The sequence below is a fragment of the Pempheris klunzingeri genome, chromosome 13, assembly GCF_042242105.1.
Source record: "Pempheris klunzingeri isolate RE-2024b chromosome 13, fPemKlu1.hap1, whole genome shotgun sequence".
Taxonomy (NCBI): Eukaryota; Metazoa; Chordata; class Actinopteri; order Acropomatiformes; family Pempheridae; genus Pempheris; species Pempheris klunzingeri.
In genome coordinates, this window is record NC_092024.1 from 20814558 (window position 1) to 20958736 (window position 144179).

Genomic DNA, 144179 nt, shown 5'->3' on the forward strand with positions numbered 1-144179 from the left:
ACAGAAGCTGAGAACAACAGTCAGGCTGAATATGCAGGCTTGTCATCATTTTCCTATAAAAGGCCTGAGGAGGTGTGTGGGGGGTCGAGGAAGTGTGGCAGTAATATAAGCAAACAGAGAATGTGAAGAGAGGAAATGGCCTGTCCTAATAATCACAGCCCAGGAGCAGCGGTGCATTCAGCTCGCAGCGCTGGGGTGCTCGGCCGCTCTCTGTCTCCTTTCAATGCAGCAGAGCCCCGCTAGCAGCGCTTTATGGACAAGCCCTGACACCCACAGGAAGTGTAAACAGAGGTCAAGTGTTAAAGTCCAACCCGCCAATTCTCACCTCCATTAAAGAGGGAGAGGAGGGGGGGGCACCACAGAGCACTCAAAGCACCTGGGAAGGGGCTCCTTTAAAACACTGCAGTGAGTGGTTTCATAAAGTGGACTTACACATCAGCCCACATGTGAAATGTCTACAGGACTTTACGCATTTATCATGAAACCGATGGCCAAACCACCTACAAGTTAGAAATATTTACTATGTGAGAAAGTTTAAACTTTACTCTACAAAAAGATGAATGAAATCCCTCTAGAGTTACCGGCTGACCTTTAACACATTGACGGTTTGACCACATTGCAAATAAAATGCTTGATGAACTCCTCATAGGCTCCAGAATCAAACTATATACTTTTGTATCCTAAGATTGTTAATGTCTGTCCACTGCAGAGAAAAATAAATACAACCTAATAAGAATGGAAATCTAAAGGAAACTTCCATAAATAAGAGAGCTTCCACACACTGGATTACACTGGACTTAAAGGTCCAGTTCAACATTTTGTATGTTTAGCTTAGTAGCCAAACAGAGTAGTTATTTGTTCAGATTTCACTGCTGCAATGAAAGTCAAAATTCTTATTTATCAAAATTCATGTGAGTCAGCTAAACCTTCAGCAAGTGGCGAAAACCTCTCCGAGCCCGGGAGTGCAAAGCAGCGGCTTTTGGGTTCACAGACCCTCTCACAGTCGTCTCCAAGCGCACCTGCCATTTGGGAGTGAAGTGGAGTCCAGATCGAAGGTTGTGATGAAGGAAGAGCTCCAGGCTTTGAAGCCAACCTTACATAGCGGCCAAACTGTGCAGTTACAACAGTCATGTGATGCCACTGGACCCAAAAAAGTTTTTTCCCATAGATCTACAGTGTGAAAGAGCTTTTTGAGAGTCACAACCCACATGAAACGACCAATTTCACAATCAGTCTAAAGACATAACAACAAACAGCGTTACACAAACCTGACACCTGTCCCGAAAATGCAGCCAGACCACAAGTCTACAGCCACGCTGGAGGCTCTGTGAGGCTCAGCTGAGGCTGATGGGAAAGGCATTAGTTTTGCAGTCATCTAGTCATAACAAAAGATATCAGAAAAAGTCATTGTTTGAATTTCATGACAACTCATAACATGGTTGATAAAAAAAAAAAAAAGATAAACCACTAGAAGAAAAGTCAGAGGATCATTAGGATCCATCTATTAGAGGGCCATGAACATCTGAGCAACGTTTAATGGAAATCCATCAAATAGCTGCTCGGTCAAAGTGTACAGACACAGACCGACACCCCATCCCAGAGTGTGTCCCTACACACACTGCTCTGAATCTTTCCTTTGCCAAATGAATTGTTTTCTGTATAAATTCAGAGTCAGACGGGTCGAATACACACATCCTCCTTTCCCAGGACGGGACCATCGTGTCGGTCAACAGATACCGTTCAGGCAGAAAGTTAATCCCTCATTAAGGTGGTAATGAAATGGATGGTCATTTCTGTGAGTGGATGGAGGGCTTTCTGGTCTGAACGGCCACTATTAGCCCAGAGGAGAGCAGCTCGTACAGTGGCACTTCACAGCACTGGTGTCAATGCTAATCTTTGTTTATAGCTGGAGGACTGAGCTGCAGTGACTGGAGGTCCTCCATTCTGCCACACATGTAAATGAAAAACACACAGAATCTGCATAGTGACGTAGAAAAGAGGCAGAATCAATGCTGGAATTAGTCCGATCATTTAGAGTTTGAACCATTTAGCCAATAGTACAGAGAGAAAAACCACGGCTGAGAGGTTTAGGCCGAAAGCACAGAGGGAAACTAATTCTCACGTTTCTCACTCATTCTGTCCCTCTCAGGCTCCCTTAGTCTCAAACTGGGAGCCTGTATGGTGAAATTATTCACACACAGCCACAGTGCATGCAGTCTGCTAAGTGTTAATGAGGTGTAGATTAGGCTGCTTTTAAAAGAGGTGTAGACTCAACTTGGTTTCTACTTAAAATGAGGACAACGAAACAACCGTATGCAGGTTTGTGTGGTTTGTACGTATCTGAAAAGTGATAATGCTGCATTTTATTTCACAGTTGCTTTGTTTATTTTGTGTACATCTCAGGTACCGGCACTGTGTAGACTTACAAAATCTAATCTAATCTTGTGTAATTATTAGGGCGTTCAATGTATTGGTTAAAATAAAGTTATTCTGGATTAATAAAAAACACCGTGGTGGAACAGTTTTTGGGTCATACGACGTCATATTTTCACATAACTAATCATCTAACGGTACCTAATCGCTACACAACTACGGTGAGATAATAAACTTTTAATCGAGTGAAACAAGACCAACACTGCTTTACACGCAAAAAAGTTCTAATGTTCAGTGCAAATAGTTAAAGAACTGAGGAGAGCCGTGAGACTTGACGTGTCTTAATTATAATTTATCTTTCAATGGGATGTTTTTCAAATGACATAAATAATTTGGTGTATTTGTGACGTCACAAACTCTTACGGATACAAATGCTTCTCATATATTAACATCGAGATCAAATTAAATGTTTAACTTGGTGCATGTTCAGATGTTTCTTTGTCTCACATTAAATCCTGTACATTAAGATTTTCTTAATTGGAAAACTGTAACTTGAATAGAATAGACTGCTGTTATTTCAACAGATCTTATCATCAATTCATTCAAACTGCACTTTCTTTTTATTTGGCCACATAAAGTTTTCACCTGAATCAATAACGGACAGACTTTCAGCAGCTCCAGAGCAGGTGTTTGTTGTAACTTTACATTAAATCAGATTCCTCATGCTGCTGATAGGACACACAACCACACACACACACACATCAGCCTACAGCAGAGCCTGAATGTGTATTGGAGCCAGACGGAGCGTACCTGGCCTTTTACTGGACTCCCATTCATAGTCAAGGTGAGGGCCAAGGCCCAGCAGGTCCCGGTAATGACCCCTCAGGCCCAGCAGCAAGGTGGCAGAGGCAGGCCGCTCTGGATCGTTCTGTAAATGGCTTCATAAACTCATTAGCGATGGATGTGCGTGGACAGGAAAGGCCGAGATTACAGTGGCTGTTAAATGTGTCGGGCAGGTGAGAAGACTCTCCCCCTTTCACCTCAATAATAATAATGATGACAGTGTTTCTCCATGCTTTTGTTTCGTTCAATCATGTGTGATCTGAGCTGGAAGGTGAGACGGAACAGAGCACAAGAGCTCAGGCTCTCTTTCACATGCTGCCAGGATACAGGAATATTTGGAGCATCCACACAAATAACTTTGCATAAAGCAGAAGAATAGAGACAAATTTACACCTCATGCTTTTATATGCAGAAAGACACTCAACTACGCTTTGCTATATATGTCTGCACCAACTGAAAGTTTTAATCTAAAGCACATTCAAAGATGAAATGTAATACATTTCAATATTATGCTACTTTTTACTCCTTCTCCTTCACTTCAGAAGGCAATATTTGACTTTTGACAGTTATAGTCACTTAAAATCTTTTTTCAAAGCTTTTAATCTAAGTTAAACAGCATAAAATAAACTCCCCTGCACTGTGAGCTAGTTAAAATGAGCCCAAACTCATTCATCTACATGATAACATGGATCACCATGATCCAATAATGTAAAATGCAAGTTGTCGTCCTAATGAATACTTTTATTTTTGAAACTTGAAACACGTACTGCTTACTTTTATTCAATTGAAATCTTGAAAACAGGACATGTAACTATTTTTATAGTGTACTGTTTGTGTTGTAAAAGGACATGATGTGACATTAAGTGTCAGAGTAGCTAAAACTATTAATCTGTTTTATTCTGGTGAACGACTGTCTGGATGTCAAAGAAGCTAAACTGAGATTCTTTATACGCTAATCGTTTCATAAACAAATATTTCTGTATCTTTAATATCTAACACAAGCCAAATGCCACAAACAACCCATTTTAATACACTAGACCAACAGACAACCATACTTTTATCTATTTTTGCATGATTTTAGAATAGAAGTTGTGTTTGTACGTTAGGTTTGGTCAGGAAAGGTCACAGTGGGATATCTGGAGAAACAACTACTGAGAAGTGATGAAAAAATTAGTCACCATTTTGCATGCAGCCAACCGCAGGTACTGAATGAATGAGTGCTGATGAGGAGTTTCAAGCTTTCAGTGAGGGCCTCATTTGAGAGGGATGGCCCATAGAGCTATTAGAGAGCAGCCCTTCAGCTTCTTTCTCCTCTCGGGCCATGACTATGAAAAGAGGACTCTCTCAACAACAGTCCGTGTATTCCTTGTCTGGCTCCAATACACAAGGAGGGCATGTTGCCTTCCCTGCAGCAACACTGCGGCTCTGTCAGTCAGGGACGCCGAGGTTTTGCTCCTGATCTCATGATACAAGTGTCTGTTTTCTAGGCAGAATACTGGAGGAGCACTTGGCTGATAGTAGCAGTTCCACCTGGTGTGGAAACTGGGTCGACTATTGTCATTATCGGTTAATCACTTTGCCTATAAAATGTCCAGAAGACTTGAACATGTGCATCACAAGTTCCCAGGGATGACGGGATGCCCTCAAATGTCTTCTTTTATCCAACCAACAGCCCCGAAACTAAACATATTCAGCAGAGTTTCAAGGAAAACCAGCAGAGATGTTTTCATTAGTTTTCTAAACCTCTGTCTGATCTCAACTCTTCACCAACTTAAACCTCCGTTTTTATTTGTTTCAAGCTGATTTGACTTAGAGACATCTGACATCTCCTTTCTCCACGTGAAGCTTTTATGTCTTTTAAAGGTTTCAGCACTAACTGTGAATTGAATGATTTGTCAGGACAGGGATTTTCTGCAGTGCACGCCAGCAAACACCGGTCCTGGGGTGGGTGGTCCGCTCAGAGAGGCATCAGAAGAAACATCCTTATTGTTCAGGCCGAGTCGACAAAGTCTGTGTTTGCCCTCTTCATTAGACATTCTAGTGTCAGCGCAGGAGAATAAATAAAACCCTCCGAGGTCAAAGGGACTGAGCGGTTCGCTTCGGTGTTTAAATGTGTTTTAACAGTTACTTAAGGCTCTGGAGAAACCTCTCCGCCACCTCCAAATGATGGAAATGAGCCTGGAGAGTTTGCAGAGCTGGCAATAATCCAAGTTGAAAGGGAGGATGTCTTTGTCATCGGGTAGTGTAAGAAAGCAAATCACTTCCTTTAAAGAAGCCGCAGAGCGCTTCATCTCCAAACCGATAAAACAAAGCAGTTTAAGGATATTATTTCCTGCCCAAGATGCATTTCAGAATAAGGGTCTTCAGAAATGTAAGCAGGCTCTGATTTACACATTAAATCACATTAAATAAAACCACCTTCAGATTCAAGGCTTTAACCCCACTTGGATTGTTTCAGGCCTTTCCCAGTCCGAGCACAGACATTCAGAGGATGGACTGGATCAACCTGTGGATTAACGCAGTGACACCGGGTTAAACCAGCAGCACCACTCTGTCACCGCAACACACCCGCTGAATTTGACGCCTCAATCAGGGCAGTTATTCAGTTTTAAGAGCGACACCGCTGCTGTTAAACGGCACACTTTGGAAATAGAGCACATTCGTTTTCTACAGGAAAAAGATCATGGACTGTTTACATACAGGAGTGATTCCTGATTTACAGATGCTTGTGAAAAACATAAGCGCAGAGCCTTGAATATCCCTAAATTGTGAGGTTGACCAAGTGCGTCAAATAGTCTGGAATCAAAGATAAAAGGAAGAGTAAGTGAACAGACTCTCTGTAAATTGTACAGCTTAAAGTCGGCCTCCAATTGTGAAGAGACTTGTTACGCTGCTTAAAGCATCTGTAGACAAGCCAGGACTTAAAAGGTTCCAAATAAGATGATTTGGTAACATCAAGGCTTTCCCAGCGGTAATGATTACATTTGGACTTAAGATCCATGCAAGAATTTGTAGCCCAGTAAATCTCCTGAGTCCCCTGCCCCCACGACTCTTCAAAAGCCTTGTCATTCAAAGGGTTAGGATGTTTGACAATCCCAGCTTGTATTACTCCACCAATTAATTGGATACGTTGTCGGGATGTTCGTTTCTCTCATCTGCTACTTAGAAAGACAAAGGCTCGGTGGGGGGCTGTTGACACCTCTGTGTCCGGACGGAGTATAAGTGAGGACTCTCCGCACAGCAGCAGCATTCTTCCTCCTGCTGCACTTGGAGCAACAACTACATTCCGCAAAGACCTTATTTCTTTTCCACTTTTTTACACTTCAGGAAGAATGCAGGTGCCGACCAGACCAGTCGGAGCTTATGGATACTCCGTGCGTAATTACGCACCAGCATCACTGTACCCGCAGTACCCAGGCAGCCTGTGCGCGTCTCCGGCAAAGCCTCCCAGTGGAAAATCTTTCACCATCGATGCTCTGCTCGCCAAGCCGGAGGACACGACCAGCTGCCGGGCGAGTCCCACTCACTGCGGGGAGAAATATCAGCCAGCAGCGCCGCTGCCGCTCACCGGACACGTAGGCTTACCGATGGCAGCAGCCGCGGCACCTTACGTCTACTCACCAAACATGTTGCACTCAGCGGTCCACGGACAGCCTGGATATACAGTCTACTGCTGCCCGCCTTTCACCTACCAGGCATCGTGTCGCGGAGCCTTTTACGCACAAGGTAATTGGAGTGGTTTTCATAAATTACTGAGACTATTGGGTAAACATCCAAATGTCAGGAAACCGAACCACGTGGCGGTGTGCTTTAATGTGTCGTCTCTTTGTTGCAGCGTCAATGTCCAAAGTCAATGCAGGGCTGCATTCGTTCAAAACTAAAGGTGGGAAGTCGAAACGGATGCGCACCAGCTTCACCAGCGAGCAGCTCTCCCGGCTGGAGAAGGAGTTTGCCCGGCAGCAGTACATGGTCGGCTCCGAGAGGTTCCTACTGGCATCAGCTTTACAGCTCACAGAAGCTCAGGTAAGAAAATACGGAGAATGATAATTGTTAAAAGCTGCCGTAGAAACACGTTTCCACACATTTCTTAAAACAATGTTTCTAAATGCGAGCTGTGTTTTTTGTTGTTGTCTCCAGGTCAAAGTCTGGTTTCAGAACCGACGCATCAAGTGGCGCAAACAGAGTCTGGAGCAGCAGCAGGCCAAGCTGGCCAAACTGGGCCTGGCTGCTCCGCCGAAAAGTCCCGGATCTCAAGGGCACGGAGATGAAGGAGATGAGGATGAGGAGTTCTCCGACCTGGATGTGGATATTGACGTGTCTGATGACTCCACTGACCACTGCTGACCGAACAGCCCTGGACTTTTGAAGAAACTTTTTGTACATACTGCTGAGAAAGGAGGCCTGTGTCTCCTACTATGGATATTTAATAGATGTATAGTTATATATTTAATTTCCTACTTTTATTGCTCTTTGATGAGTCCACTTCATGTGTTTTTGTACATTTGAATGAAATATTCAGAAATATATTTTATGACACTAATGGCAACCATGTCCTGTTTCCTTTTTATTTGCACGAGCACCGGAAGTTAAAGTAAAGTCTGCATGTTACTGCACATGTACAGCCGAACTGATAAAACCTTAACCTTTATAATCAGTTTCTGCTGAGATGAGAGTTGTGGTCCCACATTAATACACAGTTTTAGTTATTTCTGAATAGATATTTCTGTCTGCGATGTTTTCTCTCACTAGTTCAACCTGGCAGGGCTCATGTGGGAAAATGTGACATCCCACCAATCAGGAGTTAACAACACTCAAATTAAACTCTGATGACAGTTGTGGGTTTGTTTTGCTGCTGTTAAGTGAAATCTGATCTAATTACACCCACACAGGCCTGAACTCTTAATAAATTACACTTAAAGATGTGTTTTTCCAAATTTCAACTTTGTGGCTTATTTGGTGATTATTCTTAATGTGTGAGAGAAAGATGTTAAACCATGAGGGAGAACAAATAAAGCACATGTTTACTTCACACACCAGAGGCGTGAATAATGTCCATTGAGCAGATTAAAAATAAACTTGGTGTGATGAGATTCTGCTCACCAAACAATCAGATGAGGCTTTCCCAAAACCTCATTTAAATTATTAGTATCAGGAACTGATTGAGCATGAGAGAGAAAACCCCCTCAGATCACCAGCACAGCCTCTGACCTCTCCTCATTGCTCCTCTCGTCTCGCCCATGTGCCCAATCTGAAGACGAGGGGGACATGGTAAGACATTTCCTCTCTGGTTTGATCTAACTCATTTTATGCTTGAGGTCTGGGACAGACTCTGCTTCCCCTCTGATTTAACCTAAGCAAATAAATAACCAGCAGAGGGATTAGCTGGGATATCTGTAACCCGGGGTGGTAGGGGTCAGTCTGTCTCGAGGCTAGAGAGCTGGGTCTCACTGCTTAATCTCTTTAAACGGTCAATACGCCTGTTCTCACTGCCTCTCAATGGACCGGGCTCCCACATGCCCACCCACCGCCGGCAGGTGTCCCGTCTCTGCTCTATTGAAACCCAACGTCTTTCCTTCCAGGTGGAAAGGGACTCATGCTGTCCGCTGAGGCCTGACTGGCAGACATGAGGGATAAAACAGGAGAGAGGACAGCGTGCAGAAAGGATTGGGATGTAGCAAATGAGTCCATCAGAGCAGCTAATTGGGGTGGTCAACCTGAAAGTCCTGTCCTGCGGATAACTCTGTCATATTAAAGAAAGCTGATGGGAACACAGAGCAGGGGTCTCCATCTTTAATCCTTACATTTCTTTACGACAGGTTTTTACATTAAATATATATATATAAGAAGATAATCAGTAGTAAAGTTCAGTTTCTATCCTGTCAAAGTGCTAATTAAAGTGTATGCCCTCTACTTATTTGAAGGATCTGGTACTCAAAGTCCATGTCTAGCTGCAAGAAGACCTAGGCCTGAATATAGATGTGTCATTCCAAAGAAAATAAATGTTGGGTCCACAGTTTTATAACTGGGAAAGTGTTCATAATTTAGTGGACTTTACAAACAGTGCTGCTCATTTATCGAGCGTGAAACAAATCTAAGCTCCCAGGATGAATTATGAGAAGCTCTTTATGAAATATTGGTATTTCTCTGATGTAACTGACTGAAGTGAACTGAATCTGGACTTTGTGAATCAAAATCTAACTGAATGATGAGACGCAACATCCGGCCTAAAGAGGCGTTAAATTGGCGTTTACACATGAAACTGAGCAGAAAGATGAAATGCAAATTGTAAAGTTACTTCAGGAATCAACTTTGATGAAACTGTTTGTAATGTTGGGGCATGTTTGGGCCTGTTAAGTCCACAGTATGTAAATACATCAAAGACATATGAATTCACTTTCTTCTTCCATCAGTGACTGATTTAACTGATCAAACTGTGGAAAAAAAACCTCCACCAAAACAGTAGGCAGCAGAGGTGATGGAGGAGGTAACAGTATCAAAGAGAGAAGTTTAATAAACAGTAACAGAGTTGATCTCTCTCTCTGTCTCCTGTCCGCCACCCCCTGCCTGCTCTCTCCTGGTGTCCCCGCTCGGTCTGATTAGGGCTGAAGCGCCGTTGATGGAGGAGCAGAATTTGTGTAAAAACCCCGGAGAGCCGTTTCTGATGTGATCAGCCGGGAATCAGAGCTCCCCCTCCTCTCCTCTCTCCACAGCCCAACGTAATCCCATTGAGTGAAAGAAAGAAGCAGTCAGAGGCCTGGGAAAACCTGGAGAGTCCTGGAGAGGGAGGGGTGGAGGGTCACCGGCCTCATCGTCCCAATTAGCACAGGGCACCTTAACGGCTGGAAACAAGCCAACGGCTCAGTTTCTTTAGACTCTGAACTGAAGCTCCTTATGAAAGGAGACTGTTACCTTACATACTTTGTCTTGGTGGCAGATGCAACATGTATTTGGTCTTTGCTGGCTTATACTGTATTTTCAACAGATGACAATTAGCTGATGTTAGAAATTTATCTGCAACAATTCTGACAGCTCAAGTCATCGTTTAAGTAATTTTAGTAAAAGAGAGAAAGTGAGCGTTTCCTGCTTTTGGCCTTTGTCTCGCCTCCTGCTGTCTAGTGTTTGTGACTTTTTAGATCTGTTGTTGCTCATGTTTCTTTTTACTGTTTGCACGGCCCTATTTTTAACTGTTACTACACTAGATAAACCCTACTTTCTTTCTTTTCTCTTATATTATAGTAGTTTAAACACAATTGGGGTTGAAACTGTTGGCCACTCGAAGACTTCACCTTGGGCTCTGGGAGGCATTTATTTGTAGGCATGTATTTGTTAAATTATTTATTGCCTCGAAATTTGCTGGCAATTTTGTCAAAGATTCCCATGGAGAAGAAACATCGTGATCTCAGGAAACCATCCTGGTAAAATGAAAATCGAATAGATAAAGTAAAATGAATGACAAGTCAGCTAAGATGAGTCAAGTACAACCTGCCAGGGAAATGGATTTCGACTCAATAAGTTCACTAAAACAATCCTGAAACATGCGGACAGACCTGAAAATCGGTGTAATGCAAACAAGCTGTAAAAGACAGCAGCATAAAGGGAGAGATCCATCATTATTTTGGTCAGAATCATACACACCAAACAAACAGGGTGCGAAATATAACACTAAAAGTGGCTCATCATCACTTTTGGTGCTTTACATAGTGACTACGTTTAAAAGTGCTACATACTTTGTCAAAAGAAGACCTTTACCCAACTAAACTAAACTAAACTAAACTGAAGAACCAGCAGAAAAAATCTAAAGAACCATACAGGAGCTTAACAGGTTCTTTGTATGCAGCGGTGCAATATAGCACATCATCTCCCTCAAAGAACCACTGAAGAACCACTGCGTGAAAGCTGTTCAATTAGGTGCAAATACATAGATAACTCATTATGAAATATACTAATATATGGTTATCTAAGTTTCATGAGGATGACGGGTCTCTTCTGTGAGGATTTTATCAGGCAAATGTCCATTAAATCATCGCTGGATGGTTTTAACCCTCAAATCATAATCAAATATTCCTTCAGTGTGTCTACATTACTCAGCTGTATCTTTAAACACCTACAAACGCACCTAAAACACGCTTTTTCTCCTCCTTGAATGCAAATGCATTGGTCACATGAGTGTTTAGATGTAATGTGAAGGTGTGAAAGTTCTCATGGAGAGCAATAACCTCCAGCTCCAATAGGACAGTGCACCATCTCGCGTTTTAGGGTAGGCGATTGTAAAACAGAAATCCTCCTTTGCATTTTATTTGCAGAGGCGAGGGCCCCTGTTCTCCATCTAATAGTCATTAGCTTTCATTACAAGCGTTTGAAGTGGAAGCTGCTCTTTGTCTCGCCGTGAAAGGGCCGCATTTGAGACGCACAATGACTTCTGACACGGGCACTGACGTGAGGAGCTCTCCTGATGCGAAGCGGCCATCCTCGTGTTTCTGGAGAACAGGCCGTTTCTGCTTTCTCTGCCAGGAAACAGCAGCTCCGGAGACATAAAACACCGTGAAGCAAGTTGGAACCCCGACAGGATGAAGCTTGGGGCGGCTGGACATAATGGACATTACGTGTCCAAACGTATCCAACGTGCGTCTTTTACGCACACCACCATCTATGGAGCCCGGACTAAAGTGTGTCTGTGACACTCAGCTGTTATACACTGATTTTTTTTCTTCACAGCAGGTCTTTTTAATGGCTGTCCTTAATCACGTTTGACATATATTAATGATATTTTATCTCACATGGCATCGCCGTAGCGCTGAAATGGGAGACTGGGTGTGTAATGTGGCTCATGTGGCTTTAAAATCTGCATAATAAACTTTTCACAAGCTCTCAGGTTTACGCCACTGCCATAAAATGCTTTAAAATCGGCTCGAAAGCCCCATCTTTTCTGAATAGATCGAGATAAACACCTTTTCTTGGTATGAACTCGTTTCTTATTTCTCCCGGTCGTGTTAAGAGGGGGATGTTTGTTTATGCTGAGGAGGGGAGCCGGTGGAGGAGCGGGGCCCCCGCACAGGTGGCTAAACGACCGCACTTCTCAAGCGGGTGGCACAAACGCAGCGACGTGCTACTTTCCCCATCTCGTTATAATGGGGTGAAATTTTCCAAGTATTTAAGTGGGACAGATTAGCTGAGCACACAACGCTAATGCGAAACAAAATGGCCAATTAGTTTATTAATGAACGCATGGAGGAGGTGAGAGGGAGGCCCGGAGCTTCAGCGGGCCTCTGCAGTCTGACTGAACCGGGTGGTTTTAATCAACATCATGGAGAAGCTTCAGGGACACGAGAGACCAGAGACCTGCACCTACAAGCCAGTTCATTAGTAAATACAGCCAGCATTCAGTACTAATGTGGTTTATCAGTAGTGTAACAGACTAATATAGAATTCAGGATATAAATGATTTGTGATTTATAAGATGATTTCAAAGATTTCAGGCTGAGGTGTCTTTAGGTTCTGTGCATCAATTAAAATGAGTTTGAATTATTTGGTTTATTGGGACTTTCATGATTAGTTCTATGTTTCTGGAAAGCTTCACTAGTGTTTGTGGCTCTGTTACAGATCGATTTAAAATTTTAAAAGTGACTGCACATTTTAGTTGTATAACAAATCGTGGTTTGGTATTTTTCAGGGTTTAATGTCTGATCTGACAAATATTCCCACATTTTCCCCTGAAACAAGTAGTAGAGGGACCTCCTGGACCTTGACATGAACTCAAGCTGATTTCTGCAGGAGCTTTTAAACCCTAAAAACATGCTCTGCCTCGGTTCTCCCACTGGATGGCAGCAGTGGTCTAAAAACACCAATATATCTCATGTGGAGAAAAAGGTCAAGGGTTTTTCTACAAGACCTGAATTCAAGGTTTCCCCCATTAAAACTCTAACATGCATCAAACATTGGAAATAGTGTTAATTGACTTGCTGCACTTTCTAAGGTCATTGGTGAGACTTTTGTGAACTTCTAATGTGGTGAAGGATTATCGAGACTTCTAAACATCACTGGGAACAGAACTTTAACACAGTAATTCACAATCAGTCCCACAAGGATCATTATTCAGATTCAAGGGATTTTAAACTCATATAATAAAACACAGTATGATCAAACCTGTCTCTACTATAACTTCTCAGGTGGGACACCATAACAGAACATCCTGTTAAGGCCACTAGAGGGCAGCACTAAAATGAACCCCTCTCTCACTTTGTCCCTCATCTTGTCCCATAGTTGGAACTCACAGTGAACTACAGGAAGCTAGCTTTGAATCTCACCTGTTGTTTAATGTGACAAATTAAATGCATTGATCAGAAGAAGCTTTGATGATCAGAAAATCTGGATATCCTCTCTAAACAATAATGAGCTGTTTTTGTTTTGGTTTTTTTTACATTAAAGGACCTTTATTGTGTTTTAATTACTGCTGTGTCTGTTTTTATATATTACCCATATCTCACTGGAAGACATTATTGATACTGAATGGATTATCGTGATGAGATAATATTAGAATGTGAAATATTTCATTTAATTCTCATAATTTACAGCTATACATGTCTTTTCTAAAACGTGCACACAAAGCTGTAAAAGCAGCTCTTTACAAGGACAAATCTGTGTTTCTTTTTAATCCAAACTGTCAGGGACCATCTGTACCATGTGCCTACACACCAATGTTGTTAGTCCCATTTTTACATTGAGCTGTCCAATCATATTTATATTTATTGGGTATTTTTTCCATTGTTTGCTGAATAAACGACATGTGGTGGTTTATTAAATTGTCACATACAAATAGGGCTGTTGTACCATTTGTTTGTGTTACTTATTAAAACTATTAAAATTAAATCTATAATAGTTTTATTTGATTTGACTGGCCAATGTGTAACATGCTACAACTCTCTCAGCCAGCTCTCCCCTAATCATTAATCTGTAATCTGAGGACATTGTGGTGCCCAGTGTAAACCAGGCAGGATAATACAATTAAAACAAAACTCCACGCTTCACGTCCACAGGAATGTTCAGTGATATTAAATGGAGATTCAAATGGTCGCACAGGCACCGACAGCCCCGCAGGAATAATGAACTCCTACAGCAGAGTTTGGCAGGAAAAAGTCTGGCGCACGGGAGACTTCGGTCAGACTCTCGGTGAGTCTCCTCCGGAGCCTCGGGGGAAGATCAACAGCAGGTACGGAACAACAGCAGACTGCTCCGCTTTGTTTTTGTAATGCGCAGCGATTTGGCCACCTATTAACCAGCCGCGATCAGGGTCAGTGCGTAAAGGCCCAAAGGGTTTCATCATTAAACTCAGCCGGCTTGGTCAGCTCTCAGGCTCCTGCTGCTGCACGCTGGGCAAAAAGACGGTTTAGATATAAAACCCGAAGATAAAGAGTGAGTGAGTCCTGAAAAGAAGGTGAAAAAGACCTTATATTGTATTTAACCTATTACACGCGACTTGTTGTTCATAATTGACTCAGTCACTGCTATGTGGGATTTACAGTGTGGCCCTCACAGCTACACATAATTCGTTTAAACAGAGCATGTAGATCAAATGAAAATATTTGCATCCTGAAGCAAAATGACTTCGTTGCGCAACATCCAACAGTCATTTTTGGGGGAGTCGTTTAAATTCGGCGGCCATACTGGACATAAACAGGCATTTTTAATGGGACTGAAATGATCCACAGGCCTGTTTTATTCAGCAGTGGCTCCTGGGAGTCATGCAACAGAGGGAAAGTATTCCCAGGGAGTTCAGGGCCCTCACAGGATAGAAAACAGACTCACAGAGATGACTGAGTTTTAAAGAGAAATCACACTAGGGAGGAAAAATACGGAGCTTTTTGGACACAGACGCATCCACAGAACCTACTGCCGTCTTTAGGAGCCTTTAGCTCTAAACACCTAATCAACAACTTGTTTTAGCTCATAATTTCCATCGGTAATGATTTTCTAATGCAATTTCTGGGCAAACGGCCGCATTTAGAGGATAATTATTAACCTGGTTAGTGCACCATGCAAGCGGAGCGCCGAGCGGGAAGTCAAGCCGTCGAGCTTCAGTGACAATTACAGGCTGCGGGTTTCTCCTGCAGGACTTCATGCTGATAAACTGTTCTCAGGAAGGACAAACAGAGTCCTGGTCCTGGTCTCCAGAGGTTCGGTCTGCTTCACAAGACGTCCATGCGTGCATGAGACTCCTTTCAAACCAAGCCAGGTATCATCTCCACCATGGATGTTCTTTTATTGGTGCTTTTGAACAGTAATAGTGCCCTAATACACCCTCATACCATAATTAGAAATAATGTCTCAGCTAAGTGAATAAAAGGAAAATCAAAAGCAGAATATGTATATTATTATATCATTATTATTATTAGTTGTTGTGGTTCATTAATAACACCCATTATTGATTAGGTAGGCCAAATAGTGACACACCTTTTTCTGACGTTCAACATGTAGCCTGTTACACACTAAGAAATCAAATCACTAACTGAGAATTTAAAATACCAGTAAAGGATTCAAATTATGCTTTTAGTAGGAGAAGTTTTTTGCGCTGGTGGAGGTAAAAATGATTCACCTGAGGGTGAATCTGATTCAGTTTGATTAAATGAAATGTTAAATATCGTTTTCAGCCATCATCGATGAGAAATTCGAGCAAAATTACGTGCAAATTACGACATAAGAAATATAAACTGTGATAGTCTAGAGCGGACACTTCAAATAACACTCAGACTTCAGACTGTATTTCACTGAGAATCTCAGTGAATCAATGAAAAAACGCTGCACCATGAGGGTGGAAACTCGGTTAAACGGTACCAAAACATATAACAATGTTTGGCACTTCACTGTGAAAAGGGGTGAAATTCCCACTCCACATTTCCCTCACACACACACACACACACTCACACACACACACACGTCCATGTCTCAGTATCGTGACTTGTGGAGACTTCCTGGATGATTTGGAGATGCTCTGAAACAAGTTTCTCACCCCCACCGGCGGATCGTTTCCCTTCAGAAAAGCGCGATATTAAGGCTGAGTGGGACACACAATGACCCATTAATTGGAGCACACATGTTTTCCCAGCGTGCCTCTGTAACTAAGCCGCCCGGGCTTGTGTGATCTATGGAGCAGGTACTTGAGGAGGCCTATTGGCAGGTGCTCTGGTCCAATCAGCTCTCCGCCCGGCGCAGCGTCAAACCACACTGAGGGTTGAAGGCGCTTTTAACTTGGTGCGCACTTGTGCACAGAAACCCTCTGAGTGCGCACAGAGTTCATGGATCTGGGCAATTTTCAGCACAGTTGAGCTCTGTAGCAGCATCTCCACAGGACAAGCCTGTGTAGGCGAGCATCCCCCCAAACACCACTCCATGTTTTGTTTTGCCATGACGCATCTCTGAGAGGGAGGTAATCTTTTCCAGAAAGAGGGAGGAAACAGACCGGTCACTTTCTTTTGGTGTTTTATTTCTACCGTGATGATGTTTTCTTCTGCGGGCAAGCGCTGCTTCACGATAGAGTCTCTGGTGGCTAAAGAGAGCCCCCTGACCGTGGAGGACCCCATCCGCCCCACGGCTTTAAGTTACTCCAGCCCGACAGATGCCTTAATGAACTCTTACCAGGCTCCGCCGACCAGGTCTCTGTATCAGACCCCGGACCTGGTGTTCCCAGAGACGGTGAGCCACCCCTCCCTCACCGTGGCTCCGCACCAGCTCGGAGGCTCCCACCTACAGCATCCGCACTTTTTCGGGTCACAACACCGAGACCCGCTCAACTTCTACCCCTGGGTGCTACGGAACAGGTTTTTCGGACACAGATTTCAAGGTACGTGAAGCGGCGGCGGTGCAAAACACCTTTAACACAGTCTGCAGCAAAGTGTTTCTGACTGAGTGATCAGCTCATAATTGAAAGGAAATGACAACTAGATGGAGATGCATGGGTTTCCTGCCGGACAGGATTCATGAAAAAGTGTGTGTGTCTTTGCATAATTAAAAACACACTAATCCATAGAGGCTACAAAAGCTTGCTGCAGACTTTGCTTTGGAGAGGTTTCCATATTTTAATGCACGACTTTTGAGCACGACATGACTGCCAGCACCTACAGATATTTCTCTGCTGAACAATAAATTGCAGGCAGGGATTTCACAGACCACAGGGCCACCGAGTTTACATCAGGCTGCTCTCATATTTCCACTCACATTCGCCCTGCAGCCTCTCTCAGGGAGCCCCAGCCAGGAGGAGATAAGCACGGATGGTTTTTTTTCTCCATACAAGAAAGCTCGCCCTAGGTTAGCCTACGATGCTTTTTCATTTCATTGTAAAAAAAAATCTGGCACAACCGCCAGGCTGTAGAGACAAGACTGATAAAATCCAGGATGATAATTTCAGTATAATGGGACGAGGAAGAAGAAAATCCTGCCCAGGTATCAGCAGCAAAGGATTTGACCACAGCCTGCAGACAAACCTCAGCATATAGTTTTTCAATAAAATATTACCCACATAAATGCACCTATAGACCTATAATGGCACATTTAAACTGTATGAGACTAATACACAAAATGTATTTGACAATAAAGATAAAATGATGCAAATAATTTACTACAATAAACCAACTTTCTCCCTGACAGTTTGATGTATCTACATTATTCTGTTAATACCCCTTTATGACCTCTTGGTTGGGTTTATTTTGGATAAATGAGGACAAACAGGAAGAGGAAATATAAATGGTAATGGGCAGAATATAAAAATCACCAAAGGTCACTATCAACACAGAAAGAAAAGATGTTTTATTATAAACTAAATATTTACACCTGAGAAAATATTAAGCAGTAATTAAAGTTATTTATAAGCTCTCTTCTATTCACTGTAAAAATTAAAAATAAAAAATAAAAATCACTTTATATTTGGTGTATTTTTCCGTATGTTGAATTGGTACAACATAATTATTTATCCGACAATTTGTCATATTATTATGTGATATAAGTAACCGAGGTGAGCACGGAGGTCATTTATATGTGGCTGATATATTTGGCTAAATATCTTAAAGTAATCAGGTTACACACATTATCATTACAGTAAAAAATAAAATAAATAATTGTGGTGTTTTTAGAGCTACAAAATATTTTTTTTGTTGTGTTTTGTTCTTTTACCTTTTTGTTACATAGATAGTATTTGCAAATGTTCCCGTCTCCACACGCTGTGATTATCAAATGGGTTTATTTGCATGTTTTTGCAGCAGGTTTCGTACAAAAAGCACAAAACAATATTTTTATTTTTAGCAGACAGTCATTAAAAAACACAGCTCTCTAATAGATTACCATTTAGCTACCCGCACATATTTATTTTTTATTTATGCACCACTGCATGATCACTATTCTAGTTATTTTGATCATTAAGCTATCAACTACAGCTACAAGGCTCAATAATGATAACATGTATAGATCCGAAGCTCTGCCTGACCCTGTATGACAACTAGAGCTTCCTTTGGTGTCGCTCCGCAGCAGAGCAGGCCCATTAACACCGTTCACACTGTTTCCATGATGCGCACTGAGCGCACTGACAGCCAGCCTGCTCCGTCTGGCCCCTGCTGACTGCTGGAAAAACTCACCTCCGTCATACTCACGGCCTTTGTTGTGTCTTTGAATCCGGCGGCAGGTAGCGAAGTGTCCCAGGACAGCCTGCTCCTCCACGGCCCTTTCGCCAGGAAACCCAAACGCATCCGGACGGCCTTCTCTCCCTCCCAGCTCCTCCGCCTGGAAAGAGCCTTCGAGAAGAACCACTATGTCGTCGGAGCCGAGAGGAAGCAGCTGGCAAACAGCCTGAGTCTGTCTGAAACACAGGTAGCTCCACATAGTGCTGGGCCAGCATCGTAGACTGTTTCTGGTTCAACCATTTCATTCATCTTAAATATAATTAAATAAATAAATTAAGAAGTTAAATTATTCTCAAAACGGGTATCATCTGGAGTAACTAGACTAGATGGAAATATGGCCGAATTATTATTATTATTTTTATTTAAAGCCACAAAATCATATATTGCTAATTCACTTACCTTTATATTATTGTATTTGTCAGTAAGCTACTGTTAATATCTGTAAGGCCCGTTTTAAGCTGTTATTTACAAGTGGACTGAATTATGTTTGTTATTAACAAATAAGGAATCATTTGAATTACATTTTGCATTGGTCATCATGAGATCTTATCATATAACATTATATAGTATTTATCATTTTATAGTTTGTAACACAATACTGAGAATTGCTGCCACTACACACAGATGCTAGAATGACTTTTACACAAACTCTGATTTTTTTCAGATGTTTAAAAATCAGTGCAATCCAATTTAATGTATTCCCTTCTCCCCGGCAGGTGAGACAGGGCTGCAGCTTAGTCTGTTAAAGGTCTTTAAAGGTGTTTAATTCATGCATGCTATAGGATAAAGGGGTCTAAATATTGATGGCTATGTTTAATGAGTCCACATTATCTGGGTGTCAATTAGGCCTAATGGGCAACATGAAGAGGGGGTTCCTGAGTCAGCAATATGGACGAATGCTGCTTGCAAGTTTAGGTTTTGTGTCGGTCAGTAGGAGGCTTGCAATTAAGCACGGATTGCATTATGTAAATTACAACGACAGTGAGTTGGATATTAATTTACACATTTTTTAATGTGGTCTTGAGTTAAGGTGTGTACTGTAACAGCTTAAAAACAAAAGGAATGCACGGCATGGTTGATCTGTCAAACCTGCTTTCTTCCTCTGTGGAAACATTTGGACCAGCAGACTGATCGAGTCACGGGGGTTATGAAATGGCCGTTATTAGTCAATATCACACTCAGCATGTAAAGGAAGTGTGTGAGCAATCATGGATGCCAAAGCAACATGTATTAATAGTGCTGAACCTATTCTCTGCTCCAACACTAGTTAGTTACTAGACATCATTTTCACTACATCTACCTCTGGGAACTGGTCCAGTTCAGCGTGGCTCTCAGTGAAAACACGTAGTCAGCCAAGCTCATACTGGCAACATCAGTCAGTCAGGAAGCTACTCAGCCTGTTTACCTTTCCGGTACATTAATGCCAAGCTCAGGTATGAATGCAAAGAAAAATGTAAATGAATTCTGCAAAGAAGCTTCTGGCTTTTGATACGTGGGAGAAAACACAAATGTGTAAAAAAAAAAAAAAAAGTTTTTTAACAGAAGGCAAAGTCTAAATGTTATTTTTACCTTAAGTGTCATATCAAAGCAGGGAAATCACAGGCAGAGGTGAAACAGTTAGCTGATTAACTGATAAGTAGAACAAAAGAAAACTAATAATTTAATCAGTTTCTAAGCAAAAGTTTCAAACTTTTCTTGTTCCAGATTCTTAAATGTTTCAGAACATTGTAAGCTTAACATCTTTGGGGTTTGGACAGTTGATCAGCGAGACAAAGAGAAAAGGCATTTTAGGACATTTTAGGACATTTTAGGACGTCATCTTAGACTTCAGGAAACTGTGCATTTTTTGCAATTTCCTCACATTTTATAGACCAAGTAATTCATCAAATAATTAAGAAGGTACTCAGCAGATTAACAGGTAATAAAAATGATTGTTTGTTGCAGCCTCAATCACAGGTATTATTGAGAACATTAATTATGGCTACCTTATATTTTAGTTGTGCCAGTATGCACAACATCAGGGCCCTGAAAATGTCTATTGCATATTGTTTATCCAGGTGAAGGTGTGGTTCCAGAACAGGCGGACCAAGTACAAGCGACAGAAGCTGGAGGAGGAGGGACCAGACAGCCAGCAGAAGAAGAAGGGAAACCACCACATCAACAGATGGCGCATCGCCACCAAGCAGTCCAGCTCCGAGGACGTAGACGTGACCTCAGAGGACTAAAACCGCGGTCCGACTTCCAACAATGCTGCCCTAAACCCTGCGTCCCCTTCGGACGCACCAGAGGACCAACACTATTTATTATGTAATATTATTAAGTATACTTAGACACATTAGAGGACGACACAAGGACTAAATTTGTGTTCACTGCACATCTCTTCATCGAGGTGCTATACTCTGACTTAATGGAAAAAAACATCTTATTTAATGACATCCATCCTGAATGTCCCTGGATGTGGAGAGATCCCTCCATCATTTAATGATCTTTGGTGTGTGACCACCAAAGATGAAGTGAAACAACACCAACCTCTATCATAGTGTTTTTTTTTTTTTAATGTACATAGGCTATTTGTTTCATTAAAGCTGTTTTTACCACCTGCTTAGGTCATTAACACCTCATTGCTCACCGAAGCCACTCTGCCACCTGTGAACCACGTTAATTTACATTTCTCCTCAATGACAAGAACAAGTTGTCGCACACATTTAAATCATCCACTGAGTCAGAAGAAGAAGAAGAAGCTGGTGACTGGCCAGAGGAACAAAGCAGGAAATTAACCATGTCTCAAAGAAGATCCTAACTTGCCACTCGCTGCCTGATTTTATTTTTTACCTGTGACTTAAGATCCACTCTGCTATGCTTCCTGTTGAAGATTCTCCACAGAAAAGGTGATTCATGACCAGCTGTGCATGACTCTGGGACAGATGAGACGCTGCAGAGACCTCTGGTGTTAGGGGCGAGTTGTGCCACATAATAAAAGCAAGTTCACAGCTTTGTGCTTCTTCTGCCATGCCACATTTGTCAATCTGGGGTAAGGGATGACGTCTCCGTTTGTTGAATTTCTGCAGATTTCACCATGCGCCGTGTGTAGTATAAAACATATATTAGAACATACTTTTCAAGCAGAACGTGTAATTACAAAAAGATGTTTTAGAAATAAAAACAAAAGCTATTTCTCTCATGAGAAATGTCATGTTTTGTGTAATTTAGGTGCTCATTTTGTACATCATGTAAGCCTGGCTGGAGGTTTTCCTTCCAACCAGCCATTACAGCTGCAGATTTCACTCATTAGTTCCTCCTCGCTGGGTGAAGGTGCATGTGTAAATCAGTGTGAAACATGCTGCTGCAGTCTTTGATTGGAATGAAAACCTGTGGACGCTCGAGCCAAGAAGTGATGAACAGATCAACCAAAGAGTGAATTTCCATTTTCACGTTGTTTTATGCTTTAAAATAGAACTAAAAAAATCAGCAAAGATTTAGAGAAAAACTGAACAGTATGTTTCATGGCACCCAAAAGGGTGGATTCAGGAGGATTCATCTTAAGTTGGGAACCACTGATCAAGACTGAGGTGTCAGGAATGTTACACAGGTGCCAGGTGTGTTACCTATTGGCCGGTATTTCCTCTGAATTCCAGCAGAAGGGGGACACAGAAATAATTCCCATCCAAAGGGTGTAACCTCTGAAAAAAAAAAGAGGGAAAGTAGTTACTATTGTGCGGCAGCCCTTTCACCAAACCGCCTCAGTAATCACCTGTCAAAAGAAACGGAAGGAATCTCCTCCTAATGACCCAGAGGCTTTAGAGATGAGCCCTGACGTCTGACCCTGATGTCGTGTTTTGTAAGCTAAGAAACACAGAGAAGGAACGGGGAGGAGGCAGGAAAGTAAAAAACACAGCTGTAGTTTTTACAAAGGCACACAACACGACAGACATCTGCAGTTGCAAAAGGGGCCACATGCCTTGTTTTGAGTTTCCAGGATATCCTATACTCACTGCAGGTGCAAATACATCTTCGAAGAGATACGACATTCCTTATTGTCCAAATAAACACCATCAAAGGTGCGTTTTAACCCGTACAGTGGCTCACTACAACACTGCAATCGTCTGCGGTTAAGGCCAATCAAAGCTTGGGTAGGTAAAAGGTCAGTTTAAAGAACTTAGGAAAACAATTAGAAGACAATCACACCGTCTCCCTAAACGTGGTGTCTCCTGTCACCTGAGTCAGCAGAGAGGAGACTTCAGGAGAGTCTCTGGAGGAGTAGACTGCTGCCAGGTGGGGGAAGGAGGCACCACATCCCTGCTGCTGCTGCTGCTGCAGCAAAGGTGTTGGAAAACTGGTCTGAAACACGATGACTGATTTAATCATTACTGTCTAATTACTTTTTTCTGTGGGATGCTTGAAGCCTTCTATTTTCTCAGCTACAAACACTACAAATTCCCTCTGTTTTATTTGTGCTTATAAATGTGGACGTTGAGTGATGCAGTCATGCAGTGTAGTCACAGTTGTCACACTGCATCAGTTTCAATCGAGTTCATTCAAATAATTTGCATGCAATTAGTGCAGTAGAGATCATTTATCCCAGAGATACAAAGGAGAGACTGACAGAGACATTTACTTCAAACAGATAAAAATGTGACATCCAGAAATCTAAATATGCAAAAACATTATTTACCAAGTTGGGATTTGTTGTTATAAGATAAAAACAGTCGTAGGAAATGACAATCAGAGAACATTTCTAAAAACTCAGTAGCATTACAGAGTGAAATTCTTCAGGCAGAACCAAACGTGATGCTGACTGATGTACTCTTCGAAGTACAGTGTGTTTAATAACTTGGGTTTTGTTTATGTTTGTCTCACCTGGGTTGTGTGCCACAGCTTCCACCCAGCGTCTTCCACTGATCCTGCATGTGGCTTCTTGTCGAACTTTGCTGCATCGCAGCCTACCGTGCTGCGTTCCCTCGGCAACCGTGCAAACATACTAATCACACAGATCGTCACGAAAGATAATACTTGAAGACAGAAGGTTTATATAAATCAAGTACAAATACATACACAAAGGCAATGCAGCAATTTAACCACAGTGCTTTCAGAAAACATTTTAGAATAAGAATGTCTTAAATCCAACAGTAGTTGTTTTACTACATGATTCAACCTCCAGATTCAAGTTAGACGGAGTCAAAACAAATATTGATTTCTCAAATTTTTGCTTCTTTCTAGAAATAACACTTTGACTGAGGAGCTCACAACTTAAAGACATGCAACCTATGACATGGGTTTGCAGGGAGCTTTATATTAAGACATCACTTAAGAAGGTTAGGAACTCCGAGATTAAATTCTAAACAAACGCAATTAAACAGGACATTCACAAAAATATAATTCAGTCATTTGTCCTGATTTCATTCACAGTATTTTCATAAACAATCCAAAACACAGCCACAATCATTTAGACGTGTCCTGCTCCTATCTTAATCAACCCTCATGTTTATCAAACTTAATCTTTAGTTAATTGCTTTTTTGTTTGTGAAATAGGGAAAGAACACAAGAACACCAGGCAAAGCAACGGCTACATTTCTCTTTCTTCAGCTGAGAAGGTGGCACATTAGCTGGATGGAGCAGCAGCAAGTCTTCCATGAGATTATTTCCTTGGTAAGTGTCCATGTTGTAATCGCAATAATACTTTCAGAGGTGTCGTGACGTTATCATGTGTTATTGCTTGTCTAACAACCATTGTCTTGGCATAAACAGCATGTATTCTCAACATCTTCCACCTCTCTCTGTAAACATATGCTAACCGCTCACTGTATAACACAGCCAAATTCACCATCATTCATTCTCTGGCAGCTTCAGGGGGTTTGAACCGAGTTGAGCAGCGGGTCCTGTCTTAAAGTGTGTCGGGCAGTGGAGATCACTCACAAGCCTTTATTGTATGTCACAATCTTGCAATCTGTTGCCATGGCGATCTCCGGCTCTAGCTGATTCACACCGATCTGAGGGGATCAAAACAGAACGAAAAGGTCAGTAGTGAAAAAATCAAAATACGTGGCAGAGTTTGTCAGATATACGTTTACATAATGCATGTGGATGCAGTAGATGGATCCATAATCGTATACATGAGCCTCTACATGAAGATTTGAGAGTTTCATTTGTAACTAAATAATTCTTAAAAGCTTTAAATGTTCTGTATTTACTGCTAATGTGTAAAAAGAGCCAATCTGGCAGATTAAAGTCTAATTTGAGGTTTGCATCTCTTAATGTTTGAACTAGAGACAGATGGCTGTTGGAGTTGGAGGCAGAATCCTAATCAGACATCTTGGTAGGTGTGAAATGGGGAAGTGGGACAAATTGAGTAGGCGGGGGGTCCAGAGGAGCGGGGCATTCATGTTGCTTTTTGGGGAGTTCTTTTTTTTTTCATCTGCTATTCTTACAAACGTGCAAAAAGGACTTGTGAGAGAAAAACAGGCCCCTCCTTGGAACGGGAGGCAGCTTTTCACAGGACTGTTGGCAGCACATATGTCTGAAGTTTTTTGCCATATGGCTGTCTGAGCTATTTCAAGCGGTAATTAAATCCTAAACATTTTAATGCCAGGGCTGGTTGGCTTGTGACAGCAAGTCATTTGGCAGAGAGAAGACAAAGACAGAGATGGAGTGGAAAACAAAATCATGCCATCGCCATTTAATGAGTAGAATGACACATCCTGAGGTAATAAGGCTAAAGTTAGATCTCAGCCTGCTAGTCTGGATGGCATCAATGAATGAAGGAAATAAAGGCTCTGGGCAGATCATAACAGAGCAGGTTAAGTCTCGGAGGGCTACGCCTCATTAGGAGGGAGCCTCTGAGAGCCTCAATGGGGAACGTTAAAGAGGTCAGGAGAGTCCGGTCATCAACATCAGTCACTGAAACCGAGACATGGCGGACCTGAGCAGAGCAGATGTTTAACACAGTTGGGATGTGAAGAAGCAAATGCTCTTGGTTCTCGTGTTAAACAGTTTTATCTGACTGATTTTTCTCTGAGCGTTACCATTGTAATGATAACAACCACATGGAATTTGAAACTAATTCATCCATGTTATTTGATATACTTTCTGTGTTAAAACATAATACTGGCCCTGAAAGCTTTTACATTTACAATCATCTTGCAGTTGTGCCATGTGACACAACAGCGTCGGTGTCCGGTGCCGTCCCATCCTGACAGTTCACCCTTTTTTAATTCGGCTCTGTTACAACTTCTGCTGCAGACTTAAAAGTGCCTGTTCTGCCTGTCGAGGTGGAATAACAGTTCAAGACTCCCACCTTGAAAAGGCAGCGTAAAAGGACACAACAGTGTTAACTAATGTTCTATTGTATTGAAGAGGAAAGACATATTCCTTAGTACAGAAGAGAGTTTTGGGGATGGTGTACCTGGGACATCTGTGGGAAGAGACTGATGGCGAGAGGCAGAGCCAGACCGAAGGCGGCGAGGCACACCAGACTGTGGACGGGCAGGACGAGCCTCCGGTGTTTCTGCAGGAGAGGGAGCCTGGTGGGACACAGGCGAGACACAAACAGACAGTTATTCACCTCACAGTTGTACAGATATGAGTAGCGGTGGCAGCACTGGTGAGGGGACACATCTTCCACAAACCTACACTGTACCCATAACACCAATACCAAGATTTCAGAATGTAACTATTTGATATTTACAGCTGATATTTACACAAACTTGTTTTTTCTAATAAGAATCCCTTAAATTTGATCAAGAAAGTAGACAAATCCATGGTTTCACTCCCTGTAATTGCTCACTTGGTCCCAATAACAACACAATTACAACGGCTTCAACAATGTGATGGCAACAGTGTCACTTCAGCATTTCTGTACTGACATTCTTTGTTAATTATTGTCTGACATAGATACCAATACATTGTGATAAGCTAAATACTGGCTGACATATTGGCCAAGGTGACTGATGGCTCTAGACAGCAGAACATCACACTCAACACTATTGAATACACAGAGGCCTGCATATACAGTCAGCACATATACAGTTCAATCGATACGTGCATTGTAAGAAGAGATTGTAATTTTCTAGACGAGAATCATTGTGGCAGATTTTCAAAAAGTAAATCCTTGAGTTAAAGCAGATATTTTAAATGTTAGAATACAACTCAGTGAAAAGGAATGACGACTATCAATTCATCATATTTGCCTAAATCAATTACAGGTATCAGATTATGGTCACTTCCTGGCAGAAAACAGCCCAGGAGGTGAGAAATTGAAGCAAAGTATGATCTCCATTTAAACCAAAATGTATGAACAGCTTTGATGTCACAATAATATGACATAAAGTACGTCAGACATGTATGTACACTCAACCCAGCACATTTCCTGTGGATCAGTTGGTGGACAGATCAAAGTTTTTGTTGGAAACTGATTGAACAGATTCAATGGCATCTCCTCAAACATTTTAGCTGAAAGAACAAACACTTTGTAAATATTCAAAACTATTCAAATCAATTACATTCCTGTTTACAATTCAGTATCAGCTTTTATTGTAATTTGTTTAGAATTTCAGCAACTTGATGTGTTAACTTTAACTCTGTTTAGTGTGATAATCCCTTACAAATCAACTGTCACAAAAATATAGCGCCACAAAAAAGTGGTGTTTTTTTAGGCTTTTTAAGGACGCGTCAAAGATCTGTCTCCAGAAATAAATTTCCTCGTCTCAGCCCGTATTTCTCCTCCCTTCATCGCTGCCCTCTGTAGGATAATCCCCACTCCAGTGTGTGGGACAGTGAACCCAGCAGGAGCTTGAGAAAAAAAACGCTCCATGTCTCCTCCACCAGCTACGCCTCTCCCCCTAACGAGGAGAGCTCCTGCCTAATGAGGGAGCTCATTAACACATATGGCTGCCATGGTTTAATTAGGCTACACACACACACACACACACACACACACACACACACACACACACACACACACACACACACACACACACACACACACACACACACACACACACACACACACACACACACACACACACACACACACACACACACACACACACACACACACACACACACACACACAAATCTGCAGATACAAATTTTAGAGCTGGATTACAAAGAGAAAAATCAATGGGAGAAAAGTTGGGAGATATGTGTGATGTGAGTGATGAGAGAAGATAAGTTTGAAAACCTTTAAATCAGGAGAAAAACTTGATATCCCAAATTACACGGCTACGTTCACATGCACTGAATATACTGGCTAGTGGCCATATTCAGGCTGAGGTCTTACCCGGGTTTAACTGTTCATGTGAACCTCTAACACTGTGACTGAGCCTCACAGTCGCTATGAACGGACAAAATAACAGAATAAAAATCTCTGCTGACTTTTGTTACGTCAAACACAACAACAACATGATGCAACTGAACGACTACGACAAAACACTCCAAGAGCAGTTGTATATAACAGTGATATGCTGTGTATAGTTGGTCAGTGTGACTCAATGTATGTATGAAGGCAACAAATAAATGTGATGGAGAAAGCTGTCACCAAATATGGCGCTTTTTCATTTTATTTTTATTACCGTCTTACAGAACTCGTCTTGCAGAACCTGCTGTGCTGTGTATACACTTTAAATATTACTGTGAACAGTAACAACTGAATTGTAAAGCAGGTTTCTAATTTCAGCGTTAAACAAACACCTCATGAAGGAGGTGGGGGTGATTACGAACATGAAACTACAACAGAATTAAATAAAAGCCTGAGGGCGTTTCTCCATCTGCAGCTGCAGCTTGAAAACTTTTGTCAAGTTCTGTCATACTGACGAGACACGATGAGATGATCACAATCAGAAAAGCTGCCATGCTGGTTATTCCGTAGTAGGTATTACATTTATATCTGGGGGAATCAGTATACTTACGGCAATGCTGCAAATCCATGAAAATCACTTTCACAGTCTACTTTTTGGCAATAATGTTTTTCCAGGATTTTTCTACCAATGTGATGAAGCATACTAGTCTGTTGAGTTTTTAATTTGGTGGATTGGCTGAAACATTGTCATTGTTTTATCTATGAACAGTTTCTCTGTCACTTCCACAAAATAAATTACACCCATATTTTCAGTGTTATCCTGATATAAAATACCAAGACACAAGACTTTAACATAGTGCCCACCCTTATTTTCAAATAACGGAGAAACAGAAAGGCTGAAATATTAACTGAAACCAAAGCTCTGATACTTGGACTCCATCAGTAGTGGTGACATCTGTAGGCCATAGAAAATTGTAGGACTACAATTCCCTCCATTTCCTCTGGGCTCCAACCGGAGTAATAGAGACAGGTCTGCACAATGTCAACGTAAACACTGATAATTCTTTGTCCTTAACAAAAAGTAAATAAACTAAAATGTCTTTGTTTCTTCATTTTATGTTCTGTGGCAGGCGCTTTATCGATAAAGCGTCTAAAGTGGTTTTTAGAAAGTAGAAACAAGGAAGCCGCGACTATCAGGTTACCTGAGTATTCAGAGAGAAGTGACTCTCTGTGCAGGTAGATTAAGACACAGAAGAATAAAAAGATGTTCTCTATGAACTCTCATAGCTACCGAAGCACACGAGGGACAGAACCTGCTGTCACTGCCCTCAATCTGCTCTCAGCAGTGTAATCCATCATGGAGGGGCCGCCCAGGGACCCGTCTCTGTCCCCTTGTTCTCGCTCCATTGAGAGCCAGTGAAGGCAAGCTGACAGAGAAGATAGCTGAGCTTTACTCACCAACAACCACAGTGAACCTAACAGCTCACTCTCTCACACACCCCTTCTCCTTCTCCTTCTCCTTCTCTCTCTCTCTCTCTCCATTCAGTCATTCAGCTGCCAGGAATCCCAAACACACCTGGGCAGCCGGCCCCGCTGTCTGAGCCCGCCTGCTCGGAGCAGTCGGGACAAGTGCTGTCAAGGATTTACAGAGATGGCTGCATTCCTCGGCACACCGCAGGCAGTCAGGCCATCGATCACAGGACGTCCATATAAACACGCTGCATCATTAAGACATCATTACAGTCATATCACACAGCACTGAATCTCTGCGGTGGAGAGGGTTCATTGACTACAACAGCAGTTCTGAACGAATCTGAGACTTTGAAATATTCGAAATATTAACCTTTTTGTCAATTTTCTCATTCATTTATTAATTGTCATTTAATTAGTTGTCATTTTTAATTAATCTAACTTGTATTATACCGGAACACTAAAACCTTCACCACTTTCATTACAGCATTAATGTCATTTTTAATTAAGGATATGCTCCTCTCTCTGCCACAGATTGATACAAACAGTGATTCAACATGTACAAAGTTTTGGTCTGTTTTACGTGTGGAAAAAGGCTTTTGCCCAAATCAAGTGATGCATCTAATTTGTGCTGCAGCAGCAACATCAGCATTTACATACAGGCTAGCCTGAGCAGACAGTCAGACTGGCTGAATGGACAGAGAGAAGGGCGCCACCTACAGACATTATTTGCAAAATAAACAGATTAAGGGAGACAAGTGTCTCCATGTAATAACTACACGTCCTCTATTGCCTTCCCAGTGACACAGTAAAAAACAAGGCTGAGTGTCATTAACTTTGTTTATGAAGATGTTGCCTACAAGGCTGATTGGAGATCAGATCGTATATCTGCTCTGCACTCCATGAAAGTAGTAACATTATTGATTATTGAACATGATTTGGATTGTGATATTGGCGCCGTGAGACTGTCGCACCAAGTACACACACACAGACTTTTAAAAAGGGGCCTGTTGTTTGAATAAAGGAGACATTGCTATTAAATAGATTCTGTTAATGTTTGAATATTTTTAATCAATAAAATGTTCCACACTCAAGATGATCAAGATGAACCTCAAGATGAATAATAACCCAAATTAAATTCTGACATTAATAACAATTTTCAAAAAAAAAGCTAAAGAGAGAATGGATTAGTTATTAAAAACTATACTCTGGAATAGTTTCCCAGGAAATGTTCAAATCATAAGCAGGTTGGGAGGTTGGAGCTGGCTCAGAGGTGGTGTTTAGTAGAACTGAAAATAGGGTGTTAAATTTGTCTAGATGTGGTTTATGTATTTCAATCATTAAGGGCGAACCCAGCTGAGTTGGCTGCAAAGTCATACTGATATGTTCCTATGTATTTCCAAAGAAGCACTAATGTAGTGTGTGATGTGACGCTGAATACTGTGAATAACACGTTGAGTGTATTGTACTGATATTGATAAATGACTTGCCATGTCAGATCTGTCCCCGCCCTGCGCACCCCCATCCCCAAAGGGACCACAATTTAAAAAAGAAAAAAGCCTCTTGGTTTTATCCTGACATTTTGTAATGTAAACACTCTTTGCCATGTCAGTACTGATGTTTTTAAATGAAATTACAAAGGTAATAAAAACATTTAAATGGTAGAAAGATGTTTATTCATCCATAAACAACTCACAATAATAAAAATCAGATAAGTAACTTCATTACTTACTCCAAGAATCCAAAACATAGGCTACTTAAAATAGATCACTGCACATTTAAATCAATCATTTTACTGGGGTGCTATGACGTAACTACCCCCACTGCCTCCTACCCCTGCTGCCCCCTGGCAATCAGATAATCTACTGTTGATCTGGAGTAACAATGACTGGACCACATGAGAAGAGAAACAACTGCCCAACTCTACTGCCTGCTATCACTGAAGCTTTGCTGCCCACAAACCCTCTATATTGTCTTCTTAGTAGAAGCCAAACAAGCTCATTACGTTTAAGAAAACTGATTAATTCATGAAAGAAAACTAATTAGATGTCTTACTTTTCAAGTGCAGCCATGATCATGGGAGGGAGCACCAGAATCGGCATGGGTAGGACCACTCTGGTCAGAGCTGTTTCTGAAAGCGCCTGCCACAAAACATAAAATGAAGAAACAAAGACACTTACAGTCAGCATTCACAAACGTTATATCAATCAATAATTGTAAACCAATAAAACTGCACCTGAAGAATTCACGTCAGATAAGAGATCTGAGCAACGTACATGCCTGGCAGCCACTTTAGATGTTCCCACCACGTTCCCGTTGTCGTCGAGCACACTGATGCCCTCCGACAGCTCAGAGTGTCTCATGAGCACCACGTTGCAGACGTTTGCACTCGCTGTAGAGAGGTGAGAATGCTTTGAAAAATTAAGGGAAGTGAAGATTTGACATTTTATTATTTCACAGATCAGTAAATTGTTTTGTCACCCTGTGGCTGGGGTTTAAAGGGTTCGAATCCTTGCTCAATAGTACTGTGGTAGGTACTGTAAGAACAAGGGATTGTATCTTGGATGGTAATTTCCACCATGAGTCACTGTCATGGGCTCTGAGTGACGTGATTGGCTGAGAGGGTATCTGTTAATCGCCACAACCTCCGATCTATATTCCACTTCAGTCAGCCTTTTTGCACTTTGCACTCCTACAGCTACATGAAACAAAATGGCAGGTGTACTTTGAGTCCATATGCCCAAGACCTACTGCTTTACGCCTGTTACTGCACTTATAATAATAATAATACATTTTTATTTATAGGCGCCTTTCACTTGTGCAATTAAAATACAGCCCTGTACTAGAGGTCTTCACCGGTACAAAATGACTCAAGAAATTAATTCCTATTGGACCGGATAATCTTTAAAATATTCATATACAGATATTACTGACGTGGTGCATGTCTGAGAGGAGAGAGACAATTTTATGGACCTGACAAAGCCAGTAATTAAAACGACTACTAAAAATGCTATTTCACTGCTAAAAATGTTTATCATTTCGTACACAACATATGGTAGCCTAATAAAAGGAGCTCAAAATATCAGACAGACTTGTCGAGAGTTGCAGCTCTAATAGTCTAATCATCCTGGAAGTTACACACACAGCGCTGGTGTGTTTCTCTCATGATCAGCACTGATCACAGCTCTTCTCAGATCCACTCCGGTATTACACATTATGATAATAAACAATAATAAACAGATATAGTACCTTGTGGTAATGGAACGGGATGTGACCTGGATCTACCATAATAAAATATGAACCCCAACCTCTATGGGTCCCTGGGGTTCAGGTAGACCAGTCTACCCAAGCCCTCCACCCAAAGAGCCACTAGCCCGGCTGTAGAGTCTTGTGTGACATGTATTTGGCATATATGTTTGGATCAGGTGGAAACAAGAACAAAAGAAATCCTGTTTGCCCGTGTCATCTCTTGCTGTCTCTAGAAAATTACATCTTTTAAGGAACTGAAGACATAATAATAATAATAATAATAATAATAATGCTTTAATAATAATTCATACTATGGTGAAAATATCATAGATTTAGCACCTCTGAAAGACTCACTGAAACTGCCTGAATGTAGGATATGACAAAACATTTGTGTTATAATCCACAAAACTGAACGTCATGCCTCCACCTGTGTGACTTTGACTAAAACAACAATCAAATCAGCGACAGACACAGTAACCAGGTGACTGATAGGGCGACAAACAGCAGCGTTGTACCCCTGTGATTTATTCACGAATGCCAAAATGAACACAAATGCATGTTAATATAGATGGACCTTTCTTCTTGACTCTAATAGGAATAAGAAAAACTCATTTTAGAGAGTTTAGTAGTGGAGCCGCGAGCCTTTTTAATTTAAGACAACAGCATTCAGAGTTATCTTTACTAAGGGCTTCAGGGCTGGCAGGTCGCTTTATGAGGGGAATTCAATTGACTGAGCAAATAGCTCTTTTTACCTACAAGGGATTTTTTTTTTTAATCCAGACCAATTAATAGAGAGACAGATAGTGGGATTTTGTGAAGAAATAACAAAAACTACAGCAAATAAATCAACCCCCCCCCCACCTCAAAAAATAAAAAAGTTATATTAACTGTTAAATTAACAAATGCATCAAAGTAATTATAAAATTGAATTGATTATTGTAAAGAAATATGTGGATATAATTTGCAATTATTTGAAATTAATTACATTTATGTACATTCTAATTGTCATCAAATAACTGGTGGCACACTCATGGAAATGCACCCCAGAAATTTTCACGTAATTACTTCCTAAATATCACAAATAATGACAAATATTTTCAAAAGACAACAAATTAATTATCCCCATAAATTTCTGGTGGCAAGTCTTTCCCTCCAGTCTAGGTCTTCATAATCTAATTGAATGACAGGCCGCTGCTTGATTAGGTTATTACAAATTAATCTAGCCTTAAGTAAGCAAACAAAATCAAGCGGGTGAATTTTCAAACAGCACTTTGCTTTCGCTTGCTTCAATTAGCCATTTTAATTACCTTTTATATGGGCCTACCACAACAACAACAGCAACAACAATGAACAAACAGAAATCAGGTAAATGAGGCCTTGACATAGACGCCACTTTGGGGGTAATTATCCAATTTGTTTGCAGCAGCAGAGTTCCAACAAGCAGCCAATTACCAGGCAAAGGCTGCGCTGTAGAAACCTGTTGATTTAATTGAAAGAACCGTCATGGTAAGAAAGGAGGGTGGGGGGGGCAGGCAAACAATTTAATTATGAGCCAGCAGCCTGGGGCATTGTGGGACACAGGTCTATACCCCTGGGTGTGACTGTGTGTTTGTGGCAGAGTGGCATGAAAATCAGCTTTGTGGCTCCACACACACACACGCCTGCCAAAGCGAGCTCTCAACACGTCTCTAACCCTGCAGAGGAAACGGACGGAGGAACAGAAATGGCACAAATCGCTCAGCAGTGCTTGGCTCTCATACAGCAATTTATAATGATCATAGAGCAGTTATGTAAAGGTGGACTCCATATCCATCAACACTAAGGATAAAAATGAGTCTATACTGCATCTGAAGATTTATATTAGGTGTCTTTGCTGCCTTATTTAGTACACTGCATGAAAAACAATATCTACTAATAGCTAGTTATTGTTTCTTTCATTGTGTTCATATGTTGACAAATTGAATGCATACTCGTGGCATTTGGGGCCATTAGTGATGGTCCCCAGAGGATACAAAATTAAAAATAATGACCCAATTCTTGTCAGCCAAATGCAGTTTTAGAGCAGCACAAAACAGAGCGCGCTAAACATTTGCCTGATCCATTAACAGGGTAAGTGTTAGCATGCTAACAAGCAAACTACTTACTAAATTAAGTGCTGATGTTCATTCCAGACCTTTTCAAATGATCAGTAACACAAGGGCCAAGCTGTTTATTGCTTTAAAAACTAAACACAAGGTAAAGGGAACACAGCTTCTAAATGAACTTGGACAAGCTATAAAACTCAAATAAAATAATCATTATTCTTAAAACAGAAAATGATATGCTTCAGGCAAAATCAGAGCTAGAATAATTAGGTTTTAGACTGATTTGGCTTTTTCAAAGTGTGACATAAAAAAGGAACATATAAATTATTTATGTAATAATTATAATAATATCAATATATTGCCGTGATGATGGTAATGAGCTCAATCCTGCTGTAGGCATCACATGACGGTTATTGTCACTGTCCTAGTGAGACGTGATTGAAAGCTGCACAAAAACGCTAACATTAGCATTTTAACATACTGGCATGCTCATTTTTAAATACTAAACGCTTACAAACTAACTATGCACTAAATATTACAATGTAATTTTGACATGCTAACACAGTAAGTGTACGTGCTAGGTAATACATACCATGTTGACTTCATCAAATATTAAAATGACTGAAACAAAATAATGTATTGACAGAAAGCCAGTCAGTTTCTATTTTAACCTGTCAGCTTGAAGAAAATCTGATCATCCTCTCCAATCTACAACATAAACTTAAAATTTAACTAATTTAGTTTATAAAAGGCCATTTCAGTGGAGAACTTGGCTTAAACCCCATCCATCCCATGAAGTGTTTGGCTGAGCTCTTTTGAACTTACCCACTGCTGGGAAGGGGATGAACCTTTGCACCAAAAGCCTGGTAGTCGGGCTGAAGCGTCTGGCTTTCTGGACTAACACGTTCAACCCGACCTGAAGGAAAACCAGACATATATGATACAGGCAATCAGCCACTGAGTCTGTTTTAAAACGTCAATGATACACACACTGACTGCTTGTAATTGATATTTGAATAAACAGGTTATTGGTCTATACATGGTTCCAATACGGAAAAACACTGAAACAAGAAACAACAACTTTTACGTGTCAGAAATAGTCTGATTGGGAGGAAAGTGACAGCATTTCCTGGATGTCTGCATAAACAATTAAACGTCCTGCTTTATTTTAAACACACCAGAGGTCTGGAGTCCAAAGGCTATGTGCTCTCAGATAACACACCATCACCCCGCTTCAGCCCCCGGCTCTCCCCAGCCAGGCGGGGGGTCGTCACCATAGCAGACGTTTAATTGGAGAGCTCCTGCCCCCCTCCCTACTCGTCATTCCGCCCTCCAAGCACCCCGTGATTTTTTTTTTCTGTGCTTGTTGCCGTTGTCAAGCCTGAGGGCAGCAGCCGGATGAGCGCCCAGCGGGACCAGTAATTGGCTCGGTTTGAGCCCTGTGTCCACACTAAGGGCTGTGTCAGGCAGGTGTGTGAACGTCTATTATACTCTTTTGACATCTGAGTCGTGATGACATGAAGGTATGAAAAAAAGGTTCAACCGATAAAGGTATTGTGAAGGCTGGTATTAAAAGGTGTATGCTGATATTAGACTCATTTAAATTTAGCCATTCGCTGCCAAAAACCTCTAAATTCTGAAGTTCATATCAAAGGGTTAGCAATGTGACTAAGGGGAGTCTATAATATTGGAACAGTCACTCTCCTGTGAATTTATTGCTGCTAAAATGTCACCTAAATGTGCCTGCAAACTCAAGCTCCTGTTTCGCAGAGCAAGGCTTTAAATGTGACAGGAGCTTATAGAAGTCAGGCTAAGAGTTTTCTATGGAACAGGGTGTCAGACATATTATTGGAATTTGTGATGACATTGATATTCAAGTGTTATTTCTTACTTTTTAAAATTTTGTATTTTTTGGATTTCAGGATTGTGTTTGTGTGCTTTTGTTGCTGAATGTGTTGTGCTTCTTTGTGTTTTTTTCTAATATCTAAGGACCATGTTTGAAATAAGTGTTTTAACATCTGCTATCCTTTGGATCGTTTGCTTCAGTGTCTGTCTATGAATAAAATCAGTGTATCTGTCTCACAACTAGACAACCAAGTCTGCAAAAAAGCAATTTGATGGAGAGAGAAACCTTTAGTTGTGTTTGCATTTGACAAAATCCAGCATTATGTTGACATATTGGTCTGTGCCTGGTTTAAAAGACAAAATGGATCAATAAGTGACTCAGCTACAGGAGCAGAGGCAGAAATAGAACTCACAGCAATGGAGACAGCGCTGGTCACCGCTCCAAGGTATCCCTGCACGAATTTGGAAACTGGGGCCGGCTAAAGTGAAAAGTAAGGGAGGTAATAATAACGAAAGAGTTTAATGCAGCAGAGCACAATTGTCTGTATACAGGATCTGCCTTCGTGGGACTGGGTCACTTCACTGCTGATGTGGTACCTTGGAGGCGTTGCGGTTGCAGTAGTTCACACAGGCGTTGTGACTCTGGTTTAACCACTGTAAAAGAAGAAGAGCTTGTTAGTGAATGTACTGATACCGAATGTGTTACTCTATAATTACAGGTTTAGCATTTTCAACATTGGTACATCCTTTTCTTATTACTTTGTGTAAACAAATGGGACTATAGAGGTTCTTGACCTTTTTTTTTTGTACCAGAGCATCTACAGACATTCAAATATACACAAATACTGATAAAAAAAAACATAGAAATCCAACTACAGAAGCAGTGCTGTAAGCTGTTCAGATACTTGACACCATCTTTAGAGAAAGAAGAGTTCATGGTCAGGAAAAAGCTAGTAGGTAATTCTTGACTGAGGATTTAGACGACTATCTGTCAAATGTTTTCACTGGGGATCCACTGACAATCCACTGCGCCCAAATTCACAATACAGCTTATTGATAAATCATGAGAAGAGTGCATAAAAAAAAAAAGTTATCATTTTTTTCTGCCATTTCCACATCACCTTATATAATCTTGAATAGGTAAACCAGGCATTTCAAAGAGATACATGGTTGATAATAATTGAAAATATAAAACACATTAAATACTTTATTGATGAGACCAAATAAATACATTTAGGTGGCAATAACAGGCTGTCTCGTTGTTGCTATTTCCTCTGATCAGCAATAAACATTTCAAAGACTTTATAAATGAGACAAAATAAGGACATTCAGGCACAGTTAACAGCCACTCGTCTGCAGAATGGCGGCCACAGAGACTGAAGTGTAACATTAGTTAGTACAAATACCAACAAGCTCCCTCATATGGATTAAAAGTGCACTGCGGATATAAATCTCAAATAAAAGACTGGAAGAAATTCTGGAAATGTATTTGGCGACCCACATTTGTCTCTGGGAATGACTCATTCAGACAGTGGCAGCTTTTTTTCTCACATCAGCAGTATTTCTATCGGTATCTTTTAAATTAAAACCAGAATTTCCTCAAAACTCGGAATAACATTTTGAACACAATAAGTTGTCAAGCAGCAGAGGAAATTACTAACATGCCAACATATTAAACAAACACACATTTTTAACTAACAGTTGACTTTATTATTATATAATTGCATCTATGTTAATCAGTTTCTTTTTCTTGTGGCATTATGGTCACTGAGCTAATGTTTTTGCTGCTGTTGCCAGTGAAAGAGTTCATTTTTTCTCACTTCAGTGGTTTTACAACATCTTGCCAGGACTGCAGCTGAAAATTGTCTGGCTGGAGAATACTGGAACATTTACAGAAACGTTGATTAATGTGTGTTGTCTTAATTAAATTAATTAATTAAGCGAATGAAATTGAAAAGAGCTCTTGATGATATTGTCAGTCTGAGCTTTACAGCTCAAGAAGTAACTGCTTACCTGCCAGAAGACAGTTGACACCAATGTTTGATTCGGGAGAAGGAGGCCAACAACCTGCACAAAGATACAAACCTTTACAAAACGACTATAAACAGATTATTAGAAAAAACAGAGTGTAATGATATATTAGAGGACTCATTTAGGTTTAAAACCAGGTTTATGACCTATGTACTGTATATATGTGGATAAACTTCTTTGTAGCCTTCTTTTAGACTAGTAGCCATAAATATGACTGACTGGCTTTGCATTTCTGAAATGTATGTAAAGAATTCTTACCACTGGTGTGCCAAATGGGATAAAACCTGTTAAAAGACAGCCACTATTATAACTCTTACACGCAAAATTGTTTTCTTCTAGGTTCATAGTTATAGTAAATAAGATTCTGTAGCTTATTTCCATTTGTTTGATATATCCAGAACGTTGGTATGAAAATATTAACCACTAGTGTCACTTTCTCCCTTTTTCTTTCCTCATCTGTTCTCCTTCCCAGACTTCAGAGTCGCCTTACAAAAAAAGGTGCTTTGACACTGTACCAAAATACTTGTGTTTGCCTCTTCTGAGGCCTCGAGAACTTCTCTTTCGCCGTGGGAGAGAGGTTTTTAATCAGCGCCCAGCTGAGTATGACCTTTTCCAGACAACCTGAAGAGCACGGTTGAGCCGTGACAGTTCCCAGGGTGAACGACGCCTCCATGTTGGACCACATAACAAGCCCCTAGATCCCACTTCCCCCAAGGCTGCCACCCCAAGCTACTGTACCTGACATCCGAAAGGGCATGAGGATCTTCTCCCCTGTGTCAGGGTGGATGATGGCCTGTAATAAGGGCATAATGATTAGGATCACATGATAATGAGTGCTGAATTATTTGGATTAGTTCAGTTCAAATGAATTAGTTGGAAAGTTTGCAGTGCTTTTAAGCTTTAAGTGTTTTTGGAGACAAATTACTATCCTGTTAAATAGTGAAATTACCAAAAATAAAGTGTCAGGTATACATTGACAGAACAGACAGGAAGTGACTTGGAGCAAATTACTTAACTTGCTTAATTGTTATCTGTTTCCAGTTGGGATCATGTTTATTGTGTTGACACAAGAGTCATTTTGTACAACTCCCTGATGTGGTCTCACATCTTTAGAATTAAGGATTTTCTGAAAGCCTTACTTAATAAGTTGTTAGGCATCATGTGAATGGTCTTAGTCGACAATGATAAGAGTCCCCAACAAGTCATTTTACAATGCAATGGCAAATAGCCAATCCAGCTGTAGCCAACTTCTGTTGGTACTGATATATATAATGTCACTTTATGTACACCAGAGCACTTTTCCAGAATACATTAAAGTTGCAAAACTTTTTATCATAGCGACATTACTTTATTTCCATGTTTTTTCATGTGGGCAAGCTTTTCAAGTCTTCCCATACGTACGCACCAAAGACAGCAGTATCCTCTCTGCCATGAGATAAGACAGATGGAAATCTCTTCCCCCTTCTGCTTCAGCAGTGATGAGATCTGCTGATTGAAGTTGAATGGAAGGTGTCTAGCTTCTTCCTGAAGCTCATGAGCGAATCTTGAACTTGTGAAGTGCAGTGTATGAGGGTATTATCATGTCTGAATATGGGAAGTTTGCCCCAGAGGGTACGCCTAGTCTGTTAAAATGGCCTCATACTGTTTGGCCTATTCAGTTTAGCCAGTTGGCAGCTGAAATTAGACCTACTCAATGATACAGTACATCTAGATCTAGTGCTGATTCAGTTGGGGCAGACTACAGTTCACACCTGGTATCAAAATGTGAGTGACCACCTGTGATCAGGTTTCACTGTCCTGCTCACATTTTATCTGAGGCTAAACAGGTACAGCTGAAAAACTGAAATAAATATACATTTTCATTTAGCCATGTCAACTCATGTATGAACTGTAAATTCAACTGTATACAATTCTGCTTGGAAGATTTCTTTTACTGTATACACACAACAAACTTGACCCAGCAGCACGTCACTGCAGCCAGGGACGTGTTTATATACTTTAATATTTAGTTTAAACAACCATCTTGAAATCTTTGTGCATCCTGAATGTGATTTTGGTGCATTAATTCCTGTATTTAGGACTTGTTTTGAGTTAAGTATGAACAAAACTGATTTCTTTTAACTACTTTTTCAAAAATAAAAACATAAACATAAAAAAAGCACAGAGCTCCATTTCATACACTGTTAATAGATGCTTCACTTTAAAACAAATTAACTAAATAATGAATTAATTCATTAAAATTATTAAGTTTTATTTAATAAGACAAGTTACACACAACAGCCTCATGATTCCTAAAGTGTAGCTGTTGCTGTGGCCGTGTCCATATTACTGTTAACAGTTTTCTGTTGGTTTGACCAACTACACCTGCAGTTCAGAGACTGTGAGACGTCGTTTTTAAAACTGGCACTTTCTGCTAATTAGCACTGGAATTAATGCCACTCGCCTACTTCAATGTCTGTGTACATTGTCTGTTTCTATCTGTTTTTTTTAAACTTGTAGCACTTTGAGATCTGTACTGTCAGATATAAAGTGCATTATAAATAAAATTCATTATTATTATTATTATTATTATTATTACTTCCAACGTAGTCACTTCACCTTTAAAAGCCTTTTTAATGTTGCGTTTCCCTGTTTTTGTCCACTTTTTATGCTGGTGTAAACTGAGGTGTTGAGCTTAAGTGTCAAGACAGGTGTGTGTTTTGTTTGCCAACTACAGATGATTAAAGATAGTGATCATAGCTGTGTTGTGTCACACACAAGAAGTGAATTAAACAGAGATACATCTTACCTGCTTTATTTTCTGAGCCTGCCAAAGCTGTGGGGACAAATAACAAATAACTTTAATGAAAGAAACAGCATCTCAAGTATTTCTACAGGTATATCTATTTATTGTTTACTTAAAAGGGAGAGTGTGCTTGGCTGCTTTTAGATGCATCTCCATTGCTATTCCTTGCTTCTGAATGCTTCACAAACCCTGATCAGTGTCCCTTTTCAAATCTAACACAACAAGAAAGGAAGAGTTTGAGCATTTAAAATGCTTGTCAAAGGCTTTTCAGAGGAAAATAATTTTATCACTAGAGAGACTCACTTACTTGATCCTCCGTGTGTTTGTCAACTCAGGTTTTTGTGTCTTTACCTGAGCATCTGTTACTCCTGGAGGCAGAGTTCCTTGTTTGAAACGGTCAAGCAGCTCCATGCACTCCTGCAGCCGTTTCTGATGTGACAAAATAGATAAAAGTAAGATGTAAAATGTAAAGTTAAGGCAGGACAGTCTTCCCAGGAAAGTCTCAGTAACCTTAGAGATGTTTTTTCCTCACTCACACTATGTAAGACACACAGCTCAATGTGCGATAATTGTGTTTCACTAAAACTTTCATGCTGATTTTCACTTGACAAATGAGTTTCCTAAAAGGTAATGAGGAGCTTTCTGTGGTGTGATCACTGTCTAATGCTGAGCAAAATACAAGGTCATGTGGCCCAATTTGTTCTAATGAGCTTGCCATCTGTGCGCGTATAGGTGTGTGTGTGTATGTGTGTTCCTTTCTCTGCATTTGTGTGCGATAGCATTAGGTGTGCACTTTTGCCCGTGCACACATGAGGTTGTGTGTGTGCAATTGCGCGCAAAATCGCGGCCGTCCCTGTTCCACTCTTGTCATTAAGGGCAAGTTGAGGCTACGCCTGGCTCAGCAGGATGCAAGGTGTGTGTGTGTGTGTGTGTGTGTGTGTGTGTGTGTGTGTGCGTGTGTGCGTACATACTCTCCACCCTCACAGCTGCCCCACATGTCCACACCTCATCACATCCCAGGAGCTACCGCCGCTATTACTGTCACCAAAGAGCCAGCTAACAGCTTCATTACCCAGAGCACCAGAGCACTGATGACTCCATGAGCAAAATACACCAGGGCTGAACGGTATGAGAAAATAATCTAATTGCGATTTTTTTAGACCAATATTTTTTTCAGAGTTCCTTATCCTCTGCATTATTCACTATGCAGTCAGTGTGTTGCCTACAGTAGATGGTGGTTGGCACTCCCCTAGTCTGGAGAAGCAGGCAGGATAAGGTATAAGATATAAGATGTTCCTTTATTAGTCCCACAACGGGGAAATTGACAAAAATAATAATTCACGGACTGCAGCGCAGGCACTTCATAAGCTACACACGCGCACAGGATTACATCATGGACGCTAAGCAATGTACTGAAGTGGACAGGGGACGGCAGAAAAACATATTTATCCATTTAGCCACTTAAAAAAGCAAGATCCTGCCATATTATATCATATTATATTTTTTTACTGGTTTACATTGCTGGCAGACAGCCCTTTCCGACAGGGAAATGAAAGTGTGATATAGATCTATGCTCTCTTCCAATCCACCACATTTTCTAGTCTGCCTGTGTGTTGATTGTTTATTTGTTTGTTATTGTGTGTATTAAATGCTTAGCTCAGGTCTGAACTAACACGTCAAAACACCAAAGTCACGGAAACTAGACTACCAACGCCTGTGTTCTGCAGGGTAAAATTAAATTACTGTTTTTGTCAATGGAGTCTGGTGGCTTTGAGGAGAACAATATAACAGCTTCAGTTCCAAGTCAAAAAGGCTGTCTGATGGAAAATGTAAAGCACTGAAAATATTCTACATGTGGTGTTCATTTAAACTGGTGTTGAGTTTTTTTTAAATATGTTTTTCTGCAGCCTCTGTCCACAGCAGTACATTGCTTAGCATCCGTGCTAACCTCCATCTACTGACTATGGATAAGTATGGACTATGGATATGGAACGCTGACTATGGATAAGTGCCTCATACTAACCCATTTAAAAAAAAATCCAAACTATCCCTTGAAGAAATGAAATCACTGTCCTAACTAGTAACTTCAGTACCTCTGTCACAAAGAGTGTGCTGGGGTCAATCACATCCAGGAAGTGTCTGAACCGACCAAAAAATGTGTTCTACAATAAGAAGAAAATACATCAGACAAACATTTCCTTACATGTCACATTAATGAAAACTTCACGACCATTCATAACACTAAACAATTGTTACTAAACATAAGATATTAGATGTAAAGTTTGTGTTTTCAAAGTGAAATCACTGGAGTACACGAGTCGAGATGACAAAGTATACAAAACCTTATATTCCAACTACTTCACAGGTAAAATAAATGACATTTTGCTCAAATATAGGCAGCCAAATTAGATTCTGGATCAGAAGTGGAGAGATTCCAGCTGTCACCTAATAAACAGTGATATTACAGCGATCCAGCTGTTTTAAACAGGTGGAGCCTCCTCATTAATACCGCTGACAAACTGTTTCCTATCTGCATCTTTTACACACACCATTTCCCTTTACTTTTTATAATGACTGCGCCAGATATACCTTTCTATCATTTATTCGTAACTGAGGATAAGGAGTAATTTCTTAGATGCTGCAACACACCGCCGAGCCTTCATAGTTTAATTACACTAACTGTTAATTTGGATGAAAATCTGGTATCTGACTCACTGCTGTGACTTGTGACTTCCTGAACATATGGTTGGTAAAAACGCGGCAGGGGAGAAATAGTTTTTTAAATCTGCTGAATTCAATTATTCACCAGTGCCGCCTCAACTTTGCCAGTCTGAGCTGACACTGTTGAGTAATGGAAGAGAAGGGACTCATCAGACTTGTATTATCTTTGGTTAGATATTAGTGATTTAATTAATGATCACATTCTTCCTGAATGTGTTTTATGTTTTGAACATGTGTTGTTTGGTTTCCAAGTCTATTCCGTTATGCATCTACGTACTATTATATTATTAAGATGGTAATTATTTTGAATAAATTGCACATTCAAATATATTTACTAAAGTATCATCACATTTTGAAAAAAAAACATACACATCTTACTTTAAATAAAGCAAAAGCTGTTAAACCCCTAAAGATATGTAGCTGCAAAATTCTATGTAATTTATTTATTAGTCCTTCAGTTGTTTTTAATAAAGGAGTACTCCAGTGATTTTTCTGTTGCACTTTAACACAGTTGGGGGACTAACAAGAGTCAAATTAAAAGTCAGATTAAAATAGTGGCCAAAATCAAAGCTTGAAATGCCAAGTTATTCTAGTGTTTAATCCCTAGTACCCGTTAAGCTCCAAAAAGACTTCATCCTACAGTTCCTATAATGCAACTCATCTTTTAATCAGCACTAGATTGTCTCCTTCACATAGAAACAGATGTAGCCTCCATGACGTCACCCATTGGTTTGTGGGCGGCCATTTTGAAGCCTCAAGTTCGGCTTTCCAGGCGTCGCCATCTTGGTTTTGGAGCCAGAAGTGACGTCTGTTCCACAAGACCATCTCCGATTGGTTAGTCACAAGGTAGTCCCTCCCTAAATCAGACCCTGCTGGTCTATTTTCCTTTGAATAGAACCAAAATGTACTAAACGAACATCCTGCTGTGTTGAAAAAGACTTCTAACTAGCTACTGAGACCATAAACTCATTACGGCTCATTTTCCTTGGAGCCAGTGCAGTCGCCCCATGCTGGCCATTAGAAAAAACATGCAGCGCCTTACCACTGGCTTCACTTTTCATACCAGGAAGCTACATCCACTTCAGTCTATGCTCCTACATAACCAAGTCCATGCTTCAAACCACCAGTTTGTCAAGCAGAAGAAATTAATGAGTTGAGGATTTGGCCTTCAGTTTTCTGGAAATATACAAATTTAAAAAACACCAAATCTAGACAGTATAAGGCTAAATGGTTTTCACTAGACAGGAAGTGTATGAAAAATTGTAGGTTAATCTCAAAACTCTCTTTGTCAGACAAATGTAGTGGGGCAAAAGTATAAAGTACAAGTACCTCACAGCCAATTAGTACTCCATATGTGTTATGTTATGTAGCTAACTTACAATAAGAGCTACTGGAAATCTGAAATTCCTTGTAGCTAATGCTATGATTAGCATGAGAAAACATGTACCCCGTTTGGATCAGAAAATTAGCTTAGCTTCGCATTAGCTTAGCGCTAGCTTAGCTGCGATGTTAGCTAGCAGAGTTTGCCTTAATGGAAAACTACAACTGTAGAACAACAACTCATATCTCAGGTTTTATGTGTGTTTCATTAAAGTTTGACCCCATTAAATCAGGTTATATTTGTGTCATCAAGTCATTAAAAGCAGTTTGAGTAGTTGGTCTGACGTCATGGAGGCAGTTGGGATTCTTCTTATCTTCTTATCTTAAGTTCAATATTCAACTTTCTCGACGATCATTGTTACAGTTAACCAAGAAGCTTAAATACAGAGAAATGTAGCGTTTCCAGAGTTTTAATATTGGTTTACTGAAAAGAAAAGAATTAACATATTGTCTGTTAAACGCTATTTCTGTCAATGTTGACATACTAACAAGTTAACAATGTGCATTACCTCAATTTGACAGTCAAACAAGGAAGAGTATGTTAATGTAAGTATAAGCCAGACAGTTTAAACATGAAATGTGAGCTGTAAGAGCACATATGAAGTAGCGTTAGAGCTCCGGTGTCAGACTGTGGTCGATTAAAACAAATAAAATAAAAGTACCTGGTCGAAACGAGGCCTGCCATGCTGGAATGTCGGATATTCAGACATGCTGCGTTAAACGCACACAAATCTACAGCAGCCTCTTCCTTTTCTACGATGATTTAAAAACAAAAACAGTGTTCAGTTTAACAACACTTCACAGTAGTAAAGTGCAGCTGCAGAACTGCGCGGGTCAACGCTCAGCTGTTCCCACGATGCATTAAGGGTAATGTAGTTCTTCCGGGGTGCTCTGGTCAGTCGGTTTGAACTTTAGCAGACTACACTTCCCGGGAGACAATGCTTTGTTTTGAATGCGTTAAAGAGGAAGTAAACAGGGAGAGGAAGTGTTATGCGTGAGTTTGGAGCACTTCAGATAAAAATGAGGCATTTTGAGTAACAATATTTTGCTGAGGGAAGCACTAAAGGGAGGCCTTTGAGCTTAAAGAGTATAATATAGCCCTCTAGTGGTGGTTTTTGGATTAAAGTTAGTGGTTGTAAAATGTGCAGGGGTTAGACAAAATAAGATCAACTCAGATTAATTACAACAAAGTGTACTTTGTATTTCTTCTTGGGGATATCAAATACTAAAATTCAAATCTTACGGTATATATATGGTGGGAAAGATATGAGCCAATTCCAGCATTTTTATACTCATCATATATTTAACCTTACAAAAAGCACACTGAACTTTATCCTGTCAGACATACTGTATTTCACATGTTGATCACATGTGGAACACCTCTTTCACATGAGCTAAATTGACATATTGACAGATATTTCACATGGGAAATGTAAGACACCAAATGTGAAATCATCAATTTCACTCTCAACATTACAGTGACAATTTTCACGTGTGATTAATGCACACACAGGCACATGTGGTCTTCAGACATTTCACATGTCAAACAATTTTAAAACTGGATAATAAAACGTGAAACATTTGTAGGGGGTTATAACAGTAAGAAAACCAGCCACAAAACTGGGTAGTGGTCAATGCTTTCAATGCATTAAAGTGTTCGGTTTTTATAGTATTTTATAAAATCATTTCCAAAGCTTTTAGTTTATGTTAAGATGTGGCAAAGAATTCACATAAATACAATTTAAGACCTAAAACATAAAGACAAAAATTTAAAAAAAGAGCTAAAAGGTGGCAGCTAATGTAGTTAGATGATTATCTAAATGCTTTGTCCATTTCTCTTTGTTAATGAAAGAGCAATTTGATAAAACCTGGTAAATTACATCTCTCCTTATCTTATTTAAGATTAATGTGCTTTATATATTATCCCTGTTCAAATAAAGAAATTCAAATTCAAAATAAAATGAGGGAAAAAAAGCTGAGCAATTCCAGGTATTTTACCAGCTTGGAACCGGATACAAATTGGAGCTTGTTATCAGAAACAAACCCTGAATGCAAACATTAAAAACCCTGTGGAAACAAAGAGTGACTACAGCACACAGACAAACACACGCTAAAGAAAGATTTACAACAAAAGATACGGTGAGCAAGAAACACAAAATATTCTTTATTAAATATACAAAATTTGTGAAACAGAATTGCATCACGAATTGTAAACTTTCCAATCTTACACACTACCTTAAGCACATCCCACCGGCTACACAATCAAGGACAAAAAAAATCAGTTTATACTTAAATTAAAAAAAATTTTAAATGGAAGACGTGAAAGAGAACGTTTATTCTTGCGCTTCATTGGTGCCGAGTCACATTTATTATGCCTCTACAGTCATCTATGCATTTGATATTGCAGTCGCACAGCACAACTGAGATGACGAGACGGTATTGGATGTTTTCGTATGCTTCAAGCTCACTGGAAAACTATTATCGTGGTGTCGAAGTAGGCCGAGTGCTTAAATCACAGAGCGATTAGAAAGTGCAGTACAGTGGAAAGTAAATCTAACTACTGTTTACCAATATCAACAGACAGGTACAGTAGAGTTATGTTCTGACGATTAAGTAGTGCAAGAACATCCACAAATGCTGTTAAAAGTGGCATCATATCAGAATACTTTATGGTGTATCAATCTGCTCCATAGATTAAGTTTCAAGGCTTTTTTTTGGCATTTCACAGCAAATCACTGTTACTGCTCATTTTCTATTGGTATGCATACAATTTATTTCTGTGCAGTGATCTCAACAATATAACAAAGCATGAAAAGAAGTAAAAAAAACAAAAAAAAGAAACCCTTCAATGAACAGATGGCTTTTCTTTTTCAAAACCTGCCCCAAGCCTCGACAAGTAAAATGAAGTGCGAGATTGTTACTGAACGTCAAAACAAAATAAAAATAAGGCAGCATTTGGCATTTCAATACCGCATATATGCTGAAAAAATGCGGTATATATCCCTTTGTAACACCTGAAAGCTGTAGCGATATGCGTGCTCGAGCTGAAGCGGATGTGACACACAGACACTGAGGGAGGGGGGGGTCAAGTACCGGCATGTCGCAGGCATTTTCTCAACAGTGGATTTGTGTTGATAACACACACGTGGGAAGGCAGAGGCATGAGATCAGAGGAGCGGTGATGGCTGATCTTGATACTGACTGGATACTGAGTGATACTGTCTTCACCTGATAACACCGTGACCCCTACGAGAATCAGTTAGCTTATTAGGCTGAGCATCATGGGTGACTTCAAGACATGCCAATAGAACAGAAAGAAGGAAAAAGAAGGGGGGAAAAAGAAAGGAAGAAGCAAAAGATAATTAGCACTTATCGTGCGTGGAAAATAAAACCATTCACTTGCTGGCTAAGAACACTTTTGAACATTCATAAGCTACAATCAGTTCCCAGTAATGTGCACATGACAAGGCCGAACTCTCACACCGCTCATTTGGTTTGTAGTCCCAAAAAGTAGTCAGAGCACTAAATATTTGTTATTAGGGAACATCTGTAGAGTGTCAATCCAAAACAACATAAACACGAGCTGAAAAAAGTGATGCCAATCACAGAGGTGTACTACAGAAGTGCATTATTGTAGAAGAAACACTGGTGCGTTTGCATGAATTTACCCCATTAGCCCAGAATCTTATATACTTTCCATTTATGCCGACTATTTTCCACAGCATCCTTGGAGACTTGTTTCCTTCCTTATAAGAAACCACTTGTTTCAGTTCATTTCAGTTAAATGAACGGCTCATCATTTAGGGAAATGTACTAATTCGCTTTGTTGCCAAGAGTCAAATTAGAAAATCTGTAAAATCTCTGAACTAAGTGCAGATCTCCTGCCAGGAAGTGATTAGCTTAGCTTAGCATTAAGACTGGAAACAGGGGGAACCAGTTAGCCTGGTTCTGTGCAAAGTTAGAAAAAATGTGCCAACCAACATTATTAAGTGACAGGAAACATCTGATATTTCCATCTTCCCAAATTTGGAGGATTTGATGCTTTTCTTTGTCTTACATTTGAGGAAGCTGAATAAAACAGGTGATTTGAAGATGTCACCTAGCTTGATTATATCACAATTTTCTGACATTTTGTAGACCAACTTAATCCAGAAAGAAACATCAGCAGATTAACTGAAAATAAAAATCATCATTAGCTCCTGAGTGCAATGTTTTCTGGCAACTAAGTCCTACACCCCTGATATCTGCTGCATTGCTACCTTCACAGCACAAATATGAAATAAAAACAAAGGTGTTCAGTGAGGCAGATTATTGTTTTAAGAAGGATATTCATGCTGCACTGAAATGAACTGAAACAAAAGGCCTTGAAAGTATAAAATCAATCAAAACCTGTGCTACAGAAATGGCCAGCACTGATAGACTGAAATATATCCAATTTGTAGTTAATGGGCTAAAACGTGAAAAGTTACCAGAGTGGCCCTTTCATGCTGTTATCACTCCTTTCCTTACAGAACCACAACACTTTTGGAGAAGTGCGTAAGGATTTGATTGACAGTGTTATGGACTGAAACTCTACTATTTCTGGCTTTTGTGATAAGGTGATAGAAGTGACAGGTGAGGTGAAAAGGAGGAATCAATGTTTCTACAATCAGGATCCCAAAATGGAAGCATCTGGGGTCTGAACCCACTGGGCTCATCCCTCTGTGAACTTAAAACCAATTGGCTGTGTGAACCTGAAAACAACCTGAGGACCCACTACATTCAGAACCACCTGGACCAAACCCTTCGACTGGGACGTGTTTCAGCACAGTAAAGCATGCCGGCTGGAAAACATCGCCTCGACATCTCTCTCCGAGTGCCTAGATATTTGTATCAAAAAGGACAGCATAGCAGTGAAAAGACTAAAGAGCTGTTGTGGAGGTTTGAGTGAACAGATGCGGACTGAACTGCAAACCCTTATTCGCCCCCTCGTCACTTTAACTTGGAACGCACTTGAAGGAGAGTGGGCTTCTGCTCCATGATGCGCACCAGCAGCGTGTCAATGTAGTCCTCAAGATCTTTGACCTGCGGCTTTAGCTTCTTCAGCTCCACCTCCCGCTTAGCCAGCAAAAACTTCTGACGCTCAAACTCCGCCTTCTGCCACTCCAGCTCCGCCTCCCGCTGCAGCAGCAGGGCGACCAGTTCGCTGTGGGTCAGGTGGTAGTACGAGCCCGCTCCTTCTGTCGCTGACTGAAGACAGAGAAAGACAGACAGACGAAGAGGAAGAGGAATGAAAATGTAGCAATGACTATGTTTACATGCAGGAAATTCCTTATTCCGAAAAAGACAGTATTCCTTCCGAGCTGTAAACAGGGATAATGACGATGAATATTCCTCCAATATTCCTGTTTACACGAAGACAATTCATCCCAAAAGAGAGGGTTTCTGTGGGTGCAAAGATTCTGACAGTATTTAGATCCTATAAGTAAACGATGCTTATCAATGAGTTTAATAGGTTATTTTCCAAGTCATCAGCTAGCAGGCTGCTGAATTCTCTACAAAATTCACAATAATGAACAAAAACTTAATGTTTTAGTGTTTTACAAGAAACTCACTGAAGTAAAAAATGGTGATATCAAACTGCACATAATCAAACTTTAAATATGCCTAACTTGAGAACAGATTATGAAGATAGGGTTTCATAAAAAAAAGAAATAGCATGATTATACTCTAAAGTATGGCAGATTTTCTTTACACTAATCCTTCTCTTGGCAGCTACAGATGACTCTACATGTTCACCTGCCCGTTTGTTTAATTATGTTATTACTATAAGTATTGTTGTGCTTTTCAAAGGCAACACGCAGGACTTGTGTAGGCAGAGAAAGTGAGACAAATAAGGTTTTTAGGTCTTTAACTTCAGGTGAACCAGTGTGATTGGGTGCAATTTAATTTATATAGAAAACGTCATTAGAAGTCATGATCACTGAGAATCAACATACAAAAACATAGTTAGTGTTGTTTGCCTCTGAAGGGCACTAACGCAGTATTGTTATATTATCATTATTATACTTCTTATTACTAGTAGTAGTATTATAACATCCTGTACCTTCTTCCTGTCCGCCTCCTGCTCGCTGAGATGGCTGCTCCTCCCCGGGTGGATGGTGGACTTGAGCTTCTCCAGGCCGGTGGCCAGCACTGACCGGCCCTCAGTCCGCTTCTCCTCAGCCAGTATGGCAGTGGTCAAGGGCTTCACTGGGTGGGGGCTGGACGGGGGGGACAACAACAACAACAAGCACACACACACACACACACAGATACACAGTCAGGTATCCCACAACATCTCGTGCCGTTTTAATTCTATGTAGAAGACGCTGAGGTGATGTAAGGACTCTGGCCGTCATACTGGAGGTCTTAAAGTCCAGAGTCTGTGACCGAAATTATCATAAAAATAATTTGACAAAGAGGGCTTCAATTTAAATTTATCTTTCCTTCCTTTGTTTTTATTTGAATAATACCAGAGGGGAAGTTGGGGGATGGTTTGTGCAACGTGTGATTTTCAGAGTAAAATAATTTAAGTGGCAATTTATACACTTTCAACCTAAAAAAAAAAAAGCATGCTTGTGGCTACAGGTGATTCTCAAGGCTTGTATCTTTTTAATACATTTTATACGTTTAGCGATTCTGACAGCCACTGTTGTATTAGCAATGTATTAAAAAATGTATTAAAATAAACCATGAGTATCACATATAATTAAATCACCAAACCACAAGCATTTCTGTGGTTAGTTAGGCTGTTAATTATTCAGAGCAGAGATTCCCAATCATGGGAACCTTGGGTCCCACAAGTTCTGCTACACAAGTTAACTTAAGTTAAGTTTTTTTTTTCTTGCGAAATAGTAGATTATTTCACTTCATCTGGCTCAAAAATCCTTCAAATTAAACAATGTGAGAAGGAACAACACAATCTTTAGTTGACATCCACACTGAAGCCATAACTCGAGTTGAAGGGTCACAAGCGTACATTTCTTTATTCAACAGGAGCCACAACCTAAAAAGGTTACAGCTGAGCTTTTATTCTGAAAATCACACCCTAGTTTTCTTTGGGGAACGTCAAAGTAAAGACAAACAAAATAAAAGTATAAGAACATTTAAAAATTCCTTATTGAGCAAATTAAGTTTTGTTTTTTGGGGATTTTTTTTTTAATACAAAACCTTCTCACATAGGCTAAGAAGAGGCCACTGTCTTGCTGCTTAATCACAAAAAGTTGCCCGCTGACCAGTGAGCTGGCAAACAACCAGAAACCAGCTCTTTGTTCAGGTCAACTTGAAGTATTGTCTCGAAGTACAGCTCTACAATTATACAGGAAAGACAGTTTCCTGTGTCAGTGGCCTACATTTACTCGGAAATCTGTCTTATCAGACCACTCACTCACTTACTGCAGAGACTTCCATTTTTACAACTACGATCTTTGCCGCAAATATCATTCTTTAGCCCAGGAAATGTAGGTTTAGCCATTTTCAGATTGTCCTCCGGACCTCCAGGACGACACCAGACATGGATGCTAAAGATCAACCTTTTCACATTCCAGAAACTCATCATTTTAGTGACGAAGAGTAAAGGAGGTTAGACATGTGTAAGAGTCCTCATTAAAGGAAATACGGGTGAAAATTGAAATTAAATTAGCTCAATACTGAAAGACTTCATCAAACATGTAGTATAGTGTTAAATGTGTTATTACACTGAGGTGAAAAGGAAATGCTATCAGTGACACAACAACACCTTTTTTTTGGCTTGTATAAAGCCTGCATCCTGGTTGAGATTTTGGCAAATGAGTGTGGCTGCGTGAGAACATGAGCTAGCCCTGTGGGGAGGGGGGTTGGTATGTGTGTGTATGTGTGTGTGTTGGGTGGGAGGGTGTGTGTGGTAAGAATCAGGGCAAAATAATAACTGCTAATTGGCCTGAGGCTCTGTTTTCTCTCCCGTTACCACAGAGCCAGGACACACACAAGACACCTGCAGAGGAGTCCTGTTAACACCAGTGTGTGTGTGTGTGTGTGTGTGTGTGTCATAACAAAGTGATGAAAAAGAGAAGGTCACACCACAAAAGGAGTAACCCCTTGAGAGTCGGCACCACAGAGGAAAAGCAGGCGGAAGCGGAGTGGCAGAGGGAGACTGAAGAGACGACAGGGTAGAAATTTCTAGAAGTGGGAAAAAGTGTTTCCTCTCCACCTTTTCACCGAGCGCTGAGCATGTGCAACCTCACCTGTTCTGCTGATTAGCTTCCTGCTGCTGCTGGGTCTCCTGAGGCGCCGCAGCTTGTGGCATGCTGGGTAGTGACCTCGCCGTAGCGATGGCAAAGGGAGGGAGGGAACAGAGCGCTACAGGGGAGCTACTACTGTCAGGAGTTAGAGAAGGAGCAAAGGAAGTCAGAGAGGGGAGGTGAGGGCTGGGCTGAGCCGAGAAGGGCCCCTGTACTGCGCCGGGATCGCTTCCAAAGGAGGGCACGAGGAGCTCGTCAAAGGCAGGTGTCAGTGTGCCGTCAGACTGAGAGCGGTGTAGTGGAGTGCTTTGAGAGAACACGTCACCTAAAATGACACGCTGACTCTCCACACCTCCTCCTGTGGCCTTCCTTGGATTACAGCTCAGGAGAGAGGCCGTCGATGCGGCGGGGAGCACTTGTAAACCAAAGTCGTCCCCTATCATGAAACTTGGCTCAAGAGTTGCCGGCCTGTCCTCGTCTCCACGGAGAGATTCTTCTAATCGCTCGGCTTGGTTGATTTCTTCGTTAGATGTCTTGATGGGTGCATTGGTGGAATCATCAGCGGCCGTCTGAATCTCACTCAGCGATCCACAGAGTGTTGAGTTCGCAGAGTGTAACGTCTCGTTTGGCTCTGAGCCGCTGGAGCATTTGGAGGACAGGTGAGACCCACAGGTCCGGTAATCCTGCGAGTCTGTGCTGACATAAAGGCTTTGGAGAAAGCTGCTGGTGGTCTGATCAGACACCCGAGTGTGCAACAGTGTGTCGTCAAAGTCTTGGCTCGTGCTGTTCGCAATGTGACTGGTGCAGAGGAAATCACCTAAAAGCCTGAGCATTATAGGAGACTGCTGGCTTGCATCCTGCCCTCCTAAACTAACGCTCTCAACGGGCAAGTCCAGCAAACTCTGCTTCACATCGGGGGAGGAGGTTATGATGTATAATGATGGGCGTGTGGAGCCGAGTTCATCATCTGGAGCCGTAGGAGTCATCATCACATCTGTGGTGTTACTTAGAGATACAGATGAATCATTTAACACTTTTGAAAAATCCTCTGGAGATCCACTGAGTTCACCCACGTCTTTCTTTTCATTTTCATTGTCAGACTGTGAAGACACGTTGGATTTCAGTTGCAGATCAGAGAGTTTCGGCAGCAGATCAGGATGCAGGGCGTTAGAGATGCTTAGTGTCGGTATATGTGCACCTTCACTGCCCGTCTCTCCTGAAGCCATCATAGGCTGCTGATGTGTGAGCGCTGGTGACTGTGGCATCAATGGATCCTCAAACACATGTAAATCTACCTTTTCATCTCCATCCTTGTGCTGAATAACTGGGTTGTCCGGGGCTTCGTCGACCAAAGACAGATCATTTGGCTTGTCGGTTATGCCATCCACAGATTCTGAGGCCTGTAATTGTTTCACCACAGCTGACTCAGAGGATTTTTCAAAGCAGAGGATGCTGCTTTCAAAGCTCTGTGCCTCAGCTTCCTCGGAGGAGGATGCAGAGAACTTGTCTGAATAAGAAGAGACACAGGAGAGGAAATCTTCTTCTGCTGAACTGCCGAGGCCGGACGAACCAGGATCTGGGGAGCCGCTGTGCAGCTTCATAGACAAGCTGTGACAGGTGGCTTGATGCATATTAGTGCCGGTTAATTCATTTGTGTTAGTAGTACTGTTAGCTTGATTAGCTTCAGTGCGAGCAGCCAGTTTTGGTGAGTTAGTGGGAGTATTTAAAGATACGTCATCACTCTCAAAGCTTGTGTGCTCTGGGATTGTCGCAAGGTTTTGTTCAAATGTGTCAAGCGGACATGCATTAGTGTTGGTCACCTGGCTGATGACTCTGTGTGCTTCGAACACAAATTCTGTGCAAGGCTGATAACATGGTGCGTCATTCACATTTGTGTTTTGATCAGCATCGGTTATGGCTAGTAATGCTCCTTTATTATTGCAGTGTTCCAGTGGATGGTCACTGGGTGTGTTTTGCTGTGTTTTGCAATCTGTGGTCAGGTCCTCAGGAGACTGCAGCCTGCCAGCTGCAAACGCTTCAAAGGACTCGTCCCACTCTGAATCCGGCTGCGGCACCCCAGCAGACATATAAGGGTTGGATGGTTTCTCCCTTTCTGTGGGAATCGGAGGAAGAGGTCGTTTCCCAACTTTGGCCATCACTTTGCTCCTTGTATCAATAATGACATCCTCGGTGGTCGGGTTGTTGTGAGTCAGGGTGGGGTTAGGGTTACTCGCCTGCGGAAAGAGTTGAGATATGGGGGGCCGGGAACTGGAGAGATAGGGCAGAGGAGGCAGTGAAGGTTTTGGAGGCTGAGCGGTTAGCATGTCTTCATAAAAAGGGTTGTGCTGGAGGAGAGAGAAGAAAGGGTTGCAGCGGGATATGGGAGGCGGTGTGCTCTGAGAGTGGCAGAAAGGGTTAGTGTGATGCAGCGCAGAAGCCAGAGAGGCAGGATCTACAGGGGGACCCGGGGGGTGGTGACAAGGTGGGAGGGGAGGTGGGTGGGGGTCTAGTTTAGGTGACGCCACCAGGCTGTGAAAGGAAGGGCACACAGTCCTCTTGATTAGTGTGGATTGTTCACACAGCTGAACTACAGGCCTGCAGTAGGTTTTCTAGCTCAAATCACATCTCTATCACACATTTTTACATACTGGCTTGTGTATGATCTGTTTTTATCCAATTTATTCTACAATAATGTAGCAGAAAGTCCCTTAAACCCTGTTTTAATCCAGGCCTGGTTACTTTTGTTGCTTAATGGAGAGATTTTTTGGGCCACTTGGGGGCAGCGCAACAAGCTGTAAGCACAACAGTGACATTTTATCACCTTTTATAGTGAACAAGACAAAGAATTGAGTTTACACATCCTGCAGACAACATTAGCATTCATTTGGAGTTTCTTCGGCCTGATGAATCAAAATCTAATATTCACTACTCTGCGTTTCCATTTCACATTACAGGTACTGACTTAATCCATTGTCTCCATTAATATTCATTACTGCTGCAGCTTTAAAGCTCGTCTGTCTAGAATTCTAAAAAATGTGGACTACGCCTCACAGATCCAAACTGGAGTTACTGAAATAACTGGGCTGAAACAAGCACTTAAACTGCATTCGTTTTCACCAAAAGGTCTTTCCTATAAACTAAATCTTAAAACTCTGCGACAATTCTACACATAGTGGCTTTAACAGTAACTGCTATGCAAACAATTAAAATAAAAAATTGTATATCAATCGTAAATAATCAGATATCAGATCAGATAATCAGATGTGTTTTCATATCCTCAAAAACTGCCACCAATCCACATCCAGAACAACCACCCCTGTGCCTCTGGTGTGTTTTCATTGGCCCGTGACGTAATACTTTGCAGAAAAAGTTGATGCAGCTGGTGTGTAGTGATTACTTAGTGCTACTGGTGCCAACTTGGCACTTTTCCCCAAGGATCCAAAAGCATGTGGGAGTGTAGGGTGTGAAAACGTACAGTTACAGAGAGCTGGCAGGAAGGTATTGAGTGTACTATGGTCCAGAATAGCTGAGCTCGCTTCAATCAGCAGGTGCTTATCAGTCCAATATTTTGTTTACGCTCTGTGTATGGAAATACTGACACTGAACTTCAGTTTTTTTTGTCTTAATCGAGTAAATTGATAAAAATGAAAAAGAAAATTAGCTGTGTAAGGGTTCTCCTAGACATGAATTGAATATTAATTCTTTACAAGACTTTAATACAAACTGCAGGAGCAATGCACTCAATACAACAGCGAGCCGCACGAGAGAGAGTACAGTGGAGCAGGTGACACCTCCCAAATAAATTACCCACTTAAGAATGTGCTTGTGCTAGAAGTGGGAATAAAATAAGATGGGGTTTTCTTCCCTCCTTTCTCCCTGCTCACACACACACACACACACACACACACACACACACACACACACACACACACACACACACACACACACACACACACACACACACACACACACACACACACACACACACACACACACACACACACACACACACACACACAATAAATGCATTGACCAAACCCTCTCTCACACACACCCACACACACACAAAGGGATTGTTCCAGCTCACTTCATCATCTTTCCAATGATTATTACTGCTGAACAATATTACAGTGTGCACTAGGCTTCGGCCTGATGGAGCTAATTCCACCAGAGTAGCTCCCCTCCTCCATCTGCATTGCAGATACCTGCTGTAACCAGAGACTGAGACCAGGAGCCGAGGAGGGACGTGTACAGAGCTGGAGGCAACTTCTAACAGCCATGCTGGTACACAGGAAGTTAGAAAGTAAACAGCTACTCTGATATCCTGATGCTTTGTTTCTGAATAAGTTCTGAAATTCAACCCTCCTGTAATCGGGTACATTTAAAGTGTTTACTCCAATCTAAGCTTCTGGAAGTTTTATTGTGTGGCAAATATTCTTTACTTCAACCTCCAAACAGTGAGATATCATGTAACTAAAAGAATAGTCCCACGGCCATTATTACCCTTTAAAGGAATATTTTGGGAAATAGACTTATCTTTCAGTAGCTTGTGGAGCAGGAGGCAATTAGCTTAGCACAAAGACTGAAACATGGAGAACAGCCAGCCAGGCTTCGTCAAAAATATACCTACCAACTCATGAACATGCTGTATAGCATTTCTTTTAAGAGCAAAAGCTATTTGCTAATACGAGAGGAAAGGACATGAGTGAGGGAAGCGAGGAGATACGTCAGCATGATGAAAAGCACCCACCCACTCCAGCTCTGTACCTGACGCACACACATGACAGGGGATCTATCTCTTCATCTAACTCTATTTCCAATGATGTTGAACTATTCATATATATAATCTGTATAATCTGTTTTTTAAGTTCAGTTGTCCGTTGCAGTATCAGCCTACATCAAATACATTCTTTCAGGCTCCTATTCTTACAGGTCTCATGCACTTCGACACCTCAGTCTCTGACTTATGAGGCAGGGAAACCTAAACAATGCAGGCACAAACTCTCAGCAGGCTCCTGAGCGCCTCCTTCATTTGATATTCATACAGAAATGATAATTCATCATCTGTTGGATGTTGTAACAAATGCACCTGTCGGTGTGTGACTCGTCAGCTCTGTGATCACAGTGTGTGTCTCACCTGGGTTTGCTGTGCGAGTCCTTTGATCCAAACCATCCCCTGTGTTTCTCCTCAGTGGCAGCGGAGGCCTGTTCAGACTCATCCTTAGACTGACTCTGTCCTTTCCCTGCAGACTCACTCCTCCCATGGGAGAACAAGTTCCTCCTCTGCTTCCTCCCCTGGCTTTCCGACTCCGCCGTGGAGGGGGGGGAGGAGGAGGCGGCGGCTTTGGGCGGAGCATCCCATCCCAACCGCTCCTCCTCTTCACTCTGCATGGGGCCGCTTTGCTCCAGGGCTGCCGCTATGGCTGCCTTCTCCTCCTCGCCGGGCTTGTCGAAAGACCAGCGGCGCCCATCTCCGACAGGGCCCTTTGGGAGCTCTGTGGACGCCCGCGGGCTGAGGTTCTGCAGAGACATGGAGAGAGGCAAAGACTTCTGCAACAGTCCCAGGCCTAAAGAACCTGCAGGTTTTCCTGAGCCTGGGTCCAGGAGCTGGACGTTGTAAGCATGGCTTCCATTAACGCACACCGTGGGCTGAGGCACTGCGATGGTGATCTCACCGGCCTCATCACCAAACTCGCTTTTGAGAGGGGACAGCTTGGGCGACGTGTTTGCCGTGTGGTCTGTGAAAACAACACCAGAGGAGGAAATGAAAGGAGTTGAAGAGGAGAGAGACAAGACGGGAAGAATGAGAAGAAATGGATGCAGGTAATCAGTGACTTTACTGAACACCACTTGCAAGAAGCTAAATTGGGTGTTAAAACCTTGTAACGGCTTTAACGGAGGATATTTCAGCTCACCGGCAGATAAATGTAAAAATGATCGGGAAAGGATTTATTTACCTCTGTGTGATTACACAATGTTTTTTACTTTAACAGGAACTGTTAAACTGCTCTTTGCCTCAGAGTGCAGCAGCTCTCCAGCACGACTCTCCAATGAGGTGATTTAAAAAAGCAGGCGGCAGGAGGAGGAGCACACGCCTCCATAAAGACTATACAACTGTCGAAATACAGCACTTCCGCTTGTAGGAAGTTAATCAAATATTTGCAGGCACTTAACCAACTTGTTTCATAACAGGAGATGGATACAATGAAAGATTTTATCTTTCAATTCTGAAAGCCTTTTCAATATGTTAGCTGATTATTGTCCTTCATTAATATGTCCTGATATTTACTATTTATAAACACTATAATACTACACTATTACTATTGATACTATCATAATAAGTACTATACAAATAGATACTGATGTGTCTAAGATCTTTCTGTGACACAAAATCCTACTATAATTCATTTAGATAAAACAAGCTGTCAATAAATTGTTTGGTCGATCGACAGAAATCAGCAACTGGGATTGGGAACTGAGTGAAGCTTTTTATTAATCAAAAATAGTGAAAAAATACAAACACTCTCTGAATCCAGGCTCTTGTTTGAAAAGATTTGTCATATATCATCATAAACTGAATCTCTTTGGGTCACTTTTTTGTGACTAAGGATCGATCGATTAAGTCAAGAAAATCATTGGCAGATTAATTGATAAAGAAAACATAAGCCACAGGTTAAGAATTGTAATAATATTGTAAAAGATAGCAGGGTCGTCCCAGATTATGAAGAAAAAGCTTGATGCTTGTGAAACTGAACTCTACCGTTGGACAAACTGCAGTGAGAACAATAGTCAGATGTTCCTCATGGCCTCTCTGCTGGTCATGCTCACCTGGGCTGTTATCGACTGTCAGGTTGCTGCTGTTGCTGGGTGAATTGGAGAGGTCAGAGACCACCACACTGATGCCGGCCGTGGGGCTGAGGCTGCCTCCCCGTGATGACTCGCTGCTCTCTGAGCCAAGTGACGTGCTGGAACGAGTGTCCGATGACTTCCTCAGCTTCCCTCTTAGGAAGAAGGTCCTCATCTTGCTCCGCCGGGCCTCGCCCCCCTCGTCGTCCTCATAATCCTCCTCCCCGCCTCCATCGCTTGGAAGCCGATGCCGCATCCGGTAGAGGGACCCGTAACCGCTTGGTAGGACGGCGGACGAGGAGTCCTCGTCGCTGGATCTTCTCTTCCCCTTCATGCGCTCTTTCAGCTTGCCGAAGGTGGAGGTGTTCTTGTCCTTCATGACCAGGTCGTACATGCTGGCTGTCAGGTTGTTCCGGGTGAACTGGACGGTGACTTGAATGTCCCCTCGTTCCTTCTCCTTCTTCCCCGTCTTAGAGTTCAGTCTGTACCACCTGCAACAGAGAAAGATCCAGTCAGGAGGTTAACAGACGCACCGAGTGTCATTTAGCAGTGACATAATCAGTCAATTTATCAATTAGTTGGTCATTCATCATAAAAAATGCAGAGCAGTCGTCAATTTAGACAAGCTGTGTGATGAGCTGAGTTTCATCTTTGATCGATTATTGATATGATTAATCAATTAACCAAAAACAGTAACAGAGCAACAAATAGATCGCTGGTGAAAACAGTCGTTAGTAGCAGCTCAAGTATCATCTTTTCAACACCTGAATTGAACATCTCTACTAGTGCTTGCCCTGAATAGATCTGCAGAGTGAGAGGAGCTATTTCAGGCGCCCCTGGGTCTGAAGGTAAGAGTCCCACAGACAGTGAGAGGTGACACATGGTTGCAGCACTTCTACGACGTGGGTTAGCATGAAACTGCTTGTATCCCAAGTAATCCAATCGCTGTGCAATATTTTATATATTCTTTATTCTACGCACCATGTGTACACTGTATTATAATTATGTGTGCAATTATCCTGTACAATTACCCATCGTGGTCATATCTGTGTGGTGTTTATGGTTTATCTATATTTTCTATTTTTATTGTATTTTTATTCTTTATTTATCAGGCAATTACTCTTTCCTCAATTTCTCTGATGTGTGATCACTAAAGTTCATCTTAAATCATATTATGTCATACATACATACCACCCGTCAAGGTGCAATTCAACAAGAAACATCCATTCACCAAGTTTAAACTTCTAAGCTAAGAAAGCTTAAGAGGTTGACGATGTTTAAAAAACCTTGAACACAATCTGCAGCTTAAATCATCAGAACATTTTAGTTTTTCCACAACTATGGCGCTGTATTTGTTCTCAACTGCACCAACAAAGCGTTTTTGAATTCACTCCCACTCTGGTGTCTTGGCTTCTCTGCAGGTATTGTAGTATTTTGACGTATCTGCAGCACCAAATGACAAACAAGACATGATCTCTCAGAAACGAGACTATAACATAAACCTACAGGATTGATGCATTAGCCAAGACAGTTTCATGTTTCCATGTTAAGTATCATTGAGGATATTATTATTAAAAGAATTTGTCAGAATTTGTCAGTGTGTGAAGATTGAGGGTGAGTTTAGGATTCACACTGTGAACAAAGTATTAAATCACACATGTACAAATTACACACATAAAAACACTTCACTGCGTCATTAATTAGTTCAGCGTGGAGTGAGGTCATGAAATAACGTGAGCGACTGCACTGTTATTATAAATGGGGCTAATCAGCCCTCACACAGGGTACGAGTGTGTGCTAGTGCCCCACTAAAACAACAATGCTGTGTGTGTGTGTGTGTGTGGACATTTGGGAGGCCTCTTGTTTTTTATTTCTTGTCATCAGACCCGGCGAGCAAGAACAATGAAGTAAGACGATGCTCATGTCTGATTTAATAGCGAGTGCCCTACATAAATATGACAGACCCTGACTGAAAAGCAGTTTGCCCCAATTGTAAATTCCTTCAGTGGACGAGAACAGAGGAGCAGTTCTTAGAAACGCTGTGCACCAGTGGGTGTAGCAGCACCAACAAGTTCACCACAGCGTGACTCATGGGAAAGTCTCATCTGGTCTGTTGTGACCGGTTCAAAAACATAATATGACTGAGAAAAATTCCCCCAGTTAACATGTGTTTCTGACATTCAGTGCTGCCAAAGGGAAGTTATCAGCACAGGGAGGAAGACTGAAAACTGGGTCTGAAACCAAGACCTGCTTTTATTTGTTCACTTCCTGTGCTGCTGGGCTATTTTCACCTCACACCTCGACCACAGTGCATCACTCTATTGTTCACATAGAAGCTCTATCAGGCTGAGTGGCACACACATGCCCAAATTTCACAATGATTTCCTTACAGAGTAAAATTTTACATGTAGTTTTAACTGTGAACCCAAAAATGAAATCTAAAATACATAAAGACAAAAGTTATAAAACAAAGGCAAAACTGATGCTGCAGTAGATGCAAAATGTGAATAACGTACAAATGCAGGCATCTTTACAGTTTAAATGAAAACATCAAGCAACAAAATGAGCTACATGTAATTGCATTTAACTTAGTTAAAGGCACTAAATTAAATGCAGTTGCATGTAGCCAATTTTGTAATCATTATGTGGTTGTGAAATTCTGAAAAAAGAGACGTGTGGTGAATTCAGTTTTGATGCATGAATATAAATCCGGATGTTAGAGGAGTTGGAGATGAAACAACCTAAATGTTGCTTTGTGAGGGACTAAAATGTCCTGCTCTGTTGGGTCAACAAGAAAATCGAAATGTCATGCTGGGGAACGTCAAATGTGCAACCGAAGAAAGTTCCAAAAAGGGAGGTTTTAAACATCAAAGCGGCGACATGAAAGAAAACAGAGACAAAAGCAAACCCACTGATGCATGTAGGCTGTGATCTGAGGAAGGAAACACACATTTACTGCACAGCTATCTTACAAACCAAGGAGTTTTTTTAATTTCCCACCACGAGATTCCCTCTGTTTTGTCTGTAAACTTGCAGCATGACGACGCAGAAAATTAACATGGTTCACAACCCAAACACTCCTAAATAAAAGACTGTAGCTGCCGTGTTCATTGAACTCAGCAGCCTGTTTGACTGGTGATGTTTTGGTTCAAGGCCTGTACATATATAAGTATGTAGGTGACACTGGATAAAGGTTTAGGAGATAATCAAGACTCCAGAGGTTGTTCTAATACACTTGTGTGAAATTCAGATACAGACAGATATATATAAAGAATAAAAAGATAGATTGATCTACTAAATACAAAAAACAGAATATGAGGTGATGAAGTCTGACAATTAAGACTCATTCTATGTGGACAATGAATATCTGTACCCAAATTATATTGTAATCAATAACATAAATCACTAAAATAGTCCTTCTACTGGTGATGACATAACAAGACTGGTTGCCTGATATTTAATACAAAGCCAATAGCTTTCTAGTCATCTAAACCCAGTGACCTTATCTCTAGCATGTAGCCATTTGATCACATAGGAAAAGACACAGGAGACGTCCCTGCTCTAGCAGAAAAAAAGGAAACACACAAAAACATTGGTGTAATTGTAGGCTGCAGGGGAGAAAAAAAAAAAAAACAGGTCACACAAAGGCTGTTATGCAATCATCATCCTCCTGCCACTGACCTCAAGTTCAGCCCTGAAAACACCGAAACACCCAAGAGGAATGCCAGTGAAAACAATTAGCCAACAAACTCCTTCCATTACAACTCTGAGAATCACAAATAATAAGCAGGTGGGGCCCAGAGCACAGAGGAGAGAGCACACAGGAATGCTGATGCTTTTTATAGCTCCACGGGAACAACAAGTATTACGTCTCACATAAATAACAATGGAGATGTGCCGCATGAGCCGACACGGAAAATGTAAGATTTCATTCACTAATCCAAACATCATTCACGGACTTTAAGAAGACAAAGCGGTGAGTGACACTCCCAGGCAGCAAGCACATATATAAGCTCTAGTATTAAGTTTTTGGTTTTGTATTTGCATGAAAATCAATTTGACAGAGGCTGAATTATTCTAATCCAGATGAGGTATTTAGGAGTATTTCATTCAATCAAATCCTTTTACCGGATTATCAAGCTACATGTAAACAAAGTAAATCCCCGTCCCCCAAGCCCGCCGTGTCTACACTTATGTTTGGAAGCATCCAAAAAAAAAAAAAAAGATGCTTGAGTAGGCTCTTACTCTTACTTAAGTATCTAAAATGGTACACCAAATGCTGCTACCTCACACGCCTGCTAGGTGTGGACTCGAGTTTCACATCGATGCTCCAACAACAGTATCAGTCCTCCCCCTGATTCTGCAGCCAACTCCCTGCAGCCAAGGTGGAGCTCACACTCCAAACACTAAGAAAGGGTTTTCTTCATCAAACACTGCCATCATCATCATCATCATCATCATCATCATAGCTGGGACTGATTTTTAGGGCACTCTTCATAGGTGTCTCCTTCCTAAACCTCATCGTGGACTTCATGGAGCAAAACACTTGCAAATTAGTGATTTATCTGTATTTGTGTTTAGATTTTAGGTTTTAGTTGAATAAGGCAGAATCAATTACAATAACACCGGCAGTGGAAATGATGGGAATGCATGGGAACAGTCAGGTAAAAGTCAGGAGGGAACGGCGCTCCTGTAAAAGTGTAGTCAGTGTTTTTTATGGGGAGATCACATGTGGTAAACGGTACATTGACTGTACTTGTATGGCACCTTTCTAGTCTAACTAGAGACGAGACCTTTCACACACATTCACAGCTTCAGGGGTAATTTGGGGAGGAGCTGGGGATCAAACCGCTAACCTTCACACAACACATATTCATGAAACATATATAGTTTATTGCACTTGAACACACCACAAATCCAGCTACAGAGCATACAGCCAATAAGGAGGTGTGATACTCCAAGCCTGATAGAGTAGTCCTCAAAGTACCGTTTCTGCATCAGCGCTGTCGTGACTAGCAGCTGTCAGGAAACTGAAAGCTATTTACTGTAGCTTGCAAGTTAAGGACACAAAGTTTTGTTAGCAGGTGTGTTGAAGAGCTGCTGAGTCCTCAATTTGAGTCTCCACACTGCTTGTGTTTAGGTGTAGTTCCCCCTGTAAAACATGGTCATTTTGACCACTAATTAAAACTGTTCATAAAGAAAGATTTATAGAAAAACATTTTCCTCTGCTAATTAAAAGCTGTTTTCCAAATTTAAACTGTCTTTTATTTTCCAAGCCGATGCACAAAAGTTACAGGCCCATTTATGTACATGCACCTGTGCTTGTGCGTCATGTAACACATGAAAAACCCTGACAACAACAAATGCAAATGGACAAGAAGCCTAAATACAGAAACTGCAACACAGACAAAAAGTGCAGCCTACGTTCTGAGGCCCACATACTCAGGCAGAGCACAGTCTGTTACTGAAGAGGACCCAGTTTCCCAAAAGCATCATCCCACACAGACGCCTGTGTAGCTCAGCGAGGCCACTGTACTGATATTCTCAAGTATTTTTGGTTGTAAACATCCACTGAACATCCCAGTGCCATAACAATCCTCATAACCAAATGTTAGGAATGTTTTTTGGTACTTGTGGGAGTCAACGCAGATTTCATTTTTTCATAAACAGCCCCATTCCAGAGCTGCAGAGCATAACTGTCTGCATATCTGCTTCCCCATCTTGCAAAAACAGGAAATCACAACACTCCACCCCGTCCCAGCGAGACACTACCTCCTCACCCCTCCCCACTCCTCGATTCAATGAGGAGGACGCAGGGAATTTTTCTCCTCCAGGAGTTGCTGTCTTATTCTATAGGCTTCAGTTTACAAGGTCTTCCATGATCCCTGGAAACCAGCCTTCAAGGCAGGACAGGGCTGAAATTACAAGACAAGTAGGCTATCAGCCTATTTTATCCAGCATGTTCTCAGTCTCTGTGGGGCTCTGTGAGCCTGGGTGGTATCACAGCCAGACAGAAGAGACTCTCTGAAATAAAGCCGGTGCCAAGGGCGCCCAATCTGTGTCAACTGTAGAATTCAGCAGTGCACTTAATTCACCAAATATGTTGGTATTTAGGGTTATTTTACACTGAGATACTTCTACCAGTGGAGTCTGAGGGGTTGTAGTGAGTCTCAGAGAACTCTGCAGGGGCTGAGAGAGACATCTTCATCACTTTGACACACAAGTCACATTTAGAAATAAATCTAATCCAGTTTTGCTAGCGAGTGGTGCTTTGAGCTCAGTGCTAATCTCAACATGCTAACATGCTCAGTTTAACTGGTTTATCATGATCTTTGGTGTCTTCACCTTCTTACATTTGCAGAGTAGCACTTAACACAAAACACAGCTGCTTCTGCAGGTTTTTGTTCATAAACCAAATTGGACAAATTTAATTTATGTCCTAATGTCCGGAAAAGTCAGAGCATCATCAAGGTTAAAATGGTTCATCCTCTGGGCATCATGAATATGTGAGCACAATTCCATGACAACCCATCAAACAGTTGTTGAGATATTTCAGTCTAGAACAAAATGGTGGACAGACCAACATACATGCCCATAGCCAATGAAGAAAACACAATTTAAGTCCAAAACCACACAACTTCGTTCTTTTAATGGAACAGAAATATACGCTTGCAATAAGTAACAGCTATCGCCAAGGTTACAGTCTGCAGTAGTATCATAATCATGCAGTGAGAATATTAAAAGTGTTTATTAGCTGGTTTGTTTTGCCTCTTGGTGCGAGTCGTTGGGGCAGCGTGAGCACAATAATCACACCAGAACGACCTCACTGAGACCCTTGAGAAGAGGTGGTTTGAGGTGGTTTCTGGCGGTCCCAAACGAACTCTGTAGCAGTTCGCTTGTGGTGGGAACATGAGCCGACCGTGATCCGACCCAACTCCTCAAGTTTGAGCTTAACGGCTCCAATCCAATCCAGTCCAATTTAACTTGGATAACCATGTTCCTTTCACAGAAATGTGCACCAGCCGAGAACACAGGACCTTCTTCCTATATTTACCTCCTCAGACACATCTGACCAATAAGTGGAGTGAATGTTCTCGTTTGTAGTGATGCATTTTGATTTGCTTGTATTTTACTGTTGTACAAGTATAATAATCCAAGTCTCCAAACTCATCAGGTGATTCAGACCGGAGTGAGTGAGCTGCAGGCAGCGCCCTGGTCGGCCACCAGTTACACAACCTTTTGTCCGAATGGGCACTCAAACATTGATCTCCGATTCACATAAATGTCCTCTGAAAGTGTGAAATCTCTGTGATTCATTAGGTTGAATGGACATCAACATTCAGAGAACTGTCTCTCACCAACTGCCTCTGCTGCAAAATAAACATGCCGACTCAGCAGAACAGTCACTGGTAAGGTCAAATTAGAGCCAACGATGCCGCACACACCAAAAACTACAGAAGAGCCACCCAACAGTAGCAGTTAACCAGCTTGGTGCGTCACGTCACACAGAGGGGATAAAAGGTAGGTAAGTGGTGCTGCTTCATTTGTATTATGGAGTGAACACTTCCCATTACGATGATAGAAGCTAAGAAACCCTCCAGGAGCACTGTGGGTAACGCTGGTAATGCGACCTGGATTCCTGCCTCGTCTGCAGAACTAGCGAGACCCAGACCACATTCCACATCTGGACGCGATGAGCTCTAGCCTCACCACCAACTTCCCTCCCAAAACTTTCACACAACCGAGCATTGTATCCGAGAACCACACATCTTCAGGCCGCAGTAGGGATCATGATAGAAAACCAGGAAACGGTTCTTTGTTGTGATCACTGAGTCATGGTTGTATCAAGTGAATTAAACAAACAACAGTTGCTAACCTTCAGACATCACTAATAAAATATCTGGTGATAAACAGCTGAACGATCACCTGTGAAATAAAATCTTTAGTTCATAATAGGTTTTATCAGCACGAATGGGTGTTTAAACCCATTAGGTGGGTGTTGTTACCCCAGCAACAGTAAAATGAGTCAGTGAGCCGAAGTAGACCCCCACAAACAGGAGCGGGTCCTGAGAACAAGGCAACTGCTGTCTGTTTTCTTACAAAGGCTGCAACAAAATAATACAACTTTCACATGAGTTTAACTGTATGTGCCGCTTTTGTACGAGGACGTCTTATGTGAAGTTCAAGGACAGTTTCTGCATTACAAAAAGACAGATTTCAGTGAACTTTGACCCCCCCCCCAATACTTCCTTTAGCAAAGTAGAGAAACGTCGAGCTATGTGGGTTTCTCTAATTGAAGACACTTTACTCCTTTACAGGATTTACATACACAAAACCAAGGTCAAAAAATGGTTGTAATCTTTGAGATCAGCCTAAAAAGATTATATTGGAGGACTTGAGCTGTTGGACAGCTGGTGAGATTTTCTTAACGAACAACTTTGTGCAATCAACCTCATTCAAAAACCTGAATTTGAATGGTGACACTGGATGGAGACCGGCCACTTTGTCAATCATGCCTAGCTTGCAACCAGGCTGGCATTTTGTAAACACAATTAATAAAGTATCTGAGTCACTGAGTTTGGCTGCAACCAATTATTTCATCCCACATATTTCCTATTTTTCTCCATCACATCAAGATGTATTAGCCTATTACATAAAAATCCCACAGCTAACACAGTACAGGCTGGTATATCTGCTTTCTTCATGGACTGATACACCACAAACTCAGGGGATTTTTCATGCCTCTGACCAGGACTTACAAGGTCATTAGTAATGTATAATGTATAGTAATACAGCAAATTAAATAGTTAAAGCTTCTAATTCATCTTGTGCTTTAATTACAAAGACAACAAGCCACATAATACCACACATTTTAAGTGGGTTTGGAATCGATTCTTTAGCAATTGTTATTTTGCATTTGTTTATTTAGGTAAGGTAATCCTGTTCAGCTAAAACTCTAAAACTAGCATCCCTTAGGCCTGGCTGCTTTGCTTACATTAGCATGCTGGCTAATTACCCAGCTGGCAGTGCTGTGGCCTCAACTGAACTGAGCCCCAACAGGAGCTAAAGACAAGACAATTAAAGCTGCTGTGTCACAGTGACCTAGATTAGGAAACAACTCTGTCTCCTCTAGGTCTTCTCATCTGCTAAACACATGCAGAACTTCCTTTACCTCACCGGCAACGTTCATTTTTTTTTATGTGCCTTGTTGTCTTTGCTTCACTGTACCACCGTGACGATGACAGACGGGCTGATGGGAGATTTGTGATGCAACTATGTATTATAGCAGCAACATGAGCAAAATGTCAGCTGCTCTATATCCTGCTACATGTCGATTTTTTTTTTAATCTGATAAATCTCCAGAGAAATGTTTTCATCAAGCTGTGGTATATTTATATTATCTAGGATGACTTGTCAGGTCGCACTCTTACGTAACATCCAATGTCCATTAGACTGTACTCGCTCTCAGCAGAAGCTAGTGAAAGTCTGTCGGCTCTTAGCAGAGGATTTCTCTGGATGTACATCACACACACACATACACACACACACATACAGGGTTTGTGCCTTGCTCAGCAGATGGAGGTTCAGTTCTCAGGCTTGCCTCACTCATCTGAAACAACATCAGAGTTTTATTTCCTACAGATACACAACATGACGGGGGCTGTGAAACTGAGACAGCAATGAACTGGAGCGGTTATGAAGTACCAAATATAACATCTAAATCATAATGTCAGCCCTGCAAGACCCACCTGACCGAGAAGAATCCTGATCAGCAGGAAAAGAAATCAGCTGAAATTTTAAATTATCCTCTTGGGGGAAAAAAAACTTGATTATTTAGAGAAAAATGTATAAGACAAGCTCAATATTCAGCAAAAGCACAGCAGATTAATTTTTTTGTGGGTTGCGTGCTAGTTTTTGTCCACAGTGTTTTGATCGGGCAGCGCTTTCGTAGCTTCCTCCTGACAGACCCTGCGGGGGAATTCACCCAACGCCCACCTTTCCAGGAATCTGCTCTACATTGACAGCTCTATGTGCAAAAACATCACGGCCACGGCGTCCTTCCCATGCTGCCCATCTGAGGGCAGCTGTTGTGCCTTGCTTTAATGAAGAAGCTGCTGAATAAACACAAGACACGTTGGGACATGTTTAAAATAAAGCATTGGTGTGGTTGCTAATTTGTGAAGTTAAACTGTGCTTTGATATAGACTTAAATATGCTCTTGATGGCTATATATGGTGCTAAAAGCATGAGGCTACAGTTAGCGCCAAAGCTAAAGAGTCCAGACCAGCTGATGATGATGATGTAGAAGACATAGAAATGCTGTAGAAACTGTTTTGTTCTGTAATGCAGTGCAGAGATATATTTTTTTTAATTTTATTATAAAGGGAAAAGATCTAACTTTTACTTCGTTCTAACAAACCCTGTTTGGCTGCAGAGCTTACGTACATCCAGGCAGTGGATGCTATCAGAGTTAGTAATCCTCGAGGGAATAAAACAAGTCAGGAGGTCAGAAGAAAAGAGCCATTTCAACATGCAGCATCTCCGTTTGCTGAAATACATACGATCCACAGCACAGCTCCTCTCAAGGACTTTATAAATATTAGAAACTGTGACGTGAACATGTCTAAAAACACCTTTTTGATACTAAATATTATCTGTTCATCTGTACGCAAAGTGACTTTTGTTGCTGGTCTGTTTAAAAGCACCTGAGCAGCTCATTGATTGCACTTATTCTTTTCTGTGTGTTTTTATTATCAGAGCTCAGTGCCACCGCTCAGGCCTCCACCCAGGTTTTATCACCATGCAAATAAAGAATAACGATAAAGATAACAAATCACAGAGCTTTACTTTTAAGGGTGTTACTGGGAACGGCCAACAAACAAACCTTAAGTGAAAACATACAACTATAACACTGCAAAACTGTTTTTAGTCCCCTTTTGTTGAAGTGTTTAAAGAAGCACAAAGATAAAGCCAATCATGGTCTTTCTGATAAAAAGCAAAATAACTGCTGTGTCACCGCTGTGAGTTTTGGACCTCAGGATTTAACTCAAATGTGTCTGTAGCTTTGACAGCTACAGCTATAACGTAGCTAATAACAACGTAACGTGGAAACAATGAACGCAAAATTACATAGAAAATAACCAAATTGATGACAAAGTATAGTAGTTAGTATATAGTCACAACTCCTCTTTACCTGTGCACCTGTTATAATACTTTTTAACATTTACCTTTATCCCATAATTGCTGCATGCCACCATTGTTTAGCAAAAGTTTAAGAAGCATTTCTTACCAGGTTTGGTATTGGTTTCCAGAATCAGGCATCATGTTGGCACAATATCCATCCAAGTCATCACTGACTGAGGTGCCAAAGCTTAAACAAGTTCAGCTCACAGACAGCAACGCAATAACAACTTTCTTAACTTAATACAATGTTGAACTGAAAGGGGGAGTACAACAATTTCACCCATCAAAGTGTGTTTACAGGTGCTGGACAGTACCACTAAATGTGTGGAGGAAAAAAGCCTTTTTGGCTGCGGAGGGAGCTGCACGAAAACTGGCTGAAGACTACGAGTTTAAAAATAAAAAGACATTTAAAAAGTGAGCTTAGCAGACCTTTGTAGCTCCTCGTCTCTGCTTGAAGCCAACAGCTCAAGGCTGCATTAGTCACTTCTAGCATAACACATCCAAAACTCTGAACTGAACTGTCGTAGTTGAGTTGCATTGTGGGTAAAAAAGACTGAGAAAAAGACTGAGTCTGACAATGTTACAACAGTGAAATGCTAAAATCAGTGAACTCTAGTTACGGTCATATAGTTTGGATTTTTGAAGTGCAGTTCTATGAGGTACTTAAAGCTTGCTCTAAAGCCACCAGACTCCATTAATAAAAACAGTCATTTTAACTTGCAGAACACAAAAGTTCAATGAGCTACCCCTGCGTCGATCAATGAACTAACACATCAGTTGGATCCAAACTAACCTTTTAAAACACTAATGTCACACAATAACACAAGCAAACAAACCCATCAAGGCACCAGAAGACTAGCAATTCCTCTTCTCTACAAGGTAAAATTAATGTTTTTGTGAATGGAGTCTGGTGGCTTTGAAGTGAGCGAAGATAAAGACAGGACGGCTTCAGTTTCGCAGTTTCGCCAGAAAAGGCTGTCTGGGAGAAATGCAAAGCAGTGAAAATATTACATAGTACACTTAAACTGATGTCGATTTTATTAGTTGGCTAGAATTCCTTTTTCTGCTGTCCTCATCCATAACCGTATATTACTTAGCATCTGTGCTGGGAGTCCCACCTGCTCCTCCAAACTGGGGCATGCTGACTGCCATCTAATGTCAGCAACACACCCATTATGGATAAATTAATGCAAACAGCTACTCTTAAAAGGTGGCTCATGTTTCCAAAGGCCTGACATACATTATCAGTGCCGATTGTGAGAAGCGTTGCTATTGACCTGCCCAGATTCACTGAATACCACATGGAGACACTGAATGTACCAAGGCAACAAACTGCTGACGCCTCAACATCACGGACTAACTCTAACCTTCAAGTGACCAGCTCCAACAGGGCCGACAGGAGGAGGCTGGTTCCCCTTACATCTCACACTCACAGGTCAAGCAGATTCATTTTAATGAAGCTGCAATAAAGGAAACAGAAACTTAAGATGGCAAGAGGAGTGTTTGTCTTCACCATCAAGCCAGAATATTCAAGCTGTGCCTGATTAATAATAAAAAAGACTGCCATACTGTACTAATACACCTACTGGTGATGCACTTTGCATTGCCAGGTCAAATTTGATAATTTGTTGAGTAACTTCAGCGAGATATCGTCAGAAATTAGGTTCTGCTTTTAGCGATTGAGGATTTAACATACTGTCTTTGTCAAGTACCATCACTTCACCTTACGGTTTGACTGCAGGAAATGTTTTAGCTATCAAGGAACATCAGCAGTCAAAAATCGAAAACATCACCTATATTGACCATAATGCATTGCTGTCGTGACAAATGTTTGAGTTAAGAGTGCAACTCTGAAGTTTCTTTTCTTGCTCATTTTTCATGCTAACACTACCAGATCTACAGCTGAGTGCAACAAGTTCAGGCTTGTTCACTAGGAGGTGTTGAAAGGCATTATGGGGAGTGTAGGACATCACAAACAGAGCTATCTGACATGGAGTTAAGGGACGGGTGGTGCACCCAAACACCGCCGTCCTTTCTCCACTAAATAACTCTGGATGGTGCACATTTCTTGTAAGGTTTGGCAAATGCTTGTGAGCCGTTTCATCAACTTTATATCACATCTTTACATCCAACCGTGTGCAGCTTTGGTAAAACAACATGTTATGCTAAAAATACCTTGGAGCTTTCGGATCATGAATCCGTTAGATAATCCCTGGAATTGGGACAGGCATTAATCCCCCTCTGCTCTACCTCATGCCTCAGCTATTGGGAAACAACATTTAAAGAACGTGCAGCAAAACAAACCAATGTGGACACCCAGGAGGAGGTGAAGGTGAATTTTCTGGAAGGTCTGGTTCAGAGGGAAGCCTCCAGCCTCAGAGTTAGTTTGGTGTCTGTGGGAGGAGGGAGGGTGTGTCTGCAGGGCCCTGATGCAGCACCAGAGACTTGACAGCTGTGTTTATGTCTAAGAACAAACTGTGTAGCAACTAAACCGGACAAAGGCAGGCTGGCAGATGAAGAGACACCCTGATGAGTTCAATGAACATGGGGAAAACAGATGAAGTAATGGCAGATGAGGCATATGCGTGCAGCTGTGGAGTCACACTGCACGCTGATGCACAAACACACACACACACACACATGCAGACACATCTTAACTTACTCGTTTTTCACGCATCTGCTCTCATGAAACACCTTTTCCAGCTGGATCACCGCCTGTCCGAGGAACACGTCCATGCCGATGAGCGCCCGGTGCATCACGGTGAGGACCAGCTCGTTGCTCCCGGCCGGGTGGTCGCTCCGCCCGCCGTTCGCCAGCACGCCGGGCTGCAGCTCAAAGGAGCACTCCTCCCTCCACTCCGGCTCGGTGGTCTTCTCCGCCACGCAGGTCGAGTATTTCTCCTTCCCCAGCTGGATGATGGTGTACACATCGCTGGTGCCGTGCTTGCCCTTGCCCCGTAAGCCCCTACCTCTCAGCACCGTCACCTGGACGTGTGTCGGTAACCATTTCTGGTCCTCCTCGACGGTTAGCGAGGACATGTCCCCCTCCAGACAGACAGACCGACCGACCGACCTGCGGCGCACACCGTGACGAGGCGAGGCAACCGGGGAGAGGTGGTGGTGGTGTCCGCCGCTTCCTCCCTGCCCTGGGCGTGCACAGTCACATCAGCTCCGGGGTCGGCGGGCGGTGCCGCATTATGTCCGTCTACCGTCTCTGCAAAGTTTCCGCGGACGCCGGTTGTTTTGCGCCCCTGGCCGCTCCTGCGTCTCCCAGCAGTCTGCTCTGCGGCTGCAGCAGCGTCCGTCCCCGCACCGCCTGCCTCCTCCTGCCGTACGGGCCTCTGCGGGCAGCGACGTCACGCCTCTGTCCTCCCTCTTCTTCTTCTTCCTCTTCTTCTTCTTCTGTTACTTCTTCTTCTTCTTCTTCTGCAGGACGAGGAAGTTCATCTCCCCGACAGCACACATGGGCTGCGTGCACGGAGACGGTGCACGGCTGTGCAGGGATGAGGGGAGATGTTTGCTCCTGCTGTGTTACTGGATCAAATCAGGTCCTTTGAAAGGGTGTCAGACTGTGATGATGACTGTCCACTCTGCAGATACAATGATGAAGGCCTCTGCACTGCAAACTATAAAAACATCCTCCTGAAACCTAGGAGTAATCCAAAATAAGTCCTGTCCACGTACAGAAAGTAACACGTGTAGAGTTCAGACATATATGTAGAACACATGTTGAAATAACTCCCTCAGATTCACCTCAAATGTTATTAATCAGCCGACAAGAGGCTGTAAGTAATGATGTGAAAAATACCCAGTAGAGTTCCCCACAGCCCAGACTGATGTCAAGACTTGTTTTGTGCAACCAGCAGTCAAAATCTACACAAATACTACATTTACTGTCACGTTAAGACAACAAAAGCAGAAAATTCTCACTTTTAAAATACTGGAACCAGAAGAAATCCGACTCAACTCATTAATCAATGATCAAAATAGTTACTAATTAACTTTCTGTCTATTGATCACCTGGATTTAACTAATTGTTGCAGTTCTAATCTGATCAGGTGTGAAAAGTCATCATTTCTCACTGACTTTTATGACTTTTCTTATTTATTATTTGCCCATTTCATTGTTTGTCAGTTGAATCTATAGGGTTAGGGTAGACATGTCTGCTCAAGTTTGATGTAAAAGTGTGCACACATTTACATAAAACTTGAATTTTATTGAGTTTTATTTTGAAAGGAAATGGCTTGAAAACCAGCATTTGTTTGACAAAACAGTGCGAACTCAAGGTCTACGTTTCCCAGAGCTTTCAACCATACCACATGCTCGTTATCAGTGGACGGAGTTTGCTCAGTTGTCATGAAAATAGATCCGCTGACGTTATGATTTAATCCATTGGGATCTTTTAGGACTTCTTTTCCACGTCGACTTTGATGTCAACCATCAAAGTTCATCGCTGACTAAACGGCCACAGCTCAAGGTTACAGCTTTTAAACTGCCATCCATCTCTGCTTCTCAAAGTACAGAGATGCACCCTGAAGCTATGTCACCAGGCCAAATGTCCCAGATGGTGTAATTGTCGGCCATATTTGTAGTCTTGTTACAGTTTCAAACACACATTAGTGCTTTGCTAAAATGCTCTTTGGTGAGGGAAACATTACACAATAGAAGATTCTGATTTCTCTGATCAATCCCTGCAGCCACACTGTATTAGTAACTGTCTCTACCTGCTTCTCTATAATAACATTTGTCTGGCTGGTTCTAAAACACTATCTCAGATCCTTTAACCTCATACAGCTCTCCTTCTCTCTCTGTTATTAAAACAGCATGTTAGGTGGAGCATGGCGTCTCCTTGATCTACTCTGGCAGGGACTGTACCTCATTTGTTTCGCTTTAGATAAAAGCATCTGCCAAATGAATAAATGTAAAAATGTAAATATGACCCAGATTGCTTCCTGCCTGTCGGAGCTACAACCGAGTATTGGCTGTTATAAAATGCGAAAAATAAAATAAACATAAAATTAAAATGAACAACAAGGAACAATTGGTTGTTTTCTCGTCTTGGTTTTGAATTTGTCCAGACTGAAGTATCTCAACAACTATTTGATGAATTACCTCAAAATGCTGTACAGACATTCATGGTACCCAGAGGATGGACCCTAATGAATCCACTGATCCCTGATGTCTCCTCTAGAGCCACCATGAGGTCAACATTTGCTGCTTTGAAAGAGATGAAAGAAATATAGTGCAGATGTTCGTGACCCCTTTCTTTCCCAGCGTGTAGGAGAAGCTACGGTGGCCCACGAGGTGCATGCGCCTTTGCTTTTTCTTGCGCTAAATAATAAGCATGATCCGATCCTCCATTTGTCACTACACAAAAAAGGGTTGTCTTCTTCTTTCTTCTCCTCTTCGTCCTCCAATCAATGCATTCATGCCAACAAATTCAAGCTGCCACTCCAACATAAAAACATGGAAGGCCCCTAATGTCGAGGTAAAGGGCTCATTCTAAGCTAACGTCAAACACTGTGTAGTTTCACGTGATTCAATTCTGAATTTGATATATTTTATATCCATTTCTGCCAAGAGATCCCCCTAAATCCTACTCACTGCTCCTTTAGCTTGTCATCTAGCGCCACCATTAGGTCAAAATCTAACTTTGTCAAATCAAATTGACCACATACCTGCAAAACTAACGACATTCAACCTCAGCTGCACTTAGTGGGACTAATGCTAAATACCAAATGTTAGCATGCTAACCAGCTAAATATTAGCATGTTAGCATTGTTATTGTTAACCTCAAACATCACCACCATATCGGACCATATTGGTAAGATCTTACATAAAAGTAAAGGAGGGATCTGTGGTTTTTCTGGATAAAAAGCACCATAACATTTACATTTCTCAGTTTCAATGAGGCGCCTACATGGAATAGAACCATGTAGACACCTCATTAGAATTTAAACCTTTGTTTTACCCCACAGAGCATGACTGTAGACTCTTCTTATGCTTTGCAGCTTTATAAATAGAGTTTTATTTTACTTTTTAATGATGATGTGGTCTATGTTGTGCCAGGGGGATTAAGACACCAGCTAAAGGCACCATTTTCTTCATCGCCACCACAAGCAGGATTTTCCAAACTAAAGCACCAAAGGTCATGACATTAAATAAGCCACACAGTGACGTGTAGGATACCCAGCTGATATTTTTGGCACATCCTGTTAGTGTTTTCACATAACGGTTTCACTGTATTAGATGTTTCCAGAAAATGACAGCAGATTGTCACACACTGCGGCATTTCTCTGAAAATTAAGTTATCTTTCTCTGTCAGTGCTGCCTTATGATTTATCTGCTTATAGTCATGTCCTTGTGGTTGCTCCTGTCATTCATCAAGCAGTTTGTGGTCTTCCACTCAGTTAAGTTTCTTTTATCGTTCGCCTACTGGCACTCCTCCTATCCTTCCCCCTCGTTGTTGTCCATCCTTCACCACTGAGACCCTGTTTGCGTCTCACCAGCTGTCATCGCAAAGAAGAATTTGTTCCCAGCTGACTCGACTGCTTCAGTCTGACTGAACTTACTTGATGCTGCTGCGAAAGGCCTCATGCGACCCGCGGCGTGTGAGGTTATGTCTGCCTGTGAGTGACTGATGGGAGGTCCGGGCCAGTCAGTGTTGCTGCTGGTGTTGGTGATGTAGTGCTGAACTGTGCACGGCTTACATGTGATAAAATCAATGAATAGTGAAGAATTTGCTGCAGCTTGACCTGAGGAAAGTGCTATGCATCATATCCCAGTGTGTTTATTAGTTAAAGGGAGCATTGATTTATCTTAGAAGTACTTCATCGGTTAATTTACACACATTTGTGTCAGTAAGCAACTGAAGATTTAAGATCTACTTTCTATTATAGATAATATGGAGCTCAGTCATATCTTTTATAAGCACATTCAAAGCATACTTATATATAGACAACAACTGAATTTAAAGCTTGAGTTTTTTGTGACCAACTGTTTTACTACACTTTAGTAGAAAAAAGATAAAAACAATAATGTTATTTCCCAAGGAGGTCAAACGTACATATGTCCTTAATTGCATGGAAGTAGTTCATACACACTTAGATACTGATGATCCTCCATAAAACAAGAATTATTCCTCCTACATAAATAGTAGGAAAAGAAAAAGTAAAAAATTATATAAAATACATATGGAATTTGTACATACCCCCTTCAAAGCCCTTATTACTTATTTTATACAGCACATTTAATTAATCCAGAGTCAAAGTGTTTCACATGAGAAATTATGCTTAAAACATTTATGCACTGCGAATAAAAGCAGGCAATTAAAAGCACAAAAAATATAATAAATAATTGAATAAAATACACCACAGTAAAATAAGAGCTAGGAAATAAGATACTCTGTGGAGATTGAGCATTAAATTAAGGTTACACCACACAAATTAGTGATTACGAGAAATTACTTGTTACTAAATATTTACACCCAGTAAATGAACTGAAAAAGCTGCAAAAACAAGTTAGCTTGCTCAGGAACGACCCATTTAGAGTGAAGAATAAAAGAGGTAATATGGTTAATATATCTGAGCAGATGCGTGACTGAAATGCTGTTTAATTGTGGATGAGATAACATGATATACTTTAAATTACAAGTCAGTCTAACGAACAAATAACATCAGTTAGGTCACATCCAGATATGGAAGCTAGTAGTTACTAAGAACTTAAGAAGGAGGTAACTCACAAACCATCATCACCACCTTTATTCTTGAGCTTGGAGCATCCGAGGCTGCACCCAGTATCTCAAAACCAACTCTGAGGCAAGAACTGTGGTACAATAAAAACAATACGAAAAGGCCAGTCACTGAAACAGATTACTATTTTTTTTTTTTTTTTCACAACAAGGAAATAGTTTATAATCGTGTGAAATATGTTTATTCACCTTCTTGCCGGGAGCTTTGAAGCCCTGAGTTTAGCGTTTTGGCCACCACCATCTTGGTTTTTTGGAGCCAGAAGTGACATTGGACCCTGCATCTGATTGGTTAAATTTATGCATGCCTCTGATTGGTGAGTCAGAAGGTAGCCCAGCCCTAAAGCATACCCTGTTCTATGATCTATTTTACTCCAAACAGGACCACAATTCATAAAATGAACAACATGTTCTAAGGAAAAAGACTTGAAACTAGCGATTGAGACCTAAAACTCATTAGGAAAATGTTTACTGAGGTAACAAATCAATGAAGTTGGGTAATTTTCTTATAGATTTCCATACTAGGGGACAGAGTCGCCCCCTGCTGGCCATTAGAAGAAATGCAGGTTTCAGACCTTGAAGCTACGTCCACTTATTGTGTACTTTTTTTTTTTTTAACTTACTTCATACAGTCAGTATCAAGAGTTTGATGATATTAATTTCATGCCTGTATGGTAAGTATGTAGCTATAGCTTGCAGCCTTGTTAGTTTAGCTTAACAACTAGCCTGGCTTTGTCTGAAGCTCATTAATTAGCATGTGATATTGCTTTAGTTTAATATCTACAAAAACTGTAGTGTAAATAAATACATTTAACAGAAAATTTAAGTTCAGAATATTTCCCAAAGTGCCAAACATTGTGCATTACACACTGGTTACCTGTTACAACTGCATATATATATATGTGTGTGTGTGTATATGTAAATATTCTGAGGTCTCTTCTGACAACAGATAAAACTTAACTGCATCAAAGTCCTCCTGTGTGGGTCACTGTCTGAGCAGCTCCACTAAAGCAGCTGTAGACAAAGTCCCATGCTCAAGAGCGCATCAACAGCTGTTAAAAGTCTGAAGAGCACCACTTGTTCCCTTATTTCAAAGTGACTGCCTTCAAATGAGACGCCAGCTTCTCTCTAACCTTTTCTCCACCGCCGCCCACGTCTGAAATATTACTTTACTGGCCATTTTGTGCTGACAGGAAGAGCATTTTCTTTCTTTGAGGGGATTTCTTTGAGGGTATTTTGACAGAAGCACTTGAGATTTTCCACTCAGGTAAACACGGAGTAAACTCACCGGCTCTGAAGTGGCGGCCAGGGAGAGGGAGGCAACTTGGGCCACTTGACAGATCTTTGTTACCATGAAATCTGAAGTGCGGGGAGAGATTTTTTGTCATCAGGCAGACTGAAAATGCGGGATATTCAACTATTTACGGCTAAAACTTCTCCTTTGTTGTTGTTATTTCCACCTCCTGCTACAAAGAGTTAGACTGCTTAATAAAATCTTTTTTCAACTGTAATATTAAGGTTCTGACTCCCACACGTCCAGAACATTGCCTCTCTCAAAATTTCATTTGTCCAATGCGGTCACATTATTTTAGATACTGGAAATCTGTCTATAATGTTTTATAGGAGGTTAATTTTGGTGCAGGCACTAATGAGGTATGAGAGTAAATTAGTTTTCAGGCAATTGCAGGTGTCAAAGCCAAGGTTGTGATTTCTCTGAACTAAAAAAAACAAGAAATAAAATGTGGAGACATAATGGTTTTGATAAATGGTCCAGTCTTCAGTTTTCTGGAGTCTCTGTGAGCTGGAAGATGCTACAGAAATAATTTAGTGTTTCCAAGATGAAGTTTTGGCCGTGGAAATGTGTGGTTTTTGGCAGAGTGATGAAGCAGGTTTGGTTGGTAGAAGTCCAGATATCTGTTAGTGTATCCTTCAGGCGGTGCGGGCAGCAGGCAGACGTCATGGTTGTTACATCCATCAAACAGCGTTGGCTAATAAATCTTACTGTTGTGCTTTCACCTCACTCAGAGCAAGAAAAATATGGTTCGTTGTACAGACATGAGACTTTTTAGTGTAAACCTCTTCTGTCTCTTCTGTGCAAAACTTTTTGACCTCAGTGACCTCAAGTGCGTGATATAAATCCTTGTGCTGTTTCCATGCAAATCAAAACACAGTGAACGTGCAGGAACTGCTGATACGCTTTGCATGAAGTATGAGGGGCCGCTCGGGTTTTACCCGCACAGCCGAGAGCTGGAAGTCATTTGATATTTGGAAGCCTGATTAATTACTCAAAGGTTGTTTTTTTTGTCTTTTATTCTCCTCCATTTTATTTTCCCTGCTGCAGCCGAGGCTTACAGCGCCCTCTGTTGGCCATCACAGGCCACAACAGTTATAACTTTGGCTCCAACACAACTGCTTCTAACAATGTGGGAACTGGAGGAGCCATCTCTTGTCTTCAACAAACAAAACAAACCAAAGAATCCATTATCAGTACATCAGTATTCATAATCAGTCAATTAAAGACATATTTTATAAAAACGTATAAAAACAATGCTTTGATTTTTAATTTGTCTCTGATATGGTTTCCCACAAAAGTTCAATTTACAAGTTAAGAATACTTAAAATGACATTTATTCATCCTCGCCATCCTCATCCTGAGAATCTATTGATATGAAAGACTTCTCTCATTAGTTCCCAGTGTTAGTTCATTGTTTGTTTGTTTTTTCTTTCTCAAATAATTTATCTAACACTGGCAAAATAATACACATGACAGTATAACTTTAAAAGCAACTGAACAGAAAGGAAAAATATGAAGAGAAATAAAATTAGTATTGACAGGATCACTTTAGTAGACAGTACTGGTACATCTAGAGACTAAACTATGCATATAACAGGTAGAGCGTACTGACGGTTTTATACAGTTCCACTGTTCAACAGAACTTTTTTTTATTTGCGCTGCTTTGTAATTGTTTATAGCAATGTTCTATTCCAAAACAAAATGTATTTTTAATTTAATTTCAGATTAGTTCTTGTTTGAACTTTAAATGTAACTTATGTAAGCGCACTGTTTGCACATCACACTTGTGTAGGTTTGAACCAAACTAGTGTCCAAACTAGCAGAGATTGTCTAAATATGTACGGGTGTTGTCCTCATCAGATCCTTTTCTTAGAGCTGCATTTATTTTGATTTCTAACTATTCATCCTCATGCTTTTATTGTCTTTCAGTGCATCTTCTCCTAAACTTAACTATTTATTTTCTTGTGCTTTTATTATCTTTTACAATCAATTTGAATGTTTCTGTGTCTTGTTTTTATTGTGTTTTATGTCCCAGTAAAGTGCTGTGGATTGCCTTGTGTCTGAATGGTGCTATATGAATACATTTGTCTTGCCTTTTTTAAGAAAGAGTATTAATATCACACTGTAAAAAATATATTCTATCACAAGTGAAAGCCCATTTAACATGTTACTCAAGTAAAAGTATGTAAGGATCATTTGTATATACTGTTATACATTATATTTTATAAGCTCCTCATTTGTTTTGTATCTCATGAATCTAAATTTGTAAAGTAACTAAAGCTGTCTTATAAATGCAATGTAGTGGAGAGAAGAAAGCAGAAAGTGGCATCAAGTACCTGAAACTTGTACTTCAGTGTAGCATTTCACTAAATGTACATAATTACATTCCATTATTGGCCTTAAATTCAGATTTAACTCAATTAATTAACAATATATATAATTGTTTTGCTCGAGCAGCTCTCCAAAACACAGATATTCAGTAACATGAGCCACAGAAAAAACAGCAAATCCCAGCATTTGCGCACCAGTGAATGTTTTACATTTTTGAAATAGTAGTTAATAGTTAATTTTGTGTTAATTAACTAATCAATTAACTCTAGATCTGGAATCTGTTTTCATTATCTTTTCATTATTTCCTCAAATGAAGTAGTCGTTTTTTGTATACAATGTGAGAATATAGCAAACAGACCCCTCGATGATGCCTTCAAATGTCTTTTATTGTCTGATTAAGAAAGATCCACAATATTCAGTTTACAGTAGTAATAGTTATAATAATAGTAAAAAGAGGCAGAACATTTTACACCAACTGAAACAGAAATCGTGTGAAACAGAACAGCTACTAACAGACCTCATGAAGACCTCATTTTCCATGACATAGCATCAAATTTCAGATTATTTTTTAATGCTGCACAGACCAGTATGAGGTCTAAAGGCTGCCTGACGTCCCTCGACGTCCTCTAATCACACGAGAGTCAAAACCTATTTGACAGCCATAAAGGCATCTAACAGGCTCTAAATGAGGGGCTGAAATGTTTAGCAATATTTCTCCACAAACTGATCTGTCTAATTAAGATGTTATCCGTGCCAATAATGAAGACGACAGAGAGATTTCCATACAAAGCCCCGTGAAGAGATCGGCTCCGAGTTTAGGGCCTCATCAAAGAGAGATTCCTCTTCTATTCTGGGAGCCGAGCTGTCAATCATCCCCTCATCAGGCTCACAGATTCATATCAGGTCCTGACACCAACAGCTGTTACATAACCACAGCTAATCCAAGTGTAACATGGATACACACACACACACACATACACACTCTGGTAGACAATAAAGGCCAGCAGCTGCCACACACACACACATATACACACACTTTCTGTGGAGCCAAGAAAAACAGATAGACGAAGGCCTGAGATGGATCCAGTTCAAGCACCGGAGTGCAAATGGCCTACTTAGAGTTTAAACTGGGTAATTAGAAACCTAATCAGGGCTCATTTTCTCACCCCTTATGAACGTAATGAAATGCTCCTGTCCTCTTACATGACCAACATAGATGGGGGCCCAAAAAAACCAGCTGTGACTGCCTATAAACACATGAACCTCACATCACGATGCATCAGCAGATGTGTTTCAAACATAATTCATCAAAACATGAATGAAAAACTGTTTTTCATGTTTTTAATGTACACTGCCTTTCATATGTGTATTTGACTTGTTGCTTTAACTCAAACTGTGAAAGAAAACTGAAATATGTAAGTGAACAATCAATTATACCGTTGTGATTGGTTTCATAGAGGATTTGAACCCAGTTTTCCTGGGTGAGGGTTCTCTGACTGAATCATTAAGACACCACACCTCATATCAGGCACTAAAACTAAAAGTTCGGCTTTACTGTCAATGTTTTAACCTCATTTTCGATATATTGTCTTAAAGGCCTGCACCGAAAACTGTCTAAATGAAAGAGCATTCCCCAAAAAAGCAAAGAGTTGGTACAACCCTCTGTCTCTCTCAGTTTAAATGGTGGATCACACCTACTGTACAGGAGTGTGTGATATTATCATTTCAGCCTTATGTTGGCGTAACCTGCTTGTCAGTCAAATCACAAACCACACAGTTTCTATAGCAGCAGCTTCAGCTAGCTACATTGCACTATCTGCATCATCTGCAGGGTTGTATTATCTGCTCCTCCATCGTTTTTCTTTGACCCACGATGCTCGCCGCCTTTGTTTGGCTTGACCAAACAGCTTCATACACCAACCACGGTGATCGAAAACTGCTTGAAATTACTGGAGCAAAATTGGTGGAGAAATTACTGGTCCCCTCATTGAAATGACTGGAGGCGATAATCGTGTGTGTAGCAGCGTGAAAGCCACTTTATTCTCTTTAACTCTTAAAATGCAGAATTAAAATAATAACCTCCTATCCTCCGTCATATTCTCCCCACTGCCTGGCTCTAACACTATGTTAAACTGAATACTTTATGCAAATACTGGAGCACAGTACTGGGAAACAAAACAAAAAGATACTCTGCAGAAAACCTATAAAGTAAAACAAAGTTGTGACTGGAAAAGGACTAAAGTATTTGTTTTTATTATATTGTTGTTAATCCAAAGACTGGACTATTGAACTATTGAACTATCTATGCAGCAGGCTTGTGTTTGACCTGTTAAATCCCCTCTACTGTACATACATTGCTGATTGCATTGGTCATTGTGGGAACATAATGTGTATATTTTGTTCTTCAGTAATATACGAGTTTTGGGAGCTTCTCCAAATTTTACCTTTCTCTACCCCTGCTGTTTTGTTAGCAAGTATCAGTGGTACATCAGTACTCAGTATGTAATTGTGCAGTATTTAAAAAAAACAAGCAGTATAGTCCTCTAAAATGGACCAGTATAAGACCAGTAAATTGTGTTGGTATGTATTCATACAGTGAAATTACACAGTAAATATCAGACTGAACACATAACACGCAAATATACTATAACATATACAACAAATGTGGTAACAAGATACCACTGAAAAGTACACAAACACAGTAATAAACATAACACAACACAGCTTAATGTGCTGATTTCACTTGGAAGAAAATATTTTTGGGTTTCCAGGTGGCCTCTAGCACCTCCCAGAGGAAATAAAGGAAGAGAGGATGCTGAACATATAAACATATGTATATATGTGTATACATGTCTGTGATGCTGAGGGCTTTACCTCCTGTCCTGGTAGCGTTCAGCTCGCTCGGCTCCATCTGGGGCTTCCCAAACACTGTTCGTCTTTCGGTCCATACGCCGGACGAACTGCACACCTCGAATCAATTCATTTGTTTGTTAGTTTAACAACGACCACACATATAAGAATGAGAACGAGTTCAGCTTTTAAATTCAGGTTAAGACGTCCAAACAAACAAAAGATTCAGATTAAAAACATCAGAACAAATTCCACAGTAACACTTTTGCTTAAGTCCCCCTGATTACACCTTTTAAGCACTTCATAAACATCTCATTAACATAAATATAACACACTGTAATGTTCTGAGCAGGTATGAGCGTTTATTGATAAACCCACACAGCTGTAATTACATAAAATAAATCTTCTACTGTTAAAAATACTGTGAACTAATTAGCACCTATATGTCCTTAAAACTACAGTTTGTGTTATTGCCCATTTATCAAATGTTCATATAGTGCTGATAAATGGTAAATAAAGGGATTTATGTAAAAGTGTTTTAAACTAAATAAATATACACATGTACACTCAGCTATGACTAATCCAGTCATGACGTTCAGATTTTCCCTCACTGGTATAAACAAAGTGATAGAGACCCTCCTGTCTGCCACATTACTCAGCAGCTGTTACTGGGCAGTGGGCACTGGTGATACTGGTGTCACTTGGCTTTATGTAAATCCAAATATTTAGACTGTGTGGAGGAGATCAGGTGTCTGTTGGACACGAGGTGCCATAATGAGATTTTATCTGGACTGAACAGGGGATCCTGGATCCAGACGGAGACAGAGAGAGGACACAAGAACTGAATAAGACGTTCAGTCTGCAAACATTTCAGGTCAAGAGAGATCGTTTCTGTGTTTTATTTCTATGATCCTGACAGTAAATACATCACATGTTTATTAGCAGTAATAATAATAAACCTTATTTGTATCACACTTTTCATAAAGGAAAGGCAGCACAGTGCTTCACAACTGCATCCTGATTTTCTGCTGCAGATTAGCACAGTTTTCCTGAAGGCAGATAGTTAACAAGGGATTTAGCGACGTAGCTCGATTCCAGCCCATTAATGGCTTTTTCTATAGGAAGAAGAGGACCTTAAAGTCAATCCTGAATGTCACAGGGAGCTAGTGCAGGGCAGCTAAAATAAGACTAATGTCTAGTGACCGAGCTGCAGGATTTTGAATGAACTGTAGTCGCTCAGTGTTTTTGTTTTTTGCCTGTAAAAAGTGCATTACAGTAATCTGTATCTGGCTTTACATGAATGCATAAATCAGTTTCTCTGTATTTCTTATTCATAAATGGTTGGTTATCACACTTTCATCCTCTGCACAGTGATAGTTTGTATCTGCACATAAAGTAAAGTCACTTTTATCTGTATAGCCTAATATCATATGACCCCCCCTCTATCTTTAGCCCTCTGATAAAGTCTTAACCTCAGTATTAACAGCATCCTTCCCAGCAGTAAAAGACAACAAAACAATTGTTCTGATCTCTTAAACCAGCATCCGTGGTCACTGTTAATGTGTGGGGTTGCACGCATTACTACAGGTATTCCCATATTTTTCTCCCCATATTTTTTCATTATGAGGAAATTGTTCAAAGTAAAGTCAGGATAAAAAGGCTGGAGGAGATTATTTAAATTCTACACAGATCTGTGGAGGTAGATGACCGTTATCCTCTCGAAACAGCACAGGAGATTAATTCAGCGCCAAAAGCCATGCAGCCACGCAGCCCACAGAGCAGCAGCAGCACAAGACTCCCAGCCTGCCCTGCAAGCTGGGTTCAGGTGCAGTGGGTCAATTTAATATCTGCAACCTCGAAGAGGAGGACGCAGAAGCAGAGTTTTTAGTTACTTTTAAAGGGAGCAGAGAGCAAAGTTAGAAAAGCAGCAACAGCAGGAGAATAGATGTCCTGCACGCTGTTTATATACTGTACACAGACATGCATATATGAATAACAACACTAATACTACTACTAATAAACTTCTATACAGAGCACCTTCCATAGATAAAACGCAGCTCAAAAAACGTCACAAAAAACCCATAAGGAGGAAAAATGTACCAAAAAATAAGAGCAACAAAACAATAAAACACATAAAAACATGCTGTTAAAGAGGTCAGAGGTAAACATGTACAGTAACCACCTGTTTCATGTGTATAAAATAACATATTACGTCACTTTTCACTCCTTTGTACAATGTGTATTTGTTTATAAATTGCATTTCCACTTGACTTCTATATAGATATCAGTGTTTGTGTATATATGGATTATACATACACCTATTTTTCACCTGCTTGTGTGTACATAACAGGTCTGTTTTTATTTCTACCTCTTTGTTTTTAGCTGTATGTCTTTCATTTTATGATGTCTGACACGTTTTTATTTATGCTGTTTCAATTGGGTTGATGCTATTTGTTGTTTTCACTTCCTCTGAGCTTTTATTCTCATTTTATCTGTCTGGTTTTGTTTTTTGTAACATTGTTAAGGATATAACTACATAAATGAAGTTTATTTTACTATTATTATTTCTATTCTCCTGTAAATTGCTCATGAACACAAATACATTGACTTCAACCTTCAAACTGGACTCAAATTCCTCGTATGCGTACAAATACCTCACCAATGAAGCTGATTGCTGATTGAATTTGACTGATGAATAAAGACTTTGGTCTAAATTGCTGAGCTAAAACTGTAAATAAGAAAACTTGTCATGTTCAGTGGTTCATTTTCCCACAGTAATGCAAACTGAGGGCAGATATGATGCATCATTTCTCTTAAATGTGCAGCAACCTCTAGGATGGTCTTATTTCCCAGAGCACCACAACACTTGCGGTGAACAGCTGGCAGAGAGCAGTGTGTTTTTCTTTGCGGGCTCAATAATACGGTGTTGGTTTACCAGCTCAGGGGATGTGGGCACTCCCTTTGTAACGCTTAACCAGAGACTTAGTGGTCTTTGTCCGATTTATATTTTAATTATCTGCTAAACTGCGGCTGAGGGCCATGTGGGAAAGAGCCGAGGACTGACCTCAGCAGCTGTCAATCACCCAGCAAGGAGGAGGACTTATCCATGTGTAGTTTAACTCTCTTATAGCAACACTTAATTTGTACAAAAACACAATTTGATTTGGTTAATTAGAAATAAAAACGGACTGGATCTTGCCTGGAAGTTTCCTGCAATAATTAAAACATTTTAGGTTCCAACAGACACACATCCAAATCAGTATGTAATATTATCTGTTCAGTCTAAATAACTTTGTGTCTGACGCCATCTGTTGGTCATGAAATGCAGAAAAGGACTCCGGATACATGTTAAAGATCATTATCACCTTTTGTCATGTCTCAAAATGTAATTTAAAAGAAGTTAAAGGAATGAAAGTAATTTTAAATCATTCCAAAATTGTATCTTCTTACTTTTTTTAAAATTTGCTTTCCCAAAGCAGCATGTTTTAATCTTTTCTCTTACTATTTTTATGACCATTATCTACCAAGATAACTCAGCAGGTTTCTTGTCTGTGATGCTGTTTGTCATACAAACCTTAATTTAAAACTTGCCAAAAATATTTAAAAATAGAAAATAAACCTCAGCATATATTTTATATGATTGATAAACAATAGATTATAATTTATTATTTCATTTTTCCGCTCTTTTCCTGTTACTTAATACATTTATGGCGCCACAGACGTCCAGCAATCATCTCAGTAACAGCTAATAGAGATCAAAATGGGGGAAAACAAAGGTGAGAAGAAAAGGAAGTAAATCTCAGTCTCCAGCTCAGAGGAAACCCTCTCCTGCTGTCTGCTTGTCTGTGGTGAATATTAAGTGACGGCCGGATGATTTGTCCTTGTGTTTGTCCTCCTCTGATACTTCCTCTCCGGGCGTCACATCCCCCATGAAGAGGCTAATCTGCTCCCAGCGGGGGCTCCTCCCAATGAAGAGCTGAGAAAAAACACTCAGACATACGAGCTATTGTCCCCGAGTCAATACAGGCCAGTCAGCAGAGAGCAGCTCTCACAGTGGTTAACACAGCTCAGATCTCATATTTAGTGCTTTTTGGGCTTTACCATAACAACAGGGCTTCACCTTCAGTTGTGTTATTGCCTCAAAACCAGGTCAGAAATAAAACTTTAGACTAATAATAGCAAAATTAGTGAGGGAAGTCATACAAAACATGGGAATATGTTATATATTATATGCTATATTTGACCATTCCATGCTAAATATCCTTTCCTGGTACAACAGGATTCATATTTTGTGCACCATAATCAGATATAAACACTTCCCCAAAACATCTGTCCACAATTAGAAAAATGACATCTTGAGATTTAGTTTTAGGGCCATGCATTACTTTTCAAAACAATATGCTGCTGATTTGACCATTTAATGCCAAAAAAATCCTTTAAAAACACATAAATATCTATATTCTGAAGCGAAACTGAAAACCTGAAAAGATTTGTGCATTTGTGTGTTCTAGACTCACTGTAAAAATTTTGCACCAACTTTGAAGAGGAGGTTAACATTTCAGCCTCGGCACCATCACGATCACCCAGAACTAAATGCAGGTTATATTTGTTTACTAGGCGAAAGGCAGCCTGGGAAATGTAGTGAATGTAAAATAGTGAATTACCAGCTAGAGTAGGAGTAAATGAGAAGAAGGTAAACTGGAACACTTTATCATTAAATAACATCTTATACTGACTCTTAATAGCATCTACAAATACCAACAATAAATGAATTAGCAGCTGTTCTGGTTTTATTCTGGATTGTTTTTTAACCTTAAACCTGATGTGTTTGGTTTTGACCCACAGAAGCAGCCAGCCAAGGCCTTGTTCAGGTGAGTCTGTGGTCAGCAACAAACTCGAGAAGATGTCATCTTTAAAACATCTTTATAAACAGAGCGAGAAACGACAGCTCTCGGGGACCGAGCAGCCTCCCTGCAGTCTTTAAAGGATTGAACCAACACAGTGGAACAAAAGAGGGAGGCAGATCTGAAGTGGAGCGAGCGGGGTGAGTTTAACGGAGCCCGTCTGACTGTTTGATGTCCCCGGGGAAGGCAGAAATCATGTAAGCCCCCTGTAATTTACTGTTTGGAGTTGCCTGGGTAGGGTTAATTCCCATGAGGACCTTCAGTGTTTTTATAAAGTCAGGATTTGTAAAGCTGCTCTCGTTGACCCCCTGCAGGTCACGAGGGCAGAAGAGCAGCGTGACCCTCCTCAGGACTATGGAGTATGAGTGTGTCTGTGAGTGTGTGTGTGTGTGTGTGTGTGTGTGAGAGAGAGGGGAGATATAAATGCCTGGAGAAAGAGGCAAATTGTTAGAAACACCTCACATACAAAGAATAACAATTCTTTTAGGCGTCAGTAACAGTTTTAAGAACAATCTGCGACTTTCTCACATAGTAAATGTCTCTTTTATGACTCTATGTTATGTAATGTGGTTTACTTTACAGCAACAGTTTGCTTGTCTGGACTATATGGAGGAAGACCTGAGCTGTCAGCATGAGGAGTGACAGGGACCCTGCATGGCTAAATAGGCAAAGCATAGAGCGCCACCTGCAGAGCATTTAAGTTCATTAAGAGAAAAATCAAAGGGAAAGATGAAACGTTAAAGAGGGAGATGAGGAAGCCTGTAGAAGAAGAGCTTTGCCTTAAAAGTGTATTTGGCATTGGGTCAGGGAAATTATTAGATTATTTATCCTGATTAAAGGAATTTGGTGCTCAGTGAGATGTTCCTTTGTGTTTTTGTGTTCATTTTTTGATGAGGGGATAACTAACTTTGGTCCACACTCCATCACAGTATGTGGCGGTAATGCACCTTAATGCTGAGTCAGGGACTAAAAAAGTAAAGGTACATGTCCAAGGCTGATGACCTGACGTGAACTAGCTGTGAGGCCAGTTTACAGAATCAGTGTAACCCAAACCCTGCATGTGCGTCGCTTCCTATCGATAAACCATTGTTCTAAACGCCATCCGGCTATTCTGCACTTCTCCCATGATGCTTCACAGCGGGCCCGTCTGTCTCAGTCTGACCTGCCTCTGGCCCGTCCCCTCGACTTTGAGGCCACCCAGACGTGCCCGAGGATTCACGGCGGTTCTTAACTGTCACGTTCAACTGGCGCCTGCAGGAGAGAAGGAAGGTCGGGATTACAAGGGACTGTTTGCTGTCAGAGGCCCTCCGCAACCTTCAACCTGCCCTCCAAAGTGACACACTGACCGCTGCTATTGATGCAGCCATGACTCAGAACAATGTCAACCCCCCCCCCTTTTATACGCATTGTGAGAGTATTACGTTCTTGTTCTTTTATTGCTGCAGACAAGAGAAGTTTATTTGTGACATTAGCATCAGCAAACAGCAGCGTTTGGTCAGATTAATCCTCATCTGTTGCACTTTTACACAACAAAAAACATGCAGTTTCTTGTGTTTGCAGGCACAAATGATGTAAAATTCATGAACCAGTGGCTACATCTGATGCTGATATGTATCTCATAGATTTAACAAATCTTTACCAATAAGAATTCAGTAACAACAGCATGATATATGTAATCATGTGATGACAAAGTACTGAATGTTTCTGATGTTTATGTGGTTCAGTTAAATGTTTTTATTAAAAGAAGACGAGACCGAGAATATAAAATCTATTTTACCCTTCTGTTTGTTCCCCCAAAGGAAAAGAACCAGGAAGTCCTGCACACCGTCGATCACTTGCACTCACTTCATTTTCAGCATTTTGCTCCTCAGACCTTAAAGGGATAGTTTGGATTATTTTGAATGGGGTTTGAATGAGGCTCTTATCCACAGTCAGTGAATTATACCAACCTACAGTAGACAGCAGACAGACCTTTCATATGAACACTAATTTAAGGCAAATTATTTATTTTTCCCATCAGTCTCAGATTATTTAGGCTGCAGCAGCCGGTAGTTTAGTCATTCATTAAAAGCCTGTTAACTTTTATTATCTGATAGTTCCTAATTGATTCCAGATAATTCCTACAGAGTGGGTTTATTGTCTTTGTATAGCTGCACCTGTAGCTCATTATGTGATTATTTCAAAATGTCTGTACACCATCTGTAAAAGTGTCATTTTCTATACATTTAATACTTTTTTCTAAGTGAGATTGTTTGTTGTTGATTATTAGTTTTGCGGTGAAATATATTTTGTTATATGATTTGTTGACAAAGTACCCTGAAAGATTACAAGGACATAATTGCCCGTGCAGGAGCCCGTCAGGAACTTAATGCGGCCGAAATGACAGCAGAAATGATTGGGCAGACATAAACAGCACTAATCTGCTGATGAGATGGACTCTAATCTGAATTTCAGCAGTGGCCAGTGTCAAAGCCAAAGGCGTTTGTCCGTGTGCATTCATTGAGAGGATCTCCGAGGTTATTTGTCAACACCTCTCGTATAGCTTTGGAAATCTCCCCTCCTCGCCTATAGACTGATTGATAATTGATCCCTGTTCAAACAGGCGCTCTTTGGGCCACACTTGCCCTGGAATGCTAAGCGAGTCATTCTGCCTCGTCCTCCCACAGCAGCCTAATCCGATAAACGAATGGGAATGAGTGTCGTCCTCTGCTGATGTCAACCTTTCACTCTGTTATTTATCTCATATTGTTTACTGATGAGCCCCTCAAAACGGACAGGGTCGCTGCTTTTGTCCAAAGAACAAAAACCTCTCTTAAAAACACAACAGCTACACAGCTGCGGCTGATAATTTCACACTGAGAATTCAGTGTGTAGTGATTCATGAACAGCACGGATAACAACTGCAAATCCTACAAACGTAAAGGTTCATGAGAAGGATTTAGAGGGATCTTTTCACAGAAATGGAATATTATATTCATTATATTATATGCTGACAAAAGTATTTTACATTTTGATGGCAATATGGATTTGTGGGTCCACAGCTTTGGTCGACTGAAATATCTCAACAGCTACTGAAAGGATTGAAATCTCCTTCAGACGTTCATGGTCCCCAGAGGATGAATTGAGACCAGGTTATTTCCTGGGAACACAAACGTTCATTATAAGTTACATTATTGATGTAACCTTTAATACTTTTTGAGACCAGGCTATATCCAGGAATAATGCATTCATTCAGAAAGTTACATCGCTGATCGTTTGAAATGTTCTCTGCAGGATCCAATGTTTCTTTCTACTTGTTTTTTTAATATACTGTCGCGAGCAACAAAGAGCGAGGTGTACCCAGTATGCTGTTTACTGCTGATTACTTTGGATTTGGTGCAATTTGATAAAATAAGCAACCAATTTAGAAATGACTCCAATCTTTCTCCTTGGGTTTTAACTCAGTGAATCACTAGTTTGAAACTAGATAGTGGGATTCAGAGGGATTTTACACACACACACACAAATATCTGGTGCAAAAACATGAAAATGATGTTATAATTCATATTAAATGTGTATTTACGTGTTGCAGAGGACTTGTGTTAATGTTTTCTGGTCCGAGCTGCCCTCACCCGGCTCCCTGTGTTAAATTTCTCCTTTACCTTCACAGTGAAGAGGATAGGTCAGCCAGTGATCAGCCCAGGCCCAGAGCAACACAATTTTATTTGTAAGGCGCGACACGGGGAATGACATTTAACTTGTTATTATTTCCCAGAGAAGATTAATGATAAATTGTCTATTATTTTTCCTTAAAAGTGAAAGATAAGACCACAGTCATTTGCCCTACAGCCAGAGTGCCACCACTATGCAAAATGACAGCCAATTATCGGGGACTAGTTTGGTATAATGACTTTACAATGAATCTTTTGATTGAAATGTAACTCGGTTGGCCCTGGGCAAAGAGCAAAAAAAAAAAAAAAATGAATAGAAAAGTTACAGAAACAATGAGCACTATACAACTGTGTCCATCTCTTTCTCTGGGTCTCTCCCCCTCTCTCTCCTCTCCTCTTTAAAAATAGCTATAGGAGAAAGCCAGAGATATGCATATATTGATGGAAAAATTATTAAGTCGCAAAGGGCTTGCAGCAAACATAAATTAGCATATTCAGGGTAAATATGCAGACTATTTACGATAATAAGACCGGATTATTCAATTCAATGAATGTTAAATAGATGAGGAAATGGTATGTGTCTTATCTAGTCAAAGCTTCTATTCATTTTAATCGCTTCCCAATTGAACTCTTCATTTTATTCTCTCTGAGTTATTGTTCCCATTCCAGCCAGCAATGGCACCTATAGGTCCTGGGAGATTTCCGCCGGTCACGTGGCTAAAGTGGCATTCACCTCATTCTCGGCGGAAATGGAGAAAGTCGACGTCACCCCGAGGCCAACATCATGATAAGCCCCTTTTCATTATGCACAGGGGCCGATGGAGAACAAGATTAGCGGGGCCTTGTGTGCATAAAGGCGGGAACATACAAGTCATCTAGATTAAATAAAAACAGCTTTGTTCCTATAAACAAAACACATTTGGTTTCTTATTGTGTGCATTAAAACTTTAACTTTAACCAGTTTGACCGTGTGTGTTTGTGTATGCGTTGTAGTCCTTTGACATGCATGCACACACACACACACACACACACACACACACACAGACTGCTACTGCTGCAGGCGTTTCTTCTCTTTCACCAATTTCATAAAACATGAAAGACATTTGAAGTAATTATTAATCCACCTACATGTGGAGCAGATTGAGTATGAGCCTTTTCAGGTGATAGAGGGGTTCCTTCTGTGCCAAAACGCCGTGTAATTTGGCTGTTATTTCACACTCACTGCACAAATAAGTGATTCCCATTATACACAGAGATTAATGAATGTGTATTGTCAGTATCCAACATCCATCGCTCAACACTTTTTCATCTGTCTAGCTCGTCTGTGGCTCTCCGCTCCGCGACCATTCACTCACCCTGAAAATACTATTAAATCTTTTTTTAAACTAATATATAGTGTTTTATTATTTTTTTTAATCAAAAAGTAATTTGGAGATTTCAGAGTTTGTCTACATCAGATCATCCAGAGTAGGCTCTCACCACCACGTCTGCTTTTTGGGGAAAAAATAATACCCAGACGGCAACAGTTTATACGTTTGCCATCTAGCGAGCCGAAGAAATACTGTGTAGTTGTTGCACCAGGATTAAATCCTGAATTGCTGATCTCCAATTTGTTTCCCGCCAAGTCCTCAAAAAGATCCTGATAGAAGGGTTTTATGGTTCCAAGCCACATGCTAATGCTAATCCTTGTGTGTTAGCCGCCGCGCAACTCATTTACGAATGTGTGCAACGAGTCAGCTGTGTTTCTTGACCTCGTGTTATCTTATCTCATTTTAGGGGCGCAAAGCCAAAACCAATTTTACTTTAATGAATTTAATAATCTAATAAAGCTGTGGCCTAATGTTACTAGCACAGATGCTTGTCAGCCATAGCACACGCACAAGCATGACGGTGAGAAAATATTTCAACGGTAATTTCCAAACCTGGAGACTCAGTAAGGAAAAAATGGCTTTGAGACCAATTTAACAACCAAAGCATGTCGGTCACCAGATGTCATTGGGCCCAAAAAGACTTTTTTCCGTAGACAACACTGTGAAAGAGACGTTTGTAAATCACCTGATGCAATTTATTGAAAGTCGTGCCTCCAGACCAGTTTGTGGTTGTGTTATATAATTTGATAAAAACACATAATTGACAGACGAGAGGTCTTAATCCAGATGTGATGTTTAATCTCTTATTAAATATTCAGGTTTATCATTGGACTATTGACATTAAGAAAACTTTGCTATATTCTGGATAGAATTTTTAATTAAAAAAAAAAAAAAAAAAGCAAATTTACAGGCTACAAAAGTTTACAATTTCTCTTCTATACCAAACTTTATGATGATGTAAAATTAAAAATACTGTTTACAGCTGTTCCTCTGAATTTTCCAGAGATAATCTGCTAACCCAGAAACCTTTTTGAGACTTGATTTTAGGAGATCTCTCAGCAGATTCTATTCAGTCTTGATTTTGTTGATTTCAAAGTCATGTGTCTCAGGTAAGAAGTGCTTCAGATGTCAAAAATCTATTTCAATTATTTATTTTTGATTGTGAGAGAGGAGCACCCAAAGAAATACCCATCCATCCACAAACCCAGACGAGCTGCAGACTGCAGCAGTGTGACCCTGACCTTGGTGACTTGAGGTCTCAGTATTGGCCTCCATTTGACCTTAATCATAGTTTTCGGCGAGTAAGGCAACAAGAAGTATGATAAACCTGATACTAACTTGCAAACCGGGTCAGCCAGCATTCCTAAAAGGATCAGTACAGCTGGGACGGCTGCGAGCTCTCCTACAACACAGGGCCTGTCGTGGAGACGCTTCCTCCAACTGCAGTGGGTGCCCCTCTTCAGGCAGCCAGATCTTTAATGTGGTCCTGCAGAGACGGGACTATGAGAGTGTAGTGAGAGTATGAGTGATAGCACAACCTTTAACAACCTTTTCATTAAATTTATCATGTAACATAAAACTGATCGATTTGTGGGTTTAGCAAGTCTGTCATTCATATTAATTTCAGTTTCAATGAGTGGAGTAAATCCCACCTGTGGTCTCTGTTTCTGTTTCTGTTTCAGACAGACACTGTCACAGATAAACTCAAAGGAGATTTTTACTCTGTGGCAAAATCTCCATTGAGTGGCTTTGGGATTATTTAGTCATCTGCTGCCATCTACTGTTAAACTCAGGTTTATTTTCATGGGGAAAATAAACACTGTTCTCTTAACATATAAAATGCTGTTACACGTACGTTCTCAGTGTGCAGAATGGATCATTTAAGAATAATTGTATATGTGTATTATATTATTGGATTATAATTATTAATGCATTAATGTGTTCATCAATTTAATGTTACAGCTGGTAAATGTGGAGCTAATTACTTAATTACTTCATACAGACCTACTTCATAAATCACAAATATTTTATCTTAATCTAGAATAAAACAATAATTTATTCACTGATTATAATTTAAATTTTATTATTAGTCTGAATCTGCAAAGTAACTGAATTTGATTTGATATGTATTTGATTGATATTCATGGATCAATATTTCCCGCTGAAATGTAGTAAAAGTAAACAGTTGCATAAAATGGAAATACTCACATAAAGTAAAAGCACCTCAGACTTGTACTCATGTACTTGAGTAAATGTACTGAGTTACACTTCAACATTGTTGTCTAACAGTAGTGTGTCAAACTGAAGTAGAAAAGTGGAAATACCTTCATCTTATGAGGTGAATTATCATTTGGGTCATGGTTAGGCTAACGAACCCATTTCCATCCTGCTGCATGTTGTAATTTCTCCACAACACCAAATATTAAAATTGATCAAATACTTGAAACACTGAGTGAAAAGTGGCATGAATGTTTTCCTTCCTCTGTCACATGGTGGCACTCTTCTATCAGTTATTTGTCATCAGTGTTGACATGAAGCCCAGAAAACCTCACAGCACTCAGACTGCATGAAAATATAAAAACATATCCCTGATAATATGCAATATATTTTATTTTGGAAATCATATTTTACATCCAGTAGTTGAACTGTTCCTTTTATGGTGTTAAATTATCATTTCAATCACCTCAATTCCACTTTTACTCTTAATTGTACATAAATAAATGTTCCTAGTTACCTTCCACCACTGTTTTTTGTTTGTTTTTGTGCATTAATTTGGATTAGAAAAAAAAAACAGCTAACTACCATCAAAGTGGCAGGTAATAAGCCATCATTGTGACCAGTCAGAGCAGCAGACTGCAGGAGGGCACAGCAGGTAGCAGCACTGTGCAACAAGCAGCTGCTTAGAAAAAAGAAAGAGAGAAAAAACAAAGAATCATTAACAAGCAGGTGATGGCAGTAACATTCACTTTACATACCATGGTCTATGTATCTGCTAACACCATGTTTCCACTTACATATATGTTGGGTTTTTACATATTTATGATTAAAGGAGAAAAAAAGAAAAAGCCTAAATCTCCATCCGCTCCCCCTCCCATAGACACTATAAAAAAGCCTGACATTAATTATTTGCTATTTTGCAGGCGGGAGTCTGCCCTTTTGCTAAAGGAAGTCATTTATCCCTTTGCATGATGCCTGAAACAAATGAACAAAACAACGATGAAGGAGGTGTCGTTTCCTGCAACTCACCGCAAATCTAACCCACATTTGTTTGCAGGGAATTTAAAACTGTCAAAAGGGGTGAATTTAACCTGCCGTCTGAAGCTCGAAGACAGTCACAAGCAGCTCTGCAAGTCAAGTGGTTTCCATCCACAGGTTGTCGTGGTAACTGTCAGTCTTGTCACCTATAGGAGCAACTTGATGTCAGCAGCCATGGCGCTCCATCATGAGCTCCGTTTGATGGTGGGGGAGCTTGAAAGCAGTCAGTTTTCATGTAAAACAGGGTCGCAACATCAACAACAAATTGCTAATCGCCCTTCCACTTCTGAGCAATAACATCAATAAGGAGAAGGAAAACACGGTTTATGTCTGCGGTTACCTGTGGATACCCTTTTAACTTTGATCTCTCTCAATGACGCTAATTACAGAAACCTGCATTTGTTTTCTTTGATAGTGTAAAAGCTTTTCTGCATCAAGGGATTTTGGACAGAAATATATCATGGCAAGGTTTGCTCTTTAGGGTTTACATCCCTGTGGTTGAAAAAGTACTTCATCTTTGTTTCTACCCTGGACAGTCTCCAAAGGCAACATTACTGGAGTTCATTTAGTCTCTTACTGAGACCTGGGTTTTTGTTCATGTTCTCCCCCTCCTCTCTATCATTTTCTTTTACTGTTATTTTGTCCTTCTCCGGCTCAGTAGAAGCCTGGGGGGAATGTGAGGGATCCAGCTCTCACACAATACTGATTCAGTCTAGGCTGGAGTGGTGGATGCAGAGATGAGACAGGAAAAGAAATAGGCATTTGTTCTTGTATCTCAGTTCTTCTGGGTTTGCTTCCCATGAAAAGGGCCCATAATTACAGTCTGAGTACCAGACACTACACACAGGCGCACATACAATTCAAAAAGATGGTTTTCATCCTTGCAAGACCCCACTGAGAGACTGTCTCACTGCCTCACTCACAAAAACTGACTTTGCACAGTGCACAGAGCTGGATGCTAAAACCAACACGGCATGCTAACATGCTCATTTTAAGGTATAATGTCTTCTATGTTCACAATCTCAGTTTGGCATTTGATAATATAGCACCAAACACAAAGTACAGCTGAAGCTGATGTGAGAATCATCAGTTTTAAAGGTATTGGCCATAAAGACAAATTTAAATTCTGACCTGACGAGGGCACTAGATGAGAAGTTAAAGGATAAATCTGGTGTTTTTAAACTATTTTCTTATATATTTTGAAATGACTGGTAGGTGCACCTACAAATAGATCACCTCTGTTGGCAGCCGAGAACAGGCGGTGAATGAACTACAATGACAACTGTGTGTGATCAAGGTTTATCCACTAGAAGTGCTTGTCTTTGCCAGTGACAGGCTCAGATTGTTATTCTGCAGTGTCTGAGTGCATTGCAGAAAGGATCCCTATGGAGATAAGATCCTTTTTGTTTAACCAGAAACAGCTGTTATATGTCTGGGTTCACAGCCACCAGACCCCATTGACAAAAACTATAATTTTACATGGGAGTTGCCGGTCCATTGCTGTCTCGATCAGCTAGTTTGTTTGTGTTATTACATGACTGATGTTTTTGATGCTTTGCTTGGATCCAACACAATATTTGTAACACAGGGAAATGTATCGTTGTCACTCAGACGTCATATCTACACCTGTACACTAAATGTGGTTGTGGTAGCACAAAGCATTGAGGAGATATGACATTTTTTATATTATCAGCCGTGCCCACAGCAATTGAACAAAGTTTGATGGCCAACTTTAGTAAAACTGAATGGAATAACAAAAAGTAACTTTGTGCAGCTTGGGCCAGAGATGCTTTGTAACATATTTGCAGATGATCACTCAAAATGTGTGGGAGCAGTCAACAAACAGACTTGAACACAATTCAAAATTGATCTTGATGCAAATGGCCGTGGTTTATATGGATAGGTTCGCCAGTATAGTTTGTTGTTAAAGCACCACCATCCAGCCAAGGTGCACCACATTCGACACTGCACTCCCTCAGTTAAATAGTTAATAGTTAAATAGCCTTGTATCACATTTGATACTGACTATGGAGTTCCTCAGGGGAGCATACTGGGTCCCATTCTATTTTCTTTAAACATGTTCCATCTAGGCATCTTGTCACAGTGTCAAATATCACTGTTTTACAGATATTATTGCTTTTTTGTATTGGTCAAAAAACCCCACTGCTTGCAATGCTGCACTGCACCTTTATATATTTTACAATTAATATCAAAGCACTAAAGCAAAGCGTAAACTAATATATTCAATTACTAATTTAATCATTTTGCAAGCATGTACCATAAACATTAGGTAATTATTAATTATATTATCATTAATCCCAGACTCATATAAATATGTTGTGGGTCTTGTCATGTGGGGAAAATATGTACGCCTATGTATAAATAAATGCAGATTTGGGTGTCACGCTTGTGTTATATTGATAGATTCCCAGAAGCGAAATCAGTGGGAGCTGAAACCTACTCATATTCTAAGCCATGCGCAGTCCATAACATATCAATTATCCCTGATTACTGCATCCCACGAGGGCAGCAACCCTGCTTGTGCTATTATATCATCCCTCTAAATACCACCAGAGCCTTTTTACCCCTCTTCAATCAAACTACAGAACTATTCATTCATTAGATCTGACGCTCCAGAGTCGCTTTAAAGCCTTTTTATCCGTTCATATCTCACACTACTTCATGACGCCTCACATCTTCCTAACCCCATACTGTGATGGTGCCTCCGGTCTCCTAGCAACCGGCCCTCTTAGAGGAGGTGACAGCATTTGAGTGGGCACCCTCACCTCTCCACAGACACCCCGCCACAACTACCACCTCCCCCACTCTCACCCTCCCCTCCCCTCCCCTCCCCTCCATCATCCGGATGCTCTTCTAGTCAAGTAAACACACCTCGCTCTGCAGCACAGTCTGCTCCAAACACTTACGCTTTAGGGTCACTGTGCTATTAGACCGATAATGAGCTCCAGTTGCCATTTTCTGTCACTTCAACTGAATCAGCGAATTATTGCGTGAATATCTCTAATAACCACACACGAGCAACGACATAATATGGTTCATTCATGTTTATTTGTGACCCTGACACAGATTTCATTTAAAAAATCTGGTATTTTCTGATAAATTTCCCCCTCGTGGGAGTAATAAAGGAATTTCTTATCTTATCAGCCTTGACATGACTGATCTGCATTATATAGACCTACAGTTTCTTTGTCAATATCATTATAAAGCATATATATAATTTAATAAAGTTTTATAATACATATATTAAAAAGAGAATTATTGGTAGCTGGGAGAGTCTGTTTAAAGGGAAGAAAGTGTAATTGCTTATTTGTATTTGTTCATTAATATATATTACTGGAGCAAATGTATCACCATGAGTTACATCTGCTCAGTAAGTGTTAGATAAATGGTTTCTTCTACCTTTGGCTGGATTGATTGATTGGATTGTGTGTTAATATCAAATGCCTGAAGCCAGCCGTTGAGCAGAAGTGGCACTAGGAGTGTTTCATCATGTGATTTATATTGTGATTTTTAAAGAGGACTTTAAGTTTTTAAAAGTATTTCTAATAGTAATCTAACTTCTAAAATTACAGGAAGATGCAAAGGTCTGGAAAGGAATAAAAGGCTTTTGTAATTTAATTGTTTGTTGTGACAACTGACTGGTGGGTGAATATCATGTTCTGTTTGAATGTAAAAGATAATAGTGAGGAAGAACCTGCCACAATATGTTGTAAACCAGCTTAAACTTTATTGCAGACAGACAAACTAAGAATAAACTAGGTGCATTTTTGAGTGTTCCACCTCTTGTTAAGTGACTTAGTTTGTGTTAAAGATATTTTCTAGTTGTTCACTATTTACGTCTCTCCACAATCAGTTACATTAATTTGACCATTAATCCAGTTTTTAAATTAGTTTCTTCAAGGGGATTAAAATAACGTTAATAATGTTTATGTAGGTGACTTCTAGTGGCTTTAGTAACTATGGCGGGAGTAAAATAAATAAGATGTGAGTTACGTCATGTGCGTGACATCTATTCCATATGTAATGTGCTTATTTTAACCCAAACTGTGCAGTTTTCCTAAACTTTCCTAAAGAATTTTGGTACCTAAACCTAACCAAACTGTAATCTTTCACAATGTCTACTTATGTTTATAATGTAACTGGTCCCCATCTAATTTTGGTACCTAAACCTAACCAAACTGTAATCTTTCACAGTGTCTACTTGTGTTTATAATGTAACTGGTCCCCATCTGTCCTACAGAGACAAAAAATATATATGCTCATATATGTCATTTTGGGAGTCACGGGGAATTAAGTTTTTCCCTAATGGTCACACCAGACTAGCTCGGGCTGTCACATCAAAACTCCTGGGTGAATTAATCTAAGAAAAGGAGTGTTTCATAGAACATGAGTTCAACATTTCATTTGTGACGGAAAGCATTTGTTTTTTTCTTCTTTCAAAAGTAACATAATGTCACATTAAATGCACTTAAAAGCACCTTTAAATGTTTCATATGGCCAAAATTAATACTTTAAAGGTAAAAAATACTGAATCTGGTCCTCAGTGGACCACCTTTTTACCCTACATGTTGTGTTTTCCTCTCAGTTTGCCCTTAAATGGATGATTAAGCAGATTAATGTTTGGACTTGACTGAACTTGAGGTAGTTTTAAAAGAACTTTTTTGCAACAAGAACCAAATCTTCTTAGTGTCCATCTATTAAAACGTGAAGGCATCTCAAATGTAGCTCTGCTGCCTGTTTTTACAGGTTACATGTGTAGTTTTAGTCCAAGGAGATAGTATCCAGAAGATGATCTGATTTTTCTGACGCGCCTCACCAGCCGCGGTCCCTCTGAGGTTTCAAATGTAAATCACATCACGCTGCGCTCACATTTGGACTGGCTGCAGCCCGGAGCCACACTGACAAAATGACGTGAGTGGTTGACGACGCTAAATGGCAGCACTTGAAATAGCCTACCTGCCAGCCTGCTCACCCACTTGCTGCTGCGATCACGACCCCATTAAGCGTCTCAGCACCGCGGCGCGCAGGACAGCTCCTCCGCCCCCAGGAAGCTTAACCTGCGGAAAAGAAACACAATTGATTTCGTTTGCTGACTGCATTTTAGGGAGCTGAACTTTAAAAACCACAGGGGAAGACATGGATATTGATCGACCGGCAAATGTCTCCTTTTTTGATTTCGTTGGAGGAGTTCAACTTCTCCAGGGGGACGACACCAGGACCGCCATGCCCGTCGTCCTCATCGGGATCTGCGTGTCCGGCGCAGTTGGGAATTTGCTCGTTTTGCTGATTTTCTTCCGTGACTTTAGAAACGGAAAGGGCTCTGAGGTGAAAGCGCTCCTCGCCTCTCTGGCCTCTACGGACTTGGTGATCCTGCTGCTGTGCGCCCCGGTGCGCGCCGTCACCTTCTACAAGCAGACCTGGACCCTGGGGAGTTTTGTCTGCAGCACCACGGACTGGTTCCAGCACTCCTGCGTGGTTGCAAAAACTTTAATCCTTGCAGTCACCACCAGAGCCAAACACACTTTTGTTCCAAGCACCGCCAAGGGGCCCCTCTCCAGGCCGACGTGGATTCACGGAGCCCTGGCGTTCATTTGGATTGTTTCGATGATGTTTCCGATTCCCCAGATGCTTTTCGCCACTTTGGTGCCACACGGCCACGACACAATTTGCGTCTCTGAGATGCCAGTGTGCGCGTCTAACTTCATGAGTTTGTTCTACAAGATTTATCCGACTGCAGCCTTCGTGGTGCCGGTCGTCTTCACACTTGCCTACTACACGAAAACGCTGCACACTGCGGTGAACCACGCACCCAGCCCGCGGCACCAGAGCAAGGTCATCCTGGTTTTATTGTGCCTAAGCGGCGCCCTGGGGCTCATGTTGCTGCCAGAGTGGGGGACGTTCACCTGGATCAGGCTTGGGTACAGCAAACCCCCCGTGGGTTTGATCATCTTTGCGCAAGTCCTCCTTTACGCATGCAGCTCCATCTTTCCGGTGATCTTAATGACCATGTACGACGACGTGCGCCAGGGACTGATCACCATTTGGTTCATCGCGACCTGCAGAAGCTCAAAGCATCCCCCCAGCAACAACAAGTGCCCAAAAACGGAGGGCAACGGAGCTGAAGTCGGAGCCAACGCCGTCGCCAACGCGGTCTCGCCGGAGAAGGAGAAGACCTTCCCAGATGTGGAGCACTTCTGGACAGGACGCAGGAATACGCACGTCGAGGTGGAGCAGGATCCGGTTCCATGGGAGAGAGAGGAGAAAATGTTGTAGTGAACCAAACGTGAAAGTGTCTTTTCAGCTTATTCTCAGTCAGGTGGTTTTTCTAGTTTGTTGACCCACAGTGCAGACCCTCGTTGAATTGCTGTAGCGGCCTGTTTGCTGTCGTGAGCTTGATTAGATGTAAAAATAAACTTGTACACTATCATGTCTTGATGTCACACATGTTTCTATTATCTATTTTGAATATCTGTTCTCGCCTGCAGGTTTGCTGCACTGTCAAGTAGAGCACCTTTATTAACAGAGGAGGTTTGTACAAATATGAAGCCAATGTAAATATCCAGGACACTCAAGCTTCAGAGGGTTTTATTGTGATTGTGTACATGTGATGCATAACATGGATATTAAAACATTCTCAAATATAGACTGCTCTGTTTTTTTTCCCCAAAGGCTATAAAAATCACTCAGCTCACCTTAATCACGGATAAAATACAATCAAATCTCTCCATTTCATCCAGAAGGTCATGAGATGACATGTCCTGTGCGAACAGGCATCATTTCTCCATATTAAAAACTAATCCAGCTGCATGTTTAAGGTCAAATCAGTCATAATATCTCAGTAAACGCAGCAGTATTGGCAGGTTTTGCAAGTAGTGGTGTAAAAGCTGATCAATATTCATGCCTGTTCAGGATGTATGAGTGAAAGATGGAAGTACTGACTTTTACTGGAGTAAAAGTAGCAGTGCCACAATACTGACAAGAAAAAGTGATGAATTCAAAAGCTTATTGAAGAAAAAAAGTATTAGCACCAAAAGTAAAAGTATGTAAAAGTTTGAATAATAATTATTGATGCGTTAATGTGTACATCAGTCAGTATAAAGTACTTAAGTACAGTATTTGAGTAGATGTACTTAGTTACTTTCCACCACTGTGTATAAGTAGTATATAAATACTTAATAAAGGGCTTATAATACAATCTAGTGTAGTTATAAACACAAGAAAGTTAATTTTAAGCTTTCATTGGTGTAGTTCTCAACTTTAATTTTAACAAATAAAACCTTTATGAACAAATAATGAATGACAATATAATAAAATAAAGGTAAATAAATACTTCAAGTCCCTTATTTGGCATTATTAAGCACAAGTATACAAACTTTTAATTCAAGGTTCATAACACACTGTAAAGTAGTTGTAAGCAGCTATATGGACATGTTACATTACGTGTTTATACACTAGAATCCAGTACTGGACAGGAAGAGAAGGAGTTCTAGTTGTTAATACATTAATAAATAAACACTCATATCTGCTTATAACTACATTATAAAGTGTTATAAACAATGTATTACATGTTTATATGCTGCTTATAGATGTGATCAGTGGTTTAAATAAAGCTTAATTTCCTGGTTTGTCGCATTATTTATATTCAAGTATTTCATTGGTTACTAACGTGATAAAAGCAGATAAGGTAAATAAAAGGACAAGTAAAGTAATAAAAACGTGTCTGTGTCATCACTGAAGCCTTCAGCAGACAACATGAGTTTCTAGTGGTGGTTTTCAGTGTAGTAACAACAGTTTCTTCACATTTTACACAGTTAAAATGAGACCTCGGGCCTTATTAGATGTCTGGGTGGATGGTGGACGGTCAGATACCCAGCGCCACCCCCACCGTCCCACACGACCTGCGTTAACAGTCTAACCTTTGAGTGGTCGTGAAAAGAAACCTGCTTTTAGTCGTCTGTGTGTTTACCAGTAAAGCAGCGGCCGCCTGTGGCTCCAACGCCCCAGCAGATTTGACATTTTAGTCTGCCTGAGTGAAAAGAAAGGTTACAGGTTGAAGAGAAGGAAAAAAAAAAAAACAAGCCTCTAAAGCTCTTCAGCACGATTGTGCTCCTGCACATAATTTATTCATTGACAATAGACCATGTCTCCAAACGTCTGCCCTCTGGTCACTTGGTTTTTCATTTTATTATTCACTGTATTTTTTTAGTGGTCTACTACACTGAGTAACAGACATCTTCCTTTTTTCCCAGCCAATCAGTGAGTCAATTTGATAAACAATCTGCAAAATTAATTCTGCCCTGTATTTTTTCTGCAACATTAATTAAAGATAGAGACACTGTCCTGCTGACAACACCTTTCAGGGAATAAATTATAAAGAAATGTAAAATGCTGACTCATTCAAAACATTGACTCACATTTGTAATGAAATGCTGCAAAACGTTTAAAGCAGTGACCTGTTATCTACAATTTGATAAAACGATATATATACTGTGTGTATATATAAAAATGTGTATATAAATCTATATATGTATTTGTATTTATATATATATCATATTCAGATAAACATCACAGGGTCGGTAGTTTAATTCCCAGCTTCTAATTTCTTGTATTGTGTCTAAGTGCAAGATGTACTTGTGTGGACGAGATCAGTATTGCAACAACAAACTCTTTGCCTTTTTTCCTCTATTGGTTCTCAGGACTTCCAAAGAAAAGTGATTTAAATCTAAATCTAAAAAAAAAACAAGTAAAGGAGCTTTGAAAAAAAAACCCTTTTGGACATTCATGTTGGTTAAATTAACATTTGGCTCAAACTAAATGTTGAAAAACATTTACATGGGTGGTTGCAGCAGTGGGGAGACTTGCATTCATGATGACCTCAACATGTTTAAGTGTCGTTCAAATGGTCCATGAAAAATAAAAACTAGAATTTATAAAGATAAAATATGTGCACACAAACACTGATCACACCCCTGCTGACCCCCCCGCCCCCCTCACACACACACACACACACACACACACACACACACACACACACACACACATAAACAGGATGACACCTAATTGAAGGTTTTAAAGGTTACACTTGTGCCGTCTGCAGTGATTACAACAATTAACAGAGTAAAAGCAGCTTCACCAGGAGTTGACAAGCAATGCCATTAAATGACTGATTTTGGTGATTTGGTCATTTTGCTGTAATTTTTGTGTTTCTAACGGGACCAAACAGGATACATATACAGTATATATACACATATACATATACAGTATATATACACATATACATATACAGTGTATGTATCTACTGCTGTAACCTACAGACAGCAGGTTAAAGCGTTAAGTGTTTTCCACATCCAAGATGAACCTCTCGTCGTCCATGATGTTAAAAACCCCTCTGACCACTTGATGTCTGGCCTGGTGTCACCGATTATAAAATAATACTGATATAATTGAAAGTCTACACGGGATGTTTTCTATTTCTAAAACTGACCAGACTCTCTTTGCTCTCTTTGCCTGACTTCCTGCCTCATCTGCTCTCTGTTGCTTGATGCTGCCAGGCCATCAAGAATAGGCCAGGAACGCATCTTTAGCTTCAATATCAAAGACAATACTCAAGAGAATGAAGAGTGATGAAATGTCTTCTGTCTGAAGTTATGGCAAATATAGCATATATGAATCCAGAGAGATCCAACCTTTAACCCTGATGGTGTCAGTGCATGTCTGAACTAACCAGGATCCAGGTCATGGGCACTTTACAGTTCGGGTACACACAATATTTATGCACTCAGCAGAGGATCGGGCACTTTTCTTATAACCCAGAGCAATCTGTGACAAGTCAACTGTCTCCTCGCTGATTCCTCTCTCTATAAGTTGCTGCTGTGTATGAATGAAGAACAAAAATGGTCACCAAACATCCCCCACGATCACATGAAAGGTAGGTGCAGCTGTTTTACGAGTTATTTAATGTTCTCACTAATGTACAGTTTGTGGCGATACCTATTATCCAAGTGTCTAAGCTGCAGTAGTGAAGCCTGTTATGTAATGTTGTGTAAGGCTCACTCGACCTTTTAAACATAATGTTGGTATAAAATTAAACTGCCTTTGGGGGATAAAGTCCATAAGGTCCCATGTCCACTTTACATGTACCCTTTAACGAGGAAGATCAGCTCCCTTTAGACAAACATATCAGTGAAAGCCACTTCATTCATCTTTCATGTAGCCAGTGAGCTTCTTCTTGCCACGTGCCGGTTAAGGGTTAGCCGTCTCTGCCGACGACTGAACTGGTTGAACTTAAGCAAATTGAAAAATCAGTCAGGTTCAATTAGCAGAGGGCAAAAGAAAAGAAAAACAAGGTGTGATATGATGGCTGACTTCAGTGACTGTGAGAAGCACAGCTTCAGATTCAGATTCATGTGGCTGCACAGATAAGATGAGCAGTGCTGTTAAAAGTGCTCTACTTGTACTTTACTTGAGTATTTTCTTTTAGTACTACTATGTATGTATGTATGTGTATTGCATACATAGCATTTATACCTATCCTCCTTGTTATACCTTATTTCCTTATATTCCTTGTCTTATATTTATTTGCTCTCTATAAATCTTTCTATATATTTCATTTTACTTTGACATTTTTCCTTATCTTATATATATTTTATATTATATATTACATATATTATATTTTATACTATATACAGAGCCCCAAGCCTGTTTGTACAGTAAGATTTTTGCACACAAAACAAATGAAGAGCTTATGATGTAATAGTAATATACTATAATAATGATGGGATTAGATGTTTAGTTATAAATTAAGCATCTCAGTAGTATATAGCAGAAGAGCTGAAATTACTTATCAATAAATGAACAGTAAAAATCCTGCTTTTACTTTTTTATTATTGCATGAGTAATAATTATCTAATGATAAAATCATATAACAGCTTTACTCTTAACTCTTGAAGTACATTATCCTGATTATACTTACGCAACATTTTCAAAGCAGGACTTTTAATTGGAACAGAGTATTTTCACAGTGTGGGATCAGTACTTTTACTTTAGGATCTGAATACTTCCTCCACGCTGAAACATCTGTGTGGTCCTATATGAGAATCCTGCAGGTCAGTTTTTTCTTACCAGTGCGCTTTAGTTTTACAGATAAAGGCAGCTGTAAAGAATACAGTCCTGCTCTTTTATTGAGATGTACACTGTGTTTTTTCTCCTCACTCAACCGTGATGGATTGTTGCTGCTGCCTCAGGCACTCGCTCTGGTTTTATTTGTATCCTTCCTGCTAAAGAAGGTTTGCCCTGCAAGATATGAAAGGTTTGAGCCAAATAGGACTCACTAATAATGTTAGCATTTGCTCTGGAAGCATGGAGAGTTATAAGTATGGGATTCTACCACATAAAGGTGGTTTAGTGTTGTTTAGTGTTAGTTTAGCTGTCTGCTCTAAACTGATTTTTATATTCTCTGAAATGTTTCTGCATGAGGTAAACCCATCTGCTTCTGTCATTTTATCAGGTGAAATCCAGTCATTTAAGGTTTCTACTCGCAGTTTCAGGTGTGGATTACTGTGTCAGGTGATTCAGCTGCATTTTTAGGCCAAAAAAGAAAAGCTACAACCCTGATAATCAACTGTCCACTTTGATGTCTAGACTGCTGATTGAGCACAAGAGCAATTCAGCCTGTGTTCAATTCACATTTGCTTTTAAAAACACTCCAACCGTTCTCTGACCCTGATAAAAAAAAAAAAAATCCTCTGCCTTTACATTTACAGTTCATTTTGTTCATAAATAAACAGGTTCAAGAGGTCGAACAGTAATGGCCCCCATGGCAAGACAAGAGCGCTACCTACATGCAGAAACAACAAAAGGAAATGCACAGAAGCACACGTCATAGAATGATACCGCCCACATGGTTTGATTGACAGGGGATGTCTGGGAAGTACAGTGCAGAGCAAACACAGTAAAGAGCTCTGAGCATTACTGATGCCAACAAAGTAAAACATCACATCACATTTGGTACACCAGCAACAGAGTTAAATGGTCAAAACATGCAACATCGGAGGCTGAAATACAGGACATTTTGATCCTGATGCAGTTTGATAGCATCTCTCTGTTTGACCCTTCCTGCCTGGTAAATGCAAATGTCTTTAAACTCCACATCTCCAGTTTGTAATGCAATTTCTGTGTCGCCTTCAAGCTCAAGTCGGTTAACATTTGTGACAAAACTAGAGTAATTTCTCCAGACTTGATGAGACCATAGAACCAGTGCAAAGTCTATCTTACCCTCAAGTGAGCGAGCCTTTAGTGTTTTGTGCCTAAAAGTTGAACTTCAATCATTTGCACATTAATTTGCAACTGGCTGATAATTTATGCATGGAAGTTTTTCTTAAAAGTGGCCAGATGGAGACAGTGCACCTTGTTTTGTAGGTCTGTAAAGGGGAGACTCTTGACAAGCATGACATGGCTGGTACCAATGGACACCTTACATCGTCTAGTTTAATTTGATACCAGTATTTAGTTTTAAAACTGAGCCTGCCACAGCTTCTGAATGACAGAAATGTCGGCCGAGGGTTGGAGTGAGGGTTAGGGTGCCCCCACGGGGTCTCTGAGGGTTAAAAACACCACGCAGGGGCTTCCAATTATTTTCACAAGGGGGATCAGTGTTTGTTGAGGGGCAGCAATTTCATCAAGAGGGTTACAGACCCCCTCTGGCCCCCCGTGGCAGCACCACTGATGGGAGGGGCGCAACAGGAAGCATTTGAGCTACTCTACAGCTACAGAGGACATTATACAGTACTGACTGTTCTCACACACTGAGTCCCCATGAAGAGTAAACAGATCTGTGTGCAAAATTGATGAAGCGCCCCTTTAAACCACAAACTCTCTTCTGTGGCTCCAAATTGGAAATTAAGTGAATCAATGCAAGTGAACTACAGAGGGGATACACAGTGCTGCTGCAATCATTGAAGATTCTGTGTTTGTAATTCAATAAGAAAGAGACAAAGATGACTAGATCTCTTATTTACACTGTACTTATGGGATCCCTTTTTGCATTACAAATATATGAGTGAAGTGGTTTTACTTGAGGCAATTCATTTAATATGTATAATGCAATAAAATATTAAACATTTACAGGATGAAGAGCGTATAATCATAAAAGAAGCCTTTATTTTCAAGGACTGTCGTCAAACGTCTTTAATCCCTGTTTAGCAGCACTGCAGTGTAATATACCAGCATCCTACCTGATGCCATTAACCTTCCCATAATCCTCCAGTAATTCAGATTACTGGGATCCTGCTCATGTTGTTAACTTACAGCTGTTAACAAAGATGTGCATTAAATAAGATTACAGTCACGCAAAGACGGCTCTCCTCCTGATACTGATCATCAGGAGGGTCAAAGCCGTGGTTGTTTAAAAAGCACACTCTGTGTTATGCACAGCGGACGTCTCCTGACTCGGTGAGTGAGTATGTGGCACCACCTTCTGTTTTCAAATGAGCACGGTCGACGGTTTCACTTAGCCATGTTCCTGATCTGGTGCTATACAACTGTGTTTAAGCCATAATTTAAAAAGATAAAGTCATAGAACAATTATATTTTTATCATTCAGCAGGTCTTTTGTAAAAATGCCGACTGTAGCAGACCTATCTGTTGCCCTGCCTCTTGTTACCTTCAACACATTTAATTCCTGGCATGCGATCAATCAAATTTATCTTATCTTGTTTCCATTGGAAAGTCTGCAATCATCAAGCCTCAAGAATATTTCAGGGGGAAAGATTCAGAGGGCTGGAAAAGGGCCCAAGAACCTGAGGGACCCCAAAGAGGCCAGATTCTCTGTGCTGCAATTAGTTTGTTTAATCTGATTAACTGTAATATGGATGAATAATAAGGGCTTTAAAGCAGGCGCTTCATTTTTATTGTCTCATGGCCATATCTCCTACAGCAGAAGTGTCAAAATCTACCTGTACAACCTTATTTCAGTTTATTTTGTGCCTACGTGGTTCATATTCGTAAATAAATGTATGTTTAATCAGACCCCCAGACTAAGTGATATTCTTGGCAGGTATATTCAGGCATACAGCTGAACAACATCAAACTACTACCTCTTAAACTTCCCATTGGTAGTGTTATTATCAGGGTTATTACATCCAGGTGTTATGTTGCTGTGTGTGCTGCTGACAGTTTGCAGCACTGTGGGGCAAACGCAGAGGGAAATATGGCTTAACGATGAGGGCAAGTATAGATTAAACAAAACAAATGGTCCAGTTGGTGCAGTTGCTTATAGCTCTGGCACACAGATTAATAATAATCTGTGCGCAATCTGCGTGTAATAACAGATTATTAATAATCATGATTACATCTGGATTAGTACATTTGAAATCTATGCTGCACACAACAAAATACATGTTCACATAACACAATAATAATAGCAACAACGTCCTACTTGATTTATTACCTCAGTAAACATTTTCCTAATGAGTTTATGATCTCAATCGCACATTTCAAGCCCTCGTCAGTAAATTATAGTCCCATTCAGAGTAAAATAAACACTTGGTTTCTGCACCTTTTCTGTCTCCTCTGTTTGGAAGTTAGTTAGTCTAACACAGGCATGTTCAGACTTTTTTCACTGAGGGCCACATACAGAAGAACATACAAAGGGCTGGGCCACTCACTAGAAGTGAGCTATGCTGCTAACTTTAATCCGCTCATGAAGAGGTCGGTCCTTCTCTCTTCAACCCCCCAGCATCAGCATCAGCATCAGCATCAAAGAGGGAAGCTTGAAATAGTCTGTGCTAGAGCCCTGGTGCTCGAATCAACAGCCTTACCTCCACTTTCTTGTCCCTCGGCGGACACCGTAGAGGCCCGTCCTTTGCGCTCACCTGTCCCAGCTGGAGCTCCATCCGTCCTACCTCCACACAGCTCGTCCCATTTAAGTCCCATCAAGCCAACTGCACCTGGCACAGCTTCAAAAACATCCTCACCCATCGTGGTGCTCTTTAGACAGCTAACATCCAGCAGCTCCTCCGTAATGCAGAAGTGATCTTCATTAGTTATCAGCTGTGCTCTCATCGCACACCGAGTCTGAAACTTTCTACACTCACTCCCTCTCTTACGTTTCCTTAATCCCGCCATTTTGGGTCACCTGTAGCACATTTCTTCTTCTAGTACTCATTTTATAGAGCAGCTGCCTCGTTCCAGACAGTTACTCCACCTAGTGGTGAGACTAAGAAGTACAATACAGTCCAGCGCAGGTTCTATGTGTGGGCCGCGTTCCAATACAGTTTTAGAATTTCCTTTGCCGCGGGCCGTAGTTTGGACACCCCTGGTCTAACACAAGTTAGATGACTTGGAAAGCCTGAGACGCTCTATGGGCCTACTTTTTTCGGCTTTTGCGCCACTGAGCAACTTTCATACGGATGAACAGGGACCTGCTTCTCTTTCATGTCCTGGTGACAGGGAACATATTTTGCAGCAGGAGAACTCAAGGAAGTTTTCAAGGCCAATATAGCACAAACTGAGGTATTTATTTCTTCAACTGACTACAATTACCAACAAAACTGACTGGACATGCACATAAGAAGTGGCAAAATATCCTTTTAATGTTACATTTAACGTTACATGACACCACTGCCTGCCTCATTTGAACAGAAGCTTTATTTTCATTAAAAGAATCACAATAATTGAAATGTAAGGGTCATACACTTTCTATTGCATGCTTCTATAACACAGCCTCTCTCTCTCTCTCTCTCTCTCTCTCTCTCTCTTTGTGTGTGTGTGCATGTGAACGGATTAGGATCAGGGATTAGAGACAGATGTAAACCAGGAGAAGAGATCCCATCTAATTCTGCCGCCATCCCATCACAGCAGGGCAAAAGTCACAGAGAGGGTCAAGATTAAGAACACCCCGCCTTCTTTGCCTATACTCGCTCCTATTGGTCCACTTCTTGATTGACGGCGCTGTCGTCCAATAGGAAGGGAGAACCGCCGCGCAGATGTGTGTGAGGAAGTCAGCGCAGGTTTCAGTGAGAGCTGGAGCGCCTTTAGGGAAGGAGTCACGAACTGCCGAGGCACCTAAACACGAAAGGTGAGCTCCAGATTATGTGACTTTACGATAAATAAACCTAGATTAAGCGTGAAATTACATGGAAGTGGGGTTTCATTGAATGTTTGTTGCCTGTCAGCTCGTGAAATAGCGCTGACGTTAGCTAGCTTGTGTCGTGTTTTTCCATTTTAAGTAGCTTTCATGCAACTTTTAACTGCTAATTCCTGCTCGTTTTCACAACGTGTTTTCATCATTTACACCCAATAATGTCTTATGTCGTCCTTGGTGTTTCTCTGTAGCGTTTTTTTTATGTCTTCCCAACCATGCCATGTCCGTACATTTGCCCTTAAATAAGCTTTAAAAGTATTTTTTCACGATATATTTAAATAACTTACAGCAACGTATCAGTCTGTGTCGCCTTTGGAGTTTGTGTGCAGCCTTTTTTAAGTCTTGCTAACCTTTATTAGTCACTTTACCCTCAAAACAGGCTTGAAAAGTGTTTTTTAACACTATATGATAATAGATTACAGCCAAGTGTCAGTCTCTGTCGTCCATGTTGCTGTGTCCACCCCTTTAGTTTGGTGCTTTTAAGCCATAAATTGGCTTGAAAAGTTATTTCTTCATGCCAACAGTCTTAAGATCTCTGCTTTCACTTTGTGTCAACTTCTGCAAGCTTGTCGTTGCTTGCAAAACGTCCTGAGATTAAAATGAGGTGAGGACTTGTTGTGAGTTTTGGCATTTTACTCAATCAGATCTGCTATGCATGAAATGTGATCCAGAGTCTTGGAAAGCCAAGGAGCCCAGCAAGAAAAGGACAGTCGTGACCTGCCAGTTTAGAGGTCATTCGTTTGGCTCAGCTCTGCATAATTCACCCTCGTGTCACGGTGCTTTTTTTCCCTTCTCACACCACCTTCCTTGTCTTGTTAATCTGCAATCTCTCATCACTTTACACTTAGATGCCTGCTTTAATACATAGTCTCTCGGACACGTTCCTCTGACTGAACACACGGCAGAACCGTCGGGTAAACCATGGCCTCTGAGAGCTAGTGATGCAATGAGGAAGACTTTGCTCTTTGGCTGCCGTCTCTGACATTTATTCCATTATGAGACGCAGACAGGCGGCCACACGTTTACACTAAACTTTAACGCACTGCTCTGTTTGACGTGGCCGCTGATGACAGATTATCCTCTGACAACGTTCCTCCTGACTGAACCTGACAACAAATTGCTTCACCTTACACCTGTTTATGTACAAGCAAAGTGAGGGTTTTACCGTGTATCCAATACAAAAAAAGTGTCCCCAGCTTTTCTATTTGACCCTGAAAAGCCATAGGAATGTGTGAGTGTGCTTGGAGTAAGACATGTGTGACTTTCATGTTGCGTTTTTTCAAAGTTCAGATATTAAACTTGAGTTTGGAGGTGATTAATCAGTAACCGGCGTCTTAGTCCAGACATCTGCAACCTTGAAATGAAATGGGAGTGTTGTCCTCCTCTTAAAAAATAAAAAAATAGTTGCAGCCATGTTTTTTTTCAGTTCACTGTAATTTCCTAAACTGAATCAAAACGGTTAAGTTAACATTTGCCTTTTTCACCAAAACTGCAGGCTGGCTGATCTTCACTTTCACTTTCAGTTTCACTGAGGAAAAATCCCCTGTGTGTGTCTGTGATTACTGTAGAATAGTGGTCGCAGGTTGCATCATCATGTTTTTTTTGGGTACTTTCACATCTCGTATGTAGTTAAAGGGTAGAAAAGAGGAATGTACCCAAGGTGCCTTGTCAACTGTGCAAAATGACACCATACAAACCTGACATGGGTATCAGGAGTAAAAACTTAAACTATTCCATTTTATTTACGATCTTTGCATTTTTTGTCCTCTTTTTCATTTCACAGATGTCGTTTGCTAATGACCAGTTGTTCAAAGGATACTTGCGGCGGAATATGGCGACCATTGCGTCCACAGTGAAAGTGAGAGAAATAGTGCCGCATCTGCCTTGCCTGACTGATCACGACAGGGTAGGTTTTATCAGGTATAAGGACCTTAAACTAGGGCTGGGGATTGTTTGAATATTGTTGGAATATTATAATGGTACTAATAGCCAGATTTTTCAATACTTTGATTTTTATCATAAAGGATAATTCCAATATTTTTAATGCTGGGCCCCATTTTTACATATTTTGGGAATCAAAATGACTGATAGGTACAAAACTTTTTGGAATTGATGCAGTAGAGAAACTGACTCTGAGCGAGAATCTCTGAATCTCAGGCTCAGATTGTTATTTTAAGTGTTTGTCACATTACAGAAAGGATCTCTACAGAGGTAGTCTCAAATTGGCAGTTTTTTATTTAAGTCATGAACTAACTGATGAAAGAATACAAAAAATTACATTTCATACCGTCCTTCATTACTGAACAGGTTTTGATGAATGCTTTTTCTTTTTTCGTTATAAAATCTAACTTTAGGAAAACATAGAGGCAAAAAAGGAGACCTGTGGGAACTATGACAGCATGGTGCTTCTTCTGGACTGTCTAAAGAGAAGACAGAGCTGGCCGGAGCAATTCATCCAAGCGCTTGAGATGTGTGAACTGACAACTTTAGCTGCTGAGATTAGAGCAGAATACAACGCTCTGAGAGGCGCCAACAGTGAGTCAGCAAATCAAGTACCCAGTGTACTCTGTGTGTGTGTGTGTGTTATATTATATAGTGTAGGATCTAATGTATTTTTCCCTTTTGTGAATGAAGTGTATGCAAAAAATATTTGCCACTAGCTAAACAAACTAATTGTATCAAAATATCTTTCAGGATCCCAATGATCTAGGTAGTAAGTGAGATATTAAAGGAATATTTTACCCTCAAATTAAATTAAATCCATATCTGAATTGATGTTCCACTTAAGTTTGTTGGGTTATCAACCAAAATGTTAGCTTCTGCAGAATAATCCAAGGGTTTCTGGCAAAACAAAACGGCTCTAAATAATAGTAAATACAATATGTCATATTTTACTTTCTGGCGGAGTGTGTGAACACTGGAGTATTGTATGTTGGAATCAGTGTAGCACATTGCAATCATATGGACACAAAAAATGTTAATCTTTAATGAAATGGCGCTATATAAATAAAGATTGATTGATTTAAATATGCAGTAGGAAATAACTTGTATGTTGTAAGTATAACTTGTAAATTAGAAATGAATGACTGTGTAGTGTCAGGCTTAGCTCGTCCCTCAGGAGCTTTAGTCATATGCATTCAGAACGTATTTAAATGACAGTATTGTTTGTTTCGCCTTAGATTCCTCCCCCAGCTCCCCTTCAACGACTGTCGTCAGGGCACACGTCCATCCAGCGCCACCTGCCAGTCATCTGTCCTTCCCAGGGAATGGTGGCAACAATCAGGCTGCTGTTTCTGCGGCAGCTGAACCTTCAGCTCCTCCAGAGCCACCTGCCCAGGCCGCACCCCCTCTTGAAGCCCCCCAGAGCTCAGCAGCCCAAGTCCCTGAGGCTGTTTCCCAGCTTGAGCCCCCACAGATTGAAGTGGCAGCCCCTCCATCAACACCTCCTCCTTCCCCTGAAACCCCACACACTCAGGAGACTGCGACCCCACCGCCTCAGAGGGAGATCAGTTCTCACCAGGAGCCAGTGGAAAACTCTGAGTCAGACATCTTGGATATCTCTGGTGATAACGATGGTCAGGAGAGCGCGGTAAACGGCAACGAATCAACCGACTCTGTGGATGCTCCTCAGCCATGCTGTCCTGTTGAACCAACCACCACAGAGGTCAGGCCACCACAGAGTCCCTCTCCAACTAGTGACGTGACCGATGAATCCTCTTTTCCCATCATGACCCCAGAGAGGCCACCAATCCAGGACACCGCCCCTCCAGGGGACATGAAGCCTGCTGCTGTCCTGCAGCCTGAAGAGACTTCTGAGCCCCCTGCTGCACAGGTGAGTACTGAAATATGCTCATTGTAAGAACTAGTTAGGAAAAAATGAAAGATCCCGCACACTGTCCTCACTGTATCACTTTATTTGTTTGAGAAATCAAATGTACTCATCCATGTATTTGGTACTTTTGGCTGCTGTTTGTTTCTCCACTGAAACTGACTTGATGATTAGTCTATTAATCAATTAATCAATCAACAGAGAATTAATCAGCTACTATTTTGACAGTCAAATAATCACTCGTTTTACTTGAGAAGCAGAAATGCCAAAATTCTGGTTTTGTCTCCTTAAGGATTTGCTGCTTTTTTTCTGTTTTATATCGTTGTAACTCAAATATCTTTTTTGAATTTGGAGACGTCACCTTGAGCTCTGGGAGACTGAGTCTGAGATTTTGAATAGAAAATACTTTTACCATTTTTTTAGGTATCGCTGTACAAATTAGAGGAATCCAATACACCTGCCCTGCAACAGATTGTACCTTTTGTGAAGCTAAAGGTCTCGACAGCTACGAGAGCCAAACTGTCTTAAACTTTTTCCTACGCAATGTACTCCAAGACTCCTTCTCTAGTTCATGATCTCACCGGTCTGGTGCTGGTTCATGGCTAAATTAAACCCTGGGCCTACTCATAGAGAACTGGCTCAACCCAACTAAACTAACTTCAACAGACTAGTAAACTCACTAATTGAACTACTTTAAAAGGTAATAGTTCTGCTGTTTAGTTGTACATTCATTGTATATTCGTCAGAAGATGTTAATGTGTTGCTATGGCCTCTAAAGAAAATACAGTTGTACAGACAGCGGTTCACAGAAGCCGTCTCCATGGTTACCACACAGACCTCTTGTCTGCCTGTCGATTCAAATGTGGAGCGCAGTGAGACCCTGTGGATCCAAGCGTGTACGCAGGCAGAATGTCGCTTCCTGTCTGAAAAGACCTTTATAATGTTAAATTTGTGTTTAACGGTATATCAGCGAGGGATCAAGACTTTGAGACAGCAGTGTTTTTTTTAACTCCTAGATTGAATTACAGTCCAACAGCTCGTCAAGCCACTCTCACATACATAAAAAATAGACCGGATGTTAAACTACACCATCTTCCTTTTTGAATTTTAAAATGTGACGTCACTTTCACCTGCAGGTTGTTGAGAGCAGCCCGCAGACAGAAACTGCAGCTACAACCTCCCCCCTCCCCCCTGCTGCTGGGATGGACGCCTCTCTCTGGGATGACAGTCTGTGTCTGAGCAAGCCTGGCCAACTCATCAGCATTGAACAACAAAATCACAGCTTGCCTACTCTCCCTGCGCCCAGCTCGCCCTTCTCTGGTAATAGTGAGCGTCTGGAAATAAGCGAGGCTGCAGCAAACACTGTGACCTCTGCCCACGTTCCTGCATGCTCTGCTGTCAGCTCCACCACCGTGGAGACCGTCACTGTTCTGGAGAACGGCATTGCTCTTAACCACAACGAACCAGAGGAAAACCACTACGAGTCTCCTGGTCAGAGCTTGGACATGCAGGATGTGCGGGTGCACGTTGGTCAAATATCCGAGCAGCCATCTATCCTCAACCTGGACGGCCAAAGCTCAGCACCACGAGCTCAGATCATCCACGGCGAAGCAGCCAAGGAGATCACCTGTGCACCATCGCCGTCCACCAATGCTGCTGGTTCTGTACTGAGTGTGAACACCCCCTCCAGTGAAAGCCACCCCCCCTCTGAGCCTGCACCAGCTGATGTTTCAACAGAGCTGAAAACTGTGCAGGATTCAGAGACGCCCTCTTGCGCCCTGGCAAACAATACCAAGTACATTCTGACCGCTGTAGGAGTGGGCGCCTGTGCACTGCTGATGGCGTGGAAGTTTAAGAATTAAGGGGACTTAATACCTTTTAAAGGAAGAGAAGATTAGGCTTTAAGGCTTTGGAAAGCAGATCTTAGGGGTATGGTGCCTTATTGTAGTCACTAGGCTGGGATGGCATGAGGCAACTGTTTAATGATTACCTATAGTAATAGTAGCTGACTTACCAGACCTTTGATCATGTCATATATTAACTCTATTATTAAGTTGGACTATGCTTTACCATTTGACTGTTGAATGAAGTTGACCCAAGTGAGCAAAAACCAAATCTGCCCTTTTTTCTTATTCTTATGGAAAAACTTAATGGAACTAGAAGATCTCAGGTTATTTATGCACTTACTAGTTTGTAAACATACGCTGCACTGATGTACGCTGCTGTGTGTTAATGATAGAAATGTCTGTACACTTGTCTGATAAGCACTTCCAAGATTAAGACTGTTGGCTGTCATCCCTTAAGGCTTAGTGTGCCAAGGATGTGGATTTTATTGGGTATGGATTGTGGAAGAAACAGCACCAGCCTCATGCTCGGTACATTTCCTTTTCCTGTTGATGGTGGGTGAAACGGGGCTGAAAATGAGGGCTATTGCACTGTCTGTATTTATTTGTACATATATATATACACTATATAGGGATCTAATAATGTATTTGAAGAAAGACCTGTGTGTCAAAAATGTTCTAAAGCACCTGTAATGTCACAGATATCCAGAATTCAAATAATCAGTCAGCTAAATGCTGCATAATTAACGTACATACTTTCCCACCATCGTGTTTATTTCGGAAACTTGTCAATAAGACAAATGTAGTTAAAAAGTAGTTAGTGTTTTTATGTAATGAGCTGATATTCAAAATGTACAGTAACACCCACTCCAACCTGCTTTCAGCTATCATCTGGTGTAAATGTTCAAGATGATATTTTATTTTTCCACTGGTTTTCTCTAGATTTCTTCTTTTAAATAGGAGCAGGACTGTGTCATGTTCTGTGAGATGAAATTGTACTGTAAATATCAATGTGGAAACAAGAAACGTCAAGGGGGGAAAGTTTGATTTAGAAAGTTTTGCACATTTTAAGAGGACGTTTGAGCTGAAAAGATGCTCTGTAGATAAAATGCATTGTCATAGTACACATGTAAATTCTAATCACAGTTCATGTTTTGGCTAAATGTTAGATTCTCTATCATCAATAAATTTACAATCATAGAAAAAACATTGAACGTGCATGTTGAATTCTCCTCAGAGAAACCTTGAGTTTTTAACTATTTATCTATTTTCCCCATCTGAAGTGGATGTGTGCTACGCAGAATAAGGATGACAATACATGTTACACGTTATGTTGAATGATGCCTAATAAACACTCAAATAAATAAATAGAACATCCTTAATAGGTATCAAATTTATCACCATAATTATTCAAATACTGAAAATATATATTGTTAAATAAATCAAAATAAATGAATCCGTCAATATAGAAAAAGACAACGTACAAAAATTAAGGCTAAACTGAAAAAGTAAAGAAAATAATACATAATAATAATAATAATAATACTACATAACACTTTTTGCAATTGAATCGTCGTACTCTACATGACTACATTTAATTTAGTTTACCTTAACAGATTAAATCTAATTTTTGAATTAATAAAAAGCATTCTTCAAAATTATTAACATCTAATTATAATTAAAGTATCACAAGTATTACATAAAGTACTGTTCATGCACAATGACTGTCAGAATAATTTATATTATATTACTGTATTATAATTATTGATACACTTGCTTTAATGTCGTAGTTGGTAAATACTGAGCCAATTGTAAGCTCTATATATATATATATATATAATATATTTTGTATATTTCTTTACATACTGTTGGGTAGCTCATAAATCTCCCTGTTGCGACCAATAATACCCTGTTAATATAATATAATTTATTTATTGATTCATTGTTTTATTGTTAAACTGAATCTGCAAACTAAAGTTGTCACATACACATGTATATGTAATGTAGTATAAAGTAGCAGAAAATAACAATACTCAAGTAAAGTACCTCAAATTTAAGTACAATACTTTAAAAAGTGGTTAGTAGTTACTTTCACCACAATAGTTGCTTCTGTATATTATGTGAGATTTTGTAAATTCACTTTTAGAAATTAAACGCTGTATTTAATTCGCTGTATTTTTATACTTATGCAAAAATCATGTTTTATTTGTTTTTTAATGTGACCAAAAACTCAAGAAAAGTGTGACGTCATTTCTATTGGCCCTTCTATGGCTGGCCGACTCGCCTCCTGATTGGCTGCAGCGTCCTTCAATCGGCTTTCGGCCCCGCCCACCCCGGTACTGACAGCGGACATAAAAAGGACATGTACCCCGGCCGTTATAACGACACGGCTACTTAGTTAGCTAATTAGCCTGCCGAGCGCTGGACTTCATTGTCCACACGAATCATTTACCACCAATGGTTTGATTTAATATAAACTACAGCATTTATGTAGCTTATTGGTCATTTCCAATGGCGTTCAATGGCCATCAACGCGAGGATGAAAGTATCGACGAAGACGAAACGCCCACGAAGCAGCCGCGGTCCGACCGGGAGATGCCCGGCTATCTCAGAAACGAGCCCAGCAACGAGGCAGCCGCGCCCGCAGGAAGAGCCGCATCCGACCGGCGGACCTCCAACTCGACGGCGAGGCTGCGGATTGACTCGGTGAAGAAGACAAGGCCGCGTAGGTGTTAACGTTGCTAGCTCGGGCTTAGTGTATTTACTGGAAACGGCACCGTTGCAGAGGATTCACAAATCAAAGGCGTTCCCCACAAAAGACAGGCAGTGATTTGCAGATTTGGGAAGTAAATCCGCTTATGGGCTGTGTAAATTACCCAAAAATAATTCCTAAATGGCAGTTTAAATACAATGGGGTTGGTGCTAAAACGGAGTAAATCATTTTGGCACCGGTATTACAATGTAATATCGGTGAGCTGTAGTGGCAGTAAATAGCCAGGATCTGTTTTGCAACAAGATGGCGTTCGCGGTACACACTGTACCGTTTCCCTCTGTAGATGAAGCTGCTTGTCATTATGTCGGCCAACACTGAGACATCAGCTCTATATGCCCCCATTGTCACTAAGCATTTAAATATTAAAGATATCTTAAGATATTATCAGTCAGTAGAAATATGTTTTGGCATAATGCATTTTGGTGATTTTTTTTGCATATATTATTTCACATAATGCAGCATTTCCCTGGTTTGGGATGGACATTGGAGGCACTCTGGTGAAGCTGGTGTACTTCGAGCCCAAAGACATCACAGCAGAGGAGGAGCAGGAAGAGGTGGAGAACCTGAAGAGCATCAGGCGCTACCTAACCTCCAACACCGCCTATGGTAAAACGGGCATCAGGGACGTGCACCTGGAGCTGCAGGACCTGACACTGTGCGGCAGGACAGGCAACCTGCACTTCATCCGCTTCCCCACGCATGACCTGCCGGCCTTCCTGCAGATGGGGCGCAACAAGCACTTCTCCAGCCTCCACACCACCCTCTGCGCCACAGGAGGGGGGGCGTATAAGTTTGAGTCTGATTTCCGAACGGTGGGTCTGCAGTTGTTCTCTTTTTGTTTGCTTTTACAGGCCGGACAGAGAAGGCAGACAGGAAGGAAGGAGGAGAGAGAGTTAACATCTTTACAGCAAGTGATAGGAATTGTGATGGATGACACTTGAAATGAGAGCTGGAACAATTAGTCAATTAATCCGTTAGTCAATCGTCAGAAAAATAATTTGCAGTTGAAAATCCAATAATCTTTTGATGAAGCAGAAATGCTGGAACATTTCTCGCTCGTTAAATGTGAGGATTTGCCGCCTTTCTTTGCTCTAGATAATTGTAAATTGAATATCTTTAGGTTTTGGACTGCTGATCAAACCAAACAAGACATTCTGAGACGTCACTTTGAGCTCTGCGAAACTGAGATAGACATTTTTTAGACCAAACGATTAATTGAGAAAGTTAGATATATAGTTAGATTAACCCATAATAAAAACAGTCGTTAGTCACAGCCCTACTGAAATCCACAGCCAGTGAATACCAGGACAAAAGATTATTAGATGTCTGATTCCATAAAGTCCTTCCGCAATTTGCAGGAAATCAAAACAAATTCATTTTTTTCCTCTAGTTGATGATAAAGCACGGGTTAATTCATTTGGACAAATAAAACGATGAGATAAGTCATGATTGTTGCCCCTTCAAATGTTAGATTTTTTATCAAACTGTGGGATATACAATTGCACAATTAGGCAAGAAAACGTCTGTTTTCTTCATTTTAATCACAAGAAATGTGTGTGTGTGTTCCTGTTTTCTTACCCCCCTGCTTTCCCTCCTTCCCCTAGTTTCCTGAGTCTGTGTTCTCCTGACCACATCCACTCAGTGATGTTATCCATGTTCTCTTTCTTCTCGCCAAAAAAAAGATGGCGGACCTGCAGCTTCACAAGCTGGATGAGCTGGACTGTTTGATTCGGGGCGTGTTGTACATCGACTCGGTGGTGTCCAGCGGACCCTCAGAATGCTACTACTTTGAAAACCCCACTGACCCAGACCGCTGCATTCAGAGGCCCTACACACTGGAGAACCCCTACCCTCTGCTGTTGGTCAACATAGGGTCAGGGGTCAGCATCCTGGCCGTCTACTCTGAGAACAACTACAAACGAGTTACAGGGACCAGGTAATTATCAGTGATGGACATTTTGGCTGATGGACGATTATTCTTCACTTTACAGTTAAAAAACACCTGGATAGTGGTTGGATTTGTTCTGGCAAATATTTCATAAACTGTCTATCTATTTATGATGAAACCTAGGAGGACTATCCATTAAGCAGAGATTTGAATGCAAATGATCATTAACTTGACTAGAGCTGCAACGATTAGTCAATGAAATGATTTGTCCATTGACAAATTAAAAACTAGTTTTGTAATCGAATAATTGAGACTTAAAAGCAATTTTTCAAGCAAAAAGCTGATGGTTTCAGCTTCTCAAATGGGTGAACGGGCTAGTTTTCTGAGTGTTGCATCACATTAAATTGATTCTTTGGGATTTGGACTGTTATTCAGACAAAACAAGACATTTGATGGCATTACCTTAAATCTGTGACTGGCATCATGTTTTATAAATCAAACCATTCATAGATCAATCGAGCAGATTATCAGTAATGTCAGTAATAGGTAGTGAAGATAATTTCATTAGTTCCAGTGCAGCAAGGAAGGACTCACCCACGGAGAACAAAACAGGAGTTCAGACTACAGTCCGGATTTTAAATATTCCTGGTTGTTCCGTTGCAGAGCTATACTCTGTAAGGTGCATGAAGTGCAAACGTTTTGGTCCGTGTTGGACTCCGCAGTGGAAAATGAGACGCATGTTGAGTCACCCTGTATGCAGGTTGCTTTGCAGGAGCACCTTATCAGTGATCTATGGCTTGATTGAACACACATGAAGCCAATTTCCAGTCGTCATTACAAACACATTAGAATGATATAACTCTATATATACATGCATATAAATGTTAGCTTTTACACTGGTGTAGGAAGACAATAAGAGTGCAGTGTTACACATTTAAGGATCTGCTGGTTTGCTTAGCGTGTCACTGGCAGAAAAACAGAACAGAAACAGAGAACATGTAATGTTGGAAGGATTTTCAAGTGGGTTCACCTCAGTTTGGGGGTGGCTCCTTAGTGCTGTAGTGTGCTTTTTTTTAAGCTCCTAAACCACTTCCTTTACTAACTGCTTATGGATTGTTCTTTGTTAGTTTGATTTGGGGTTCTGCTTAAAGTTTGAAATATTATTCCTCCACCTACTCTCTTCACTGGTTTATTTTCGTAATATGTGGTTTCTCTGTCTGGTAGCTTTGAGAGGGACTTATGAATGCTTAGTCTCCCCCTGACATAATGGCCCTTTGTGCTGAGAAAGAAACACTAGCCGAGTGTCTTTGAATTTTGAGTCCGTATACCAAATACCTCTATTTTTTTTTTAAGTGGTTGGTCTTACTTTTAGCAGAGACCTTTCTCTTTGCACGTAATTTGAGACTCCAATGCGAAGCAAGCAGCTTATACTCCAGACTTCTGTGTTTTACTCTCCTAGAATATTAATAGTTTCTGTCTCATCTCTCTGTGTGTTATTACAGCCTCGGCGGTGGGACCTTCCTGGGCCTGTGTTGCCTGCTGACTGGCTGCTCCACTTTTGAGGAAGCTTTAGAAATGGCTTCTCAAGGGGAGAGCACCCGTGTGGACAAGCTGGTCCGGGACATCTATGGAGGAGACTATGAGAGGTTTGGACTGCCAGGCTGGGCTGTAGCCTCAAGGTGCGGTTTACAGCAGCTTTTTTTTCACTGTAGGTCACAAGACTGTTTTTGGTGGATACCACCATAAACACAGTCACAGCTTCAATGAAACAGGGAACCAGGACAAGGCTAAATTTACTCTGTTTCCTCTCCCAGGGTGAAAATCAGACGCCTTGATTTCAAGTTGATGAACTCTGAGCAAGACGTTTTTATCCACAGATCCAAAGATGCATGTGTGTAGCTTCCTAAAAATTTTTTAAAAACAGGATTCGTACAGATGGTGGAACTCCTTAAAAATGTTTGAATTTTATTGTGCTCTTCTCAAGGTTTGAGAAGTGTATGGATTTTGAATAAACTGCTTTAAGCTGCTTGAAATTTAATGGCATTTATATATAAAATCACTACTTGGTTGAATAGTTGAATACTTTTTAGATAAAGAAATCAAATAAGAGAGAGAGAGGGAGGTCTGGGAGAGCCTCATTTATTTGGGTATATTTAATTGACCAGAGCCATAATGTGCTGGAAAAGTTGAAATTGCACCTTGAAAAACATTAAAAATCGCTTCTGTTTGACTTTGGAAACAGTGTTAATCTGTGTTGAGAGTTAATGAGTTGGTTTCAGCTCATCCTGGAGATGTTTTGTCTGAAAAGTTGATGCAGTAACTTCAGTGTTGACGGTTATTAAACTTGCTGCTGTCTGGTTGTTCAGACTCCTGGTTCAACTGCTTTATCGTCAGTTATGACCTCAGTGTTTTAGTACCGAAGGATCTTACCTTGAAAATCGTTGAAGTGCTTGAATTTGACTTTGGAAAAGATGTAGAAAAAAAAGAATTGGTCTGAATCATGCTTTTGGGATTGGCAGTTTGCTGCGCAACAATTTCAGCAGACCTTTAGAGCATTTGCTCGTCTAACATGGCTTTGTGTTTTGGTTCGATAGTTTTGGCAACATGATGTCCAAAGAGAAGAGGGAGTCGGTGTCCAAAGAGGACCTAGCCAGGGCAACACTGGTCACCATCACCAATAACATCGGCTCCATCACCAGGATGTGTGCTCTCAACGAGGTTAGTAACGGGGGGATTTAGATTGACCTGTCTTTGGAAAAACGCTCCCTTCCAGGATCCCTGCCAGCCGTTTCCTCTTTGCTTTCAGCCTCTTTACGGTGCTGCCTTGTGGCGTCTTGATCAAGCAGCATTGTACAGGGCTATGAAGGCGTAGAGGAGGTAATCTGCATTATCCACATGTCTTTCACAGCCCAAAGTAGTGGGTGTTCTGCTCAAACACAAATTAAAGACACAAGAAGCCAGCAATAATGAATGAATGTGGTTTTGTGTTCAGCAGTCAAAGTAGCATGTTTTAAACAGTTTTTATTAGTGGTCAAATTATTTTTGTGTTTTAAGTGAATAGATGTTGACCAAAATGTTTTATATACGAATTAAAAAGTAAAAATGTAAGCTGTGTTAAAGCAGCTACAAGGAACTTTCATTATGAGCTTATTTTTGCGGCCCCTGTGGACAAAAGCTCCACTGCCTCATGTCGTAAAGATCTGGTTAACACGTGTGTTTGTTTCGTAAGCAAACGAAGGAAAGATACAGCATATTTTCAATGCTGTTTTTCTATTTTAAACACACGAAAGTGGTCCAAATCAAAGTTGAAAAGATCAGATTGCGTGTGATTTGTGCTGTTCTGATCGTAGCCTAACTGCCACAATGGATTTCAGGAGTGAAAATGGTTTGACACAAGGATGATGTTTGTCAGTTGTGCTTGTACTGTTGTGAGATTATAAATTTAATTTACCTATTGCTCTAATTGTTTTATCCCGACTCTGTCGACTAAGAACATAGAGAGAGTGGTGTTTGTGGGCAACTTCCTCAGAGTCAACACCCTCTCCATGAAGCTGCTGGCCTATGCTATGGACTACTGGTCTAAAGGACAGCTCAAAGCACTCTTCCTACAGCACGAGGTAAATAACACCTGCTTTCCACCAACCTGAACCTCTCCTGGTTCTGGGCTGCTGCTGTTGCTTTTCGCAGTTGGTTCAACCTGTGAACTTTCTAAGAGCCGCTTATTGTTTCTATGTGATTATGTCTGTATATGTCTCCACTTTCCCAGTAATGCTACCATTAACTTCTATCACCACAACAAAAATTGCGAACTACATCGTCACTTTATAATATTAACTTTATTGATACAGCACTCAAAAACAAAGTTACAAAGTGATTTGCATGTTTAAAACAGGATTAAAGAGCATGAGGTGAATCAGAGCATCAGATAATACAAAATAATACTGTAAAATATGCATTAATAACTGTAATAATAAAACCACATTAGACAAAACAGAACGGTGGCAGCATTAGTAATGGCACCAGTCACCTCTCAGACCAATAATGTAGTCTCATGCTGTAATGGGCTCAATGATCTCAAAGGTCTTTTCTGTTTTTTCTTTTTTTTGTGTGTTTTGTTTTCTTTTTAGGGTTACTTCGGAGCGGTTGGAGCCCTGTTGGAGCTTTTACATCCGTCCTAATCCGTCCAAACTACATCCAAAAAAGTACATGTCAATCTGCTGCAAAGACCATTAGCACTTTAGACTGTTCAGAATTAATTCCACAGTGGGATCTTACACCTGCCACCAGCCAGTCACTGGTAAATCCTGGTTGTTGCAGGCAAACTGTCAAACATATGGATGCCCTATTATGTTCTCAGGAACCAAGCTGGCTTGTAAAATGGTGAAAGTGGCTTCTAAATCTTGATATCTGCTGTTTTTGTCAGTGGATGGAAGTCGTGTGAGTGTGTGTGTGTGTGTCCTGCCCTGACCAAAGTTTTATGCAGCAGAATTGACGAAGTCATTGTTTGCAGGACTTAAGCAGAAAGAAGCCATGTTTGGTCTGAAACATCTCAAGGAAATTCACCACGATTGCCTGAAATACTGAAGGTCAAAGAGTACTTGTCATCACGTAGTTTTGTCTTGTGGACTGCACTTACCTCTCAGTGGGTATCAGGTCCTGGGCAAAATATTTGGAAGTACTTTTTATGGTTTATTTTATCCTGCTTAGGTACCAGGTGGATGAAAGTCTGTATTAAGGCTGCTAGAACTTAAAGATAATCACAGGAAAGAGTTTACTAGAAAAACTTAATTCATCACTGTTTATTTGCTCGATATGTTGCTGATTGTTCTATAATTGGTCTCTAAAATGTCAGAAAACACTTAAAAATGTCCGACCCAAAGATGCTAGGTTAAAGAATTTCTTTACCCAGCGAATCCTCTCTCAGCTCTACAACATATTGGAAACAACGCTGGTGAATCTTGTGCAGTAACATGACTGACAGTTTTGTCAGGTCAAGATATCTTGTTGTGATTGCACTTCCATCCCTCTGAATTCGCTGAAACAAAACACTGACAATCATTTGCAAACACTTAGAGAATTATAAATGTTTTATCTTATTTGAGCATTTATACTTGTTGCCACTAGTTGGACTTGAGACGAGCGTGTGAATGATTTTTAAGTAGCTGCTGGAAAAAAAAAACAAGCAGATTTCACTGGATCTTGAATAGCATTTTAAGGTACATTTCAGTAGTGTTGGGTATTAAAAGAATTATGATACCAGTACCCTTAAAGTGACACTGATACTATATGATAGAGTACTTCATTCAGTACCTATTCTCCATGCTTGATGAGGCGCTTTATCTGTATTGAACATTTTCTAGCCATACTTTATTTTGGTGGTGTCTCAGGATGCTGAACACCACACTCGATTTCACCACCACACACTGTATTGGGTTGTAGCTACAGGGCCGGTTGGCCAATCACAAGTTGTGTTAAATTGAAGAACACAAAAGCAAAAGGATAGATAGTCTTTTTTTTTTTTTTCTAAATCAAATGCAGGTATCGTTTGGCGCTGGGTTTTTTCTATACCTTACATAACCAGCCCTACATTTCCGTCTCCCATTATTTACACTATAGTTAATGAAAATGCACAAGAGGTCGCCATTTAATCAGACCTATTCTTTATTTATGGAGACATTAACTTTTACTGTTACCGAATGTATAGAATCTATAAACAGCAAATATCGTCCTGTTACAGTTTCTCGATTGAGATCTCAGTGTTTGTAAGGTTTATGAGCCCAGTTGTTTACTCCTTGCAGGAAATCTAGACAGTCAGTGTCAGGGCTTGTGAGACTGTACTGTAATGTATGAGTGATGCATTTAAGTCCCTTTCTGACCCCACACCGCTGCCCTGCTGAAGTGCCCTTGAGCCACTGCATCACTTTCCTTGCAGAGAGAGATCAGCGAGTGAAAAGATGGATATGGATTAATGTGAGAAGAGAAAATGGGGGTAAAAATTAGGGCATTGCATCCCTAAATGTTTGCCCACATTTAAAAGAAAAATAATGCAGAAACGTGGTGCATCCCTCCAATGGAGGTTTTAAGTCCTGTGACCCCCAAACCATTTCCTGTCTTCGAGGATGTTCAGTGTCTACTTCAGTATTCATGTTTTCAATTTAATGTGTGTCGTGGTCAGTCTTCCTGAGGCTTTTTGTTTTAGCAAGGTAGCACTCGAACCTTGTGTTTCTGATGTGTGTCTGTGTGTGTTACCAGAGTTGTTATTTGTCCCATCATTTCATTTAATGCTTATATCCATCCTATTTTAATGTCATCTGTTTGTTCAGTGATGGCCCATGGGTGGATTACAGGGACCATAATGAATCATAAACTACCTTATGAAGAGATTTGACTCCCACAGTAGTTGGAAATTCAGTGGACACAGTTTATCAGCTGCCAGTTACTAGAGACAATGTATCTCTAAGTTTTATTTACAGTGGGTTGAATTTAAATGAAGTGCCTGTCATGTTTTTGTATAGAACAACAATATGTTCAAGCAGTGCGATTTAAAATGAGACAAACTGATTCTCAAGGTTTCCCTCTGTTGTGTTGCTTGTACACCGCAAATAAAACTTTGTAATTTTTTTTTTTTGTAACGGAGTGATTACAAATTTCTTATTGCTTTGTCCTCATTAAATACAAACTTTTCTAATCTTTGTGACTATTTATTGGGTTTTACGTTACCCCGTCGTCATGACCAGTTGCCATGCAACCAGCGGAGACTCCAGGAAGTTGCCGTTCCCGCCAAGAAGTAATCGGAAACTTAAACTAACCAGCAAAAAAAGTAATTTATCTTTTAGCTTCAGTTTTGTCAGTTTAAACAAACTATACAAAGTTCTATTTAGTGCCTGTTAAGGGTGCTGGTAGGTGTGTTTGGTTTTAACTTTGGACAGAGCCAGGCTAGCTGTTCCCCCCTGCTTCCCGTCTTTATGCTAAGCTAAGCTAACCGTCTGCTAGCTGTAGCTTTATGTTTGGTATGATGGTGGTATCTCAGCCAAAGCTAACGACTAGGACCAACTAAAGGCGACAACTCCACTCACTTTCTATGGGACTCAATCAGCTTATTCACTCCAGTGTCTGTTCTAGACAAGAAAGCTGAGAAGGCTAATGTTATTTCCCCTCAAAATGTCGAATTATTCCTTAAATTAAAATGTGCGTTGAATTTGCAGAGCAAAGCTGGAATCACGGTTTGTGAGTTGCAGGATTTATTGTAATATCTATACTGTCTATTAAACTCTCAAACATTAACGTTATAATTAATGGGACATGAAGATACCAGCTATTTTTGGAGGCACATTTCCACCAAGGTGATGAAAAGAGGAACCTGTAAGTCATTATTATGAGAAACTCTCAAAATAAGGACTTAGCTGGTATCTTTTAAAATACTAATTCAATATATTGATCAAGTTTCGCATTAAGTTATTAACTTGAGATATTAAGTCATTATTTTGAGAAAGTTTCTTATTATTTTCAGATACCAAACCATATAAAGGCAACGTAATATCCTATAAAGCAGCCTACCTGTACTGCGGGTCAGATTAAAGGTATTGAACTGATTTCACAGCTAAGATATTTCTTACAATAAACTTTTGTGCAGCCAAGTTATTTTCCGGTAGAAAAATCTCCTGCGGACACGTTGAGCTCGTCACACACGTAGCCTGCGTGTGAGATGAGTGAAATTCACGTTTTTTTGGCGTTATGCAAGAGGAGCAGCCTGTTACAGAACCATCCATGAAAGAGTCAGTGTCTTTCCAGGGATTAAATCCAGCCCACTCCTGCCTCCTCTTCCTCCTCTTCCTCCTCCCCCTCCATCTCCTCCTCTTCACTGAAGGCTGCACAGCTGGCAGTTCACAGACAATAACGCTGGAAGGAGTAATTGGCTGCTAGGTGGACCACTGTCCCGCAAATTGGACCCGTGTTTGATGGAGGAGATGAATTAGCACAAGTACTGGGATATTTTTGTAGTCTTTTGTCTCTGGAGTGCAGTTTATGAACCCCCGGATCACCTAAATTTAGTGCCCAGCCGCCCCCTCTCCACTGGAACCGCTATAACCTCCTCATACTGGAAACATAAGGTAAGGCAGATTAAATTTAGTTTTTACTGTCCGAAATGAAGAGAAATGCAGAGTGGAGTTGTGATTTTGCTGTATTTCAATAGTAAAACTCGTAATGAGAAAAAAGTCACAGGCTACATTTTAATACTCATAGTCTGCCTTTCAAAAATACACATCATATACAGTATTTTGGGGTTGCCTTGATAACTGTGAGGCAGCACTGTGCTGTACAGTCATTTAGCTGAATATTTATACCTGTTAAACAAATGTTCACTTGTAGGATGCTGAAAATTGGAGATGAAAAAATGTGAGGAATGCTGCAACAGGAAACAAAATATGCTCCAAAAGCCAAATTCGCAGGATTCCCTGCTGCCAAATACCTGGTGTGGTGTATAGATCAGGGTCTGGACTAGAGAAAATGTGAAATGGGTTAAATTTGTAGCACTTCCTAATAAGGCATTCACATTAGGGGTAAATAAGTTGTGTCTATATTTATTAATGGATGATTCATTATTCAATAATGCTTTATAGATTGGAGATACACCTTAGAGAAGAACATTTGGTCCTCTCCGATGGTGTTTTCTACTGTAGTGATCATTGTTCGTAATGTTTTAATAAATCCTCATTCTAAATAAGCCATCAAGCTTGTAGTTGTACATGTTTACAAATTGTGGTCCAGATGCTCTGCAGCTGTTTCCCAGAATATAAGTGGTGAAACGGTCCATTGGCTGGTCTTGTGGAGCTAAAAGGACAATGCAAATGTCAGGATAAACAGCCAGGAGTTTGCTCTTATTAAAAGCTTTTAAAGGGTCCCTTGTTCGGAAGTTTGGAAAAGATTACGTCCCTGTCTTATCGTCTGCATCTGGACTCTTCTTACAAAACAGTTAGGTGGGTCAGAAAGCCACACAACCCTAATTGCACTTTCACAAAATTTTCTAGGAAATGTTTGACCATCATGCGTTTCCATTTCGAGCAACTGTAATTTTCTGTTTTCCCTCCCATATGTCTGCTTATACAGTATATCTAAAACCCGCCTTCTCCCTCAGCGTTCACCATCCATCTTCTCCCTTTCATGTGGCTCCCATTCATGTTGATTGTTTAAGGATTAAGTTTCACAAAGTTCCTCTGAGGTCAACAGCGTGCTGCAACAAGGCAGGAAAATCTTTTCTGTGGCCCAGGGAGCTTTCACTCCCAGTTTGTTTCAGTCTACAAGAGCCCAACGAGGCACAGACCTCTGGTAGTGATTAACAAACTGCTGCCTGGGTGATTTGAGCCTTTCACAAGACCTGATCCATGAGCACATTGGTATGAAGAGTCTCTGCTTCAGTGAGGGGTGAGAGAGGAAGAAAAACAGTTGGATATGTGTGTGTGTGTGAGAGAGAAAATGATTGGTTTGAATTAAAATCAAAATCAGATATTTGTCTGTCAGGGTCCCCTGATGTGATGGAGTTTCATTGTAGGTACAAAATCACCAGTTTGTAAAGCATTAAATAATCTTTTATATTCTGTAATAATCTATTTAATTTACTGGATTAATGATTCACTATCACAGGCTCTCCTCCCACACTGGGTCAAGTTCCCTCACAGGATAATTCTAGTTAATTCAACTTGGGTATTATTTTTGTAGTTTTTACAATAACTTTGTACTTAACAGAGTAGCTGCTAACATCTGGAAATATGATGATATTGATTCAGGTTGACAGTTTAGCCAGATTATCTAAACCATTTTATTTGGAGGTGAAACCGGAAGTGATGTTATCAACAGTCTGTCCTAATAGAGGAAAACTGTGTGTATGCAAAGATAACAGGAAGTCGGCCTGTACACTGAGATGGATGTTTACAACAGACAGAGTTAAAAAAAGGCTAAACTGTTACACCTCTGCAAAAAAAATAAAATCATATTGCAATTATTTTGACAGATTACAGTATGAGTCACGGTTTTGTGGGAATAGCAAATTGCTATATTCTGTACAAAACAAGTTCTCGTAACGTCTAGAGGCTGTGATTTATATGCCAGGGCATCTCTGTAGCTCCACAATGCTTCATTTATTATGTTATGTTGTGACACATTTTACCAAAAAATTATTGTGGTTTGGATGCTGCACTTTTACATTTTCGATAATATTTCAATTAATTGTTCAGCCCTACTTAGCGATTTCCTACATTTCTGCAGAATTGAATTTATTCATCCACAAAGAGGCGACAAGCACTTCCAGCTTACACGTCATAGAGGGTTGATAAAAAACTCAGCTGCTGCATTTTTCTCCTCCTCGCTCATTCTTTAAAATGTCCTCACTGCCAATATTGGGACAATATTCAATATTCTTCCTCTGTGATTGTTGGATGTTTGTGTTAATGCAGCTGCTGCTTTTTGAGGGACAAATGCCAAACTTGAATCTTTTGTAGCAGCTGGAAACAAGTTTGGCAAGTTACATAAAGAATAAAGGAAAAAATATATCGCCAAACAAAGAAGAGGGCCTTCAAATCACCCATTGCCACCTATTATCATGCAATGTATTTGGTACATTTTTAGGGAAGATTGTTTTCCTTCTTGTGAAGATATCCGATGAATATCAGTTTTATCTCTTTGTATTAAATAGAGATTGGTACAGAATGTGTTTAGCCTAGCTTAGTACACTGGTTGCAGTGTATATTTATCATCTAACTCTCACTAAGAAGCCAACCAAGTATATTTCCCAACATGTTGGGAGTATTCCTTTAAGCTGAGTTTGGATTTAGTTGAGAATTTTGACTTTGGAGGGACAGCGGCCTAAAATGAGATTAAGAAATTAGTCGATCTACAGAAAGTCAGTCGGCAACTATTTTGAAAATCAAATTATTGTTTGATGTGCTTCTCAAGCAGAAATGGTTCCAGCTCCTTATATGTGAGGATTTGCTGTTTTTCTCTGTTGTATAATTGTAAATTGAATATCTTGGACTAGATCAAACAAAAGAAGACATTTTGAGATGTCACCTTAATGTCTGGGAAACTGAAATAGGCATTTTATAGACCAGACAAATAATCGGTTAATTGAGAGCATATTTGGCACATTAATCGACAATGAAAATAATCGTTAGCTGCAGCCCTAAACTGTGATGTTATTCATTCTTTCTGGTATTTTAGTATTTTTTGCTCCTCATTTTCTGTGTTTTTTTCACAATCTGAACTATGAATGACATGATAAAAGCAGAAAATAACCTTAAAAAAGATAAAATAAGATACAGAATATCTGCCTAAAAATGTGGCCCCACAGGCCTTCAGCTCAGACATATAGCGCCTTTAAAAGCTCCTGCTGACTACAGCTTTTAGTGTGAACGTGTGTGTCCTTCCATACACTGTGAAATTGGACTCAGACGACGCAGTCAGCCTCAGACATGTTTTGGAAAGGGCACCTTAAGTTTGTGGTTCCTGTACAAACACATCACACTACTGTATTTGTGTCTCTGGAGGAACAACCCCCCACTCGCTAAAAGCTAAGAAGGAGTGCAGCTGTCAAGTTATCAATAGCAGGCCTATGTTAGCATTCATCATGCACCAGGGCTGTACAGGGAGGTTTAAGAGAGCAGGGTGGACATTTTGTTGGGAAAAGGTGGCTTGTTGTATCAAGAAATATGAATGAATTATTCAGAATGAATGACCTGGATAGTAGTGATGTCAGCTCAATAAACTCAGCACAGCAATATTGAAAAAAAATAGACAGAAAAGGAACAAAACGTCGAGGTGTTGCAGCTGAGGTTATGGTTGTGGAACCTACTGTATGTGATCAGCCTGATCATGATGGAGGCCTACAGAATTCACCGGCCATATGGTTTGAATCAAACTGCTGGAGCAACTCTGCGCTCGTACATTAATCCTACGTCCATATCCAGAGCACATGTTCATGTCCACTGTGTGAGCCCTCTTGGTTTTAGCAGCTATTTCTAAAGTACATTCTTTTTGGAGGGCACTACAGCTGAGCAGAGATTCTTTTGGGCTAAAAAAGTGTATTTTTTGGGGGCAACTAGATGAGAACTTTGGTTGCTCAAAGTCCTCCATCTGGTTTTGACATTGTGGGAAATACACTTATTGCTCATCCATACAAAAACTGTGAAAAAGTGTGAAAACGACATGGACTAACCAGCGAAAACTTTTTATTTGCTCATGCTACCTTTCCTGATGTGCACCAGAAACGGGTTCCTTCAGTTTGAAAATATATATTACTGCTCACCTCCTACACTTATAATGACACCTCTTTTTAAATCCAGACTCAATACATACTTCTACTCACTAGCGTTTGATTCCTCCTGATGTGGTTTTTGTGACTTGTGCCTACGCCTATTTATGAGTGCCTGTGAGCTGCGTGTATTGATGTTTATGTTGGTGTTTCTTTTATTTATGATTTCAGCCACCTGCTCTGTGGTTTGTACAGCATTTTGGTCAACGCTGGTTGTTGTTATATGTGCTTCATAAATACATTTGACTTGACTTGACTTGACCTCATAAAACCTACCTGAATAAGCCCAATATTCTGTACAGAAAACAGACTTCTTAATTAAACTTGTCGCTGTCTTTTCTTTTTCCTCATGTGCAGCTGAAATAATGGGGAAGTCAAGATGCAGGCAACAGTTGGCATTCAGCCTTCTGCTCTGGTTGTGCTTACCTTGCTGTTTGGCCCAGACCACGCCGCCAAACGCAGTCACGCCAGCACCTTCACCGGCACCCTCACCGTCACCCTCACCCTCCCCATCCCCTCAGCCCCAGACCGAGCGACTAAAGGTCAGACTGGCTGGATATCCCCGAAAACACAACGAGGGTCGGATAGAGCTTTTCTACAAGGGAGAGTGGGGAACCATCTGTGATGACGACTTCTCAATAGCCAACGCCAACGTGCTCTGTCGCCAGCTGGGCTTCGTCTCAGCCACAGGATGGACCCACAGCGCCAAATACGGCAAAGGCCAAGGTAAGAGTGACCTCAGCCAGTTCTTGGCAGTCAGTTTCTGGTTCAATACACTATATGCTCTGCTGACAATGTAACAATTACACAGTCTAAACTGTGGCAGGTGTAGGTGGCACTCCCACATATCCTGTAAACCAGCTTGAGCAATGTGTATTATTCTGAATATTTTTAGCCATGTTACTGTGTCACCAGTTTGGCTTTATCCGATTTATATCATGAATATTCTTTATAATATACAAAAATATGAATGAAATCTGGTTCACAATATTTGACCAAGCCACCTCAGCCGCATCCAATCATACTTTATTTATGTAAAATTAGACTGATTGAACTGCATTTCCATTTTAGATATTTAGCTCATTCTCTTATTCAGCCTCTTGTCTAGAATAAGTACAACTGTGCCGAGTTTTCTGCTACGAATTCCCAGAGCACCAGTGTTACAAGCAACCAAGTGTCACTTCCAGGCCTGGACTGACTACTTTCCGCAGGCCTGGGAGTGTGCTGGTGCCACACTGACAGTCTGCTGCCTGTCCAGGGAAAATCTGGCTGGACAACGTGATGTGTGGCGGAGGTGAGAAGAGCATTGAATTCTGCAAGTCTCGCGGCTGGGGCAACAGTGACTGCACTCACGACGAGGATGCCGGAGTTGTGTGCAAAGACGAGAGGATTCCTGGCTTTGTGGACTCAAATGTTATTGACGTAAGTTGCTAAAATTCATTTAATGTACTTTTGTAATCTTGTTGCATTAAACATTATGTTCATAAAGAAGCTTTTATAATCCCATAAACTCTTTAGTGTTAACAGCCCTGCTGCTCCACTGCCTATAGACTTTAAGGTTTAGTCCACATGGAAGGCATTCATCGCCTCTGTGCAACTTTACCTGTAGCTGCCTCACACATGGTGCTGATTAGCTCTGCTCTATACCATGTGTCTGAACCTATTAAAAGCAGCAGCTGCTCAAAGTATATTGTCCTGAGGTGAAGTAGTGTGTGTTGTAGGGCTGCAACTAACAATTATTCTCATTGTCAGTTAATCTGTTGATAATTTTCTTGATTAATTGATTAGCTATTTGGTCCATAAAATGACAGAAAATGGGGAAAAATGTCCATCAGTGTTTCCCAAACCAATCAACAGTCATTATGTTGATTTCCACTGTGGTGTAAACCAAGAGATACAAAACTTGGGCTGGGATCAGACTGTACATAATATCGGCCCGATAATGGCCCAACTCAACAGGGAACGACAATGAACACTGTGCGCAACAATTGTTCACTTTTGTCTTAATCATGTATGAAGAGCAGTAAACTGCTGTGCATATAAGCTTGTGATACATGTCCTAATGTAAACGATAGTCTATTTAATCCTAATATTATATAGAAAGAGAGTAAAGCCATTGAATTATTGTCAAGCCTTGCTCTCTGTGCCTTTGAATGAGGAGGCACTTCACTCCCACCACCTCTAGTAGAACTAATCAGAAAGTGTTTGTACTCATGGACTGCCAGGTGGGAATGATGGACAAATGTAAAGCAGAGTGCTTCTAAAAGAGATCAAGTGTGCTCAGTGCACCCTCCCTAGATAAATAAAGATTTATAACTGTGGAAATCGTTGAATCAAACTCTGAGGGAAAAGTGGGGTGGGTGGGATGCGTTTTCCATGTGTCCTCTTTGATGTCCATTTGTGTAACTGGTCCGAGGTGAACAAGGTTAGACCGGGGACTCGTCTCCGCAGACCTCTGGAAATGACTTGAATGGTTGAATGAGGTGTCTCAGTTTCATAAGAGTGAGTGGGAGGGACGTCGTTCAGCACTGCTCTCCCTCTCTGAGCCTGTTGCTGCGTGTCAGGCTTAGTCAAATGTGGTGTCCAGACTTCAATCTGTGACCACAGCCAGTTTTTTTCCCCAAGGAAACCACAGCAGAAGTGACTCATTGCAAAAACTAGCAATAAGATAGTGAAGTTTACCACTTATGAGCTGTTAGTGAGAGGATTAGACCTAAATTTACTCACTGACTCATTATTTTAGTCTGTTCCTCTCATTCAAGAGTCTTAAAGAGACGTGCATTTGTGAGTTTGTATGCATGGATGTGCCAGTATGATCATTGTAAGGATTCCTATGATATTCTGCAGACTAAAGCATCCTATCCTCATTTAGCATCACAGGTCATTAAAATTTTATATAATAATACATCAGTCCGAGGGATCAAACCAATAGTTTTAATGTCATATTTTTTAAATTACACTTTTCTCTCTCAGAACTCATTTTGACGATGTGTTGTCTGACCACGGCAGATATCAGATGTGTTTATAGTTGCTCCCAGTGGCTTCAGTCATGACTTCAAAGTCGCCTGTCAGAGAGGGGAGAGGGAGACGCCATGTAGTTTAAGTACAGTGATAAAAGCACATATTTTAATAATAGTGTTCCACTCAGTCAGTGTTATGGGTCTGTCGTTTATCATTTAAATTAAAAAGTAACAGTAGAGATTAATCAGGTTACCAGGCTACACCACAATTTGAAAATGACTGGAAAATAACAACGAACAATCAATTAGTTTTCAACTAGTTGCCAATCAATCTCCAACTATTCTGGTAATCGATTGATTGATCAGTTTGAGTAATCTTTTTAGAGAAAAAAGTCAGACAAAAGACATTTTTCACCATTTTCTGACCTTTTATGGACCATTTTATAGAACTGAGAGAATATTAAACAGATTATTCGAAAATAATCATGAGTTGCCGCTCTATTCAAGAGTAGGGTACTTACTGACGTATTTTACGTCATAGAAGAAAACATGAAAATCTCTTCAGCTTGTGTAAACCACAGACCTTATTTTAAGCATCTAACAAAAAACCCATTCAAAAATCCCACTGACTTCAAGACAACTGAACCGAAAGTGTTGAAGTGCTATCTCATTTCTGGATTTTAGGACTCATTCCTGCTCTATCTGCACGCAAATTTATTAAATCTGGAATTATTTTGATTGACAGTCAGCCCTGATTTTCCCCAAGCAGGCTCAGGTGGATGAGAACAGGATAGAGGAGGTGCGACTCCGGCCCGTAGTCCCCATGGCCAAAAAGAGGCTGCCCATCACGGAGGGTGTGGTGGAGGTGAAATACAAAGACGGCTGGGTGCAGATCTGCGACCTGGGATGGACAATCAAAAACACACATGTGGTCTGTGGCATGCTGGGATTCCCACACGAGAAAAAAGTCAACAAGAACTTCTACAAGTAAGTAAACTATGAAAACCAGATTCTGGTGTGAGATCATGGGGTCAGAGCTGCACCTGATGAAGAAAACCAAACTTCAGGACCCAGAAATCATATAAGTTGTCATCAGAGAATAGTGTTCTGATGTTTAGAGCTCAGTGTGCAGGAGCTTTCTCTCAGCCTGTTTGACATTTTAGTCTGTCAAGCAAAGTGGCAACACTCTGACCAGCAGTATCTCAGTCTTTGTTCGGTAAAGAGTGGACATTATGGGAGCTGCTGTTTACTGCAGATATGAGAGCGACTGTGTGTAGACTTCATCTGCCATCTGCCAGAACTGCAGCTCGGCAACAAAGCACATACGCCTCTGATTGTTCCGCTCTGTGTCTCATTTCTTCCCTCTGAGGATGTTTTTGTTTTGTCCTTTGGATGAACAGAAAAGCCACGTTGTTTTTGTGCGCTGGTCGGGTCACAGATTTCATGCTCTCGGTCTCTGCTGAGGAGTCATTATTAACTGCTGTGGAGATGGAAGAGTATGAGCCAGTGTTTTCTTTGTCCCATGTGTTTCCATCTGCCTTCAAATCTCGGTATCTAAGTATGAAAGAACAAGTGGAGTTTAGAAATAAAATTATCGACAAAACTAATAGGCAATTGCTGATTTTTTTCAGTTTTATATAATTTTAGATTAAGTATTTTTGACTTGTCTGTCGGAAAATACAAGACAAGTGAAGACCTTACCTCGGTTTTTCAGTTCTCTCTCAGTGATTTTTAAAATCTTTTCAGTTAATGGTGTGATCTATACAAAGTCAGAAAATAGTGAAAAATACCCATCACATGTAATTAAAGCCAGAGACGATGTCTTCAAATTTGATTGGATAATATAAAAAGCACATAAGCAGCAAATCCTCACAATTGAGAAGCTGGAACAAGAAGATGTTGTAAGCTATTCATTTCTTTTTTGAATAGTCGCTGATTATTTCTCTGTAGAACAACTAATCGATTAAGTGACTCTTTGCAGATAAAAAACACAATACATGTTTTGCTTTCATAATCAATTGGGTTCATTCAGTGTCTAAATGAGTACACAGAGGGATTAAAATAACAGCGAATTGGACAGAATCAATGTGATTAACTTTGGTGGGTTCTCAGACCTCCACTTTCTTTTCCCAGTTCGTCCTTCCAGTATGACGGCACACATTCCTGGCTGCGCTCCAGCTGAAGGCGCTTTACTCATCCCCTGCAGATGGTTCACAGTAGTACGAGGGGAAATGTGTGTTTTCTCTCAAGCTCGTGTGAAGGCTGAGGTTCAGGGAATGGGGGGGGGGGTCACATACGACTGGAGTGAAGCCAACCTGTGTACAGTTAAATAGAGAGCTGCAGGATGACATTATGACATTTTTATAGGCCGACGCTGAAGTTAGCATCGCCCCGGTTCCCTCGACTAAAAGCCAGTGGGATTTTTCCATTTGCTTTTGAATTATTGCAGAAAATCTACTCTGTGGCAAACAACTTTATGATACAGACACATTGTTCAGCGAGATTATCTTCAAAGATGAACTGCACTTTTTGCCAGAAGTAAAAAGCTAGACTATAAAATACGTGCACCACAGTTGCATGACTCCAGTGTCACCCTCACTAAACTGCACTATAATCTGAAATAGCTACAATTGGAAAATACTATAAATTGATACATTTACAAGCTGGAAAGTTTGAGTTTGAGTAGTTTGCAAGAGTGAGCAGATGAGTTTCTGCCCCTCTGTAGCGACATTTAGCTACTTGTTAGCAACTGCCTATTTTAAGACACATAAAAGCCTCAAAAGTCAAGAGTGGGGTATTTACTCACATATTTTATGTTCTAAACGTATAGTCATGTCATGTAGTCAGTACAGGTTACACTGACTCACCTACTCAAAACAGAGTTTGGTCATAAAGATCTTCTGAAGGCAGAAACAAATGGACAGACACATACTGAGACTATTTGCCAATTCCTGATTTTATGACAGCCCAAAAAATCTGATAATTTTCATGCCAAGAATTATACAAGCCTGTT

At 40.6% G+C, this 144179-nt stretch overlaps 8 protein-coding genes across 13 annotated transcripts in view; 6 read left to right on the forward strand and 2 right to left on the reverse strand.

The window, feature by feature from the left end:
• The first annotated feature begins 6548 nt into the window (after nucleotides 1-6548).
• noto (notochord homeobox) lies at nucleotides 6549-7592 on the forward strand. The gene is made up of 3 exons (XM_070843009.1): nucleotides 6549-6942; nucleotides 7052-7239; nucleotides 7354-7592. Exons 1-3 carry the CDS (start codon nucleotides 6549-6551, stop codon nucleotides 7558-7560), a joined length of 789 nt encoding a protein of 262 aa, XP_070699110.1. The 3' UTR covers nucleotides 7561-7592.
• A 9112-nt stretch (nucleotides 7593-16704) lies between these two features.
• Nucleotides 16705-22002, forward strand: emx1 (empty spiracles homeobox 1). The gene is made up of 3 exons (XM_070842700.1): nucleotides 16705-17050; nucleotides 18881-19065; nucleotides 20936-22002. The coding sequence occupies exons 1-3, from the start codon at nucleotides 16705-16707 to the stop codon at nucleotides 21101-21103; spliced, it is 699 nt and encodes a 232-aa protein (XP_070698801.1). The 3' UTR covers nucleotides 21104-22002.
• Nucleotides 22003-23884: 1882 nt separating this feature from the next.
• Nucleotides 23885-46522, reverse strand: sfxn5a (sideroflexin 5a). Of its 2 annotated transcripts, XM_070841963.1 has the most exons (14): nucleotides 46398-46522; nucleotides 43728-43796; nucleotides 41986-42063; nucleotides 41638-41664; nucleotides 39588-39642; nucleotides 39108-39133; nucleotides 38832-38885; nucleotides 37416-37472; nucleotides 37232-37297; nucleotides 35799-35889; nucleotides 31917-32032; nucleotides 31696-31781; nucleotides 26278-26395; nucleotides 23885-24865 (listed from the first exon to the last, which is right to left on the reverse strand). In XM_070841963.1, the coding sequence occupies exons 1-14, from the start codon at nucleotides 46443-46445 to the stop codon at nucleotides 24788-24790; spliced, it is 969 nt and encodes a 322-aa protein (XP_070698064.1). In that variant the 5' UTR covers nucleotides 46446-46522; the 3' UTR covers nucleotides 23885-24787. The 2 variants fall into 2 exon arrangements, with proteins under 2 accessions (XP_070698064.1, XP_070698066.1); XM_070841965.1 differs by lacking the exon at nucleotides 23885-24865 and having other exon boundaries at nucleotides 31877-32032.
• Nucleotides 46523-47886: 1364 nt separating this feature from the next.
• On the reverse strand, nucleotides 47887-75306 carry rab11fip5a (RAB11 family interacting protein 5a (class I)). Of its 2 annotated transcripts, XM_070842875.1 has the most exons (5): nucleotides 74668-75306; nucleotides 60804-61312; nucleotides 59113-59713; nucleotides 51821-51977; nucleotides 47887-50964 (listed from the first exon to the last, which is right to left on the reverse strand). In XM_070842875.1, the coding sequence occupies exons 1-5, from the start codon at nucleotides 75042-75044 to the stop codon at nucleotides 50707-50709; spliced, it is 1902 nt and encodes a 633-aa protein (XP_070698976.1). In that variant the 5' UTR covers nucleotides 75045-75306; the 3' UTR covers nucleotides 47887-50706. The 2 variants fall into 2 exon arrangements, with proteins under 2 accessions (XP_070698976.1, XP_070698977.1); XM_070842876.1 differs by lacking the exons at nucleotides 59113-59713; nucleotides 60804-61312; nucleotides 74668-75306 and adding an exon at nucleotides 53979-55233.
• A 29257-nt stretch (nucleotides 75307-104563) lies between these two features.
• LOC139211520 (G-protein coupled receptor 151) lies at nucleotides 104564-105700 on the forward strand. Its single transcript, XM_070841725.1, has one exon. The coding sequence runs from the start codon at nucleotides 104564-104566 to the stop codon at nucleotides 105698-105700; it is 1137 nt and encodes a 378-aa protein (XP_070697826.1).
• A 9758-nt stretch (nucleotides 105701-115458) lies between these two features.
• mavs (mitochondrial antiviral signaling protein) lies at nucleotides 115459-122434 on the forward strand. Its single transcript, XM_070842067.1, has 5 exons — nucleotides 115459-115502; nucleotides 117352-117474; nucleotides 117923-118103; nucleotides 118748-119400; nucleotides 120534-122434. Exons 2-5 carry the CDS (start codon nucleotides 117352-117354, stop codon nucleotides 121257-121259), a joined length of 1683 nt encoding a protein of 560 aa, XP_070698168.1. The 5' UTR covers nucleotides 115459-115502; the 3' UTR covers nucleotides 121260-122434.
• Nucleotides 122435-123604: 1170 nt separating this feature from the next.
• Nucleotides 123605-130756, forward strand: pank2 (pantothenate kinase 2). 2 transcript variants are annotated; one of them, XM_070842232.1, is made up of 7 exons: nucleotides 123605-123966; nucleotides 124474-124826; nucleotides 125697-125950; nucleotides 127405-127581; nucleotides 128497-128620; nucleotides 129394-129519; nucleotides 130030-130756. In XM_070842232.1, exons 1-7 carry the CDS (start codon nucleotides 123753-123755, stop codon nucleotides 130078-130080), a joined length of 1299 nt encoding a protein of 432 aa, XP_070698333.1. In that variant the 5' UTR covers nucleotides 123605-123752; the 3' UTR covers nucleotides 130081-130756. The 2 variants fall into 2 exon arrangements, with proteins under 2 accessions (XP_070698333.1, XP_070698334.1); XM_070842233.1 differs by having other exon boundaries at nucleotides 127405-127548.
• A 3028-nt stretch (nucleotides 130757-133784) lies between these two features.
• Nucleotides 133785-144179, forward strand: part of loxl3b (lysyl oxidase-like 3b) — a 26259-nt gene continuing 15864 nt past the window's right edge. For 2 of the 3 annotated variants that reach the window (XM_070842238.1, XM_070842237.1), the window contains exons 1-4: nucleotides 133785-134013; nucleotides 138564-138932; nucleotides 139465-139628; nucleotides 141936-142153. In XM_070842238.1, coding sequence (XP_070698339.1) covers nucleotides 138572-138932; nucleotides 139465-139628; nucleotides 141936-142153 — 743 coding nt within the window. In that variant the 5' untranslated portion in view covers nucleotides 133785-134013; nucleotides 138564-138571. Of the gene's footprint in view, nucleotides 134014-138563; nucleotides 138933-139464; nucleotides 139629-141932; nucleotides 142154-144179 lie in introns of all 3 variants that reach the window. The other variant, XM_070842236.1, reaches the window with a different exon arrangement.

Coding starts and splice junctions, on each gene's coding strand:
- noto (XM_070843009.1), top strand. CDS start 6,549: ATGCAGGTGCCGACCAGACCAGTCGGAGCTTATGGATACTCCGTGCGT. Junction 6,943..7,051: donor CGGAGCCTTTTACGCACAAG/GTAATTGGAGTG, acceptor TCTTTGTTGCAG/CGTCAATGTCCAAAGTCAAT. Junction 7,240..7,353: donor TACAGCTCACAGAAGCTCAG/GTAAGAAAATAC, acceptor TGTTGTCTCCAG/GTCAAAGTCTGGTTTCAGAA.
- emx1 (XM_070842700.1), top strand. CDS start 16,705: ATGATGTTTTCTTCTGCGGGCAAGCGCTGCTTCACGATAGAGTCTCTG. Junction 17,051..18,880: donor TTTCGGACACAGATTTCAAG/GTACGTGAAGCG, acceptor ATCCGGCGGCAG/GTAGCGAAGTGTCCCAGGAC. Junction 19,066..20,935: donor TGAGTCTGTCTGAAACACAG/GTAGCTCCACAT, acceptor TTGTTTATCCAG/GTGAAGGTGTGGTTCCAGAA.
- sfxn5a (XM_070841963.1), bottom strand. CDS start 46,445: ATGTCTGAATATCCGACATTCCAGCATGGCAGGCCTCGTTTCGACCAG. Junction 41,665..41,985: donor CAGGAGTAACAGATGCTCAG/GTAAAGACACAA, acceptor TTGTCCCCACAG/CTTTGGCAGGCTCAGAAAAT. Junction 37,473..38,831: donor TGTCAACTGTCTTCTGGCAG/GTAAGCAGTTAC, acceptor CTTCTTTTACAG/TGGTTAAACCAGAGTCACAA.
- rab11fip5a (XM_070842875.1), bottom strand. CDS start 75,044: ATGTCCTCGCTAACCGTCGAGGAGGACCAGAAATGGTTACCGACACAC. Junction 59,714..60,803: donor GACAGTCGATAACAGCCCAG/GTGAGCATGACC, acceptor TTGTTTTCACAG/ACCACACGGCAAACACGTCG. Junction 51,978..59,112: donor GACTCGCACAGCAAACCCAG/GTGAGACACACA, acceptor CCCCCCGTCCAG/CCCCCACCCAGTGAAGCCCT.
- LOC139211520 (XM_070841725.1), top strand. CDS start 104,564: ATGGATATTGATCGACCGGCAAATGTCTCCTTTTTTGATTTCGTTGGA.
- mavs (XM_070842067.1), top strand. CDS start 117,352: ATGTCGTTTGCTAATGACCAGTTGTTCAAAGGATACTTGCGGCGGAAT. Junction 117,475..117,922: donor GCCTGACTGATCACGACAGG/GTAGGTTTTATC, acceptor ATCTAACTTTAG/GAAAACATAGAGGCAAAAAA. Junction 118,104..118,747: donor CGCTCTGAGAGGCGCCAACA/GTGAGTCAGCAA, acceptor GTTTCGCCTTAG/ATTCCTCCCCCAGCTCCCCT.
- pank2 (XM_070842232.1), top strand. CDS start 123,753: ATGGCGTTCAATGGCCATCAACGCGAGGATGAAAGTATCGACGAAGAC. Junction 123,967..124,473: donor GGTGAAGAAGACAAGGCCGC/GTAGGTGTTAAC, acceptor CACATAATGCAG/CATTTCCCTGGTTTGGGATG. Junction 127,582..128,496: donor GGCTGGGCTGTAGCCTCAAG/GTGCGGTTTACA, acceptor TTGGTTCGATAG/TTTTGGCAACATGATGTCCA.